Consider the following 144,179-nt stretch of genomic DNA (forward strand, 5'->3'; position numbering starts at 1 on the left):
GACATCGCACCCGTTCCAGCTGCAACCACTCAACCCCAACGCAACAACCAGTGTGAGTACTCTCAGTCTCCAGGAGCATGTGACCCTAACAGTCCATTGGACACTAAAAGACTACAACTGTCGGGAGAAATGACTTGGGGTGGGGTGAATGTAAAAATGACGGCGTTGGTGGACTCGGGGGCGGATGATTGTATTATCGACCCGAAAATTGTCAACATCCTAAAATGTCCGATGATTAGACTCGAGAAAACAAAGGAGATGTATGACCTTAATGGGCGCCTCTTGGGGGTGATTACCCATAGAACAGAGGGTCTACACCTGCGCTTATCAGGAAATCACGTGGAGACTAGACAGTTTTTTATTATGCCCTCCCGGTCAGCCCCAGTGGTCCTGGGTCTGACTTGGCTGGCCAGGCACAACCCAGACATAAACTGGGGCAGGCCTAGGTTAGAGAGGTGGAGCTTGTTTTGTCACTCCCATTGCCTGCGGTCAGCGGTGGACTACCACTGTGGCCCAGCGAAGGCAACTGGGGAATCAATTAACCTGGAAAATGTGCCAGCGGAATATCACGATTTACGGGAGGTATTTAGTAAAGACCGGGCCTTATCTCTCCCTCCACATCGGCCTTATGATTGCGCGATAGAATTGCTTACCGGCGCACCGCTGCCTAGTACACGCCTATACCAAATAGCTAAGCCGGAACTCCAAGCCCTTAAGGAGTATGTCACAACATCGCTGGCTGCCGGTCTTATTCGGCCTTCCAAGTCACCGCTAGGGGCAGGATTTTTCTTTGTGGAAAAAAAAGACAAGACCCTTCGCCCCTGCATCGATTTCCGTGGTTTGAACGATATTACAATTAAAAACAAATACCCATTGCCACTGATGGATTCAGCCTTCGCTCCCTTACACTCTGCTACGGTGTTTACTAAATTGGACCTTCGTAGTGCCTACTACCTGGTTAGGATAAGGGAGGGTGACGAATGGAAAACAGCTTTTAAAACACCCATTGGGCACTTTGAGTATTTAGTTATGCCTTTTGGCCTCTCAAACGCCCCCGCAGTATTTCAGTGTTTTATCAATGATGTCTTGCGTGACATGCTTAATCATTTTTGTTTTGTTTATCTGGACGACATTTTGATTTTCTCCAGAGACCTAGCAGAACATCAGCAACACGTTCGGCTGGTTCTGGAGCGGCTGCTGGAAAACCGGCTGTACGTGAAAGCAGAGAAGTGTGCATTTCACACCCGTTCGGTCCAGTTCCTCGGGTATATTGTGGAAAGAGGTCAATTGAGGGCTGACCCGGCCAAGATCCAGGCCGTGGTCGAGTGGCCAACACCCACGTCTAGAAAACACTTGCAGAGATTCCTGGGGTTCGCTAACTTCTATCGTCGGTTCATCCGCGATTATAGCTTGAAAGCGGAACCTCTGACAAGGCTTACATCTACAAAAACTCAGTTTATTTGGACTCAGCAGGCTGAGGCCGCCTTTGTTAAATTGAAGTCATTGTTTTCACGTTCACCGGTCTTGACACACCCTAACGAAACTCTTCCATTTGTCGTCGAGGTTGACGCTTCAGAGACAGGAGTGGGGGCGGTGTTGTCCCAACGATCCCCGGTTGACCAGAGGCTGCATCCCTGCGCTTTCTTCTCTCGTCGGCTCAACCAGGCAGAACGCAATTACGATGTGGGCAACCGTGAGCTGCTGGCCATAATTTTTGCCTTGCAGGAGTGGCGGCACTGGCTGGAGGGCGCGGCGGAACCCTTCCAAATTTTCACGGACCATAAAAACTTGTCATACTTACGGTCCGCTCGGAGACTGAATCCCCGCCAAGCACGCTGGGCCCTGTTCTTGACGCGTTTCAATTACTTCATTACCTACCGACCTGGATCCCGGAATACCAAGCCGGATGCCCTGTCCCGCTTGCACGGTCCGGCCGCCGAGGGGTCTCTACCCGGACCGATTGTGCCGGAGTCCAGAGTATTGGGAGCTCTCCAGTGGGAGGTTGAGCGGAGGGTGGTGGAGGCAGCTGACGGCAGGCAGACCCCGGTAGCGTGCCCTGGCGATAAGTTGTTCGTGCCCACTCACCTCCGGCCAGAGGTGCTGCAGTGGGGGCACGCATCGAGGGTGGCATGTCACCCAGGGGTGGGTCGCACGCTGTCCCTGGTGGCGCAGAGATTTTGGTGGCCCGGGCTGCGCAAGGACGTTGAGGACTATGTCGCGTCTTGCGCGGCGTGTGCCCGTAATAAGTCCTCTCGCCTGAAACCATCCGGCCAGCTCCGTCCCCTGCCCATTCCCCACCGTCCTTGGTCGCATGTGGCGTTGGATTTCGTCACCGGGCTACCTCCTTCCAACGGGCAGTCGGTAATCTTGACAGTGGTGGACCGGTTTTCAAAAATGGCCCACTTTATCGCCCTGCCTAAATTGCCCACCTCGCTGCAAACAGCTGATGTGCTGATAAAGGACGTTTTTAGGATCCACGGGATACCAGTGGACCTCGTCTCCGACAGGGGGCCTCAATTCGTGTCCCGGGTGTGGAAGGCCTTCTGCAAGTCCTTGGGGGCTACGGCTAGCCTGTCTTCAGGCCACCATCCCCAATCTAATGGGCAGACGGAGCGGGCCAACCAGGACTTGGAGTCGGCGCTCCGATGCGTATGCCATCAGCACCCTTCCTCGTGGGCGTCCCACCTCCCGTGGGTCGAATACGCCCACAACACTCTCGTATGTTCTGCCACAGGGTTGTCCCCGTTCCACGCGGCCTGTGGTTATCAGCCCCCCTTGTTTCCTTGCCAGGAGGGCGTGGTGGCCATCCCCTCGGTCCATACTCACCTCCGCCGGGCTCGCAGGGTTTGGCAGGACACCAGGAAGGCCCTGTGCCGCACCTCGGACCGCAACAAGCGGCTCGCGGACAGGCACCGGCTTCCGGCACCATCCTACCGACCGGGTCAGAGAGTTTGGCTCTCCACCCGGGACCTGCAGTTGGCAGGGAGCTCCAAGAAACTGGGGCCTCGGTTTGTCGGCCCGTTTGAGGTCGACTCCGTGATCAACCCGGTGGCAGTTCGGCTCAACCTGCCACCCACGCTCAAGGTACACCCAGTTTTTCACACGTCCTTGCTCAAGCCGGTCTCGGCCAGCCCATTGTGCCCGCCGGCCGCGCCCCCACCACCTCCCCGGGTCGTCAGCGGGCAGCCTATCTACACGGTTAGGGCCATACTGGACTCTCGTAAGCGCGGCAGGGGGATGCAGTATCTGGTCGACTGGGAGGGGTACGGCCCCGAGGACCGCCAGTGGATCCCCCGCTCCTGGATTCTGGACCAGTCACTGGTTCGCGACTTCCATTCGTCACATCCTTCTCTGCCAGGTGGTCCGCCTAGGGGCGTTCGTTGATGGGGGGTACTGTCATGATTAGTATCAGCTGTGCTGTTTCAGTTGCAGTTGCTGGGGAGACAGCTGGTGGGCGGAGCCCACCACACTCACCTGTAACCCGTTAGCTCATCAGGCCAAGTTAAAAGCCTGAGAGAAACAGCAAGGAGTGTCGGGATATTCCTCTGTGACACTACTCACTTGACCCGACTGGTAAACGCTTATCCGAGAACCAGCTGCTGATCTCCATGACTTACCTTTTTGCTGCCACTGTGCATGCTTTTGTGTTTGTTTGCTATCCGCCTGTGTGCGTGAGTTTGTGTTTCCTTTTGTCCGCCTGTGTGCGTGATTTTGTGTTTTCATTTATTACTATTATTAAATCTAAGTTATCCGCATCCCTGCCCTGGCTCGCCTTCCTCTCTGCATCTGGGTCCTCCTTTCTCAAGCCGTGACACGGAAAAGGTGATATGTGGTATCACATCTCCTCTACCCGACCGGCAAGGACACCGGCTAGCGCTATTGTCCCTGCACCAGGCAATCACCCAACAACAACCGAGAAGCAAACCGGCTCCCACTGACATCATTCTATTAAAGGTTGAGTTCACGGTATACGGCCAGAATAATCCCGGTGACTCATCCTGGGACCAGGCAGTCTACCCTAAGGTCCTGAAGAAGCTGACAGCGCCCTCCAGCAGCAACCCAAGAACATCATCTCGAGATGGCTTCAAAGTGGGAACGCATCTCGAGATGGCTTTGAAGTGGGAACGCATCTCCATCTGCTGCTACATCACGACACTCTTTTTCATATTGAATTTTATGCCAATCTGGTATCTCTGGAAGACCCTCAGTACAACCGTAACCACAACACATCGTACTAAGCGAAGTATTGATTCTCCACAAAATCCCTGGCACCCCATGGACAGGGGACATCCCTTAACTATCAACATGTGGAACACATATGCATACTCCACTGCAAAATCTTTTAATGAATCAAATTGTTCTTTAATGCCACATACTGCTAAACAACCTTGTCTCACTGCTAAAGGGATGTTTCATTGTTGTGTGCTTTTGCTTCTTATTCTACTGATAAGATGATAATGCCCAATCTTTCCACACAACCCTTGCTTAATGTTGCGCCAGCCGTCTGCGACGATGATGCAGCGAGTATCTTTTTTTCTTTAATTTTGTTCATTTCATGTGTAGGACTCTTTCGAGTCCGAAAGGGGGATTGAAATGCATCTTCTGCCCAGATTTAGTCATAACTGTTTTCATTTCCTCAGTAGAGCTTTGTTCTGCGGGTGTATCCTTGTGAGTGTTATCGCAATTTCTGCCAGGTGCAGTCATGACTGAATAACCTCCTCTATTCCTCAAATGGGCTTTGGGTTTGAATGATGTCCTTGAGTTTTATCTCATGTCCGGTCAACTCCGGTTGAACTGTTTACTGGAAACTGTGTCGTACCGCCCTTCAAGATAGTATAAGAATATTGTAAGTCCTCTGTAACCTTCGAACTTGTGAGAGGCTACAGCCATTGTCTGTAACTCACTTGTGCCCGGAATATTCTGTATAAAAGCTTTGAAGGAACTGTTCATCGATCTCCAGCCTGTATTCAGATATTCAACATTCTCACTACCCGAAAGAAAACAAACACGCGGAGGAAAAAGCTTATCTTCCAACAGCATCAATTAGACGCAGATTTTCGCTATTTGTGGGCCAGGCCTCCATTATGGGGCTCAACTGTAATTATATTCTTCCAAAAAATAACACAAATGCAAATGAATATAGCAACACTTTGTTGTAGCTACCTGTTTTGCATGTATATTGTTCCCAGAATGCATTGTGTGGCGCAGTTAATAAAGTTATAAGGACATTAATCAGTTATTGATTTTTTGTCATATTTAACACATTTATGTCGGCCTATGATTTTATTTAGTTATTTATTTATTTTTAAACAAACCGTAACTTAAGGTGGTGTGTAAAATAATGACATCCAGGGCAATTCCATGTACAAGTTGCATTGCGCATCCGAGGAATGCTTGCACAATAACAAATGTATATATTTGAATTGTGGCCAGCTGATTAATTGGTTCAGCTACTAATTTTTTTAACTTTACAAAATCATCTCGCAGGTGGGATTAAACCCTGAACCGGCCTGCGGGCTGTATGTTTGACACCCCTGGTCTATATGGTTGTCATGATGTTGGCTCAAAACAGCTGGGGGATGCATTTTTTTCAAAATGTTGGGCTTAGGGTGATTTGTGCCAAAGGACCTGAGTTAAGTTGTGCCAATGGCACAATTTCCCCTTAATTATGGTTATTTACTCTATATTACTTTATTATATTTTATTGTTATTGTAATCTGTATTCTTACATTTGATCACAAAAAGTATGTGCCATTCTTCATTTTTGACCAAAAATCCATCATGCCACCAGATACAAAAATAAGGCAGACAGGGTTTCAACTCCTCTTGAGGAGTTCGAAAGAGCAGTGAAAGAGGAGAAGACCAGGTCAGGTTGGAAAGGAGATTAAAAAAATCTGCAGGATGGCCATAAAAAAATATAGGGATAAGAAGAAAAAAACAGGTTTAGGCTTACCCTTCCGAGCACTCACCAAGTGACAAATCTGGTTGTTCTGCTCAAGTTATTTTTCCCTTGCCAAAATCCACAGAAAGAAAGAACACTGACTGCCTGGTGGAAGGCACTAGAATTGACAAAAGCCCAAGTGGAGCCCTGTGGGCTCTCTCCCCTATGGCATAACCCCGACTTTCAACTTAACAACCAACCGTTTTATTTAGGTGTGTGGGAGCAGAAAGGAATTACACATCTCCACCATCTCTTCTCAGATAATATGTTTATATCATATACATCCTTGCTCCAAAAATACAATATAAAAAACGGAATTTTTTTACATTATCTACAAGTGAAAAATATGATAAAGAAAAAAATTGCAACACTTCGGGGTACGCTCCAACCGCCTGTTTTAGCTAAAGATATTAACAAGCTTTCTCCGACAAAAAAAAAAAAAAAAAAACTTTCAAAAATATATAAGTTACTTTCATATACTGATAAAATGTCTTTACCCATCTCGAAATGGGAGACAGACTTGTCTATAGCACCGGAATCTGACTTTTGGATTCAAGTTTGTGAAAACGCATTTAAAATGACAAAACACACAAATTTACAACTTATCCAATATAAAATTATTCACAGAACATACATTACTCAATATATAATTAAGAAAATGGGACTCTCAGACTCCGACATTTGTCTCCAATGTTTACAAAACACTACAGACACTTATGTTCATGCGTTATGGTTATGTACTCCGGTTATGTATTTCTGGACTAAAGTCTTAGAAAAACTTTCCGCTATTTTGGACTGTAGGATACCTTTATCTCCAAACTTGTGTTTTCTAAGTGACCTAACAACAACTGACTTACCACATAAACAATTTCAATCTACACTTGTAGCCCTTACTATCGCTAAAAAAACAATTCTTGTTAACTGGAAAAGTAAACAAACTCTGAATATCGACCAATGGTCTAACCTCCTCATAAATCACATTTTAATGGAAAAAATATCTGCCTCAAATAAAAACCAAATATCAAAATTTATAGAAACATGGTCTACGTATATAGAATTTTTTAACCTAATTCTGGTTACTTAATTCTGTCTGTTAGCGAGAGCCACTACATCGTGATAACTTACATTGATGTTTCTGCATTTGGCAATTTATTATTATATTATATTATTAGTATGGGATTTTTTTTAATGGGCTTTAGGTGAACTGATGAATACACACACGCACGCACGCACGCACATGCACATGCTCACCCACATACAAATATATATATATATATATATATATATATATATATATATGTGTGTGTATGTGTATATATATGTATATATATTTAAAAAAAACAACTTTTTTTTTTTTAAAAAGGAGAGCAATGATGATGCCAAATCGAATGAACAATACTGAGCTCTCCTGGGAAAAAAAAAGAAAAGAAAGAAAGAACAAATTGTAAAAAAAAGAAAAAAAAAGAAAGTGAAAACAAGAATAGTGACTGACACACCCGAGAAGATGGAGTTGGAGAAGGCTCACAAAGAAAGAGAAGATAAAAAGGGCTGAACAGGAAAAGAAAAAGAATGAAAGAAGGAAAGGCCTCTGAAACTTACAAATCAAAGTTTTGTATTGAATTTGTCTTCCATTTATATAGTTTAACTGACATAAAGTTGTCATTCAATGATATTTTTGTTGAAATTTATATTTTTGTAATTTATACTGTATAAAAAAAACACTATATTTGGTTAAGGGTTGTTAGGAACCAATTTCACAAGTTGTGTATACACTAGACACGGGATTAAACTTTTTTTTTTTTTGCGCAGTTTGAGCATTGTACTTTACGTGGAAGAAGGAAGACAGAGACGTCGTCGGAGGTACATGGACGTTTTTATTTGTGGTGTTTTTGTTAGCTTTGTTTTCACATTGTTTATTGTATATAAACCAATTTGACGGTGGAATTGAGGAAGTCTGTAAAAACAACGATTAAAGCCATCAGGGACAAAGAGCTACGGTGTCGTGTGCTGTATCTAGGGAAGGAAGAAGTGAAAGTCGAACTTGACGCTCAGACGACAACGGCACACCTCCTCTTCAACACAAGCTTGTGCCCAGCGCGTGAAGGCACTCATGCCAAGACTCGACAAGATCGACAAGCAGATAAGACATTGTTATAAAGGACACACGTCCATCCGTTTTTCATCAAGTCTTCCACAAGTCCGACACGGAAATTTGTGTTCTGAATGGATATAAGTGTTGTAAAAAAAACTACAAGGGACTGTGTGAAGCTTTAATAACAGTGATAAGAGTTTCCTAATAAGTGTTAAGTTGTAGTTTTTGCACATTCAAATTGTGATATTTATTTGTGAAGAGTATTTTCATTGGTTTAACAATCACAAGTTAAGTATTTTCATCCCTATATCAGACATTGTGATTCAAGTTATAATAGTAAATATTTAAGATATTTTGCATTTCATCAAGAGGTTAACTCGTGACTAAGTTTAGCTAAGTTAGCTTTTCACTTAAGACATTTTCCAACCATTGTTATGTTTACTGCCCCCCCCCCCCCCCACACACACACCCCCACCCAAAGGGAATAATGTCAGACATCCAAAAGGCTTGTAGTGGGGCAGAAAGCATGTAGCAAGAAGCAGAGCTAGAGTACACAGAGAAATGACAGAGTAGTAGATAGTGGCATTTAACAGAAAAGATAATTCCATAGTGAGACTACTACTACAATTTAACAGCAAATATGACCCGCTGGGAAGCTTTAGCCAAGTTGACAAAAAAATCCGTAACAAGAAGCTGCCGCAGAGTATGCAACCAGACAAGCAGTGCTAGAACTAATGGCTGAGCAAGATAGCCACCAGCAGAAGCTTTACAGTCTCGAAGCTGAAGATGAGGTGAAAGTTGCTGACCAACAAGCAGCTGCATTAGCTTGTCGTCTTCAAGGAGAAAAGGAAGACACCAAACGCAAGCTCGAAAGAGAGAAAAAAGAGGCCTTTTTCTTAAAAAAGCAACAAGAGGAGAATGCCAAGCGAAGAAGGACGCTTGAAACCCTAAAAAGAGAGATTCAGCATTTGGAGGAGCTAAAAAAGTTCAACTGCTCAAGCAAGGCTCAAGGTCTATTTGAAAGTGACAATAATTCTGAACATCCAAGACATTCTCCTCCAAGGCAAGTACCTCATAACTCATAACCATTAAAAGTAGGTGCTTCTGAGGTTGTGCCGCAAAACAGCACAGCAGAGCTGGTCCATGTATTAACTGAAGCAATGTCTGCTAATAGGTTACCCATATAAGAGCCAAGCTTCGTTTGTGGAGACTCACTTAAGTTCAATCAATGGAAATAATCTTTTCAAATGCTAATTGAAAAGAAAAATATTCCCGCCACAGAGAAACTGTTCTTCCTTCAGAAATATGTTGGTGGTGTGGCTAAAGAGGCCTTAGAGGGCTATTTTCTGACCTGCTCCGAAGACTCATACCATGCAGCATGGAGACTGCTAGATGAAAGGTATGGTGATCCTTTTGTTATTGGCAAGGCATTTAGAGACAAAATACATTCATTGCCAAAGATAGCTTCAAGAGAAAGTGAAGAATTAAGAAAGTTTGTGGACTTTTTACACAGCTGCAAATCAGACATGGTTCACAATGGAAACTTGAACATCCTTAATGACAGTATTGAGAACCAAAAACTGCTAAGCTACCTGACTGGTTGAGCGCCAGATGGAATCGACAAGCTAGCTCCGCCTTGCCTTTTATACTACTGACGCCCACCCGATCTTGTCAAAAGAGAGTCATCGCTGCCCTCTAGGGGCCAAAAATAGTCATTAGGCTCACTAGACCTGCTTGAAACTTTCACCACAGCTGGGCAAGGCTTTATTCCACCCGTTTTAAAAAAAATTTTTTAAAAATGGGTGGACGTCTTTTAACGTCTTTGGCGCTCCTCCGTAGGTTTTTGCAGAACGTCATTTAACGTCTTTGGCAGTAAAAGAGTTAATTCTCACAGGAAAGCAGATTTTGCAACAGCTTTGCCGAGACAAGATTGGGTGGGATGAGAGACTCCCAGAGCCCTATCGCCCCGCCGGGCTGGTCCCATATGCCCGCCGGGGTCCCGTTGGGGTGGATGGGGGTTTGGGTTTGGTGGTCGGGTGAGCCTCCCGCCGCCGCCCGGTTGGGGGGGGGGGGGGCAGCTGGTCGCTCCTCTTAACTCACTGCACTAGTTTTGCACAATACACTTCAGACATAGAGGGCACATAACACACTTTGGGGGGGAGTGGGGTAGGGTGGAAACACCATCTTCGCCCCCCCCCCCCATTAATTTCTTTTAATGCACCACATACGCTCATTGACATGCCTGGGAGGCGGGTGGATCGGAGCAGAGGGGGATATCATTTCCCTCTGCTCCGGTTCACCTGCCCCCAATTTTAATGCACCACACACACACACACTTATGTATATACACTGGGTGGGGTCACATTCAAGGTTTAGGGGTAGAGTTCGCCAGTCGGCGAGCTGGCGAACTCAGTAACAGGGTTAGTCTGTCACTTAGAACGTTGGGGTGACGACCGGGGCCTCTCCCCGCTGGGCCTGGGGTTCGGGGGTGCCGCCCGTCCTCCGGTGCCCCCATCTGCCCTTCTGCCCCCGGTGTTCCGTCCCTCCGCGTGGTGGGGTGGCCGCGGATGCCCTCTCCGCTCCGCTGCCCGGCCCCTCTTCAGCGCCGGGGCCTGGGTGCGGGGTGTCCCCGGGGTCTGGGGGGCTGTCGGTTGGTGGGGGTGGGGGCGGGGCGGCTTGGTTGGGGGGGTGGTGGTGGTGGGGGTGCTGGGGGGTGTCTGGGGATTTGGGGACCTGGGGGCGGTTGGGGCTGGGTTGGGGTGATGGCGGGGGTGGGTGGGGTTCGTGGGGGGAGCGGGGGTTGTGGGCCGGTGGGGTGCCTGGCGTGTCTGCAGTGCCCCGTCCTGCTGCGTTGGGTTGGGGGCGCGGGCCGCGTTGGGGTGGGGGGCGCTCCTGCTCCTGGGTTTGCTCTCCGGCCGGTGGCCCCTGCGGGGCCCGGGGGTCGTCCTTTGGCGCTGCCGCGGCCTGGGGGGCCCTGAGGTGTTGCGCTCGCTCTGTCCTGGCGGGGGTCGACGGCTCCCCTCTTTGGTGGAGATTTTCATACATGCCAGATCCACCACACCAGCATCTATCGTAACTCAGACACAATCTGCTTCTCCCTCGGGTCATTGAATCGGTGGATGCTGGTGTCTGGGATCTCACTCTGCTTCATCTGTCCTTCCTACCTTTCCTCAGTCTTTCCTTTGGGCCCTTGAGGTCTCCCTGATTTGTTGGAGTTTGGATGTCTCTGGGGTTGGTGAAGGACTCTGTGTTGGTGGCCCGGTGGGTGATGTCTGGTCGGTGCTGGACTTCACTTTCCTTTCTTTTCTTTGGTCCTTCTTCGGGTCTCCTGACGGCCCCACGACTCTGGCTGGATTCTGAAGTGTTTGGTTTAGGGAACGGTATGGGATTTTTTTTTTTTTACACGCACGCACGCACGCACGCACGCGCGCACGCACGCACGCACGCACACACACACACACACACACACACACACGCACAAACACACACCCACATAGCAAAAAATAAAAAAAGGAGAACAATGATGATGACATGTCAAATGATCAATACTGAGCTCTCCAAGAAAAAAAAAGAAGAAAAAAAAGAGAGACTCCCAGAGCAGCTCAGAAAAAAAGGGAATTATGGCTACAAGATCTTCAAAACTTGTCCAGAATAAAGTTTAGAAGATGTTACAATCCAGAGAGCTTCAATGCTATCAAACAGTGTGAGCGGCATCATTTCTCAGATGCCAGTGACATCGGATATGGAGAATGCTCCTATCTCAGAACAATCAACACAAATGGAGATGTACACTGTGCACTGGTCATGGGAAAGACATGTGTTACTCTGACCAAGGTAACCACTATACCAACAATATATATATAACAGTAGCAATGGTAGCAGCTAGAACAAGCGTTATGTGAAGAAACAAACTTAAAATAAGTGATTTGCAAGAGCACTTTTGGACAGACTCTAAAGTTGTCATCAGTTATATAAACAATGATACAAGACGCTTCCATGTGTTTGTTGCCAACAGAATTCATAAAATCAAGCCTGCAACAAATTCTAACCAATGGCAGTTTGTACATTCATAGAAGAACCCTGCTGATCATGCTTCAGCTTGTGGCTTCCAATTGGTTGTACTGGCCCAGATTTCCTTTGGGAAAGAACACTACCTGTAAGAGGTGAAAGTGTAAGAGAGCTCAGTGCAGATGATGCAGAACTTGGAAGGGCCCATGTACTTTGCACTGAGACAAAAGAAAAGGGATCTTTGCTACATCATCTCACAAAATTTTCTGACTGAAAAAGAGCCGTCCAAGCCATAGCACGTCTGAAGTGCTTCGGTTAGCAAATTAAAGGACTCAGACCTAAACTCAATGAAGTCACAACAGTAAGACAGAAAAGCTGGAAGCAGAGCGTTTCATCATTACACTAGTCCAAACAGAAGCATTTAGTTGTGGCATTAAAAACTTGAAGCAAGGCAAAGAAGTAAAGCAAGACAAAACAAACAAACTGCATCAACTAAGTCCATTCTTAAATGAACAAGGGGTACTCAGAGTTGGAGGACGTTTGTCAAAGTCTAGTTTGCACCCAGATGTCAAACATCCTGCAATATTACCCAAGGCAAGTCATGTCTCCTCATTACTTACCAGCACTGCCATGAGAAGGTTTGCCATCAAGGAAGAGGATTGACTGTAAATGAACTGCATTTGGATCATTGGGTGCCAACGCTGTCGGCTCACACATTTATAAATAAATAAATTACAAGATGCAGAAAATACAAAAGACAGACACATGATCCAAAGATGGCTGATTTGCCAGGAGACAGACTAGAAATGACTCCACCCTTCACCTATTGTGGCATGGATTGCTTTGGACCATTCTATGTGAAGGAACCAAGGAAGGAATCGAAAAAATATGATCTACTGTTCACTTACCTGTGCTCTGGAGCCATACATTTGGAGATGCTCGATGACCTAAGCACAGATGCTTTCATCAATGCACTCTGTGCATTCATTGCAATACGTGGAAATGTGAGACAATTGAGATGCGATCAAGGCACCAACTATGTAGGAGAGAGAGAACTTATTGAGGCTATGAAAGGCATGGACCTGAAGCAACTGAAGGAATATGGATGTGAATTTGTGATGAACACTCCTTCCTCTAGCCACATGGGAGGTGCTTGGGAAAGGCAAATAAAGACCATCAGAAGTGTTTTAACAGCAATTATTGATCAATCAGCAAATATACTTAATAATACCTCTCTTCGTACATTCCTGTATGAGGTGATGGCCATTGTAAATAGCAGACCGCTCACAACTGAGCACTTAAATGATCCAACAAGTCTTGAACCTTCGACACCCAATCATATCCTCACAATTAAGTCCAGTATCATACTGCCACCCCCTGGTCAATTCATGAAACAAGATCTATACCTATACAAAAGTTGGCGCCAAGTATTTTGGCAAATTAATTCTGGAGAAGAGGGAAGAAGGAGTACCTTTTTAACCTTCAACACAAGTCAATGATGTCCTTTTTTCAGGAAGACAGTTCACCACGCAACCAGTGGAGATTAGCACGAGTCACACAAGTGTATCTTATGCAGATGGAAGAGTTAGAAAAGTAAAATTGCCGATGAGTGATTCAACTTTAGACAGCAGTGAGAAAAGTTCAACTAAGCCAGTTCATCTTGATAGGCCTGTACAGAAAATAGTGTTACTACTTGAAGCACAGTAGGATAATCGAGTTCAAGAGCATGGGAAAATTACAATTTATGATTTGGTGGGAGTTTAACTGCCATAAAGTTGTCATTCAATGATATTTATGTTAAAATGTATATTTTTGTAATTTGTACTGTATAAAAAACACTATATTTGGTTAAGGGTTGTTAGGAACCAATTTCACAGGTTGTGTATACACGAGACACGGGAGTTTTTTTTATTGGCACATCCGGTTTTTGCGCGGCTTGAGCATTGTACTTTACGTGGAAGAAGGAAGACAGAGATGTCGTCGGAGGTACATGGACGTTTTTATTTGTGGTGTTTTTGTACCTGATGTCTCCATTTTTGGACTCACTCTTTTCTTTTGGATATGTGCGGCCAGCGAGGTGATTATTTGTTTTCTTGTACATTTATGTTAATTATGTAAATAGCTTTGTTTTCACATTGTTTATTGTATATAAAATAGTCTGATGGTGGAATTGAGGAAGTCTGCAAAGACATTGACTAAAGCCATCAGTGACAAAGAGCTACGGTGTCGTGTGCTGTATCCGGGGGAAGGAAGGAGTGAAATATAGCATTATTGTTTTTTAAATTAAAAATATCTTTTTTTACTTCAGTTATCAATGGCACAATTCACCTCACTGAATTCTAATGATTTTAATGGCACAACCTACCCCGCACTGGGGGCAAGTTGTGCCACAAAACTACTTTTTTCCCCCCAAAAGCTATATTTCTCAAACAGTTTATTGACGATCCAAAATGATTGCGGCCAAGAATGCACAATATCCAAAACTATATGAACACATTTTAGTTGGAGGCATTCCTGTAATCCCCTTGTGTAAAAGACACTTTAAGTAAAAATTGGCACTACTTGCCCCGCTCTCCCCTACTCCGTTAAGCTATATGAAAATCCATGTGCACATCTCTACATACAGTACTGTATGCCCACGTCAACCTCTGAACATATAAAAATGATCGCAAAAATAATTTTTATTTTATGGACGTTAAATTAATGAATTAATGAATTCATGAATATATTCCTCTCTGCCCACTACAGTTTAATGGCACTAAATGAGAAAAACACTTTTGCACCTCCTCTGGCCAACCTCGCTTTCTGATAAGTTAATCTTTCTCGCAACTGTTTCTATACTGCCGTGTTCTTGGCGCAAATCCATTGCCATGCTCCCATCTGTCAAACTTTGTGGGTGTGTTTGCGCTGGTAGCCAATACCATCAGAGCAATATAATAATCAAAACACTTTTGTCCCTTTATTCCCAACACAATAATACATTTTTGTGTTGCAGAATCTGAATTCGTTTAAATGAATTCTGTTCCTCCAAGTGTTAAATTTTCACTGCTGATATTGCCGACCGGCAGAGAAGAGCAGTTCTGCCAGGCCAGCAACCCTATGAACCCAAAGATTGGCTGTCCTTGTGCAGTGTGTTTGAGATTGTCTGTGCAGATAGTCATGTGCCGTAACATTCTGCATTCCTGTAAGTCTGTAGAAGACAGCCTTCAGTTCAGAACTGTTGAAGGGTGATTATATTTAGCTGAAGTCTGAACCCCAAATTGCTTCACCAAATTTTGAGTTTCCTCCATGAAGATGCTTTGCCAGGCCTTCACCGAAACAATCTTTAGTTGCTGTTGTACTATATGTACCATATGTAGCAAAAGTCCTTATGGTTTGGACAATCCACATAGATTTTTTTTTCTAACTCTCTGAGCTACAGAAAAAGTACGAGTTAAATATATCTTATACCCGACAGTCAGGCTTAATAATGGTGATTAGAAAAAAATGCTTTAGGGGACAGAATGTAAGGATAATGAATTTGCTTCATGGGTGTCATCACAGGTCTCATCACAGGTTTCCTAAACATCGTCACATCTGTAAAAACCTTCAGAGGGGAAAGAAGACAATGGCAAAGTGATGGGATGAACTGATTTTTATACATCACCATATTTCATATTTCCACAGACAGATATAATTTAGATGTAATTCAATTCAATAAACAAATCATATGTCCATGTACATTCTTGAAGGATACATCAAGTTGTGCAGGATTTGTGCAATAATGTATACGTCTGATAATTTATTTTTATAGAACAGACCCCCCTGCTGGCACTATAGTGCTAACAAAAGTTGCACAAGCCTTTTTTATTTTATTTTATTTTTTTACGTATATATATATATATATATATATATTTATATTTTTTATTTATTTATTTTTATTTTTTTTAACTCTCATACGTTTCACTCATTCACTCACTATTTGTTTATAATTATAGCATGGAGAAGACTCAACCTCATCAATGTAAAAAAAAGAAAAGAAAAGGGAGGCAATTGGGGGTGATAAACTTTAAGATAAATGTTTCACTACAAATGATTTCAACCCGTGATTCAGTCCTGCAGTTGAATTTCCAATAGTGGAGTTTTTACTGGTGGAGTTTAAACCAGCCCTTTACAAGTGGAAGAGGGATTACAGTAATTCAAATTGGGTGGCTGAGCAAGAAGACACACACAAGAAGTGTCAGAAAAGTTCCAGGACCGTATTTCAAATCCAAACTGCGAACTATAAGTTTTCCCCTTCAAAGTTATAAATTTTTCCCACCCCAACCCAATTTTCTGGCACACCTTCATGAAGTCTGGAAGGATTCTTCCAGGATTCTCCACAGCTCCATCAGCATGGCCACATTGTTGTCGTCCACTCCCAAATAGGCCCCCTTGTTTATCCCACGTGAGTTTGGGAAAGAGGGGAAGTGAGGTTGTACCAACACACTGATATTCTTCTCGGCTGGGAAGCATGTCAGATACTCAGGGCATTGTGAGCAGGCACCTTGTCATGGTGAAGAAGCCAACCACAATGCTCACCTCTTCTCACACTGATTGAAGCAAACATAGCAGGATTTTTTTTGACACATGCTGGTTCATGATTTTGCTCCCACTGAAGGGAAAATTCATAGTTTATAGTTTGGGTTTGAAATATGTACTGTTATGTATATCTTTTGCGGCACCAGTCTCGGAGATAGGTGGCAAATCCAGGTCCAGAAAGTAATAACCCTGCCGCAGTTTGGCTCTAGCCCCAGGTGCTAGCTAGCTAGCTCCCTAGCAGGTAAACAAGCACCCGAGAGCTAGCTAGTAAACAAGCACCCGGGAAGCTAGCTAGGTCCTTAGCTAGCTCCTCGGTTTCTTGTTTACCTGCTTGTACACCAATCCCGAAGTTAGGTGGTAAATCCAGGTCCAGAAAGTAAAAACCCTGCCGCAGTTTGGCTTTAGCTCCAGGTGCTAGCTAGCTAGCTCTCTAGCAGGTTAACAAGCACCGGGAGGGCTAGCTAGCTCCATAGTTGCTCCCCAGGTGCTTGTTTACCTGCTAGGGAACTAGCTAGCTTTCCGGGTGCTTGTTTAACTACTAGCTAGCTCCCCGGGTACTTGTTTACTTGCTAAAGAGCTAGCTAGCTAGCTAGCACTAAAGCCAAACTGTGGCAGGGTTTGTACTTTCTGGACCCATCTCTAAAGCTGTAGAAATATACAATAAAAAATATTCTGATAAACTAACTGATTTTATGTTAAAAGAGTGACAGTAGGAGGTACCCAAGTCATCTTAGATTCTCTGAGGGGAAACACATGGTCTACAGTGAAGTTTTGAGAAGGTAACACTATGAATTTCACAACATCCTGAATGTTCAGATGTGTTATGCGTGTAGAACAGCAGGTTGTACAGTACAAAATGTGCCCACATTAATTCAGTTTCACGGTAGCATCACCAATTTCGGAGGTTTATTAATGTCTTAGCAGCAGGTTTGAATGTAAAGTAACAAAGACATACACACTTTAAGACCATCAATGAAGGAAACAGATTGCTTTTTTTCCCCATGAGTCACAGTTTGTGCTGTCTCTTTCGCTGTGTTGCTCAAAATTTGGAAGAGAAGGAAGGAAAAAAAACAAAGAAGTCCCCAGCGTGCTTCATAAAAGGGATGGGGAGCAAAAATGTCGGACTGGAGTGACAACATCCCACATGGAATTATTGTAGTTTCTACATGAATGATAAAACAGTGACAATGACAGGTTTACTTTCACTTCAATTCAATAATCAACATTCTCCTTTAGTTGTCTTTCATCAAACCGTATGAAATGGCACTTATGATAAACAAGTGACAGAAAAATAACATTCACATCGTGGAATACGGTAGCTCATCTATTTTCATTATAACAATTTGAAGGCTGCAGAAGAATACAGCACATTGTACTACATTCCTTACGTGGGTAATCAAATACTATTAAATTGTAAAGTATCTTTTGGTGTTAACAAAGAAAGGAAGACTGTTTGACTTTCAAAGGTGGCAAATCCAGGTCCAGAAAGTAAAAACCCTGCCACAGTTTGGCTTTAGCCCCTAGTGCTAGCTAGCTAGCTACCTCTCTAGCAGGCGAGCAACATGGGTGCTAGCTAGGGGCTAAAGCCAAGCTCCCAGCTCCCTGCTAAGTGACCACCAAGGGTGCTAGCTAACTAGCACCTGAGGCTAAAGCCAAACTGTGTCAGGATTTTTACTTTCTGGACCTGGATTTGCCACCTCTGGACTGTGTGTGTGTGTGTGTGTGTGTGTGTGTGTGTATGTGTGTGTGTATGTATGTATGTATGTATGTATGTATGTATGTATATATATATATATATATACACACACATATATATATATATATATATATATATATATATATATATATATATATATATATATATATATATATATATATATACACACACACATATATATATATATATATATATATATTAAGGTGCAGTGATGATAAAAAATGAAACACTTCCACATTTACAGACTGCCTCCAGCTGTAACTTTTTCAGGAATTTATGCATGTTCTGTCAAAATGGCCACATTGTTCACATTTATATTCTAATCCTCTCAAACTGTAAAAGAATGAACACATGGCCAACAAATGGTATGTCTGTTAATCTCACAGAACTCTGTGCTCGCCAACAATTATTTCTTGATTTACACGTGTTGATAATACACACTGTACATTTAACACACCTCTCACAAACACACTGACAACTCAATCAGCTAGATGGTCTTATTTGGGCTGTGGGCCAATATAGGAAACAGAGGAATATAAAAATACAAGCATATTTGAAGTACTGTCTTTGCTGTTGCTTTTCTCTGGTAAAAGTGGTTCAAACAACATGATATTGGCGTACTTATATATGCTATGTAATTCATTAGTGACTTCTAATTTGCATATTTTCCTTTAAATGCAATGTTTTTATTTGACTTAAGAAGATTACTATAAATGTTTTACTGTTACCCATTCCACTTCAGTGTACTGTTTTATTAGCGACAGGGTATACACACAAGGATAGGTATATACAATTTATGACTTCGAAGATATTTGCATTTGAACTCGCTTGAACTCGTTAATCAACAATCTGGACTTGAAAATAAAACACGCAACAGTACACAGAGCTTCTCTCTCACTTCAGGTTTTTACAATTCTTCAGACACCATGTTAAATACTGTGGGGAAAATAAATGATGAGGAACAAACAAAGGTGGGGCCGTGTAGTCGGGGGGCAATTTTCTCATCATTCATTTAGCAGATCATGGAGGAATCATTTATAACTGTGGATGGAAGACAACCCTACTTTGTGAGTAGTGAACCATAATTGCGAAAATGCTTCCTCACACTAAATTATTGCAAATTTCCCAAATGATTTCAAGAACATAAAAAAGTCAAACAAGTGCACTAAGAGACTAAGATTTCATGCAGTGTTCAGTTTTTTTGTACAAAGGCATTATGTCAAATAGTGTCACTGTGAGCATTTCAGAAATCCCCCTCCCCCCACACTTTTTTTTTTTAAAACATGGATAAAAAAAATAATTTGTATTTAACGACATCCAAAAAAGCTAGGTTGGTAACACCAGCATTCCATTACATGATCGATGATTACCATGTAGTGGGATTTACATGTCTTCAAGATTTAGTATGTTTTAATTATCTAAGGTGCAAGACTGTGGTAACCATGTGTAGATGAGAAATCATATCAAATCATCACATTTGCAACTACTTCATATTTCATTTTCTTTATCTCGCACTACAAGAGAGAAGAACTTAAAAAAGTATATTGCTTCAAAAGTTTTTAATTATTGTGAACATTTCATTCACCTCTTTTTCAGGTGTGTCTAGACTGACAGACAGACAGAGAGAGACAGACATGGTATAATCAGTCACTGAAACATATAGAAAGATGAATCCAAGAGATTAAACGATGACAACCCCCATCAGCAGGTTGCCCAATGCAAGCACTGATGCACTGCTTTAGGTTGGCTGAGAGATGAGTTATAATAGTCTTGTCCATGGGCGGTATCCTCATTGTGTTCCAACTTCCAGCTCTGTGATTGGGGCGCTGCAAACATGCATCCCATTCATACAACCACCAATTGTCGGTGAATAAAACAAAAACATAAGCGGGCTCTTCATTTGCTTTTTCCAGATGTGCTGGAGCCCCCCGCCCCACCCTCCATCTTGTCAGCAATTTCTGATGTGTCTAACTTGTCAGAGCCGTCCCCTTTCTCTGACCTCTCCTTTTCGGATCTCTCCTCGCCGACTAGCTCCGATCTCTCAGACCTGGCGTCTGCGTCGCCCTCGGACCTCTCCTTCCTCTCTGAACGGTCGTGGTCCATGCCTGATGTGCCGGGCTTGTCCCACTTAACCATTGCCTCATGCTCAGCTATACAGGTGGTGATGTTGGAAGTCCAAGCCTTCAGATCCTCCTGCAGAGAAAGCGATACGAGGGTCAAAATAACTTTACGTCATCAACCATCACCGACAGAATTTCCAAAGTCCCGAAAGGTTGGACAATTTGGCCCCTAGAGTTACAAACTTATAGGCAAGGATAGAATATCCTGCAAAGACTCGAGCATATCTCATGAGACTTTTGCTTTAAAGGAAAAATATTATGAGGACAACAGAATCTCTTGTTCTCCCTACAATAATGTAGTACTCAGAGGAACAAAAATTGTGAGCGGTGTAATCTCAACCAGACAGTCGCTATCCACTCCACCAAGTGGTCTCTTAACCCTTTTACCGCCAAAAATGTTTAAAAGCGTATACTAAAATTCCAATGACAAAACATTAATTGACGTTAACTAAGTTTTTTTTCTCAATGGGCAGTGCAATCGCTGGTTTGTGAAATCCTAACACATCCACTAACTATGGCCAACAGATGGCTTGTATCTTTTTTCAATGGGCTCCCAGGGTACCAAATTACATGAAAACATTACGAATCTCAGGAAATAGAACATTTTCAAAGATGACGTGAATGATCAAAGCGTCACATTAAATCAAATTCACAGAGTGTCACTAAACAAAAAATATTAGTGACAAAGCCATTGTTGCGCAGAAAATGTATCTTTTCACAAAAAGCTTGTTTTCTCTTTTTTTCTATTTTCTCTTGATGTCATTCAAATTACAAAGTTCCAAATGGTGATTACTAAAGAACGGAATAAGGTGGAAATATACTTTTTTTTCTAATGAAAGAATGGAATCCAATCTTTCATATGGTATACACCATGTTTATGTAGTCATAGCACACAATATTCTGTTCTGCCTTGAAAGATGAGTGAAAATGCTCAAAATCGGCTGGCACTGTTGAGGTTGTTTTTTGGATAATGTTTGGCAGTAAAATAAAAAGTCACATATTCACATGTTTAGTAGATCTATCTATGTCCAGGTTGATTAGTACAATATGGGTAAGTTAATTATAACTAAGTGAAGAGATACTCAGAAAATGCATTAGCCAAAAATGTTAACCTGAACATTCCTTAGTTCAGGGATGAACTGAAATGGAGATGCAGCCCGTGACCACACTCTAAGTGGTCCACATGGTTATTAAAAATAAATAAAAACATGAAGAATGGAAGGAAATGGAGAGAAAAATTTGAAAAAAGAAAAAATCCAGAATGTGAAAAAAGTGGAAAATAATTTTGGGGGGGATTATGCAAATCAGTGAGTGCAGAGCAGTTATGTGCTGTCCTTGAATGGCAATTTTTATGTAAGAGCCCTTTGCACCAGTTTACTTCAAACGCTTTGTTGGGTTAAGTTAGTGGATCTTTTATGCATTCAGAAATATATTATCAAAAATGAAATGTATTAAAGGGATACTTGACTCGTTGAGCCATTTTCAACAGTAAGAATATATTTTGTCTATAATTAATGTGATAACATCATTATTTTTCATGAACAATTAATACCTTTAAAAACAAATTTTGCCACTTGCAGTCGACTGAAGATGACATCACCTGCATTGCTGAGGGACTAGGTAACGACCATTCACTGCTCAGTTTGCTGACCAAACCCAGAAAACAGGTGAGCCGTGATTGAAAAGTATTAAGTTATCAAATTAATTCTGGACAAAATATTAACTTTTTACTGCTGAAAATGGCTCAGTGAGTCAAGTATCTCTTTAAGAACATGCATTTTGCACATATGCTGAGATTTTGTCCATGCCTAAAATAGTATTTTTGTCATACATCTAATTAGGAAGTTTAGGTTTTCGGCTTGCTTGGCTAAAATTTATGACAGACTGAGCAAGGTATTTTCAATCAGAGCAATTACTTTCAAGTTGGCTAAATGCTCTTACCTCATCTTTTGCATGGAATACTAATAAATTATTTCCGTCGTTGAGTCTGAGAGAGAAAAAAAACAGTGATCATCAGTTTCTAATGCTGAGCAAAAAATATTAGTTAGTATATACAGTATTTACAGAAGGGTCACTTGTTTTGCACATTTCTGATCAACTATCCACATAACATTAAAATACATAATTATACATTTTCAATTGATCTTACTGAAGAATGAAGACATTCTTCTTTTTCTTGTATCCCAAAGAAGGATCAAAAGAGCAGTTAGAAAGGTCAACAGATGGCTCGCCGTTGTATGTTGTGTTGTGGTTCCTTGCGTCCTTGTAGAAGGTCAGCTTTCCCTCTTTCAGTACGCAATAGACATTTACCCAAGATTTGCTGGAAAAGGGATCACAAAATACATCAGAGACAAATATATTTCTTATAAAAGTCCCCTTTTCTAGCAGAAAGAAACCTATTTACATAATATTCACATAACTCATGTTTGGTTAGCCTTTGAATGACTACTGACTATGCTTGAGTGTCTTGAACGTTACTAAAATACTGTACTTGGAGTGAGCGAGCAGGAGCTAGTGTTAAGGGCTTAGCAAGAGCAAGCTTACAAGAACTTGCTGGGGTGGCTAACAAGAGTGGCTAACGGGAGAAGTTGGCGAAAGCAAAGCGGAGGGAAACAAGCTGTGGGAGCCCGAACCAGTTGCAGGCCCCAGCTTTCGAATGTAAGCGGCGATCGATCCATTGGGTCAGACATGAGCTGCAACTACCACCAGATGCTAACTATGTTCACAAATGTATTTTCCTTCAGGTATCTGTAGCAGAAAGATAACATGTCAGCCTCCAGTAAGGCGAGGTGTGACCTATGTAATATAATTAGCGATTGGCTATTAACAAATATATGTTGACGTCATAGAACATTTTTTTTTTTGCAAATTAAAAAAATTAATAGTGTTTTTTTATGACTGAATTATTAGTTGGAACAAGTATAGAGGGATCACACTCCTCAGCCTCCCTGGTAAGGTCTATTCAGGGGTGCTGGAGAGGAGGGTCCGTCGGGAAGTCGAATCTCGGATTTAGGAGGAGCAGTGTGGCTTTCGTCCCGGCCGTGGAACAGTGGACCAGCTCCACACCCTCGGCAGGATCCTCAAGAATGCATGGGAGTTCGCCCAACCAGTCCACATGTGTTTTGTGGATTTGGAGAAGGCGTTCGACCGTGTCTATCGGGGAGTCCTGTGGGGAGTGCTTCGGGAGCACAGGGTACGAAGCCCCCTGATAAGGACTGCTCGGTTGCTGTACAATCGGTGTCAGAGTTGGGTCTGCATTGCTGGCAGTAAGTCGGATTCGTTTCCAGTGAGGGTTGGACACCGTCAACGTATATACATACATACTGTACATAACTTTAATGGACAGAATTTCTAGGCACAGTCAAGGTATTGAGGGAATCCGGTTTGGTGGCCTCAACATTGCATCTCTGCTTTTTGCGGATGATGTGGTGCTGTTGGTTTCTTCAAGCCGTGATCTTCAACTCTCACTGGAGCGGTTCGCAACCTAGTGTGAAGCGGTTGGGATGAGAATTAGCACCTCCAAATCCGAGACCATGGTCCTCAGTCGGAAAAGGGTAGCATACCCTCTCTGGGTCGGGGAGAGATCCTGCCCCAAGTGGAGGAGTTCAAGTATCTTGGGGTCTTGTTTATGAGCGAGGGCAGGATGGAGCGGGAGATCGACAAGCGGATCGCTGCAGCGTCTGCAGTGATGCAGACTCTGTTTTGGTCCGTTGTGGTGAAGAAGGAGCTGAAACGAAAGGCAAACCTCTTGATTTATCGGTCGATCTACGTTCCTACCCTCACCTATGGTCACCAGCTGTGGGTCGTGACCGAAAGAACAAGGTCCCGGATACAATCGGCCGAAATGAGTTTCCTCCGCAGGGTGTCCGGGCTCTCCCTTAGAGATAGGGTGAGTAGCTCGATCATCCGGGAGGGACTTAGTGTCGAGCCGCTATTCTTCCGCGTTGAGGGGAACCAGTTGAGGTGGCTCGAGTATCTGGTTCGGATGCCTCCAGGACGCCTCCCTGGACAGGTGTTCCTGGCATGTCCCACCGACGGGAAGCCCTGGGGACCACCCAGGCCACGCTGGCGACACTATGTCTCTTGGCTGGCCTGGGAACGCCTTGGGATTTCACTGGAGAAGCTGTCTGGGTTTCCCTGCTAAAGCTGCTGCCCCCGCAACCCGACCCCGGATAAGCGGTAGATGATGGATAGATGGAATTATTAGTTCACCACTCGATGGCGCTAAATAATACACACTGTCCCTTTAAATAATAATACATAGCTCATGAGGCTAGTCTTAAGTGCCTTTTTGCTTCTCGTAGTGGTGCTTAATTGTCTCTCTAACAACGATAAGGAGACAAAAGTTTATTTTGAACGAAATATATTTTCTACATATCTGTTTTAAACTCATTTGGGCATCTTTTTCTTGACACCATCGAGCATGGATATGGAATATCATGTCAAACAGGAAGAGATACATTTAAAATGTTTTAGATAGTAGAAGCATTAAATTAAACTGGAAATAACCTGATTGATATTTTGATTCACTCAAGGAAGTTGTCCACAATATCAATTTGGGACTACTCCACTGTGATTTGCTCGGGAAAAGCGGGACATTCTGGACAATACCACACCTTTGGCACTTTCGTCACAGCTGCATATCCCGCCCAAAAACTATGTTGATTTGTGATTGGTTGATGAAAATCAGCAGGCTTGGTACAAGATGCATCCTTGGGAGTTTGTGAACTCACAAATACCACAAGAATTCATCTTGCAGAGCAGGTTAGCGTTAAGCTGCTTGTCACCATATCCGTTTTCTTGATTTTTTGGGGCGTTGCTAAAACAAAGCCCAGTGATGAACATAGGCCTAGCATTTGTCAGTTTTAAGCATAAATGTTGGTCTATGGTGGTCGTTTATGCTCTTACGCTGAAAGGAGCTAGCTAGCTGCCATGTATGATGAGTAAAGTTTAAATTAAGAATAAATCCGTCTCCATCCTGCCTTTTCATTTTATAAACAGTGTTCCATTAACCACCAACAAATCCTTAGACTATAGCTACGCTACCTGTATTTCTCGTAAGTTTCAGATTTTTCTCTCGCAAATCTACCACTTTATAAAGTCGCAAATTTGCCAATTTATAAAGTCGCAAATTTACAACTTTATAAAGTCACAAATTTATAACTTTTTTCCCTCACAAATCTGCCACTTGTTATCCCATATTTACTCTTATAGTATTGCAAAGCATGACTCATGCGCTTGCAGCTGCAAAAACAAGAATTGTGCCCCATTTATTGTTTTTTTTTCATTTGTTTCATTTGTGCAATTATGATTAGCGCTTTAAGACATTACAACAAAGTCAAGCATTTGTATTATAACAAATATCACCCACCACCCCCCTTTTTTCGGCATCGGTATTGGCCCTGAAATCAACATATTAGTCTATCTCTAGTTTTATACCTGGTGGGGCTTCTCTGCTGAGCTTCAAGATCAGAACTGGTGGCTTTTTTGCGATACAGGAATCCTTCATTGTGTGCTGCGTGTGATGGTGGCTGGGGCGTGGTCGGGGCGCCGGTAGCTGGAGCCGATCGAGAGCGGCGAGTTTCCTCGGGTTCCTTCGGACGGGGCCTCCTCCTCGGTTTGGGTCGGTCTCGAGCACGAGGGCGACCATCAAAACGTGTCACTGGAGCTGAGAGGCTGCTTGGAGGCCGATACGGCTCTCCTCTGGCCTGTGGATGCAGATTGAAAAAAATGACACAAAGGTATGATGTAACTTGTAACTTGAGATAACTTACATGGGCTGCTTCTCTCTCCTGGACTTGTTCTACAATCTCTGCCATAGTAGATCTCTTTTCCCTGCAGTAATACAGAACAACATGAGTCACCGATGAACAATGAGCACAGTGAAAGCAATGACAATGCAATAAAATTTCAAATAATCAGAATCATGGATTTGTGTCAATTATAGTTGTCTCGAAACAAAATGAACAGTAGCTATAGTCAAAGTGAGTCCCAGACAATATTTAAAATGCCAAATACCCTAGCTCATGACCCACGAGTAAAATGGCTTTTTTTTGCCCCTCCTTCTTGATTAGCAACTTTTATATCATATATATACAGTGCTGCTCAAAAGTTTGTGAACCCTGCAGGCATGGTCAGATTTTTTGTATAAAATATTAAAATGACCTTAATAAATGTTCATTCATACCCCAATCTACAATGCTGACATAATATAATAATGGACTTGAACAAAAAGAATGATTATATTGTCATTTATTAGTGAGCAAAAGTTTTCAAGATTTAAGAAAAATTCAGATTTCATGGGTACAAAAGTATGTGAACCTCTCACTTAATCAGACATTGCACCTCCTTTTGCAATAATAACTTAATCCAAACACTTTCTTTAGTGACTTATCAGTCTTTCACATTTACTTTGGGGGATTTTTTCCACTCTTCCTTGCAAAATGCAGCCAATTGAGAGAGGTTGGATGGGCGACTAGCATAAACTGCCCGCTTCAGGTCCCGCCATAGTATTTTTAAAGAATTTAAGTCAGGATTTTAACTGGGCACCTCCAGAACATGAATCTTGTTGTTCTTCAGACATTCCTTGGTTGTATTGCTGGAATGCTTTGAATTATTGTCATGTTGCATGATCCATCTTCTAGCAGGCTATAACTTCACAAAGGGCAGCTTCAGGTTATGATCCAGGATTTCACAATATTCCTCTGAATTCATGATTCCCTGGATTATGTGGAGTTCATACACAATACAATCCATACACCGAACCTCATTTTGTGGAAGTTTACATTAAGTTTTGTTTAGATTATCTTTTAAAATAATGCTTTAAAATAATTGTTGATGTGCTTAAACTTTTTCTTTTGAATTTCATTTATAAAGCACACTCCAATAATAAAAATTGTAGATTTCAAATCTTCTCTTCTTGGTGTATTCAATTGATTAGTCATTTACTACAATTTTGTAATGTCCAAGAATTCAAATTCTTTATTTGAGGACCTTTAGCGGATATGAGAATCTTCTTATTCTTTTCCTTTCGGCTTTTCTCTTCAGGGGTCGCCAAAGCATCGTCTGATTAAAATAGATTAATTAGATTAATTAATAAAAAAATCCTGTAATTAATTAAATTACATTTGTAATTGCCTGGCACACACACACACACACACACACGTGTGTATGTATATGTATATGTATATATATATATATATATGTATATATATAATGTTAAAATGTAAAGTGATTTGGAGTGATGTGCTAACAGTAAGTTCACACTGCAAGTCTTAATGCTCAATTCTGATTTTTTTGGGCGAAATCCGATTTTTGTGTAAACGTTCACATTACCTATCAATTGCGACCTCAGTCTGTCTGCTGTGTGGATGTAATGCCTCCCCAAAGTGACCCGCATTGCGCAGAAGAAGATACGTCACTTACAACGCGTTACGTCACTCACAACGTGTGTTTGCGGAAGTAAATACGTATGGTCCAGCGTGTCAAGGCCAAGGACTTTTATAAGTCCGTCGTCAGGGCTCATATTTTTACTATCTCATATCAACAGAGGAGTGATGCGGGAGGAGGTAGAAATAATATTTTGTGAAAATGAGGCGAGCCTGTTCGAGCGCCTCACCTCACGGAGACCTATCCTTTTTTTTCTCTCTCCTTATTGATGACATCACGTCATTGGCGCGCGATAAATGAGCCGTCTGCTAGGCTAAATGACCACCACAAATGTCATCTTTATACTTCATGTTTCAAGTGAGATAAAATTTAAGTCAAATATAGTCACAACTGTTACTCGAAACAACTTTGCCAATTCACGTACGTCTCCCGAGCCGTGCGGACCTCTATTCTTAACTATTTTAATTTAACTATTTAAAACATTTTTTTTTTTAAATATTTGTTTTTTCCGATATATTTAATTAATTTATTTCATAAAATGTCTTTTATAGGATTTGAATGTTTTAGCATTGACTGGTTTGGCACTTTTTCATTTTTGTTGTACATATTACAATGACATTAAAGAATCTATCTATCTATCTATCTATCTATCTATCTATCTATCTATCTATCTATCTATCTATCTATCTATCTATCTATCTATCTATCTACCTACCTACCTACCTACCTACCTACCTACCTACCTACCTACCTACCTACCTACCCATCCTACCTACCTACCTACCTACCTACCTACCTACCTACTCAAGAATTCAGTTTGATTCGATTTCGATTTTTCCCGATTCGATTCACTTCAGTTCAATCTGATATCGATACATCAATTCTTCTTAAATATCAAGGACATGATAACAACAACTCCACAAATATTAAGTTCCAAAGTAAATTTTGAGGAGGCAGGCACTGGTCAAATGACTTAAGTTTATTAATGAAAGTAACATGGTTTCTACATCAACAAGGATGAGATAGTGTCATTATTCTAATTCAATAATAATTGTAAATATAAATTAAAAATATTCAGAATTTTCTTAAAAGTTCAGTAATTCAGGCCTTTCATAAATGTAAGAAAATACTATTTTCTTAAGAATTTATGTGTTTTATTTTCCAGCTCTTACGGTAAGAGGCTTGTACAGCGGCATTTTAGGGCCACGTATAAATATATATTTTTCAGAGGGTGGGGGCAACATTCCGGTAAAGAAACTTTATAAATAGCAAATTTGCCACTTAATAAAGTGGCAAATTTGAAACTTTGATGTGCTAAATTTGTGAGAAATAAAACTTGTAAATTTGCGGGTTTAAAAAGTGCCAAGTGGCAGATTTGTGAGGAAAAAAGTCAGAAACTTACGAGAAATAAACATAGCGTACTACTCAAATGTTTGTGCCAATACTTTTTGGTCGGGTTTTCAAATAAGGAGATAGTAATTGCTTTAGCAGAGTTTAACCATTTGATGTTAAGCATTCACACTTTGAAGCGTTGGGTACCGCTAGCGACAAAGATGCTTCTCTTTGCAAAGGTCTACACCCTGAAGATTAAGCATTTAGGTCAATTTGTTCAAATGTACATTTACTTGTACATTTATGTTTCCAAAATTATTATTTAGACATTCATACATTTTGGTATTTTTTGTACAAGTAGTTAAGTTGATGTGTTGAATCTGCTGCTCTCCGTCATTCACTTGCATTTATCTAAAGTATGCTAGCTTCTGATTGGTTAGTGTTTAGTCAGCTGATAGCGAGTCAGGAAGGGTTGTCGCTCTTGCTGTCGTTTATGACTATTAAAGTTTAAATTAAAAATAAATCTGTCTCCATCCTGCCTTTTCATTTTATAGACAGTGTCCCATTAACCACCAACAAATCTTCACATTACTGTAGACTATAGCTACGCTATGTGTATTTCTCGTAAACTTCTGAGTTTTTTTTCTCGCAAACTTGCCACTTTACAAATTCGCAAATTTGCCACTTCATTAAGTGGCAAATTTATGGGTTTTTTTCTCACAAATTTGCCACTTAGTAAAGTGGAAAATTTGCCTTTTTATAAAGTGGCAAATTTGCGAATATTGCCCCCATCCTCACCCCCCCCCCCCCCCCCCAAAAAAAAAAAATTATACGTGGCCCTAATACCCTGTCGTAGAAATGTTTCCCTCAAAATGGTACGCAAAACATGTTTCTTTTTCTTTTTTTTTTTGGTAAAACTTTTGCTAAATGAAAACATCTTGTGTACATGAGTATTCACTGCCTTTGCTAAATATTTTGCTGATGCACCTCACATTAGACTATAGAGTTTTTTTCTCGCAAATCTGCCACTTTATAAACTCACAAATCTGCCACTTTATAAACTCGCAAATTTTTAAAGTAAACTTTATAAAGTGGCAAATTTGCGAGAAAAAAACGTGTAAATTTGCGGGTTTATAAAAAGGCACATTTGTGAGTTTATAAAGTGCCAAATTTGCGACTATAAAGTGGCAGATTTGCGAGAGAAAAAAGTTACTTAGCTTACTTACGAGAAATAAACATAGCGTACTATTATTGTGCCAATACTTTTTGGTTGGGTTTTCAAATAAGGAGTTAATTGCTTTTTCTGGCAAATTTGCCAGTTTTTTTTCTCAGAATATTGCCCCCTCCTTCTAAAAAAATATACGTGGCCGTAATACGCCGTCGTAGGTTTGTGTATGAGACAAAGAAAGGGAGAATTGAAAGGAAACTTCAGACCACCAGTAATTATTTCAACCAACACTACACTTACCCTGAGCGTTTGTCAGAGCCATCTTTAACAGAGCCCTCCAGGTCACTCGAGTCTTGTCGTTGCAGCCTCTGCTTGCCACTCCCCTCCTGTTCACTGGATGACTGCCTCTCCAAACGTCTCCGATACCGCTCCTGACGCACAATCATCGGAAGCTCATTCAGCCTAGCTTGGATCTCCTGTTCGCTGGAAGTTTGTCGACCCAGTTTGTACTCCCTCTCTCGTCTCAGGTGGTCCATCTGAGGGTCTGAGCGGCTGCCCCGAGGATCCCTCTGGAGACGGCCATGGAGTAGGTCCAGTCCTGATTCTGGGCCCATCATGTCTGCCATCGGGATGTCGCCATACTGTTCCCGCTGTACTCTACTGGCCTCTAAAAGGGGGTTTACAGCCTTGTGGATGTGATTGATCCCGGGTTGCATGAAGTCAGCTTTCAAGTGTTGCCATGCATAAGCCATTTTTGGGTCCATGATACCACCACTAGGCGCCAGGTAACCCGAACTGCCAAGACTTCCACTGCTGTAATGATTTTGTGCGAGATAGCCAGAGCTACCCATTCCTCCACTGCCATGATAATTCTGAGCTAGATATCCTGAACTCCCCAAATTTGGCTGTGGGGCCAAATATCCGGAACTCCCTAAATTGGGCTGCTGTCCCAAATATCCTGAACTCCCCATATTTTGAGGTTGTGTCAAGTAACCGGAGCTTCCCATATTTGGTTGTGTCAAATATCCAGAACTTCCAATATTCTGATGCTGAAGAAACCCAGAGCTTCCCATTGCACCACTGGTTTGCTCCTGAGCCAGGTTACCCGAACTTCCTAACCTGCCACTGCTTGGATGGCTTTGCATGGCATAGCCAGTGCCGCTCACGCAACCCGCAGACAGTCCAAAGTACCCAGAGCTCTCCACACTATCAGTTGTTGGATTGGTCATCCCAGGGTAAGTAGAAGTGTCCTGTCCTCCACAGTGGGAAGATAGCACTGAAAAAGCAGAGTCACTCCCACCTCCAATGGCCTGGTGGTTTATCCCAAGATACGAGGGGCTTACAAACTTTCCACTACATTGTGGCTCCAGCCCGTGATAGGTTGATCCATTTATGACGGGGTTGTAGCTGGCAAGCGATGAGGACAATCTCTGGGTAGCCGGAGTGACAGATGGTTCCGCGCTTGTCTGTAAGGATGTGGGTTCTATTTGGACGTGTATCATCTGCCTTGTGAAAGAGGGAGTTGAACTGAATGTGGTACCACTCGGAGTCAGACAAGATAATGGGAACATCCTTCGACTGGACAGTGGCGTCTTTTTGTCTTCCTCTTTTTTCTTCTCAGCCTGAAAAATTATTTCAAATAACTAACAGCGCACATACGAGGGAGGAAAACACAAAACAAAAAACTAATATGTGCAATGCAGTTATTGAAAATGATGAGAAATATTTGCTCATTCATTTTTTGGCAGCCATACAATATGAAATAAAAAGATGATGTGCAATGAGTAAGACTCATGAGACAGCTTTTAAGGCCATAATGATGCAAAGATGGTATAAACCAGTGATTCTCAAACTTTTTACACTGAGTACCACCTAAAAACAAAAAAAATACTCTTCAAGTACCACCATGTCCAACATTACAATACAGTAGCACAGAAAGTGTTCATCAAAAACGAAACTGAGGTTTTATTTCTAAAAGGTATATTTGATATTATTGTAAACCACAGCAACATTATGGAATTTAAAGGGACACATGACTCAATGAGCCATTTTCAGCAGTAAAAGTTAATATTTTGTTCAGAATTAATTTGATAATGTCATTCTTTTTCATGTACAATTAATACCTTTAAAAACTCATTTTTCCACTTGCTGTCGACTGAAGATGACATCACTTACACAGGAAATAGATACTGACCAATCATGGCACACCAGTTTTCTGGGTTTGGTCAGCAAACTGAGCCATGATTGGGCGTTACCTGACAGGTGATGTTATCTTCAGTTGACAGCAAGTGGCAAAATTAGTAAATAAGTTTTTTAAATATTATATATAAAAAATTATTATTTTGTTATATGTCGGAGCATACAGATTCTAACATGAAGAGGTTCCTTAAAGCAATGGTAGTTTTTACAAAAAACAAAAACGGCCAGCAGGTGGCAGCAGAGTATAAGAGATCAGCCGGTGCCATGTTGCAACAAGCTATTTTTGCCAGTGTTTTCAATAGGTTTGTGAATAATAATGACGTTATATTCTAATGCTAATTGCTATAAAACAACAGATAAACAGATACAAATATACTTTTTTCCCTGATCAAAGAAGAGACCGTAATCTTTCTTTTGGTAGGTTTCATGTTTTAATAGCCATAAAACTGAATATTCTGTGGACCTTGCACAATCAGTTAAAATCCAGTAAAACAGCCGGGCGTGAAGGGGGTTGCTTCAGTGAGAATGGCTGGCAGTGAATGAGTTAATTATAGACAAAATATTATCTTCTTTCTGTGAGTGTGGCTCAATGAGTCAAGTATCCCTCTAAACATTAACATTATGTTTAAAAAATACGTACTTAGGCATTGGTTATACCAGATACCACATACCACTAGTGGTACCCATACACCACTTTGAGAATCACTGGCATAGACCCCTCCCTGCCTGATTTTTTTTCTCCTGTGGAATCAAACTGATTAAACAATTAGCTACAGTCAAGCTTACTGCAGAAAACTGGCGGAGAGAGCTGAAGCGTTCTTTCCAGGTTACAGCAGCCTTGCGGAAGGCTTCATGGCGAAGGATGAGCTGCTCAACCTCATCACTTTGGGCCTGGGTCTGTCCCCCATCTGGCTGTTTGGAGGTGATTGGTGGCTCCTTGGCCTTCAGCCAGGCTTCTGCCCTCACGGTCTCCTGGGCAAACTGGAATCTCTCATGCTCTGAAGAATACAGTCTCCCATCAACCATCAACTCACATTATGATCCATGTGGCACAGTTAATTTGAATTTGTGTGCCACATTGAGTGGGATAAAGTTAATTTATTAAACATTGTGTTATATCAAGAAGTAAGCTACTCACTGCGCTGCAACCGTTCCTGGTGTTTGTCCCATTTCTCAACAAGATTCTTCTGCTTGGCCAGAAGGGCATCCAATTTTTCTTTAATCTGCAGCCACGGACCAAAAACATATGATTAAGAGCAGTTGAGTTAAAAAAAAGAATGTATGTTGCGTGTGTGGTTATCCTCAGATGGAGACCTAGTTTTGAATTTGAAGTAATTCATCATTCATTCATCAGAACTCCTGACCTCCTCTGATGCAGGGTTGCCAGCAGCTATAAGAATTTTGCCGAGATCTGCACACTGCTGGATGGTTTTGCTGCGACCATCTATTTTGACTTTCAGCTCATGGTGTTGTTTCATCATGACCTCCAATGCAGTCAAATCCCTAAAACAAAAAAAGGTTACCGGTATGTACTATTTAGAAAGAAGCAACACATAGGCTACTATAACTTGAGCTGCACCAGCTCTGGCAAAAGGGTCCTCGTGTCAAAACAATCAAAATTGGGATATTCATATATTCAAATTCTACACTTTATTCCCTTTCAAATAATATATAATACACAGATATACCTAAAAAATTACCAGATTGATATTGCTCGTTTTGAGAAAAACGGGTTTAAAGTTTTGGTCTTTGCATCTTTCAAATGTCCATAGCAACCAGTACATTAGGAAAAAGATATTGACCCCAAATTTTCAGGAACTGTTATAAGATCACTGGAAAGTCAATTAGAATAGCAGGTAAGGACATCATCTAAAAGGTGAGCCTTTTAAAAGTTTAGGAAGTTGACCTCGCGACAGATGAAATCAGCCTCAACTTTGAGGATCCCATTGAGCTTACAATTTATCTTATGAGGCATCAGCCAAGGTTTGATTTTATTTTATTGTTGCTCCTTGTGGTATTTTCTTGTTTAAATGAGGTCATATTACTACAGTGGGAAATTTGATTTCATAATTTTGTGTGCAATAAAATATTATTTGTAATGTGGTGTGGGTTATGAGATGTAAGTTTATTGATAACAAATCGTCAGAGGTGGCAAATCCAGATGCAGCTCACCGGGTGCTTGTTTACCTGCTAGGGAGCTAGCTAGCTAGCACAAGGAGCCAAACTGTGGACCTGAATTTGCCATCTCTGCTTATCAGCGATATTGAGGCTCAAATGCTTTTAGTCACATAAAGAAAATGAAAATGGCATGATGGTTCAACACAACTGTAACTTTAACTTTTGTGTTGCTGGGAAATGAAAATTGAGACCTCAAGGAGGCTATTTGTGGAGAAATCTCAAAACCGACATTTTTGTCCAAATGATACATTTTCGTGTCTAGCTAAAAAACTAATGTTGCCAACATGCGGACCCTTTTGCTGGAGCGGGTCACATATTGGAACAGCAGATATTTATTTTTCAATATTTTGTAGTTCACCAACAACCCTAGTGAGGATAAGTGGTATGCAAGATGGATGGTTAGAAGAATACCCTGGGTACAGATAGTGTACAGCAAGGGATCCTGGAGGTTAAAGTATGTTATTTTAAACTACAAAATGCAATTTCTGTAGAAATTGCGTGTGAAGGCTGTGAGGCTGAATGAAAACTGTGGAATGATTTGCAATGATAATGAACGGCATGGAATGCTGCACAATGAACTGGAAAGAGCTGAACAAGTTGGAACGGTTTGAATTGGTGAATAAATGTAGAAATTACAGCAGAGTAGGGTGTGAAGAATTGAGTAGGGAATGGACCTAATAATCATCTTTAAAGTGAAATGAATGTGCCAAATATTTTGAATGTCACTTTGAAATGATGTAAATGTGTCATGGGAATGAAAAAAAAAATGGAAGCACCCATGGCGTATTCTGAATATTTTGAAATTGGAACGGACTTTGAAATGATGTAAATGTGTGATGTTGAATCAGCCATTGGGAATGAATGGGGAATATTAGGGTACAAAATTGTGAATTGTTGGTAAGGTGTGAATTTTGGTAACGAAAAAAGTGGATCCATACATGGCGTGAATATGAGGCTGTGTTGCCATGAGCATGTGGGTATACTCGATATGTTTTCAAAAAAGTGAAAAGAGAGGCTTGGTAAAGCACTTTGGGCCACATATGGGGTATGGCACGTTTTAAAAACAAAACAAAAATACAATTAGTAACCTATTTAAATGGATTCGGGATTGGGTGGTTAAATAGTAATTGTTGACATTTAACTTTTTCAATTCATATTTTTACTGTTTTTGAATTTAGTTATAGGTATATAGATGTGATATAACCATGTGTTATGTAGTTAAATGAATAACAATGTGATAATGATTTTGTGAACTTCATTTGAACCTCTTACTCCTCACCATCTCTTGAGATAAGAATGTTTATGTTTTAAAAGTTGTCAGAGTCTCTTGTCATTAGTCATTTGGTCGTAAAACCTGAAGGTCCAAGGTCAAAGCCTGTCCACATCATTTCTCCGAAGCTGGTGGGGAGCTGAGATGACCATGTCAGTATCTTGTGCCTGCTTATTTTCAACACTATTTCTGTCAAATGTAAGAGGCGCAGAGAACCTTTTCTACTAGTATAAAGACGCACTGGGAGCTTATCGTCACTTTTCGAATGTAAGCTTTTTTCCTGTGTCTTAAGAGCTCTTAATAAATCCTTGCAAGGAAAACTTCTTCATAGGATCTCAATTCTGATTTATTTGAACTCGCAAAAGATTACACTTAATAAAGTAATCAAATAAAGCCTTCATAATGAACACCGATCATGGATTTGGTGTCAGAAAAAACAAATTTAAAATTCATATTTACAACAATACACGTTGCAACCTCAGGATGGATGGCAAACTTGAGTCACTCTGAGAAGCTTTGATTACATGATAGTGAAAATGGAAGAGCTTCATCATGGAACATTAGGTCAAGGTGACAGCCTCACGCAACACTGTAATACAAATATGTTTTCAATAACAGTAGATGACATCTTACCTGGGCTCGTCCCATCCAATCTGGCCCATAATGCCTTCCATCCACATGAGATTTTCACGGACTACTGAGAAGAACTGCACCTTGTCTGTCACTGAGGTGACCTGGACACGACTGGCCTCACAAGAGCTCAACAGCACCTTCCAAGCTTCCATCACTTCATGCTCTTTTACCATAATGGCTTCAGCCTTCTCGCCGGCATAAATAGTACGCAGCTGTGCAGCATTCTCCTGTAGCTGTCGTACCTGAACCAAGATAAGATACAATGACTTCATTGTAGCTAAATCCCTGTTGATCAATACTGTGAAAGAATAAGGTGCATCTGGAAAATATTCACAGCACTTCACTTTTTCCGCATTTTTTTCTGTAACAGCCTTATCCCAAAAGGCAATAAATTATTTTTTCCTCAAAATTCTACACAACACCCCATAATGACAATATAAAATTAGTCTTCGTTTTTTTTTAAATAAAAAACTAAATGAAATTGTATGTACTTACGTATTAACGTTTAAAAAAAAAAAAAGGTTTTTATGCATTCATACAGAAGGCTTTGATACGGCTTCTGACATGATAAGGTCGCTTAAAGCAATGGTATTTATTACAAAAAACGGCCAGCACGTGGCATCAGAGTATTAGAGATCATCCAGGGCCATGTTGCAACAAGTTCTTTTTGCCAGTGTTTTCAACAAATTTGAAAGAAGAGACTCTAATCTTTCTTTAGTAGGTTCCATATTTTATACGAAGCTCAAAATGAAGCTTAGGTGCATCATGTTTCACTGCTCATCCTTGAGACGTTCCTACAGCTAAACTGTGGTAAATACAGTTGATTGGACATGATTTTAAAAGGCACACACCTCTATATAAGCTTCCACAGGTGAGAATACATATCAGAGCCACGAACTAAGCATGAACTTTAAGGAATTAACTGTTGACTTCACAGACAGGTACAAGAAGGGCGCCGAAAAAAATTCTGCTGCTTTGAATGTTCCAATGAGCACACATCAACCGTACAAGGAAGGAGTTCTGAACCACTAGGACTCAACCTAGAGCTGGCCGCTTGTCTAAACTGAGCAAACAGCGGAGAAGAGCCATAGTCAGGGAGATGGCCATGCACCCACCTTACCTAACCTAACCCTAACCCTCTGTGGGCAGAGGAGAACCTTCCAAAAGGACAACCATGTCTGTAGCACTCTACCAATCAGGCTTGTATGGTTGAATGGCCAAACAGAAGCCACTCCTTTGTAAAAGGCACAATGGCACATGGCGGTCTACCTGGATTTTGCCAAATGTCACCTTAACAACTCTCAGAGAAAGACAATTCTCTGGTCTGATGAGACAAAGATGAGAACTCTTTGGTGTGAATGCCAGGCCTCCTGTTTGGATGAATGTAGCAATGTACAGATGTACACATCCTTGTTGACCTGCTCCAGACTAGGAAGAAGGTTTACGTTTTAACAGGACAATGATACTAAGCTCATAGCCAAGACAATGAAGGAGTAGCTTCAGCCTCTGTGAATGTCCTTCAGTAGCCCAGCCAGAGCCCAGATTTGAATCCCATCAAACATCTATGGAGAGGTCTGAAAATGGCTGTGCACCGACACTGTCTATCCAACACGATGGAGCTTGAGAGGTGCTGTAAAGAGGAATGGGCAAAACTACTTAAAGATAGGTCTGCCAGGTTCACATTCAAAAAGACTTGAGGTGCATCAACAAAGTATTGAGCAAAGGCTGTGAATACTCATGTACACATGATGTCTTCATTTAGCAAACATTTTACAAAAAAAGGAAAAACAATTTTTTGCATAGAATTTTGAGGGAAACAAATGAATTTGGGGTTGAGTTTGTAAAATAAAATACAAATTAAGTTACAATATTGAATGTTTTATACAAGGTTATATCACTTGCCTGTGTAACTAACAGTTGAAGGGCATGCTCATAAGAGTGCATAAGTCTCTGCAGGGTAGCTGGATTGGTGATGTTGGCTTGGCAAGCCCTCACTTCTGGCAGCTGCTTTGTCTTTCCTGCGATCTGGGCCAAAACCTGCAACACCAGACCGAGTCATCATCACGAGTGCTTTAATAATATGAGGCAGACGAACTCCCAATGAAACGAAAAACACAGGCGGTTATGAACTCGAAACACACCTCTTTGCAGTCAGTGAAGAACTTGTGGAGCTGATTAGATGCTGCCAGCATCTGTCTGCGAGTCTCCATCAATTCCAGGAGGTCGGCCCAGGACTCGTTCAGTCCATCCTTCCACTCAGCAATGGTGGCTGCATCCGAATGACCACAGTCGATCATTTCATTCACCATTTTATTCACCTGCTCCATCCGCTGCTGGCCAATATTTTTTGTTTCTGAGGCAAATTTGGTGAACTCTTCTTGAAGCTCCTGAAAACCAAGAAATGTAATGTAGAATATTGTAAAATGATCCATGATGGAATCACAACATACAAGAACAATAAAAGCACTTCAATATTAACATGGCTTACACAAGATTAGTAGTATTTTCGTAGACAGGTGCTCGTGCGCTCGGCGTAAAAACTGGCACACCTTCATTTTCATAGCGGGGCAAGTCTAGTTTACTGTGTTTGGGCATTTGGCTCTGCGTCTCGCTGGGTATCCGGCAAGCCAAGGGCATTTTCTATTTTATGCCCAAGGTTCACTGGACAATTAGATGACACAAAGTAGACTAGACTTTTAGGCCAGGTGAAACCAGGTCTAAGTTGTGGCGCACGTGGTGTAACCTGATTCTGGTGGGTATGATCCAGGGGCAGGCAGATTTTGTGGTCATTCGTGGCTACTTGGTGCCCGCAGGCACCACGTTAGTAGGGATGTAACAATATCTAAACGCCGCAATGCAATATTATCACAATATAAACCTCACGATACGATAACTATCACAATATTGTAAAAAAAAACATAACATAACAACATACAATCTCTACTAACACTTAATATTGAGGCACTTACTTGCTAATACAAGCACACATTGAGTTCCTTCACTCTATACACAAGCATATTACATTCCCTTTCATCTGATTAGCATGGATTTTAAACATAGAAGGGCCAAAACATGCCGTATGAAAACTAAACTGCAGTAAAAAACTAACCACCATATTATGCTATAACTGCACAATTAGAAATCAACTTTTTTTTTTTTTACACATGTGCTGTTTTTAATAGTGACATGACGATGACAATATTGTGGCAGTTTTAATATCGCAATATCACAATATAGCCGTTATCGTTACATCCGTACACGTTAGTGATCCCTTGTTTAGAAGAATGCCTAAAACCAGATCGATCCGAGTTCTCACCGTCACATGCTCCAGGTCTTGGCCAAGATCAGTCGAACTTGCCACAGTTTCACGTTCAGTGATCCATTTCTCTAATTCCTCAACATCCTTATTGAGCTGATAAAGCCAGTACTGCTGCTCCAGCTTGATCTTTCTGTGCTCCACCATATCTTTCAAAGACACATACAGTCTGTCTATGTGGGACTGCTGCCTGGTTATTTGCTCACTGAGGAAAAACAAAAACAACAATAGAGATCACACTTATTGCACTTACTGTATTATCAAGTATTGGAACTATGCATGTTGTACTGTACCCCACCAGGTAACTTCCATTTTTTTAGGATAAGGTACTGCACTTCAATCAATTCATTTTCTATACTGCTTGATAAATTTAGGGATAGAGGCTGATGTAATTTTCTAAAGTACTAACTGCCTCATCCTGAAAGTTACTTTCTTCTCACATGCATTAACTGTTCACAACATTGTGACCAATTGAATGATGTAATTAAGAATAACACATTCAACCAGTCATCATGCATCCATCCATGAACTGGAGTCTATTTGAGCTGACTTTCACACACACATTCACACCTGTGGACAATTTAGTCTTCAATTAACCTAACATGCATGAGTAATATACAAAGTCAACACAGGAAGGCCTGGGCCAAGATTCAGACCCTGGATCTCTCAACTGTGAGGCAGACTAAATCCACCACAGTCTCTGTGTAATCCTGTCCACAGTCGTGCTCATCGACATCAAAATTGAAGAAAGATATGCCATATTTGGCACAGTATATGGTAATGTCTCAAGTACCGTTGTAAAATTGCTCTCCCACACTCTCCTTCTACCTGTGATGGCCCAGGTGCGCTCACCTTGAAAAGGCTGTAGCTGGACAAGGGTGTCATGACACCCCTCTCCCACAAATCTTTCCACCCCCCACATGTGCAAAGTCTTTAGAGTTCTTGTTCTGTTGTAATTTCTTTTATTACTGTATGTGGCTTCACATGTTTTTTTCCTATGCTGTGCCCCACTTAAAGGGGCAGACTTGTGTTTTCCCCTTCCTTCCTTTCTCTCAATCTAAAAAACTGACTGAAATGATTCCAGTGAAACTATGAACTGTGCAATTCGCACAAAAAATCTCAACTTGATAGGTGAACACAAAGTCAAACGATGAGTTATGTCACACCTCTCTGGGTGTCCAAGTTCTAGCAGCTGCTGGCATTGCTGGGACAGCATGCCCACAGTCTCTGCATATGTTTCCACTGTTTGCTCCAGAGCCAAGTGAGTCTTCAGTAGTTGCAGGGTGCTCGCCTCATCCTGAAAATGATCAGAAGTGAGTCTGTGTACTGAAGTGGTGCGTTTACAAATGAAGTGACTGACAGCATTGTCCGTACCGTGCCTTTTTCGTCATTAGCCTGCTGGAGCTTCTGACCTGACAACCAGGACTCCACTTTGGCCGCCTCGCTGTAGTATTGTTGAGCCTGCAGCGCTGCATCCAGCATCACAGATCTCCTTTCCAGCTCCAACTGCAATACCTCCCACAGCTGCCGTACATGGCCGGCCCCTTCACGCACAAACTCCACTTCAGGAGTGCGTAGTGATGCGATAATTCCCGCCCTGTCCAGAACTTCCTCAACACGAGCCTGCCGCCCTGCCAGGTCCCTCTGGAGAGTCTGAAAAAGACCAATCTCAGGTACGTCTCCTGAAGGGTTTGGGTCAAAGTTCAGCTTGGAATTTACCTTTGTGATACTCACCTGGTTCTTTTTTGCATGCTGCTGCACATTCTGGAGATTATTTCCATATTCTTTACATGATGCCTGGGGAAGCCTCTCTTGAATCCACAGCTATTAAATTAAAAAGAAAAATCTAAATGAGATAATTTAATGGTAACAAATATTACAAAATGAGAAGATGATGAGCTAACCATCTCATCTTCCAGGTCTTGAGCGACTTGGTGCATCTCTTTGGAAGCCAGCAGGATGCGACGCCTCTCCTTCAGGGGTTCAATGAGGCGAACAATGCGGGTCTCCACCATGCTTGCTTGCTCACCACTCTCACTTGTCATCAGACCTCGCTGGGGAAGGCAAACCCCCTGCAAGCTACCCAGTTCCTCTACATCCTTGTAAATGTCCCCGAACTGGGACTCCATAGCCTATGACAAAAGGGTGCAGTAGTTTTAGGTACAGTGGTGTCATTGTTCAACTAAATTCCATCATTGTTTTGTAATATAAAAAGCACAATATTGTATGGCCTTTCGTCAAACAGGAAACTTTGCTTAGACTAGAACACATCAGAGCTCAGAACTATATAAAAAAAAATAACTGAAGCATACAGCCTGTCCAAATAACAAAAACGGATACTTTTATTATGACTCAAGTTGCCGTATGGGGTCAAAGCAATTCTATTGGTTTAGTTTAAAGGTGTATTCAAGGATCTTCTCGAATAGTAGAAACCAAACGTCTGTTAGTCAGTTTTTTAAAAATGCGTGTGCGGAAGACTATCCTACCAGCTCTCCTGCTTGTCCGGGGGAAACGCTTACACTGTAAAAAGTGTGATATTTCTTTGAAAAAGCCTAGTAAAGGTTGATGCACTCAAAAATTTTAAGTACATTTTACAAGAAGTTAAACCAGAAACTTTACTTGATTTTCTCAAGTAAATCCCGTCGGGAACATACAAGCTCATCTTCATCAGTCTCTGCAGCCAGCCTCACTTCATGTCCTCTTGCGGCTCTCAGCCATTTTCAAAGTATGCGGTGAGATCAGTGGAGCTACAATACCCACTTCTAAACCCCCCCTTGATGAACACCGTTCCATGGCCTACCCTCCTCTGCTTCTAATTGGCTGGTAAACCTACCTGTCACGGGTTTGAGGCGGAGAGAGATGTGAGAGATGTGGACCCAAATGCAAGGATGCTCAGTGATCAAACAGAGGTGATAAGTAAACATAGAGTGATTTATTGACAAACAGGTGGGCAGAAAAACCTAGACGTGACGTGAGTAGAGTGGAACGAGCGTGACGTGACAGGACCTGACTTGCCTTAATGGGGAGTGACTTGCCTCGACTTGGCTGGCTGTGGCTATGACTTGTTGGCTTGAGCTGTGGCTATGACTTGGTTGGCTTGGGCTATGGCTATAACTTGGCTGACTGTGGCTGTGGCTATGACTTGGCTGGCTGTGGCTGTCGCTATGACTTGGCTGGGGCTGTGAATGTGGCTATGACTTGGCTGGGGATGTGGATGTGGCTATGACTTGGCTGGGGCCGTGAATGTGGCTATGACGAAGTCTTGGCTGTGGCTATGGCTTGGCAGTGACACAAGCGGCTGATGGCACTGGCAGGTTGACACACAGGGGAAGGGAAGACACACAGGCGGATGTGGTTACGCATAACGGAACGAGGGGAAAGACAAGGAACACAAAACAAAGCACTGAACACAGGCTAAAAAGAACATGAACACCCAAAATCAAACAAAAAAACATGACACTGCCTACATACACTGATTAGATTGGCAACTTTTGGCATGAGGACTGATGAGCCAAACGGAGGCAGAGTAGGATGGGTCATGTCGAGGAAAACTATCCTTCAAATGTTCCCCCGAGCCACAATGGCGACCCAAATATTTGGCTCAGGTGGACTGAACGTATCCATCATTGGAGATAGTACAGCCCAGATAGCAGAACTAGTAAGGCGTTGGACCACATCCTCATTTCTCGACGCTGGAAGTCATTTGTCACCAACTGCCGGGTGTACACAGGAGCACAGCTTGGCAACACAGACCATTGCCTGCTGGTGGCTCAGCTTAGGCCAGAGCTTCGAGCTAACCAGCACAAGACTCTGCTTCGCCCCGACTCCTCCCGACTCAGTGACCCTAACATCGCAACAGACTTCAGTCACTCCATCCACCGCACTCTTGATGTCCTGGCCCCCGACAAAGCGACAGATTGGGCGTCTTTCAAGGAAAGTGTCCTCCAGTCTCCACACAATGTCCTCGGACACTCACGAGAAGGCCTTGGATATCAGAGAGAACGCTAAACATCATCAACCAGCGATGGGAGGCCCGGCTCTGAGGCGACCTCACGGAGTACCGGCGACTGAACCGCTTGCGTAACGTGGCCATCACTGAGGATAGGGAGAGGTTCTGGGAGGCAGAAGCCCGACAGCTAGTCTGCAGCCAACAGCAATAACATGAGCCGCATATTCAGTCGACTGTGCCAAGCCTGTAGCGGCCCACGCATAAAAACAGCCCTGGTAAAAGACTCCGACTGTAATCTCATTACAACAGAAGCCAACTGTCTCGTGCACTGGAAGCTTTCTCCTGCAGCACAGCACCATTCCGTCTGATTCCATCCTCCTAGAGGCTGCAAACGCTGAACCCCCTAGCGACGCCTGCTGCACAGACCCTGTAACACCTGAGGAAGTGAGAGCTGCTCTAAAGAAGCTGAACACCATAAAAGAGATGCTCAAAGCCGGCGGTGATGGCATGGTGGAATGGCTAACCCGCCTAATCAAACAGACGTGGGAGACCGAGAAGCTGACCTCCGACTGGACCAGAGGGTCCATCTCTGGAAACGCAAGGGTGACAGTCTTGTCTGCGGAAACTACAGAGGCATAACCTTGCTCTCCATCCCTGGCAAGGTCTTCACAGGGATCTTGCTCAGTCCCAGAAGGCTGGCTTTATTGCCCAATCGCTCCACAATCGACCCCATCTCTGCCGTTCGTCTGCTGATAGAGAAGACCCGTGAATTCCGTAAAGATCGTCATCTGTATATCGGATTCATTGATCTGAAGGCCGCCTTTGGCATCGTATGTCACTTCTCACTGTGGAACATCCTCCAAGCCCCCAAGATCATCGCCCTGTTCAAACTGCTCTACAGTAATGCAGAGAGCTGTGTCCGTATCAATGGCATTGACTCCGACTGGTATACCATCTCTAGTGGCGTTCGCCAGGGCTGCGTGGCTGCTCCTAATCTTTTTAACTGCATCATCGAACATCTGATGTCCAGGGTCTGGAAGAGCTCCCCCGGAGTGTCCCTTGTGTCCTTTGTGTATCTGGGGTCCATGGTGACAGATAATGGTGACCTAAAACCAGAGTTTATTCGCAGACGAGCCGTGGCAGCATCTGCACTGCAATCTCTCTGCAAACCCCTCTGGCGGCACGAGACCATCTGACGCAAGACGTAGCTCTGGATTTACAACTCCGCCATACTGTGCATCCTGCTTTATGGCTCAGAAACGTGGCCCCTGAACAACACTCTCGCCGCAAGTATCGATGGCTTTGACAGCAGGGCCCTCAGAACCGTCGAAAACATCAGGTGGCCACAGCGAGTTTCCAATGAAGTGCTTAGAGCCCGCACGCGCCAGCCACGAGCATAAAACAGCTATGTTCTCCTGAGTACAGTGAATTGATTCTTAACAAACACTTTTACTAAAGAGGAAAGTTTACATATGGAGTTTAAAGTCTTTGGATTATACTGTGTATTTACTACAAAGGAATATTGGGACAACAAGGAAAATGAAATTTGAGACAACAAAGTCACAATGTTTCTGGAATAAATTATAAATTTACAAGAAGGTGAAAATGTATATTAGAAAAGCTACACAAATTAAACCCGAATATCATAAGGGCTATACTTCTTTAACCTTGCTCTGCAAGAAGAATTCTCGTGGTATTTGTGAGTTCACAAATTCCTGAGCCTGTTAAATTCCTATTTTTTATTTTTTTCAAGAGCTCAGTATTGTTCATTCGGTAATTTTATAGATTTGACATGTCATCATCATTGCTCTCTTTTTTTTTTTTTTTTTTTAATTTTGTATGTGGGTGAGTATGTGCATGTGTGTATGTGTGTGTGTGTGCGAATGTGCGTGCGTGTGAGTGTGTACTCATGAGTTCACCTAAAACCTATTAAAAATCCCATACCGTTCACCTAAACCGAATACTTCAGAATCCAGCTAGAATCGTGAGGTTGTCAGGAGACCCGAGGAAGGATCAAAGAAAAGAAAGGAAAGTGAAATCCAGTACAGACCAGACATTACCTACTACCCACCGGGTTACCAACCAGAGTATTTCACCAACCCCAGAAACATCTAAATTACAACAAATTAGGGAGACCTCAAGAGACCAAAGGCGAGACGGAGGAAAGGAAGGAAGGATAGATGAAGCAGAGTGAGATCCACAGACATCAGCCTTCACTGATTCAACGACCAGAGGAAGAAGCAGATGCTGGTGTGGTGGATCTGGTGTGCATGAAAACCTCCACCAAAGAGGGGAACCGTCGACCCCGGCCAGGACAGAGCAAGCGCAACACCTCAGGGCCACCCAGGCCACGGCAGCGCCAAAGGACAACCCCGGGGCTCCGCAGGGGCCACCTGCCGGAGAGCAAACCCAGGAGCCAGGAGCGCCCCCCACCCCCCACCCAACGCAGCAAGACGGGGCACGCCAGGCACCCCACCGGCCCACAGCCCCAGCTCCCCCCACTACCCCCGCCCTTTATCCACCCCCGCCATCCACCACAACCCAGCCGCCCCCAGAGCCCCAAACCCCCAGACACCCCCCTCCCCCAGCACCACCCCACCCAGCCACCCTTACCCCCCCCAACCAAGCCGCCGCGCCCCCCAACCCCATCCCCACCAACCGCCAGCCCCGCAGACCCCGACCCCCAAACCCCAGGGACCCCCCGTACCCAGGCATCGGTGCCGGAGAGGGGCCAGACAGCGGAGAGGGCACCCGCGTCCACCCCACCTCCAGCCGCGTGGAGGGATGGAACAACGGGGGCAGAAGGGGAGATGGGGGCACCGGGGGACGGGCGGCATCCCCAATAAAACCTTTAATTTCCACCGATCTGAATCACCACCAATCCCAGAGCGACATTGTGTTTGGGGTGGGATATGCAACTGTGATGAAACCAGGAAGCCAGTGCCGACACCGGGGGGAAACAAACAAACATGGACAAATGGATAATGCAATTAAGTTTGTTCTTGCAGAATTACTCACCGTTTCCTTTTTGAATGTTGAACAGCGAGAGGCGCTTCATGCATTTTTAGCTGGTAAAGATGTTCGTGCTTTCCCGCCCCCCCTTAGACAAGAATGAAGACGACATTTCATCCGTGGCCAGGATTGGTAAAAACAAACGTGTACAAGATGTCCAATCAGCTCGAAGTATTGTACAGAATGTTCCGCCTTTCCCGAGCAAATCACCGTGGAGCAGTCCCAGATTGATATTGTGAAGAACTCCCTTGAGTGAATCACAATATCAATCTGGCTATTGCCAGATTAATACTGCTTCAGTGAAACAAAGAATTCATGATTTCACAAGTAAAACACTTAACAGTCCTGCTGAGGATTATTTGATCTGTTGAATTTTTGATTTACTTGTGCTTCTCCTGTGGGTGTATAAATGTGCATTAATAATAATAATTTTTAAAAAGTGCATTACTTCCATTTGCTGGAATTGGTAGAATACCATCTTGCATTGTGGTTCACAGTTATCCTTGTACGGTGTAAGTCAGGGATAGGCAAGTTTGGTCCAAGAGAGCCGCAGTCCTGCATGTTTTTGGTGTCTCTTGCCTCTAACGCAATTGTTTCAAATCATCAGCTCATAATTACGTTCTGCAGGAGCCTCTCAGCTGTGTTCGAGAAGGGAGACATCAAAAACATGGAGGACTGCAGCTCTCTAGGACAGAACTTGCCTACCAATGGTGTAAGCAATGTGTCCTTCCATCTTGCAATTTGAATTGAAAAAAAACAAAAAACAAAATGGTAATATATCCACTCAACCTTAGACGTTGCCTCCAGTGTTACCTCATTACGAATGACCTATTTCCCATTTTCTTGCTGTTTTCCTATCTTCTTCTATCAGTCTGCCACCACTTTTAAAAGAAATGTTTAATGATGTAACCTGCTGAGTGTATGGCAGCTCTCTAGACACATACAGTAGCTGCTGAGCTTAAACTGTTATGTCAGGTTGGTATAGGAATTTTGATTTTGAGTCATTTCAAAGGGGTGTAAAGTTCTAATGGGAACGTTCACCGGTTATTTTATCTTTAATGCTCACTGTACTAATAATAACAACCAGAAGACTGAATATTATATATATATATATATATATATATTCTCAGTTGAACTATTTACTGGGTGCCAGAAAAAATGAGTACACAGCTGTGGAGCCTTTTCTGCTGGATGCAGAAGAAGGTGTAATCTGTCTAAAATGATTTCTACTATATACTGTCTTGGCCGCTTGCCCACACGGGCGGCTCGGCCTAGCTCACGTGACATGGGACCTTATGGTCTTAACCGGTTTCAACTACACATACACTACATGTACTCACAAAAAGTTAGGAATATTTGGCTTTCAGGTGAAATTTCAGGACGATCTTAAAATGCATTCAAACATTTACAGGTGAATTTAATGTGACCTCCTCGAAGCTTGTGAATGTGCATGTTCAACCGTTAAATGTTTGAGTACTTTTTGCACAAGTTGTTCTCTACTGAGGATCTTAACAAGGTGGCATCATCAAATTGAATGGCCTGCACTTTCTCCAAACCTGAATCCTATTGAAAACATATGGGATCAGTGCTGTCGCTGTGTAGAGGCTTGAAACGCTGCACCCCAGAATCTCATGTTATAATATCACTGTTGCGTGAACTTTTTACATTTTCCATAAATCTCACCTGAAAGCCAAATATCCCTGTCTTTTTGTGAGTAGTGTATGTGCCATAGTGCAGATAGAGATAGGAAGATGCTGGGAAGAACTTGGTAGCTAGACTAGACAATAGGGATGGAACGAGATATTTTTTAGGCATTTTTTATGCCTTGGGTATCTGCTTATTTATATCAATGCCTTGGTACGCTCTTATTTTGAAGTTGTTGCCGACAGCATGTCACGGCGTAATGACGACTTATTTGTCGCTGACGTCAGCACGCAACGTCCTGTGGAAATCAATTCAATCGATTATTACATAAACAAAAAAAATCTACTTAATTTCACTGACATTGTATTGCTGTTGCGAGCAGCTCCACCGCCTTTAATGTTAATGTGGCTAGCGGCACTAGTGTAGCGATGCTAATGTGGTTCGCGTGGCTAATGCTACTACAGCTAGCACAACTTAACCAGTGCAAGGGCTGTTTGATTACTTTTGAAAGGCATAAATGACTGTGCGTACTTTGATGATGAAAGCCTGATACAGTTGCAGTGCTGATCATTCTATAACAAACCAGGCTTACTCAACTGTGCTGATTTAGCTGGCAAAATCGCTACTGTGGTTCTGATGTCACCTTGTTTCATGGACCAAAATCTATGGGGAGAAAAGTGTGCTACTAAGCACAGTGTAAATGTACATCCATTTATCCATCCATTATCTACCACTATATCCGGGGTCGGGTCGCGAGGGCAGCAGCTTTAGTAGGGAAGCCCAGACTTCCCTCTCCCCAGCCACTTCAACCAGCTGGGTGGGATCCCAAGGCATTTCCTGGCCAGCCGAGAGGGATACAGTATAGAGTCTCTACAGGATGTCCTGGGTCGTCCCCCTGTTCTCCCACCGGTTACACATGCCCGGAACACCTCTCCAGGGAGGCATCTAGGAGGCATCCGAACCAGATGCTCGAGCCATCTTAACTGGTTCCTCTCAACGCGGAGGAGCGATGGCTCGAATCTGAGTCCCTTCCGGATGACCGAGCTTCTCACCCTATCTCTAAGGGAGAGTCCAGATACCTTGCAGAGGAAACTCATTTCGGCCGCTTGTATCTTGTCCTTTGAGTCACGACCCACAGCTCGTGACCAAAAGTGAGGGCAGGAAGGTACATCGACCGGTAAATCGAGAGCTTCGCCTTTCGACTGAGCTTCGCCTTTCGACTCAGCTCTTTCTTCACCACAACCGACCGATACAGAGTCTGCATCACTGCAGATGCTGCACCGATCCGCCTGTCGATCTCCTGCTCCATCCTGCCCTCGCTCTGCTGTCCTCACTCAGTGTAAATTTAAGTTTAAAAAAAGTTTTGGATTTAGATTTGAGATTTTTCTAAAAATTAAAAGCAGTTGGTCTCACATAAAATGTGTTTGTTTTTCTTCTGTATTTTGATAATTTAATTTTGTTTTTTAGGCAAAACATATATTTTTTATTTTATCCAAATACCCAAATATTGAATAGAATTTTCAGTAGGATATCCAAATACCAAAATATTTGATAGCTGCAGCACTAAAACTATTCAGTAGGAAGAAAGATCTCAGCTGCAGCTGTTATTGTATGGCAGCATTTGAAAAATTTGCCTGTAAAAAAAAGTGACTCTCTTGTTTATGTTTATATTTGCACTTCAGAGCTAGATCGTCAATTTTCTTGCAGGCTACTCAATCAAAGGAAAATATTTAGAAAACTGGAAAATTTATATTAGGCTTTTTTTATTTTTTATATTTAACAAATTTTGCAAAAATCTTGTCTAGTCTTGTTCTCCTGTGGAAGATAAGCGACGGTCGATCCATTCGCGTTCAACACAAGCTCAAGAACCACTAGACGCTAACTACATTTGCAAAATTCTTCTCCTTCAGGTATCCGTAGCAGAAAGATGGTGGTGAAACATGTCAGCCTCATGTAAGGCGCGGCGCAACCTATGTAATATAATTAATTACTGGACCTACAGCTCGGCTTCGCTTTGTACGTTGATGTGATAGAACATATTTTTGGGCATATTATTGAAATGGTGTTTTTTTTTTAAATTTAATGAATAATTAGTTCACCACTAGATGGCACTAAATCCAACACACTGTCCTTTTGAGCGCGAACAGGAGCATAGCCCCCTATTATGTCAGTGATTTGGCCAGTGAGTTATGTCAGCCTGACCATCCCACTACAAAATGTATTGCAATGCCCAAGTCTGAAACACAATGTCAAAGCCAAAATGTAAGCAGAGTTCTACTGTGTTTTGTGTGATGAACAGGTTAGCTAACCGAGTTTGCTTCTGATAAGTTCCACACATGTTCAAGAAGTAGGGGCTAATCGGCCAACTATGCTTACCTGGAATTTTTGGAGCTGCTCATTGAATGTAGGCAAATGATGTGCCTGCTCCAGTTGGAGGGGCTGCTGCTCCAAGTGAGAGAGCTGGTTGTCAAGGTCTGAGTAGCTTTTCACTGCTGGTTCTGGCTTGTTGTTTTCAAAGAGCTGGCGAGCCTTGGCCTTGGTTGTGGTCTCCAAGTCAGACCAGCACTCCCGGATTTCTTCTAGCTTCTGCTGCACAACTGTGCGAAGCTCTGGCTTCTCCTGGATCAGTCCCTGGCCCTCCTAAAATAAGACAACAGGAGTAATTATTAAAGTGACACTGTGACAGCACAGATTGATACAAATCATTGTATCCATGCTAACAGTGCTAGCCTTCCATCCATCCATCCATCCATCCGTTATCTACCGCTTATTCGGATTCGGATTGTCAGAATTGACAGCAGGGAAGCCAAGAGTTCCCTCTCCCCAGCCACTTGGTCTAGCTCCAGCGGGATCCAAAGGCATTCCCAAACCAGTCGAGAAAAATAGTCTCTCCAGCATGTCCCGGGGCTTCCTGCCAGTGGGACATGCCCGGTACACATCTCAAGTGAAGCGTCCAAGAGGCATACAACCAGATGCCCAAGCGACCTCAGCTGGCTCCTCCAAACGTGGAGGAGCAGTGACTCGATTCTGAGTTTCTCCCAGATGACTGCGCTTCTCACCCTATCTCTAAGGAAGAGCCTGGACACCCTGTGGAGGAAACTCAATTCGGCCGCGTGTATCCGGGATCTTGTTCTTTTAGTCACGACCCACAGCTCGTGACCATAGGTGAAGGTAGGAATGTAGATTGACCGGTAAATGGAGAGCTTCACTTTTCAGCTCAGCTCCTTCTTCACCACAATGGACCGATACAGAGTTTTCAGCACAGCAGACACTGCACCGATTCGCCTGTTGATCTTGCGCTCCATCCTGTCCTCACTCGTGAACAAGACCCCAAGATACTTGAACTCCTCCACTAGGGGCAGGTTCTCATCATGGACCCAGAGAGGGCATTCCACCCTTTTCTGACTGAGGACCATGGTCTCGGATTTGAAGGTGCTGATTCTCATCCCAACTACTTCACACTCAGTTGTGAACCGTTCTAGTGAAATTGGAGATTGCGGCTTGAAGAAGCCAGCAGCACCACATCTTCTGCAAAAAGCAGAGATGTAATGCTGAAGCCACCAAACCGGACCCCCTCAACGCTTCGGCTGCACCTATAAATTCTGTTTATATATATATATATATATATATATATGTATATATATATATATATATTTTTTTTTTTCTTTCTGGAGAGCTCAGTTCATTCTGTAATTTTACCGATTTGACATGTCATCATCATTACTCTTTTTTATTTATTTTTTTATTTTTTTATGTATTTATTTTTTTTTATAATTTTTTATTTTGTATGCGGGTGTCAATGTGCATGTGCGTGTGAGTGTGTATTCATTAGTTCACCTAAAACCTATTAAAAAATCCCATACTGTTCACCTAAACCGAACACTTCAGAATCCAGCCAGAGTCGTGAGGCTGTCAGGAGACCCGAGGAATGACCAAAGAAAAAAAAGGAAAGTGAAATCCAGCACCGACCGGACACCACCCACCGGGCCACCAACCAGAGTCCTTCACCAACCCCAAAAACATCTAAATTCCAACAAATCAGGGAGACCTCAAGAGACCAAAGGAGGGACTGAGGAAAGGAAGGAAGGACAGACGAAGCAGAGTGAGATCCACAGACACAAGCCTCCACCGACCAGAGGAAGTTTCGATAGATGCTGGTGTGGTGGATCTGGCATGCATGAAAATCTCCACCAAAATGGAGAGCCGTCGACCCCGACCAGGACAGAGCAAGGGGTGGCGGCGCGGCGGGGACACGGACAGGGGATTGCAGCACTGCTCTATATTGCGGTCTGCCCCAACCGATGGCACCCCCACCCATATACCACCCCAGCCCCACTCCAGTTGTGTGGTGCATTAAAATTGGAGGGGAGTTGTAGGGCGAAGACGGTGTCTCCACCCTACCACCCCCCCCAAGTGTGTTATGTGCCCTATATGTCTATAAACAAAGTGTATTGTGCAAAACTAGTGCAGTGAGTTAAGAGGAGTGACCAGTTGGGCCCCCCCCCCCCCCAACCGGACGGGGGAAGGAGGCGCACCCGCCCACCATACCCCCAAATTCTGTCTATAATCGATCGGCCCCGATTTCCTTAATTTTGGAAGTTCGGTGATCGGCCGATCCCTCAAAAATAAACTGATCAGCAAAGTCAGCCATGTGCAGTTAAAACAACCCATTTGTATTATTTCACCGATATTGTTCAATGTTTTTTCAATAAAATAAGATTGGAACACTGAAGGTTAATGTTGCTTGTAATCGGGATCGGCAGTTCAGACTTTTTAAAAGATCGGGGAAAATTGTGATCGGTGCGCCCCTAGTTAGGAATAGAATCGGAAACAATGGGCAGCCTTGGCGGAGTCCAACCAACGAATGCGACTTACTGCCGCCTCTGCCAGCAATGTGGACCAGACTCTGATACCGGTCGTAAAGGGAACGAACAGCCTGTATCAGGGGGCTCGGTACCCCGTACTCTTGAAGGACCCCACAATGGACACTGTCGAATGCCTTCTCCAAGTCCACAAAACACATGTAGACTTGTTGGGTGAACTCTATAGATGGAACACACCCTCCTACCCCCCTTCTTAATAAGGAAGACCACCACCTCGGTCTGCAAATACAGAGGCACTGTCCCCGATGTCCATGCAGGCTTGTGAAAGATGACAGCCCCAAAACATCCAGAGCCTTTAGGAACTCCGGATCTCATCACCCCCTGGGCTTTGCCACAGAGGAGTTTTTTAACCACCTGGGTGACTTCAACTCCAGAGATAGGACAGCCCATTCAGGGTCCCCAGACTTTGCTTCCTCAAAGGAAGGCGTGTTAGTGGAATTGAGGAGGTCTTCTAACAATTAACCCCCCCCAGCTCACGACGTTCCAACGAGGTCAGAAGCACCCCATCTCCCCTATCCACAGTGTTTACGGTGCACTACTTCCCTCTCCTGAGATGACGAATGGTGGACCAGAATTTCCTCGAAACCATCCGGAGGTCGTTTTCCTTCGTCTCGTCAAACTCCTACCATGCCCGAGTTTTTACCTCAGTGACCACTGAAGCCACGTTCCGTTTGGCCAGCCAGTACCCACCAGCTGTCTCCAGAGTCCCACAGGTCAAAAAGGCCCGATAGGACTCCTTCTTCAGCTTGACAGCGTCCCATACCACTGGTGTCCACCAGCGGGTTCAGGGATTGTCGCCACGACAGGTATTGACCACCTTACGGCCACAGGTCCGATTGGCCACCTCAACAATGGAGGCGCGGAACATAGTCCACTCGGACTCAATGTCCCCAGCCTCTTCTGACTGGGGTCAATCGCTCCAATCTGTGACAAACACGATGTCCAATAACAGAACACCACCCGGGTTCTGATTGGGGGGCTGTTCCTTCCAATCACGCCCCTCCAGGTCTCACTGGCAATGTTCACATGAGCACTGAAGTCCCCCAGCAGAACGAGGGAGTTCCCAGAGGGAGCGCTCTGCAGCACACCCTCCAAGGACTCCAAAATACTCTAAGCTGCTTTTTGGTGCATAGGCACAAACAACAGTCAGGAGTCAGGACCCGTACAACAATCTGAAGTCAAAGGGAATACCCTTTTGTCTACCGGGGTGAACCTTGTGCTCGCCCTATTTAGTTTAAAATATTGACTGTCATTTCCTGTCTCAGTGACTCTGCTTTTCCCTTGTACACTCCATTAATGTCAGCCATAGCTTCAAAGGATGGAACCTCAGACCCTTTACATGTACCTTATATATATGCCATTGTTTGGACTGGGAAAATAAAAGGCAATAGGCAGTAGATTAATTCACATCTATAGCCAAAAATAACATGGAATAACACAGCTCCATGCCAAGGCATTGACCCCCTGCTTGCAAAGAAGCAGGGAATAGAGCAAAGTTTGGCCTTGGGCTGACCTACAAATTGTGCATGGTAAGTCTAATACACCTCTATCCGTCCTGTAACTGTGCTTTTTCTTGCTTCTTTGTTTTTGAGGGATTCTGAATGAAAAGATGCAATACTATCAATGCATCTGGCATTTTCTTTTGTATCAGTCCCCTTACCAAAAAAAAGTATATTTAAGTATGCTTTAAGTTTTTCTCAAGTGCGAGTGAAGTCCCAAGTCATTGTTGGTAAAGTCCAAGTCGAGTTGCGATTCTTTTGACATTTTGACTCGAGTCCAAAAAAAAGTATATTTAAGTATGCTTGAAGTTTACTCAAAGTTAGGAGAGTATACTTCCAGTTTACTTTTCTTGTACTTATTGGAAGTATACTGAACCAAGTAAATGTTAAGTGTACTTGTAAGCAGAAGTGAAAGTAAGTTATTGTTTTGCAAGTCACAAGTCTCAAATCTTTGCCCTCAAGTCCTGAGTCAAGTCCCAAGTCAAGACTGACAAGTCTCAAGTCAAGTCCCAAGTCAAGACTAACAAGTCTCAAGCGATTCACAAGTCCTACGCTTTGAGCTTCAAGTCCTTTTGAGTCATTTTAACAACATCGTAGATTATATTATTTTGGGTGACCATCAAACTGGGAGTCAGGGACTTAGGGAGAGAGTGGTGCAACACAATGTGTTACCAGTAAGTTTACAGTTTCATTAACTACGCAGCTAGCAACAATAATTAGCCGATAAACAACTGACATTAATTTACTTACCATTATTTGTGCAACTTCAGATGTCAAACAAAGTTTGAAGTGTTGCCTCTCCGTCAGTAATCTAATCTTGGACATACTGCAGTAATTTTTTTGTTGACCACCTCATAGTTTGTGTACCCAAACAACTAGTGGTACAAGGGATCACAAAAGTCATGGAATCAGATAAATAGAACTTTTTATTTTCTAAAATGCTTTTGCCCATTAAATAAAAAAAAATATATATATATAAAAAATATATATAAACTCAAAATGTCTAATATGGCCGTTAGGATTTAGGAACACAACTTTAAGTGCAATAGAAGGCAAGATACATAATTCTTTTTTTATAGATGGTCCATGTATAAAATAACAAGGTATCCTGCCTTACGTTATATTGCACTTGTAATGTACTTGAAGTTGTGTTACTAAATCCAAATGGCCATATTGGACATTTTGAATGTTTTTTGTTTTGTTGTTGTTTTTTAAAGCTAGTGTTTTATAAAATAATTATAAATGAAGGCAAAGTTCTGTTTATTTATTTAAAAAAAATGAAAAATACATCTGCAAGTGCAATTTAAGGCACATTCTCTTCATTTAAACAGGAAGAGTGGATTACAAAGTGGCATAGGTCCACACTATTGAATAAGAAAAGCAAGCGAGGCAAGCAATAGCTGTCAAACTACTGTTGCAACTTGCCAGCCAGGCACCCAATGCTAATGCTAACAGTTAGCTACTAGCCGGAGACTTGTACAGTATTGTGCAATGACAGCGTAATTAACTTGCGGTTTCTTCGCGTCCTAAATTAACTATTTAATATAATTTCTGGGTGGCATTATGATAACGGTGGTAAAAAAATTGTAATTTCAATAAAAATGTCAATAATGCAAGCCAAAATGTCAAAGGGAGGTAGTCAAGCTAGCGTTCACACCACCATGCAGCCAAAGTAAAATCCCCCAAGGCTGTTGCATTGGTGTCAATGTATTACTTGGTCATCTTTATTTTGCCTTAGCGTAGGCTGCGTTGCGTGTGTTTGTGCCTTTGCCGCTTCCCTGACATGTCTGAGGTCCCGTCCACACGAAAGCCAGTTTCAATGTATCCTCATAAGTTTTTTACCGTTTAGGCCGTTTGTCCACATGATGGCGCGGTTTTGGAGCTTGAAACCGATTTTGAAACCGGACTCCAGAGTGGAATGATTTCAATACGCACCCCGTACGCGTCCGTCTGGATACTGAAGACATTTAATATTTTCAATTTGTGGTTTTACTGTTTTTGAATTTACTTATAGACATAACAATGTGATATAATCATGAGTGTTTAATAGAATACAGTGGAGTAATGATTTTGTGAACTTTATTTTATCCTCTCACCCTCAAAGCTATTGAAGATAGGAATGTGCATGATGTTATTTAGAGCCTTTTGGCATTGGAGTCTAAAAGTCTGGGGTTAGATCCTAATTGCATTTGTTCCCCCAGTCAAGAAGGGGAACTGTATGTAAATGTCTGTTTACTAATAAGATTACACCTTTGGCCAACCTGGAATCAACATGTCTGTATGTAAACTTCTGCTTACTAATAACATCACGTCTGCTTGCTAATAACATCACACATTTGGTCACTAGGAGTCGACATGTCTGTTCTTTAATCAACTTAGGAGGGGAGGAGGAACCTTTTATCTTTTTTGTATAAATGAGTCGATGTTCTGTAAATTGACACACTTGGGGGGATCCACGTTGCATTCTGATGTGGTTGTCCTGACTGTGTCTTTAGAGGCCTCTAAATAAATTCTTGCAAGAAAACTTCTTCATCAGATCCTGAATACAATTATTTTGGACACGCAAAGATTACACTTAATATAGTAATTTAATATTCCTTCAATACCATTTGCAGGATACTCCTCCAGTGATGATGTCATGGTCGCAGCTCGATGACAACACATTGCCGCACATTGATGACATATGCGCCAATTCTCGCGTGACTGCGCGCAAACCGTCAGTCTGTCAACAACAATGGCGGATAGCCGTGTCGTAGTCGTTTTGGGCAGCCTCCTCAGCTTGCTTATGCTTTTGCAGCAAAATTATTTTGCTTCTTTATTCCCACGTACCATCCAGCTCTGTCCACGTAGCAATGTGTGTTCGTGCATGTGTGGGCAGTTTCCCAGCAGAAAAGTCCTTTACGCAAATAGGCAGATCACTACACAGCCTTTTTACGTTGCTGGATTATTCCTATGCGAACGTACGTTCGCACGGTGCATACGTGAATTCAAAACACACTTAGTGCACAGCAAAGCAGTCAGATGACGCCACTCTGGAGAATATAAAACTATTTTCACGCCTTTCTTTTGAGGAAAAACGTCAGCTTTTGAAGGATGAGAGACTAATGCCTTAGCTACCGGATCTTCAGAGCAAAGTCAGGGACAAAGAATTATTCGTACTTTTCACAAAGAATGGTGCAAAAGGAAAGATTGGCTCTGTGGATGTGATTCGATTAACTGGCTGTTTCACTTTACAATACATGGTGTTTGGTATTGCTATTGCTAGCCTGATTTTGTGAGCAATTAGGCTGTTTTACAAGGAGATATTCACTTTATTACATTCTTTCCGGGCATCCAGGCGGATTTGAAATAGTACATTTTTCGTTGTGCGACAAATGGCTGTGACGGTGGCCCAGAACTTTAGCTGAGTGGATGTTGAGCTGCCGCACTGGAGGCAATTGTTACGAACCCCGCTCGAAGTAAAAAATAAATATAAATATTGCGGAGCAAAAAAAATGTAAGACTTCAAAAAGGATTCATGTTTTTTGTTTTATTCTCTAACCATATAGAGGAGGCATATGTTAAAATAGTTTGACTGTATGGCATCTTTTATCTGAGTATCAAATATCTCGAGGTCGGGCTGAGTGTCCTCTTTTTTGGGGGGAAATGAAAATATGGTCACCCTAGGATATGTTGTACTGCCGACACACAAATTTGTAATTGGTGTGTGCGTCTCAATTTGCGACTGGCTGCCTACCCAAACCTAGAGCTCACTGCACGTCACTGATATACTGTATGCATGGGGTGTGGTCTGAAGAGTCCTGCAGTAAACATTGTGCTGCAGGCATGAAACTTGCAATTCATTCAAATCATTTAAACCAAGATTATGTTTTTAACATTGAAGTCCCTTGTTAAAGATCAACCTGTAATTTTGCACCTTCCCTATTTAGTCCGATATATCCCTAAAATGTTGACTCTAATGGGAGGGTTACAACTTACAAAATAAAAAATTCCTGAAATGTGCTTTAAGAGTCAGGTTGCTCATGGACTAAAAATTCTATACATCAACATTAAAATGCATTCTATATATCAAATTAAGACCATCAAAAATTCTGATTCTCTCCTGTATTTTTGCTGTAGAGCTTGACAATCTATTCAATGGCTTCCATAATGCAGTGCTGCTTTCCTCCTCTTGGCACAGCCTCACTGTTCAACTTCTGCTTGTGCTCAGTCTCTTTCACGTCCCTCAGCCTCATTCTCTCTCCCGTAATGCAGAGCCAGCAGAAAGCAGTCTCCCTCCTCTCGTGGCTTTACTGACACACAGAGGCAAGAGGAGAAGAAATCAGAGAGAGGGTGGTGGCGAGGGAAGCGCAGATGAGGAAAGACAGAGTAAAAGAGGAGGAAGGGAGGTAGGCAAATCAAAGCTTTGTGGAATGGGAATCAGGCTGCGGGTGTGCTGTGCTGTGGCACAACCTTTGCACAGTTGGCTCAAATGAACATTTGCGAGGTGATGGTTTTGTTCAATGCATCCATGGATAACATGGTTCAATGTTGAAATTGCATCTACATGGCATTACAATACTGTTCTAAATTCTGCAGGCTGTCCTGTGATGCTGACGCAGCAGTAAAATTTTAGTTATGCAAGCACTTTCTGGTGACAAAATTCATTTACACCTACGGAAGGGAGAAAAGTAAAACCATGTCACATACTGTGTGTGTCTCTCTTTTATTCCACATTATCCAAATGCAAAATGCATTGTTAGTTGTCCAATTAAGTCTGAGCCAAAGCTATATTTTAGAGCTTAAAAATACAACAGGGACATTTGTATGTGCATTCGCTGTATACAACTGTAATTAAAACGTTTGCATCTGAATTAAACCACTACTTAACAAGGAGGTTAGGAATAAAACAACAACTAAAGAAAAAAACAAACAATTGGTAGCTGTTTAAAGACATCAATTTTGTGCATCACTTCTTCCGTTCTGGGTGACAGGGTACCTAGACCCCATCACAGCTGACTACACCTCGGACTGGCCACACAATGTTAATTTACAGCACATTTGGTGAGAATTTAACACATGCCAGCTGCTCAAAAGTGAACACTTCACAACCAATGGCTGTGCTTTTTTTTTTTTTTTTTTTTTTTTTTAAAGAAGGCAAAGTAGGCTTTAAAACTGTTTTATGTGGCCTATAGCATAGGTCAAAATGAGTCTCTGACCTACTTTGTAAGCAATAGATGAGAAAAGGCAAAAGGCGTACAAAATGAGCGCATCAGATTTCTTTGTCATAGTGAAGTGGATGTTCTACTCATTATTCAAGTACCTTTATTGTTGTTAAACACCCACTCGACTCATGAAAAATGACTGAGCGACAATATGGCTGCGTCTTGAGCAAAGCCAAAACTTTGCATCACCTGTCACCTCAGTTGTTGTTGTCTAATGGCTTCAGTTTTATTTTTGGAGAAATTCCCAAGCATTTTGGAACCAGAGGTGGCAAATCCAGGTCCAGAAGGTAAAAAACGCTGCGACAGTTTGATTTTAGCCCTAGGTCCTAGCTAGCTCCCCAGTTGCTTGTTTACCTGCTAGGGAGTTAGCTAGCTCGCACGAGGGGCTAAAGCCAATCTGTGGCAGGGTTTTTACTTTTTGGACCTGGATTTGCCATCTCTGTTTGGAACCAGACCTGTGCTGTGTTTGGGCACATTTCGTGGAGGAAGGGTTCTTAACATCTTAACATATGTACAAACATACGCTGGCAGTTGGCGTGGGAAAAACATAGTGATTGTGAGAGAGCAAAGGAAAACGTTGGATGACCTTCAATTTGGCTGTGCGACCGCATCTTGAGTACGAGTAGGAGTCAAATGAATCTCGTAGTACGAGTCCTTAACGGACACTGCAATCTCCACAAACACAAAAATACTACATGCCAGGCTATATCCACAACGTGCCCAAAATGTGGTCTAGAAGACCACCTAACCACCGTGTGGGAAGGCGTACTGCCTACCAGGACATTCGTAAACAATACTTGGGGAACAAATTTCTCACAATCAAGTCAATTACTGAGAAAATGAATATTAAAACTCTGTCCACATACCTGAAGCAAGCTGGAAGGCTTGCTGAGTATAATCAGAGATAACGCAGTGTTTTGTAGAAATGGGCCTACTATTGGCCTACCACTGCCTTCATAATAATAATGTATAAACACACAAAGAATTTGTTTTCACAGTCACAACCCATCCAAAAAACATGGAAAAAAAAGAAAGAAAAACAATGACCAACAAATGGAGACGGAACGGTTAGCCTGGTGGTTCACTAATTAGCTTTCTTAGACTTAGAGTTTCTTAGATGGGGAAAAAGGAAAACATGACGAAGGGAGGAGGGAGACGGGGCAGGACGAAAACATGCACGTTACCTCACCCCAACAGCGTTAAATACTTATATTCTATTCTAAAAGTAATATTTAACTGCATCACATCACCAGCACATTTGGACAAGACCAGCATAAGCAGTCAATATAGCAATTGCAGTTAGAAGTAGCTATCTGTATCCGGAAAAATGTAGGCAGTGTTTTAAGTTGGGGGAAAAAAGTGCCGATACTCCCCCAATTCCACTACATATCAATAAATAAATAAATACATAAATAAATAAATAAAATCCTATAATTGTATATAAAACTCTTCACTCGCTCAGTAATTAGATTGTTACTGACAAATTTTGTCCCCGCCCCCTGAAAATACTTATCAGTGAATGTTTCACGCCAGGATCCCTCTTTGAAGTAATGAGAGCCGAGCAAAGAACAAACTTCTTTGTTTGCATCAACCATTCGGCGTATATTATCTCAGTATTGTGAATGGTGACTTGCAGAAGACAGTTGGGTTTACATAGTGATTTTCTTGATGGCCTTTGCTTTCATTTCATTGTTGATGGTTCTCACAACATGATGATGCAGACCAATCTTTGAGTTGCACTCAGAAAAATACCTTATGAGAGAACATTTATATTCACATTCTTACTGATGAAATCCGTATTTAGAGCTTCTCCTACACTTATCTTATATTTATTGGTACAACCGTACACGACATACTGTGGTATTTTCACCATAGAGGAAAAATTTGAAAATTACTCAGCGGAAAAGTCAATGTATTCAACTTACTGAAGGTGTGGCAATGCAAGACGGCCGCCACCGGCTTCACTTCTCGCTTTATAAGCAGTCCAGGTTGTTTTTTTTTATGTCCATGCTGTGTCAGCCTGCGAATCCACCTCAGAGTCTGACCGTTTGGGGCGGCTAGCATCGGGCTAGCATCACGTTTACTCTACAGCTGGTGACATGAATGACGCTTCTCTCGTAAAGCACATATGGGTACTTTATGGGTATTTTGGTCAGTATGCAATATACAGTGCATGTGTTTGATTACATTTGTTGCGTTCAGTCTGGCCTGGGCCATGAGGAGTTAAATGTGGCTGTGGAAATGCTGTCGGCTGTAGCTGTGCTCAATGATGTTCTGGACACCAAAGATCCACAGGCTGAGATCGAGCAACTAACAGACTCACCTCTGGGTTTCACAAACATGGACCAAGAGAACCTAAACAGGTATGTCAACTGTTGGAAGTTGCAATATCACAGCATAGCAGCAGGTCACCTTAAGTTTAACGTTTGTCAAGCTCAAGCTGTGGTCTAACAGATCTCAAGTTCTTGGATAACTCCTTTAATTAGATGAAAATAAAAATTTACAATGTTCTCCTTCATCAGATATGCTGACGCCCTAACTGAGCAGCGGGCGGAGTCTCTTGCAAACGGCCAAGAGTTCCTCTCTTGGAATGATGTTCAAAAGTGCATTGACACAGTCAACGTTCAGGTCCTTGAAGAGCATGAACGTAAGACATCCACGTTTCTGATTGGTGAACTAATTAGTATGTTGCAGTTAGCTGTATACCTTGACCATTTCTATGCATTAAATAATCAAGTCTTATACACTTCCATGCTTTTAGGAATCATAGCAATAGCAGAGTAAGCGTGCGCTTAGTGATGTGATGAGTGCACGGACTTCCATACTATATGTACTGTAAGTCCGTGGATGAGCAGTGCTCGGTGGAACAGCTTTTTGGGATCAAAACATGCATTGTCAAGCATATAGAAACACAGACAGTACATTCTTTGCACATTAAGAAAAGTACCTGAACGCTGAAGGGAGATATTTAGAACTGCCGAACCTCCATAACGCTGCGTTCCGGCCCACTTGAATCACTGGATTTAGGGTATACCTCTCTTGTGTTCATGATTACTTTTAGGACAACACATAGGTTGAGTAAGACTGATCCTGTCTCATGATGTACTTACCAAATATTAATGAGCAGTCCTATGATAATGTTTTTTTGACCAACTAGAATAGCTAGCTAGGGCATCCTGGGTATTTTCAATCAGAATTATCTTGCAATCGTGAGAAAAAGGATATCAAAGATTATACATACTGTTTATAAAAAAGCAAAAGTTCCCAGTTTTTGTTGTATGAAGACCAAATAAGGAAACAAGATGTGGATCAATAGCAAAAGATATTGAGATAACATATGTCGGACCTAGTGTATAATTAACTAAATAACTGTGGCTCAACACCTGGAATCATCCCGTTCCATTGATGGTTGTGATTGCTATACTGACTGTCGCCTGAATTTTAATATGATTATTGACATAGACTATTAAATACATTTTTACCAAAACCGTAACTCTTTAAAACATCTGTTGAACATGTAACTGGACAGAACAGAACTGTCATGTCATTGTCACCTTTGAGCATTATGGCTTACAATTTAACAAAATTCCAGCATCATAGGAGACTGTTCTCGTATGATATTGTTTAATTACATCAGCAAGACAACACAAGCACACAGTATACATGAATAGCCTATAGGATAATAGGAAAACATGCAATGTAACTAATAAGTGCTGATACTGACGTAATTTGTTTGATAGTTAATTGTTAATAAGAATCCTAATTCAAAAATATAAAATGTTTATATCATATATAGTGGACCCTCTAAGGTTGAATACCTCTGAGTTTGCACAATTGAGGGTTGAAGAATAAAAAAAAATTCCGGAAGTGTACATGTGAGTGAGGAAGGGTAAACTTCTCTGTGTTTAGCTCTCTATTGGGCTTTTGTAGCTTTTTGTTTTTTTACACTTATTGTGAGAAAACATTCAGCTTGAACAAAAGGTGTGAAGAGAAGATTGTGAGAAGAGAACAGATGGTAACTTTGTTTTAAGGAGTGTTTGTTACTATCACAAATGTTAAAAAGTGAGACATATAACTCACATTTGCAGTTTTCTTTTTCATATTATTAGTGGTTCCCATGTGTGACAACTATGTTATAAAAAATTGTTAAGGCACTGGTATACAGTTGATAAATGTTTGACCCTGAAACAAATTTTAGGAAAATTTGTTTTGAAATTTGAGGAATGCCTGAAGATTCCACTGCACAGTAAACTGCCTAACATTAACTTTATATCAGTATTGTAAAATACAATCTAGGGAAATGCGCTTGAGGACCCACTAACTAGGAGACTGCATGTTCTCAGTTGAACTATTTACTGGCTCCCAGAAAGATCAAGCACACAGCTGTGGAGCCTTTTCTGGATGCGGAAAAAGGTCTAATCTATTCAAAATGGACTCAACTCTTATGCTGTCTTGGCCGCCCACCCACACGGTTGTTGTCTCAGGCTAGCCCATGTGAAAATGTGTGACCTGATGTTTTGGTTTCAACTAGATAATTGTGCCAGAGAGTGCACATAGGTAGAAAAACGCCAAGCCTGGACAGATCACAGCGACACAACGGCTTAGATCAAGTCATCTATCCAATTATGAGATAGGCAGCCGTGACTCAGGGGCAGAGCCAGTTGTCCAGTAACGACACAGCAAATCGGTCAGTGTTAAATTTCCAGTGTTCGATCAAATATGTAGCAGTGTGATTTTAACACTGTTAGGTGTTTAACACCGTTTAACACTGTTAACACTGACACTAGTGAAATACACTCATAAGTGTTTAAACACCAGAGGTAAGTGTAGTTTGTCAGAATTAAATGTTTAACAGTAAGTGTAGTTTGGCAAAATCAAATGTTTAACACTGACACTAGTGTAGAGTACTTTCAACACTACTCAGCTGCGTGTGTTCACCAAATTGGTAGACCGGTCTCGGCTAAGCTGGGCTAACCGGCAAAGCAGAAGGAGCGTAGATGCACCTGGTGGAGTGACATCATGTGACTATTTCTCTGAACACACACCCCTGTAGCAGGAAAGTAGCGGCGCAGCGTTAATGGACTAGAATGGCAAGTAGGGCTAAAACTAGCGTTTATCTGTCAACTTTGCGCCCAAGAGCATTGACAGTCACTTTGATGAAAAGGACATGATATACATGCGCTAGGTGGACATAGTTGGATTGCAGATGAAGTGCTAGAAAGGCTTTTTTTTTTTTCAACTCGGCGACGCTGCTCCGTGGAATTACCTCCTCTCTTGACACTGAGTGCTTTTAAATCTGATCATACAAAGGCTTTATAAATTTGTACAATCCGGATTTATTTCCCCTTTATGTTTGGTCAAAATGCCGTCAATGTTAGCAGTTTCACGCAAGTCTTGCAGTGTGTTTCTTAGGTACTTTAGCAATTTAGCAGCTGCTAATCCGGCCGCGGCCGCCGTCATTTATGCCATAAAAAGTCTTCTTAATGTTGTTGGTCAGTTATTTAATTCAACTGTGTAATATCTATTAAACCGCAGCAGCACAAATGAACGAAACTGATTATTTCCCCCACATTTTGCATGTGGTAACAGTTAGCATCTGCTGATTCAGCCACCATGTACAAAGTGCAACATTGGCTACGCATTGGTTCCTCTTGGTAGTCTGGAGCATGCGCAATCCTTTTTTTGCCTCTTGTGGCAGCTGGGCCACAACAGCTGTCAATCATTGTTAAAGTGCGGCGTTTGCCGTTTACTCAAAGTGGCAGAAGCCTTTTCTATGCAGCCAAAAGGGCTTTGCTAACGCTCCCATTTTGGGACGCGTGACATCAACGTCCAGATCGTTTGGTGGAAATTCGATCTAAACCTTTCAGGTGCTCAGACCACGACTAATACCTGCAAAACATTAGACAGTTGGAGCTCTATTTTCGTAGATAGGTGCATGTGCGCTCAGCGTACACACTGGCGCATCTTCATTTTCATGCTGGGCAAGTGTAGTTTACTGAATTTGGCACACCGCACTACGCCATGCTGGGCGTTCCAGCGGACCTCGGGTGTTTTCTATTACAGTGCACGTACAGAAAGTAGACTAGACCTTAGACCAGCTAAAAGCACGTTTAACACACACAAGTGAATGGTGCAATGTGATGTGCGGTGGATCCCATCAAATATGACAACAGCGTGCCATTGAAACCTCTGACTCATTGAAGAAATAAATTCATTGCATGCATTATTATTATCACTTCATTTTTAAAAGTACCTCCCTGACGGCGGCGCAACTACTGAATGTACTGTACTGTGTGTGTGGGGTGAGGGGGTCGGGTTGTTGTCACACAGACGCAGGATCGGTGGTGGAAGGTGGTGTCCAGGTGACCACTTTGAGATGGCCAACTTTATATCATCCGCAAGTGGAGATCTTGCAGTTTCTTATAAACAAACTTTGCGATCGCTGATTTCCTGCATAGACTTAATTGAGTCAATTTCTGCTTCTGCAATGTACAGTAGACCACAAGCCTCACTTGCACCAAATTTAAACGGAATGAGAGGAGCTACTTTGATTGGCCAGGAATCAGATCAGCTATGTTCACTCCCACAATGGCACAAATGCCCATTTGTAGCTGTACCCGTCTATAAAAATACAAAAATAAATAAAACTCCACCCATGCACACAGCCAGACTACATTTTGAGCTAGACTTGCGCTGAGCACAAAAAGCACCTGGTCCAATGCAACAAATGCATTTCACAAATATCTCACCGCTTAAGGTCGCTTAAAGCAATTGTAGTTATTACAAAAAACAGCCAACAGGTGGCAGCAGTGTATAAGAGATCTGCCAGGGCCATGTTGCAACAAGCTCTTTTTCCCAGTGTTTTCAACAAGTTTATGAATAATGATGAAACTTAGCTATTTGCTAATCTATTCCAATATATTCTAATCTATCTGAAGCTATCTAAACAGATAGAAATATACTTTTTTCCTGATGAAAGAAGAGACTCTAATCTTTCTTTTGGTAGGTTCCATGTTTTTATAGCAATAGAACAGAATATTCTGTGGACCTTGCGAAATCAGTCAAAATCCAGTTAAACAGCCGGAAGCAGAGGGGGTTGCTCCAGTGAAAATGGCTGGGAGGGAATGAGTTAAATGAATATCGAGCATTAATTGTTGTATTATATTTCTTAAATCATCCCACTGGGCAGCACAGCTCTGAGGGGGGCACACCAAGAGTAGATGGTCTCCAAGTGCCCACTTCATGGCGCAGATGTGTTGAGACTCCAGTGCACGACTAGTACCATTAATTTGGGATGGAAGGAGCAGCTTCGACTGTCCATAATTGAAGTTTGGCATAATCACTCCTACAGCGGCACAGCGCTCCCTCTCACAGATCCGCTGGCCTGCACTTGTCTGTAAAATTACCAACAGTGGGTTTAACCCACCTCGGGGGAAGTCACGGCATGTGCTATGCAGGATTTACATCAGTCACGAAATAGAGCTCATGTTGTCTGGTAACTATTTTTTGAGTGTTTAGATCAGAGTTGTTAAAGTCATTTTATCATACCGTAATTCGCATCAGTTATAGAAGCCCTCAGAAGGCCTGGTGCATGTAATGTCTTTATTATTGGAACCAAATTTTAATTCCATTTTACCATATAGACTAATATTTACCGAAACACAAGATTTTAGGCCCTATTCTTGTGCCCAGAGTAAGTATAGCAGCTTGGGTGGAATTTTCTTTCTCAAGGTATTTTCCTCAACTCGCGCAGCTAGAAGTGGGTGTTTGTGCTATTGTGTGCCGTTGTAGGAGGAAAGGCAGCCGACTCCCAAGCCAATGCTTTCCTCATTCTCTTTAATTCAGCGCAGAGAAAGAGCCACATGGTCTACATTCCATGTAGATCCAGGAGATTGGTGATCACAAAGTACATTTAAAAGGAAATGCAAAAAGAGTGCGAGCCTTTGTGTCATAAAGCATTCGCCAAACATGCAGAGGCACGCATCGAAATGAAGGCATCGTCATCAATGGGAATTGACGATTAATGGAAGTGCCCAGCTCTGGAAATACGATGACATCCACCACACAAGTACGTAAAATCATGGTTACACCATCGCACCTGCACCACAAGTTAGACCTCCTTAGCTAGCCTAAAATCTAAAGTCTACTTTTGGTCAAATTGCCAGATCTGTGCAATATAATATGACAGAATGCCTATCGAGGCCTAAGAACAGTTTAGTAAATTCACAAATACGCTCGATTGTTTACAAAAATAGGCCCCTTTGTTTTGGAAGTAGCTCTGAGAGTATGCTCTCATTAAGCCAAAAAAACAATATTTACTAATGAGTCTACTAAATGCTTTTATTTTAAGACAATCCTGCACATTTTATGTTCGGGTGGTCTACATAAAAATATGTGGCGGTACCAATTTAGCCCACAGGCTATGTCTTAAACATCTTCTTATTTTCCTTTCGGCTTTTCCCTTTAGGGACACTCTAAAAAACAGTTGGGTCAAAAGTAACCCGATTACCGATTAAAAATGGACGGATCCACTTTATGGGTCAATTTGAGCCAACTTTCTGGGTTGTTTTATACAAAATGATCCTTTTTTTTGACCCAAGTAAAGGATCTAACAAATATTTATGAGTTGTTTTACGCTGAAAGACCCATTTCTTGACTCAAAGTTGGGTCAAATTGACCCAAGTAGAGGATCGATCCATTTTAGACCCAGTTGAGTTGGGTTATTTTTGTCCCAACTGTTTTTAGAGTGGATGTGGTCAGGGCTACAGCATAATCTCAAGATGTATTTCACATAAACAGAAGACATAATTTAATGCATTAGGTACATTACCACCAGTAGTAGGACTTGTCTTCTAGGACCATGGATATAATTAGTTACAATGCTATCTATCTCATGAATATTTAACCATGGAGACAACATTAAATTAACGTCTCAAGATCATTACAGTCAATTGTATCAACTGATTTAAGTACAGTAAAAGACATTTGTATGAAAAAGTGTTCACATTTGAATTCTACCACACAGAAATGACTGAAAAGGTTCATTTTGAAGAGTTTACATTGCAAACCACACTAACAAATAACCTAAAACAATCAGGATCTACTCTCAAACTAGAACATCTTCATCTGGGAATCCTATTCCTGAATGAAAGTAACAAAATATATGCGGTGTGGTCTATGTGGAGTGCTAACTTGGCTAATTTACATGTCAATAGCTGACCTTAGCTTCATTGAGGCAGAGTCAATGTACATTGAAAATAACGTACATTATCTTTCTGTACAAATCATGGCTTCTGCAAACGTTTTTGTGCCCTCAAAATCAACTGTAACCTAAACGATGGGCTGACGCAACTATGCTCTTTACATTGCTGCTAGAGAGGCTGAAGCCATCATGCCACCTGTGAATGTGAAAAGCACAATAAACATTCATAACCTTGAGAATGTTATTCAGGATGCCTCCTTTGCTAAGTAATTACGCAAGGATCAATGAGTTATGACACATCCCCCAAATCCACCTAGCATTCAACACAACTCAGACATGTCATCTTACTAACATGGCACCCAGACTCTGACTCACCTGCTCCATCCCGCATCATGTCATGATCACATCTACTCACCTGTTCTATCTTGGCCAGCCATTCCTTGTTGCGGGCCAGTTCTGCCATGAAGGCCTGATGCTTCAGCCACTTCCTGTGTAGCTTTTGAGCCTCATCTCGCGCCGTGTCTCGGGCCATAAGCATCTTCTCTTCCACCCGCTGTCCCAGTCACTCAGCTAGGGGGGACAAAAATAGCCACCATCAGGAGGCTAATGCTTGAGCCGGCCCTTTCCCACAGGACGTCCTGCTTGCTTCTTCTACGCACGAGCCACCCTGCTCTGCTCAGCTCTGCAGGGGCCTGGATACCTGTGCTCTCACCACCCACCCTCACCAGACACTCCAAAATTAAAAAAAAAATAAAAATTAATAATCAAGCTAAGCACCTCAGCAGTGGTAGCAATGGAGCCCTTCGTTTGGATCGTCCTGGGTCCTCATGCCCTACTACTTCGTCGGTCTTGCGGTCCTGATGCTGCAGTGCCTGCTAGCCAGGAAAGGCAAAAAACAACCAGCAAAAACAAGGAAATGAGCTGGTTATGAGAGATATACACATCCAAGATCTTTTGCAGCTCATCTAGCCTCATATGTCATATTAAAATCCAGCAATCAGCGCAGATGGAGTTGTAGCATCGCCACAGAGGAATCTTGGACATGATTATCCAGCGCTCGCTAGCCGCGTTTAATCTATAGTCCTGTCTAGTGAAGCAGTAGACGGGAGGAGGATGAGGAGGAGGAAGAGTTGGAGTGGGAGGAGCAGGGAGAACAGGATGCAGAGGCAGTGCAGAGGAGGCAGGATAACATAAGCTTTCTGCTCTTGAAATGCATCACCGCCACCGCTGCAATGATGCATGCTGACGTGAGACAGCACATAACATTCTCGCCTCACTTCGCCTTTCTCATGTTCCCCAGCAGCTCGACCGCGCTTGGCGCATGCTGCTGCAGTCCTTGCCTCTCACTTTGTGTGGGTGCATGTGTGTGTGTGTGTGCAATCACAATCAGCACTGCAGTGCCTGAGCAGTGAGCGAGCGAGGGATAGAGGGAGAGAGAGAGAGAGAGAGAGAGAGAGGCAGAGAGATAGGGATAAGGGGCAATATGAGTGCAGGAGAGGCTGGCAGCAAGAGGGCATATCAAAACGAGGAAATAGGTAATACATGGTTTTGGGAGGTGGTGGTGGGCTGCTGAGACGCAGAATGGAGGAAAGAACCTGCATCATCCTTCAGTGTCACCAGGGACGTTTCTCTGCACTAGAAATGACTGCACTCGGGAGCAGGAGTAGGATTTAGGATGGAGGAGGGGTCATTGTAAAGCACTGAATGAGAGGGAAGGAGGTTGCATGCACACATGAGCAACAGTGCAGCTGACTGATTTGGATCAGTGCTCACTCTGCTGCTTTAAGACAACGGGAGCCCCCTGCTACAAATCCGAAATCAAAAAATCAGAGTGTACAGTAATTTCAAGTCAGAGGATGCACACATTAGACTTTCTGCTCTGTGCCAATTTAATTTTCATTATTTTGCTGAGAATCAAGGATGAATATACACTATAAAATAAAAAAGGATAGAATGAACCACTATTACATGTTATTAACCATGCTTGTATTAATAACAATGCTATAAAATCCCACATTGTATTTTCATCCATCCAGACTCTTTGACCGTGACTAGCTAACTGACAATACACGTTACCAACTGTACCAGTGAATGGGGAACATTTGAACTTTAAATGTTAAATTGTACAAAAACTATATATATATATATATATATATGTCATGAGGATGACAGTCGTCGTGACTGGAGGAGGCCGGTCGCCTTGACCGGAGGGGGCGGGACCGGAGGAGGCCGGTCGCCTTGACCGGAAGGGGCGGGACCGGACCGGTCGCCTTGATTGGAGGGGGGAGGGACCAGTTGCCTTGACTGGAGGGGGCGGGACCGGTCGCCTTGACCAGAGGGGGTGGGACCGGAGGGAGGCTGGTTGCCTTGGGGGACCGGTCGCCTTGACCGGAAGGGGCGGGACCGAACCGGACGGGGCGGGACCAGAGGAGGCCGGTCGCCTTGACCAGAGGAGTCGGGACGGGAGGAGGCCAATCGCCGTGACCGGAGGAGGCCGGTCGCCTTGACCGGAGGGGGTCGGACGGGAGGAGGCCGGTCGCCTTGGACGGGAGGGAGCGGGTTGCGTTGGACAGGAGGGGGCCGGTCGCCTTGACCGGAGGGGGCGAGACGGGAGGAGGCCAGTCGCTTTGACCGGAGGGGGCCTGTCGCCTTGACCGGAGGAGGCCGGACGGGAGGAGGCCAGTCGCCGTGACCGGAGGAGGCCGGTCGCCTTGACCGGAGGAGGTCGGACGGGAGGAGGCCGGTCGCCTTGGACGGGAGGGAACCGGTTGCGTTGGACGGGAGGGGGCCGGTCGCCTTGACTGGAGAGGGCGGGACGGGAGGAGGCCAGTCGCTTTGACCGGAGGGGGCGGGACCGGAGGAGGCGGGACCGGAGGAGGCCGGCCGCCTTGATCGGAAGGGGCGGGACGGGAAGGGGCCAGTCGCCTTGACCAGAGGGGGCGGGAACGGAGGGGGCCAGACCGGTCACCTTGATCGTAGGGGGCGGGACCGGTCGCCTTGACCGGAGGGGGCGGGACCAGTCGCCTTGACGGGGGCTTTGCTCCCACTCCACGTCCACTTATCCTGGTCCAGGCTGGGCCGCGCCTGGCGTGGGGTAAGTTGCCGCATTTACGCCCAAGGCACCATGAATGGAGCAAATGACATGATACATTAATATATATTTTTTAGCGTGATGTGAAGGCTGCCACGTTCTGTTTCAACTTGCTCCCGATTTAAAATGTGGCCTGTAGGGCAGTACTCCATTTGCTAATGTGTTTCATGTCTGCAGATTAATCACAAGCCTTTTATTTATTAATTTTTTTAATTTTTATTAATTTTTATTTTTTTTGAATAAAATTCCTTAAAAATCCCTATTTAATTTGCCTTATTACGGTCAACTGCTCCAAATTCATAAATCACTACTCTGGTGTATAATGTAAGTGTACAATTTGGAAAAAATAAACTGTTGATTAAAAAAAGGTAACCAACTGTTTTTTTGTTGTGTACTTAAAAGACTATCCACGCAAAAATATATTTTAGCCGAGTATTGAGTACTCAATACAATTTTCAGTCGAGTATTCAAATACTATTACTCAATAGTTTTAGCCCTACGGTATTCCTTAAAAGAAAGTTGTACCACCACATATTTTGATAGGGACTTTTTTTTCCTGGCTACTGAATTATTTGTTTCATTTTATTTGTCAATTTTTTGAAATTCATTTTATTGTGTGCTCTATGCAAAATGACTTTTATGAAAATATCATCAAATTGAAAAAATATAATTGGCATTAATTTCAAGCAATTTTAAGGACATTTGCTATAATTTGGATATACAGTGGTACCTTGGAGTTTGAACATAATTTGTTCCTGTGAAGTGTTCAAAGTCCGAATTGTTCAACCTTCGAAACATTTTTTCCCATAAGAAATAATGTAAATGCAATTAATCCGTTCCCAAGCTAAAAAAACAGAAAATTCCTATTTTAATTTATATTTTGTTTTTTTTGCATTTACAGTACAGCACACTATTTAAACAATAAAAATACCTTACCTGTTGTGGTGTGATGGCATCAGTAGATGATAAATGCTAAGTTAACGCTAGCTTAAGTTCATTGCTGAGTTTGTGTATTTTACATTGGGCATATTGTTAGACTACTAAGCGGTCCTTGCGTGCATTGTTTAATGTCTGGCACGTTGTTGAATAGCTATGGGGGTCCTCGTGCCAGTACTGTATAGTAGTAGTCACGGTAGTTACAACGGCGCTAATTCCACTGTGGTTCGTAGCACTGTAGATTTTGCTTTGCTGCCACTGGCACTGTTGTCTTTCTTTGGGCAAGAAAATTGTCGTGGAAAAATCAAAATGCACTTGCGAGTATGGATCACTTCCGGGAGTATCCACGATTTGACTGGAAATGATTAGTGCATCATCTCAACTACCGCAACGTGAGCATTTCGGCATTTTTTACACAGATTTTTTGGGTTGAAGTTGAGTTCTGAGACGTTCAAACTCTGAGGTGCCACTGTATAGGTCTTAAAAAATTTTTTTAAGATCTGTCATTGTTTTTGGGGAGGTGGGTGGTGTCTGGTCGGTGCTGGATTTCACTTTCCTTCCTTTTCTTTGGTCCCTCCTCGGGTCTCCTGACGGCCTCACGACTCTGGCTGGAAGTGTTCGGTTTTGGTGAACGGTATGGGATTTTTTAATAGGTTTTAGGTGAATTAATGAATACACACTCACATGCACGCACACACACACATACGCACATGCACATACACATTCTCACCCACATACAAAATAAAAATTATTATTATTATTTTTTTAATAAAATTACAAAATTATTATTATTTTTTTTTAATAAAAAAGAGAGAGCAATGATGATGACATGTCAAATCGGTAAAATTACCGAATGAACAATACTGAGCTCTCCAGAAAATAAAAAAATTAATTGAAAAAATTAAATTAAATGAAGTGCACACACAATTCTTAAGTTTTACTTTTCACTTAAGTTTATTAAATGTTTTCTCCAACATGACCCTTGTTTCTGCTCCTTTGTCAGTCCTAAAGTTAAGTAAAGTAATATTTTTCTCTTGTATATTTATTTTCACAACCCATGCATCATTCATTTTGTATTATGTTGTTTGTCTTTTTTATATGGACCTTGTGTCTTCCAAATAAATATGCTTCTGATGATGATGATGCTTCTGATGATGATAATTTCAAGGAAATGTGTGCTTAGCTGTCATACATTCCTTCATTGGGTGTATTATTAACCTCCACCACACGGGACCGACACACCACAGCAAAATGCTCTAGCTTATTACAGTTGAAACATTCCAATTTGTATGTGATTGTAATGGTTGTAATGCAAACGTTTTGTCTTTATGCAGCCCTTTTAGTTCTTTTAACCAAATACCCCAAATACCTAACAGTTAAAAACAACATAACATTCATAAATTTCATATATTTTAAGTAGAAATTCAGGTCTTTTCAGAAGACAAATATGAAACACTTTTTATAGTCAACTAACGACATCTAGAGGGCAAAATGTGCATTTTACATGGTCAAACAGCATTTTCCATCCAACCATTATCTCAGTGGCGTCAAAGTCCGGTACTCGAAGACCTGAGTCCTGCATTTTTTCAACACAGCTGATTCATGTTTAAGCTCATCAGAAAAGTCAGCTGAAGCCTGATAATTATCCTGATCATTGAATCAGGTGCGTTGGAGTAGAGAAACCTCGAAAACATGCAGGAGTCAGGCCCTCAAGGATCGGATCTTGACATATGTGCATTATCTGAATCGCTTATCCTCACGAGGGTCTAGCATAATATTCTTTTCTAAACCAGAATCAGTAGTAGTATCAGTTTGTAATTGATGATGCTTTGTATTTGTTAATATTTTATCAAATAATGGCAGTCATTTATTTATGTATTTATTAATTAAAGTTAGTTTCACTGTTATGACATAAACTTGGAAATTCACATTCATCTTTATTCTGAAAATGAAAAACACCCACAAAGTATTGGGTTCCCACGAGCATGTTTGACAGTGAAGATCTTGTTCTTCGGGTTGCAGGCTTCCCCCTTTTTATCACCAAATAAAGGATACATTATTGTGGCCTAATTTTTTTAATCTGATCATAAAATATAAGACCATAAATATTCAACTTTGTCCATATGACCATTCGCAAAGGCCTCTCTCACTATGCTCCTGGCCAACACAGGTGTCACTTTTGTCTTACGGGTATGTCCTTTGAAATTTTCCACCGTGCAGAATGTCTTGCAGTTTTTCAAATAATACTTTGCACAGTAGCTACTGGAAGTTCTGGAACTTGAAAACATTTTGACATGGCCCTATCGCTCTTTCCACACTTGTGAGCAGCCACAGTGCGCAATATGCAGACCCTCAGTGTGCTCCTGTGGCCTGACCCATGACTGTCCAGAGTCAAACGTGCTGCAGAGAGCTGCTGTTTTTCACCTGTTGAGTTTTAGTTGACTTAAACAGCTTGTCCTAATAAATCAGGATAATTAGGAGGCTTTAGAACAGCTTGGACTATTCAAATTATTTTAAAGCTTTGGATCTTTCCCATAGACTTTGACAGTTTGCAAAGGGTATGAATAATTTTTTTTTTGTTCAAATGTACAAAAGAACTGAGAATATTTTTTTCCACAGTGATGCCTTTTGTACAACATCCTATTATTATAAATGTACAGTAAAATGTAAGTTTCATACTCTTGTTAACATAAAAGTGGAAAAACTAATACAAATACGGTTGCATCGTCTAGCCATTGATACAGTAATTTCATAATCATTCATAAAATTGAGTTAAAATTAAAAAGATGTACTGTACTGTACTGATTTGCGTTGAGGTCATTTTTCTGCCACTAGATGGAATAATTACTGCATAACTCAATGTGTTTTACACAAGGAAAGACAACACCTATAAGCATAAACAAACACAGCAGCTAACAGCATTCAGAAGCAAAGAAGAGGAAACAAAAGTAAGTTACAAAATTTACTAAAAGAACATACATTGACAATGTTTAAACATTAGACAGCAAATTTTAAAAACATTTAGCGTAAGGAAGTTTAAAAAAAATGTTTTTTAAAAAAACATGATTTAAAAAGGTTTAAAATGTTTAATCAAGGGTATGTGAAAAAAAGCAAAGTTTTCAACCTGCATTTAAAAGCATTTACACTCAGGGCTGACTTAAATTCGGTTGGCAGCTTATTCCATTTGTGTGCAGCATAACAGCCAGTGCAAAGTCTTAAACTAGCACTAAGAAACTTTTCAACCTTAATAAAATATTTTCATAACTCTTCTGATGAAACATTGACTTAAAACCAGTTGAATGGTACCTTTGCCGTGGCCTGAGGGGATCTGTATCATTTTTACTGTCACTAAGCAACTTTGTGGAGAATGGTAGGAACACTGCCACACAAAATAACTACAAATGTCCTTACTGCTTTATGGTATACGTCAAAAGCTACCGCGAATAAAAGGACAGTCAATGTTCAATATTGGCCCGGGATTTCACTGGCGTGAGCTAAAAAACGACACATTGCGCTTGTCATCATAGGAAATGTGGCTTCCATCAGACATAACAATACCGCTTTTGCCCATATGGCACAGCCATAATCACAGTAAACTGAAAGTTCCTTAGTGTTGCTTTAAGGACTGGAGTGATATGTTCTGATCTCTTTGTTTTGGTCAAAACTTGAGCTGCAGAGTTCTGCTGCAATTGTCTGACGTTCTTTTGTGAGAGTCCAGTCAGAAGACCGTTACAGTAATTGAGTCTGCTGGAGATAAAAGCATGGATAAGCTTCTCTTGGTCTACTTGGAGCATGCAGTCCTTCAATCTGGAGATGTTTTTTCAGCTGGTAAAAGGCTGTTTTAGTGATTGATTTGATATGATTGCTGAAAGTCAGATCTGAGTCTATTAGCACCCCAAGATTTCAAACTTGGTCTTTGGTTTCTAAGGACAGTGACTCAAGGTGTTTTCTAACAGCAATCCTCTTTATTGCCGAAAATAATGACCTCCGTTTTGTTTTCGTTAAGCTGAAAGAAATATTTGTTTAGCTGAAAGAAATACAACTTGATCCCAGTCTCCACAAACATATGCATTATTATAAAATTTATTACTGCTCATTTTTTCAGTGGACATGTCTGCTGCGTTAAGACTGGAATTCCCCCTAGTACAGGCTTTTCAAGTAAGGGGCTTGTTAGTTGCGTATATATATATATATATATATATATATATATATATATACACAGGGGTTTGAGTTAATTTTAAGTTCCTTTCACACCACTAACTTTTTTTACGTGCGACTAATGAGCCCCTTACTTATATATACTACTATATATATATATATATATATATATATATATATATATATATATATATATATATATATATATATATATATATATATATAGCTATTGTTCATTTACATAGAGTATAGTTGGGGTACTTTGTTACACCTTCTGCAGTCAGGGGACACCACTTTAGATATTGTGGGCTGTGTGGGAATTAGTCTACAGACAGTTAACTTTGACCACATGTTGCAACACTGCGACTGGACCCCTTAATGATATCCCAGTGTAATAACTGACTTGTCTGTGGAAAGAATGCCCAATGAACATACACCTCTGCCTTTAAGAACTTTTTTTTCAGCTCAGTTCAAAGGGTTCAAACTGCAAAAAAACAAAAAACGATTCTTTGTCCATTTCCATGTGCAACAAATGTACATCTTTAGACAATTGATGTTGTCCCATTTGCATTTACGGATCCTCCAGTAAATACAGATGTCTGAAACGGAATGATTCATAACGTAATTAAGGGCAGAAAAGGAAGCGTGCCAACATTCCTTTGCAGAGGAAACTGTTAGACTTGTCATGACATCAGTGCTGGAAGATCTGCATGACATAAATCAACAAAAGAGGTTTACATTAATGTCCGGATTTACGGCTAAATTAGAGAGTACAGGACTGTCACTGACCCAAATATTAGTGAGTGCAGTTTTTTTTTTTTAATACATGGCAACCCACTTACATCTAAGACTAAACTGAAACAAAATGTCTCATTAATCCCTTATCAGTCTATCAATAATTATTTAAACAGAGACATAAAAATCAATATCTTAGTCCATCCATCCATTTTCTTAACCGCGTTTCCTCACAAGGGTCGCTGAAGCCTATCCCAGCTGGCTTCGGGCAGTAGGCGGGGTACACCCTGAACTGGTTGCCAGCCAATCACAGGGCACACAGAAACGAACACCCACTGGGTGTCAGTATTATATGATTCTCCCAAAGCTACAGTTACTACTAATGGGATTATATCTAAGAGCTTTATTTTACAGAGAGGCACAAGACAGGGATGCCCACTGTCCCCTTTATTATTTGCAATATTTATTGAGCCACTTGCAATAGCCATACGCCAGGAAAGAAGGATTCAAGGAATTCACTCTGGGGTAACAGAACATAAAATTTATCTATATGCCGATGATATTTTACTTTATTTAGAAAACCCGGCGATTTCGTTAGGGGAAGTATTTAACTTAATAACTAAATTGTCACAGTTATCAGATTATTCTATTAACTGGACAAAATCAACACTTCTACCTATTACAGAAAATTCATGGAACCCTGCAAGCCAAGACCCACACTACTCATTTTCTATAGGTAATTTAAAATACTTAGGCATAAAAATCTCACCTAAATTAACTGATTTAATTCATTTAAACTTTTCTCCACTTCTGGATAACATTCATAGTGACTTGGAACGCTGGAATAATCTTCCTATTTCTTTAATAGGACGAATAGCCACCGTTAAAATGAAGGTTTTACCTAAAATAAACTATTTTTTCTCAATGATTCCATTTAAACCTACGGCTAACTGGTTCCAGTTGTTGAACTCAGCCGTTACAAAATTTTACTGGAATAAAAAAAAAGCAAAGATTAGTCTATCTACTCTTCAGAAAAGTAAATCCAAAGGTGGTCTAGAGGCACCAAATTTTATGCACTACTATATAGCTAACCAGCTACAATATATCGTTCTATGGGCGCAACCCAACAGAGATACTAACTGTTGGCTGGAACTAGAACAAAAGGATTGTAATAACCTCAGACTTCTAGATTTACTCTTTATTACAACATCAATTAAGCGACATAATTGTTTTAAAAACCCAATGATTTCCGCCACCCTGACTGCTTGGTGGAAGGCATTAGAAATTACAAAAGCCCAAGTGGAGCCCTGTGGGCTTTCTCCCCTATGGCATAACCCTGACTTTCGAATTAACAACCAATCGTTTTATTTAGGTGTGTGGGAGCAGAAAGGAATTACACAGCTCCACCATCTCTTCTCAGATAATATGTTTATATCATATACATCCTTGCTCCAAAAATACAAAATAACAAACGGAAATTTTTTACATTATCTGCAAGTTAAAAATATGATAAAGAAACAAATTCCAACACTTCAGGGTACACTCCAACCGCCTGGTTTAGCTGAAGATATTACCAAGCTTTCTCCGACAACAACAAAAAAACTTTCAAAAATATATAAGTTACTTTCATATACGGATACAATGTCTTTACCCATCTCGAAATGGGAGACAGACTTGTCTATAGCTCCGGAATCTGACTTTTGGATTCAAGTTTGTGAAAATGCATTTAAAATGACAAAACACACAAATTTACAACTTATCCAATATAAAATTATCCATAGAACATACATTACTCAATATATGATGAAGAAAATGGGACTCTCCAACTCCGACATTTGTCTCCAGTGTCTACAAAACACTACAGACACTTATTTTCATGCTTTATGGTTATGCACTCCGGTTATGTATTTCTGGAATAAAGTCTTAGAAAAACTTTCCGCTATCTTGGACTATAGGATACCTTTATCTCCAAACTTGTGTTTGCTAGGTGACCTAACAACAACTGACTTACCACACAAACAATTTCCATCTACACTTGTAGCCCTTACTATCGCAAAAAAAAACAATTCTTGTTAACTGGAAAAATAAACAAACTCTGAATATCGACCAATGGTCTAACCTCGGTTATGGTTGTATTTTTATAGTCAGGAACCCAGTTGCTGCCAACAGGATCGAGCAGATTTACCTCCAATGGGCACTAAGGGCTAATGTTCGGATTCACTGCATGCCAGGGGACTAACTCTACAGGTGATGTCCCCCCCTGGCTGGGCGTGGGCGGGTCTGCCCCTCTGTTGGCTGCTGGGTGGCGGCTGCGTCTTGGTCGTTCCCTGGGTCTCGTGGGGGTGCTGTGTTGCAGGGCTCTCCCTGGTGTTCGGGGCGGCGCCGCCCCGGCGCGGTCCGTCGCTCTGGGCCCGGCGACGCGGGTCGGGGCCTGTGGGCCGCCGGGGTGCCCCGTGGTTCCCTCTCCCCTCCCCCTTCCTCCCCCTTGCTTCCTCTCCCTCTTCGCCTCTCCCCGCCCGTCCTCTGCCTCCCTGTCCCTTCTCCCTCGTCGCCCTTCCTCCTCCTCTCCCCCTCTCTCTGCGGCCCTGCCGCTGCCTCCTGCCCTTCCTGTCGTCTCCTTCCCCCGTCCCCTCCCCCTCCCCTGTCCGCCCTCCTCCCCCTCCCCTAGGCCGGGGGTTCCATCCGTGGCCCGGGTCTCGGCGCTCCGGGGGCCGGGAGAGTGGGCGGGATCGGTGTTGTGCCCGCCCCGCTCCGGTGGACCTCTGGGCACTTCGGGCGGGCGCCGGGGTCCCGGTGGGGTGGGTGGGGGATTGGCGGGCGGATGCACCCAGCTGGTCGCTCCTCTCAACTCACGGCACTAGTTTTGCACAATACATTTTAGGGCACATAACACACTTTGGGGGGGAGTGGGGTAGGGTGGAGACACTGTCTCCGCCCTGCAGCTCCCCTCCAATTTTAATGCACCACACAACTGGGGGGGGGCATCGGTTGGGGCGGGCCGCAGCACTGGGTCACCTGTCCCCCCCGAGGCCCCCCCCCCCCCCATTAATTTCTTTTAATGCACCACATACGCTCCTTGACATGCCTGGGAGGCGGGTGGATCGGAGCAGAGGGGGATATCATTTCCCTCTGCTCCGGTTCACCTGCCCCCAATTTTAATGCACCACACACACACACTTATGTATATACACTGGGTGGGGTCACACTCACGGTTTAGGGGTAGAGTTCGCCAGTCGGCGAGCTGGCGAACTCAGTAACAGGGTTAGTTTTTCACTTAGATCGTTGGGGTGACGACCGGGGCCTCTCCCCGCTGGGCCTGGGGTTCGGGGATGCCGCCCGTCCTCCGGTGCCCCCATCTCCCCTTCTGCCCCTGGTGTTCCGTCCCTCCGCGTGGTGGGGTGGGCGCGGGTGCCCTCTCCGCTCCGCTGCCCGGCCCCTCTTCGGCGCAGATGCCTGGGTGCGGTGTGTCCCGGGGTCTGGGGGTCGGTGGCTGGGGGGCTGTCGGTGGGTGGTGGTGGGGGCGGGGGCGGCTTGGTTGGGGGGTGGTGGTGGTGGGGGTGCCGGGGTGGGGGTGCTGGGGTGGGGGGGTGTCTGGGGATTTGGGGACCTGGGGGCGGTTGGGGTTGGGTTGCGGTGGATGGCGGGGGTGGGAGGGGGCGGGGGGTCGTGGGGGGAGTGGGGGTTGTGGGCCGGTGGGGTGCCTGGTGGGCCTGCAGTGCCCCGTCCTGCTGCGTTGGGTTGGGGGCGCGGGCTGCGTTGGGGTGGGGGGCGCTCCTTCTCCTGGTTTTGCTCTCCGGCCGGTGGCCCCTGCGGGGCCCGGGAGTCGTCCTTTGGCGCTGCCGCAGCCTGGGGGGCCCTGAGGTGTTGCGCTTGCTCTGTCCTGGCGGGGGTCGACGGCTCCCCTCTTTGGTGGAGATTTTCATGCATGATCCAACAGATCCACCACACCAGCAGCTATCGAAACTCAGACACAATTTGTTTCTCCCTCAGGTCATTGATTCGGTGGAGGCGGGTGTCTGTGGATCTCACTCTGCTTCGTCTGTCCTTTCTACCTTTCCTCAGTTTCTCCTTCGGGCCCTTGAGGCCTCCCTGATTTGTTGGAATTTAGATGTCTCTGGGGTTGGTGAAGGACTCTGGTTAGTGGCCCGGTGGGTGGTGTCTGGTCGGTGCTGGGCTTCGCTTTTCTTTCTTTTCTTTGGTCCCTCTTCGGGTCTCCTGGCGGCCCCACGACTCTGGCTGGATTTTGAAGTGTTCGGTTTAGGTGAACGGTATGGGAATTCTTATTTTTTTTTACACGCACGCACGCACGCACGCACGCACACACACACACACACACACACACACACACACACACACACATACCAAAAAAAAGAATAAAATAAATAAATAATAATTAAAAAAAAAAAGGGAGAACAATGATGATGACATGTCAAATGATCAATACTGAGCTCTCCCAAAAAAAAAAAAAAAAGAAACGAACACCCGTCCACACTCACGCCTATGGACAATTTGGAGTGTTTGATTAACCTGCCATGCATATCTTTGGAATGTGGGAGGAAACCGGAGTACCTGGAGGAAACCCACACAAGCACGGGGAGAACACGCAAACTCCACCCCAAAAGGCCGAAGCCCGGACTCGATTTCACGTCCTCTGCACTGGGAGGCGAACGTGCTAACCAGTCAGCGACCGTGCCGCCCAATAGCTTAGTATCAATAATATATTATATTATACTTTGATAATATTGCTCTTGTAGTTTGCTGTGCATTAAATCATACATAATGTATTTCCACTACAGTTTAAATAGCCAATATCTAATATCTGTGTTTAGATTTATTAAACACATGAACGAACTTGCACCTCAAAGCAAACAAATTGATAAATTGATTATTATGATTAAACCTCTCATTTAATCGGACATTGCACCTCCTTTTGCAATGAGAACTTCATCCAAACACTTTCTTTAGTGATTTATCAACCTTTCACATCTAATTTGGGGGATTTTTTTGCCATTCCTTGCAAAATACAGCCAGTTGAGAGAGGTTGGATGGGCGTCTAGCATAAACTGCCCGCTTCAGGTCCCGCCACAGTATTTTAAAAGGATTTAAGTCAGGATTTTGACTGGGCAAATCCAGAACATGAATCTTGTTGTTATTCAGACATTCCTTGGTTGTATTGATGGAATGCTTTGAATTATTGTCATGTTGCATGATCCATCTTCTACCAGGCTGTAACTTCACAAAGGACAGCTTCAGGTCATGTTCCAGGATTTCACAATATTTCTCTGAATTCATGATTCCCTGGACTATGTGGAGTTGTCCAGATCCTGAGGATGAAAAGTCAGCCCAGAACTTAACATTTTCACCACCCTGCTTTACTGTAGGGAGAAGGTTCTTTTGCTGGTATGCAGTGCTGACTTTTCACCAAACATGACTGTTTTAGTTGTGACCAAACTGTCATGTTTAGGTTCTGTTTTTCCTTGTGTGTCTCCCTTGGTCTTGTTAAATGTAATCCTGCCCTTCCTTGTGTCAACCAATCAGTGCCCTCAGCCCCTTGTGTCTTGCACCAAGTGTGTCTTGTTTTAACATTAGTGTGTGTGTGTATTTAGTCTGCTCTCTCCCGACTGTCTGCGTTGATTCATTGTGTTTTCCTCCCGTTATGCTGCCAGTTTTTTGCTCTGTTGTCCTCAGGGTTCACTTAATTTTGCACCTACATGAATTTACGAAAAACTCTTTTTAATTTAGTTTTGATTACACAATTGATAAAAAAAGAAAGAAAGAACAATGCATTGAAATGCTAAAGCTACACCTGTTATATTTTATATAAAACGTAATGATTCACAACAAAATCAGGTTGAAACAATTGGAAAATTTTAATTGTTTAAGAGGTTTACAAACTTTTGAGCAGCACTGCATATTCAGACAAAAAAAATCATCATTTTATCTACAACTAATTATTTCAGCCACCCGTAGAGTTAAGCCTCTGACAAGATCTCAATAGGCTACTACTACAAAAAAAATTTAAGCACACTGTCATGATTAATAACCAAGAGTGTGACAGATACTCTTAAAAACAAGATTTTATAGCCGGCATGCATGCTGCAAGGGATTACAACAGCCAAATAGATGAAGTTGCCAGTAAAAGACAGAATGATTCACAATTACTTTGTCAGTAGGCTTACCGATTTCACACTTTGTATTAACATGTTGGATGCACTCTGTGACATTCAAACATTCACATGATGTCATGAATAAAATTAGATTTGTAAATTCTGACATATGACAGCAATGTGTAATGCTTCCAATTGTACGTGTGTCTTAGTTTCTCACCTAGTTTTTTAAAAGGAAGAAAATAAACAATGTTATGATGCACAAAATGTACTGTCACATGAGTATGCTTAGTCCGATACCAATACCTGTATGTATGTATGTCTGTATATATATATGTATGTGTATATATATGTATGTATGTATATGTATATATATGTATGTATGTGTATATATGTATATGTATGATGTGATCTGGCAGCCCAATCACATCTTTTACTATGCCCAACTGCACCTAATGATGAGGAAAGACGCATACCAGTGAATCAAGTATGAGGTAACCAAAATGCTTTGTTGAATTGTTTTGGAGGCAGCTGAAAAATATAAAAAGAGATCTTTTGTATAGTAAATTGATTTGTCCTGTTTTATATGCAAACTGGATCCAGTTTGTCATTCACATTTTTTTGTAAATGGTGTAGCAGGATTGTCTGTAACACACTTCTCTTTAGTACTCTAAATTTTGGGTAATGGTTTGATGTGAGAGTTTTCCATGTTATGGAAAATATGCATGATTCTCTAAGATAACTGAAATACTGGTTGCCAAGCTGGGGCCAGCTCTGTTTCCCCAATTGCTGTGAGCATCTTCCACACTGACTGGGCAGGGAATCCTCTACAGCAAACCTCAACTGTGAAGAGCCATGCTTGCTCTTTTCCTTGCAGTCATGCAATAGACCCTAATATTTCGCGCAATTTTCTCTCCAACACTTGCTCACAACCCTCTGCGCATGGTTCACTAATGAGGATGAGCTTATTTGCCTCTTCAGACCACAGTAGGCCTAGCGTATCTAGCCTCAGGGTTGTCTGGATAACAGGGGGAAATGACAGTCCCCATTGCCAAAGTCTACTTTAATTTCCCATGAAGGTAGGTGTCCCTGATCATAAAATGGCCACATAAGGGAGGCTGATACTGTTATCGGCCACTGTCGCGAGCACCGATACCTGAGAAAAAAAGCTGGTATCGGCACTCGCCCATCACTATCTGTTAAAGGATCTTTGTGCAGTTTGTCACTTTTCTACTCATGACTGCCACCTCTGGCCCAAAGCGTATCTGCAGCATCTGTGTCAGGCTCATTCATGGTGCGAGTACGTGCACAATCTTAAAGCGACAGCCACAGTTGACAAACGAAGACATGACTTCGAATGAGGTAAGAAAAACTCCACAACTCCCCTCCCCAAGGAAACTGTGGAGTGTGAGGGTTCGCACACTCTACTATAAAGGGAATATAAAAGCTGATAGGTGCAGTCACGGTAAAACAGTCAAGGCTCTTTGTACTCATTTGGGCTTTGGTGGAGCATGCATGATATAAAAAAAGCTTTAATATTACCTTTTTAAACTGCACAATGCATCTTTAAGGTTTACTGGGAGAAGTCATTCCTTTCACAGACACTATTGTATCCTATACTTTGAGTTTTTACTTTTTGGATAAAGTTCACTGAAAAAAAAAAAAAGCTAAATAAAATGAGAAGTACAAGGGTAAAAATACAAACAGTCCTTTGTCGGCTTACTGACAAGGTCTTGTGAGCTTTATGGAAATCAAAGTGATTTACAAAAAGTATTACTGCAGCATTACATGTAGTACATCAAAAATCATTTGAACTTTGGGGCTGCACCCCCATTCATTTGCAAGCAGATCGAGATGATCTTGTCAGGAACTCTTACCCAACTTCTTTTGTGTGCACTAAGGTTTGATCATTGTGAAAACAAATTGTGTGGGGTGCGGGGAGGGTCGTGGGGGGAAGCGGGTGCTGTGGGCCGGTGGGGTGCCTGGCGGGCCTGCTGTGCCCCGTTCTGCTGCGTTGGGTTGGGGGCGCGGGCCGTGTTGGGGTGGGGGTCGCTCCTGGCTCCTGGGTTTGCTCTCCGGCCGGTGGCCCCCTGGGGCCCGGGGGTTGTGGCTTGGCGCTGCCTTGGCCTGGGGGGCCCTGGGAGGTTGTGCTTGCTCTGTCCTGGCCGGGGTCGACGGCTCCCCTCTTTGGTGGAGGTTTTCATGCATGCCAGATCCACCACACCAGCATCTATCGAAATTCAAACACAACCTGTTTCTTCCTCTGGTCGTTGAATCGGTGGAAGCTGATGTCTGTGGATCTCACTCTGCTTCATCTATCCTTCCTTTCTTTCCTCAGTCTCTCCTTTGGTATCTTGAGGTCTGCCTAATTTGTTGGAATTTAGATGTTTCTGGGGTTGGTGAAAGACTCTGGTTGGTAACCCGGTGGGTAGTAGGTAATGTCTGGTCGGTGCTGGATTTCACTTTCCTTTCTTTTTTTTGATCCTTCCTCGGGTCTCCTGACAACCTCACGACTCTAGCTGGATTCTGAAGTATTCGGTTAAGGTGAACGGTATGGGATTTTTAATAGTTTTTTTATGGGAGAGGCATAGACGTTTTTCACAAAACCCGAAAGTTAAGTGATCGTTGTGCGCATCAACTCTAATGGTACAATGCCGCAGGCAAAAAATAAAAGCCACTGTATCGTCCTGGAATGTTTTTCCCGCGTTTTAAACTTTATTAAAACAGCCTTACCTTTCATTTCATTAGTTTCCCTACGACACGGAAATAAAGTCGATTTGAGCGAAAAAAATTTGGCTGGTGGAAATTGGGTTTCACGAGCCATGTTGGCTGGTCATCAAAATAATTAATTCAGAGCCCTGGTTTTATCTAAACATGATTGTGAACATATCCACCCAGTCATGCATTTCCAATATTGTTTTTGGGGCCACTGGTGACTATGAATGTGTTCGACCTGTTTGGGCAGGTTACACCCTGTTGCCAACCACTCACAAACAGACACAAATTCGGGTTTATGGGCAGTTTAGAGTCTTGAATGAACCTAACCTGTTTTATGAATGTGGGAGGGGATGGCATGCAAACACAACACAAGAATCCAGCTGCTTTGATTCAAACTCAAACGTCTGAACTGTGAGGCAGACATGCTAACCACTCGACAACTGTGCTGGCCTGTGAACATATAGCACCCCAGGCCCTTAAAACAAAGTCCTTTTGGAGATTTCAAGTGCTTCAAGAATTCAAGAGTCTGAAAGTCAGTGAATAAATCTCATACAGTAAAGCTGCCTGTCGAGTTGCAATATTTTTTCTTAATTACTTTAGCAAAATTAGGTTCTAAACAGTATGACATAATATTGACAATTAACCCTATAACACCAAACGTATCTTATAAAATACAAGACATTTTGAGCCCTCCATTTCCTGAGTATAATATTTTTTCCCCATTAAACCCCTGACGTATATGATCTGATGTGTATATGATGTATATCATATGATGTTCTAAACAGTATGACATAATATCGACAATTAACCCTATAACACCAAACGTATCTTATAAAATACAAGACATTTTGAGCCCTCCATTTCCTGAGTATAATATTTTTCCCCCATTAAAACCCTGACGTATATGATCTGATACATGCATTGCACGGATAATCCATTAGAGGGCAGTATCACCCTGTCATGTTTTGGGTTTAGGGTTGTTTTTTGGTTTGGTTTTTCGTGTTGTTTGCTTTTGGTTCCATTGTGGTCTGTTTTGTTGTGTTTTCCTTGTCTCCCTTTGTCTCGTTAAGTCGGATTTTTGTCCAACTGTGCTTGTCTACTTACTCTCCCTCTTGTCAGCAGCCAATCAGTGCCCCCAGCCACGGATGTCTTGTCCAGGTGTCCCTTGTCGTGTAATTAGTTAGTGTGTATTTAGGCCCAGTCCAGACGGAAGCAAAGCCGGCTTTGTTCCTCAAACAAATCACACACAGAAGCATTTCAAGACTTGCGTGTGTCCAAAACGCTGAGGACGTTTAACGGCTGTAATGTATATGAGAAGTCTGGAGTGGCGCTGTAGCGCAGCCACAGAGAGTTAACGGAAAGCGTAGAAGAAGAATCAGCGAAGAAGACGAACACTATTTTTTCTAACTTTATTGCAATCTACATAACAAACATGGCTTTGCGTGTATCAAAACAACATGAAAAAGACGAACACAGGAAAAGTGAAAATGGCGGGTGATTCAAGTACAACATCGCTTGTTGAACGTGGGAATAAAGAAGCAAAATAATTTGCTGCAAAAGCATAAGCAGGTTAAGGAGGCTGTGCAAAACGACACGGCTATCCACCATTGTTGTTGACAGACTGACGGTTTGCGTGTAGTCACGTGAGAATTATAATAATGCGACCATTACGTCATCACTGGAGGAGTATCCTGCATATGGTGTCCAGACGGACGCGTACGGTGTGCGTTTTGAAATCTTTTCACTCTGGAGCCCGGTTTCAAAAGTGATCAGTTTCAAGCTCCGAAACCGCGACATTGTGTGGACGAACTGCCGAAACGGTAAGAAACTTGTGAGGATACATTGAAACAGGCTTTCGTGTGGACGGGGCCTTAGTCCCCTGTTTTTGGTTCAGCTCTTGTTGGTCCGTTGTTTGTTTGTCGCTGATGTTGTCTGTCTCCTTGTCTTGCCTTGTTGTTTTGCCCCACACCTTGCCACGTTTTTGATTAGAACTTTGTTGTTGTTGTTTTTTTTTTTTTTTTACCTGTGCCTTCCTTCCCTGCACTTGGGTCCTCAAGCACACCACTCTATGACACACCCAGCTGAGGGCTTTCCAGGCGACCTTGCAAGATCGCCCCCCAATTGCGAAAGGAGAGACACATATTTATAGTAGGAAATGTTCTTTCTGATTTTTGGAAATACTAATATGTTTGATATGTCTGTTTATAATAATATTTTTTTACAGTTATAAATGTACAAATTTAAAGCATTGTGAACGGATGTATCAAATATGATAAATCAAAAGTCACATGTGGAAGTTGATTTAAAAATAATAATAATGAAAAATGTGTTTGTTCAAAAGGGCCAATAGAATCAGAATTTTCTCTCATAAATTTCATGGTTCAGGCTTTATAGTGTTAAACACATTTAACACCACTTTTGTTGACTTTTTTGTTTAATATTTTGCCCAATATGTTTTTAATTTATCTAAACATATTGGTGAAGTCATAAGTTAAAAAGACCACCTAAACGGACATCAACATTTAACACTACAAATTCATAGGATTACGGTGTGACAATTGATTAAGCGGCTGAGGCAACCACAAACACCTTTTTATTGAAGTGAGAAAATTTCTTGCAATGGCCAAAACATGCATTAACATACCATTGCAAAGCCAAGGTTAGCGAACCCAGAGCTCACTTGCTTATTAGCCCTAACTACCCCTTTGGTAATATATATCTGCGTTTGGCACGCAGACCTCTAATAACAAACGGCTAACAACCAGTCATTATTGGGGCTTGAGCAGGAGATTGACAAATCTTAGTTTCAGTGGCATTGGACAGGCTTGAAAATGGTTATTCCATCACTGGTGAGGTGAGCTGCGTGATAAAATCTCCTGATTTATTTCTGCCGGATGGTAATTACTGGTGTGTTGTCACCTGTCAAAAATGAACGGGCAGGGAGAGTATGAGTCTGTAGTCTGCATGGTCTTTACAACGCTGCAGTAAATCTGAAATGTTTGTAGAGCCATAAATCCATTGCATGTGATAATGGCTGAGCTTTCCTTGTTGGCATGGGCTGAACAGTTTGAGAATAAAAGGTATGCAGAAAGATCAGCAGGGTTATTTGAAAGGTGTGGTAAGTCAAGAGGTGTATGTGACAACTTTACAACTCAGTGGAATGCATCACGGGTTGAACACTAAACAACAACTACAATTATAAACAAATTATAAATTACGGTACCCAGTGAGACTTTGATGGCTATAACAGGATCATACTGATTTTGCTTTGTAATGGATTTGGATACAAATTCTTACTGTTTAGATAAGTCCGATCCAACATTCCATTTCAAAAGTTGGACTCCTTAGACCAACAGTTAATTTAAGGTCTAAGGTTGTAATTGCTTCAAGATTAGTGTCTCAAACTCGCAACACATACAATAAAAAGGAGAGAACAGGAAGTAAGCAATGCTTCTCAATGACTGTCAGATCAGTGTCTGAAGACTGAACACCTTGAGTTACCAGTCAGCTGCTTAATAGTCAGCACCATCACCTTTTGCTGTCCAAAACAATAAGAGGCACTTATACTGTGTACAATTCATGTGGGTGACATTTCAAAAATGTCAATGATGTTGAGAAAAGTTTGTAATTGGCAACTTATTTACATGTTATCGTACAGAGTCATTAAAAGACGATGCTTGTGCTGTAATGATTTGCAAATTAATTTAATAAATGTTATTACATTATATTTTTGAGTAACAGGTTCAAGAAGACCGATCACCTCAGCCAGAAGCAATTGCAGGTTCTAATTGTAAAGTGGCCTTGATTTTTCCCTGACTTTGAAGCTGAGGCTTTGCTCTGCTCTTGTCCTGAGGTGCCCCAAGCCTGATTTATGAGGATGGTTACCAGGGAAGCTCCTCTAATTTACAAGCCCCCTTAAACCTGAGCAGAGAGAGAGAGAGAGATAGAAAGAGAGAGGGAGAGAGAGAGAGAGAGAGATGTACATACATGCATACATAAGAACATTCATGTATAATTGCATGAAAAATCACTTGGATATCATGTTTGCTGAATGAATGATGCCTTTATTGCTTGCAAAAAGGAAGACATTTGAACTAATGAAGTTTAACTCATCAGAAAGTACAAAGGCAGTCAGCCCTTTACACTAGTGGGGTTTCCAACCATCCATTTTTATTAGAATTTTAAAAAAAATGGAAAAATAAAACTGAATGGAAACGATAGAAATTCGAAAAAGAGCCCAAAATTCGAAAAAAAAAGTTTTTATACTTGGAGGGGGTGGATTATGAAGCGTATCAAAAAAAGGAAAATGCAAATTTTGACTAAGGAAACAGGTTTTGCAAATAAATGCTGACAAGACCAGATACACGTTGCACGTTTTGACCAGATACTACGTCACACGTCCGTTTATAGTCCCAAAGCAATGTCGGACGATAAAGTAAGGTATGTTTGGGGGGATAACGAGACATAAATCATTTTGAAATTACAGTACTTAAAGAAGCAAATATTAATGCAGTTTTACATGGAAAACAGCAAAGAAACGCTACGATTTGTTAAGAATTACAGAAGCATACTCATACGACGTCATCGCACGGCGCAGTCGCTTCCTCTTCTTCTTCTTTTAAATTACTAGTGTATCACATCTCTATGGTATATACTGCCAACTACAGCGGTGGAGTCCACTCTCAATATTTGCAAAAGCAGATCAGATGGAAAAGGGCATAAGTCGCATGTTCGTTTTGCGCATTTTCAGTAAATTCGCTTAAATATTTCGAAACAATTGGATGGAAACCTGACTAATGTATCACATACTTTATTTGAGTTTTTTTTTTATAATATTCACTGCATAAAAAATTCCAAGCAATTGGATAGAAATCCCACTAATAATGCAAACTGAAATCTGGAGTGATTTCCAAATTCATGTTTATGTTTTGTTTTGTATGCTGAGACACAAGTGTTGAAACTTGTAAGGGATGTGAGGGAGAGTCAGAGAAGGAGGAGGTGACAGTGCAATTTGGCTGGAGGGTACTCATAAACCCAGAGAGAGAGAGAGAGAGTGCACCATTCCTTACAGGTGACTGTACCATGTGACTTCTAGATCTTTAAAAGCAAGCCAACCAGTCCCGTTGAAGTACAACTAATCACAAGGCACTAGAGAAGTCAGGGGAAGAGTGTACAAGGGCTGTCGGCACATCAGCATACACCGACAGCCCCGCGATCTGCGGCTGTAGCCCGGCTTCCAGATTTTTCATATTTTTTATCCTATCAACTTGTGTCCACTTCAATGACACAATGAGCTGCAGCAGCATTGCAGAGTCTGAGTTTTCAGAAGAAGAGTTGGACCTTAGTGCACTTGATCAATCCAAAGACGAAGGAAGTCCTAAGACCTCATTTCAAGACAGCCAGAGCTCAACGAGCAGCCTAAGCAACCTAGAGGAGGGCCAAACCAAAAAGCGGAATAGACCAGTCCGCTCCAAAGCTCGACGGGTGGCAGCAAACGTCCGTGAGAGAAAACGCATCATGGACTACAACCAGGCCTTCAATGCTCTACGAGTTGCTTTGAATCATGACCTCAGTGGCAAACGACTCTCAAAGATCGCCACGCTGCAAAGGGCCATCAATCGCATCTCTGCTCTGTCTGTCTTCCTGAGCACGAACGTTCCCAGCAAGCCTTGCACCCATCGGGAGTGCAACAGGTCACTGTTGAGGTCGGCGGCGATGGCAGCATCTCGACTTGAGCCGACCAGGGCTACGATCCCTCGTCTGGAACATCAGAGTTACGCTCCTTGGCATTCGTCCATCTCCCACCAGATGCAGTCGCAAGAGGGCCCTCACATGCACAGGCTGGCTGTTGAGCCACACGTCTACATGGATAACGGAGTGTTGTCATGTCCCCCTTCACCGCACTACCCTTGTCACCCTACGGAGGCAAAGATTTACGCCGGACATGGCCACTGTAGTAGCCCTCATGAGCATGCGCCGAGCCCACTGCTATACTCTCAAGTGGGTGAGGGGTTGGGGCATCAGCCCGGAATGTGGGGATCCTGCACTCAAGGGTACATAGACGCTTTTGTGGAGCCGTCTCCAGCATTAGAACATCCCTGGCAGATGAACTATTTACAAGAGCATGAGCACGACCTTTCTACAGGCTCAGACGTAATGTAACAGGAAACCTGGAGCTCTGACTGCTGTGAACACCACTGGACAGTTGAATGATCTCAGAGAAAGAGTTTAGTCATTCGTTTGCTTCTGCTGATTAAATCAACTCAGTATTACAATTCACTCTAGGCAAATATAATTATGCACAATGATCATCTGCAGAATACATATTTCAAAACACAGGTGTCAAACTCAAGGCCCGGGGGCCAGACCTGACACGCGAAAGCAAATTATGTGTGTCAACTTCCATGATCCTTGCTAAAATCTGTACTAAAATTTCAAATTCTCATGTGTAATAATACATAATAACATGGAGATTTTGCACAAAAAAGTTATCAATTTTACAATACAATAATTGAACAAACTATTCCTTGAATTCTGATTTCAAACTATCCCATCATATATAATCTATGCATCCATCCATTTTGAGAACTGCTTATTCCTCACAAGGGTCGCAGGGGTGGCGGCGCCTATCCCAGCTGTCTTCAGGCAGTAGGCGGGGTAGACCCTGAATTGGTTGCCAGCCAACAGCAGCCAGGTCACACAAAGACGAACAACCAGTCACACTTACAAACACAGACTCATCAATTAACCTACCATGCATGTTTTTTTGGAATGTGGGAGGAAACCGGAGTGCCCGGAGAAAACTCAAACATGCACGGTGAGAACATGCAAAATCCACCCAAGAAGGCTGGAGCCTGGAATCAAACTCACAACCTTTGTACTGCGAGGATGTGCTAACCAGTCATTCGCAGTGCTGCCTAACTTCAAACTAGTGATCCATCAATTTAATAATACAATGTGTAAACATTTATTTGGTTTCATCGTCTGAATGGTCCTGTGAGGGAAAGCGTTACTACAAATTGGCTTGTGACAAAAAAGAATGCTTCACTCAATCACACAAAATGGTGTCATTGTTTATCACATCACAATACAAAAATCTGAATTTTGCAAATATCTATTGCATAATTCATTATGTATTAAAGAACTGCACAACTACTTATTTTATATGACAAGAGAATCTCTACACATTACTCAACCTTTAATATATATATATATATATATATATACACACACATACACTCTTTTGGCATAAACGCTGTGATTGTCTATATATCGTTTGTACATTTGTCATTTTATAAACTTACAAATTAAATGTTCAAATGATATGATTTTTGTCACAATTTCTATGATTTGGTTCTCATGCACTTCTACGTGTGCAAGCAATGGGTGTGAGTTTGTGTGCTTGTTGTTAAATTATATTCTAAGGCATGGGTGGCCAAGTTCGGTCCTCGAGAGCCCCTATCCTGCCTGTTTTCCATTTCTCCCTCCTTCAGCGCAGCTGAATTTAATGATCAGCTCATCAGCACGCTTTGCAGAAGCCTGATAACCATCCTGATCATGAATCAGGTGTGTTAGTGGAGAGAAACATGTAAAACAGGCTGAATAATGGCTCTCGAGGACCGAAGTTGGCCATCCCTCTCCTAAGGTCACCAGCCTCTACTCTCTGCCTGCAATGACAGAGGCCCTTCACTCATTTGAAAAATGTCCTTGTAAGTCCATTCTTGTCATTTCTCTTGACAAAAGTCAAAGAACTATCAACACATGGTACGATTATTGCATGGGTCAGCATACAATACAACACGATTTCTGTGTGTCTGAATGTGTACCAATTTAAGTTAAATCAACTCTTGCTGTGATCATCTGTTATTGCAAATTAAAAGAAACAAATTACAACAGCATTTTCTCCTCCCAGCTCTACTTGGTTATGTTAGTCAACAATAACTTTCCCTCCCCTGCCAAGTAGCATGCCATTAAAAACAGCTTTAATATCATACTCTTGGAGGAAGTTCACAGACAGATTTATGTGGGTTCAGGAAGGAACACTGCCCCGTCATCAGTGCTGTGAAATCCCCTGTCGGCGCTGCACTGGCCCGCAGGTACAAGGAATGTAATTTTTTTTTTTTTAAAACAACATAAAGCACTCCCAAAAAGGGCCTTAGAGACAAGGGTGAAACGAGGTGGCCTCGGGCTCCAGCAAGCTTGGTGGTTCCTACAGGCTGAAAAGGAAAGGGAATTTTGGATGATATAAACAGAGAGAAGGACTGAATAAGAAAGGGGAGGTGAGTGACTTCAGTTTTTGCCTATTGTGCAGCAAACGTAAATCAATGGAAAGCCTTGAGTCACCAGTGCGAGACGATGGGAAGTGACAGCCCTCAATGACAGCATGTCTTGTTCCAGTCCTTTTTTGGCACATAGAACCCCGCTCACTGCAGGCTGCACTGCCTGTTATATAAGTAATAAAACAAATTCCATTAAATATAGGTTGAAAAGTATGCTATCCATCATTAAAACTTTAATTGATATTCCCAACATTCATTTAGAACCGACATAGCAGGATTATTAACACTTCTTTTATGCCTCACCCAGTATGTTAAAGACAATTTATCAAATCTTAATTTAAGTGGTGCTTCCTCAGCTTCCACCAACATAGTGCTCAGGTATATCACTACTGCCACAGTTCTCAAAAATTCTAGAAAATTCTAGAAAAATATTTTGATATAGACTGGACAATTTTATTAAAAAACATAAGCTTTTAAGTGAAAATCAATATGGGTTTAGAAAAAAACGGACCACCTCAATGGCAGTCATGGAACTCGTAGAAGCAATATTTACTAACATAGATAATGTCAGGGGGGCTATGTTTGGTGGAGGACCCAGTCGCAGGGAAGCAGGGAAAGGAGGCGAAGATGAAGCACAAAAAGGGACTTTAATTTCTACAAAACAAAAAGCGAACTCCAAATTGCAAGGTAAAACGAAACATGGTGAGGTTGGACAACAAGGCAAAAACTGGCAGCATGACATGAGGAAAAGACAATGAACCAACACAGACAGAGGGGAGACAGGAGACAAAATACACAGACGCTAATGACACAACAAGACAGGGCAGGATTACACTTAACAAGGCCAAGGGAGACACACAAGGAAAAACAGAACCCAAACATGACAGATAATGAAAAATTTACTGTTGGAAAAAAAGCATTTGATACTACAGATCATTCTATACTAATGAATAAATTAGAAAGATATGGCATAAGAGGTTTGGCATATAAATGAATGAAAAGTTATTTGGATAATAGATATCAGTACTTACAGTTTAACAATATACAATCAAAACACTTAAAGATTACTCATGGAGTCCCCTAAGGGTCTGTGCTAGGCCCCAAATTATTTATATTGTATAGAAATGATATCTGTTTTGTCTCAAAATATTTGAAAGTGTCTTATTCGCCGATGACACAATTCTACTGTTCAGGAGAGAACCTGAAGCGGCTTCTGAATTGAACACATTCAAAAATTGGTTTGATTTAAACAAATGATCACTACACTTAAACAAAACCAAGTTTATAGTTTTTGGTACTAGACAAACCACACAACAGGTCAAAAATTATGGTAAATTCAATTGAAATAGAAAGAGTGTATGAAAATAAATTTCTTGGAGTAGTCATTGATGAAAAATTATGTTGGAAGTCACACATAGATAATGTCAAAAGGAAAATGTCAAAAATTATGGGGATACTCTCTAAAACTAAGGATGTCCTGAATAAGAAATCATTATACATATTATATTGTTCATTATTATTAACATATCGGACCTATTGTGTGGAAATCTTGGGAAACACATATAAAACAAATACAGATCCTGTTTTTAAACTACAAAAAGGAGCCATAAGAATTATAAATCGCTCAAAATATACAGAGCCAACTCATCCTCTATTTATTAAATCAAATACAATGAAATTTTATGACTTAGTTGAAATTAAAATAGCACAAATAATGTATAAAGTACACAATAATCTACTCTGCCACAGTACTCAGAAGCTGTTTGAAATTAGAGAGAGTCCTTATAACACAAGTGTCTACAAAAAAATTAAAACAAGAACAAATATTAAGCAAAGGTGTGTTTCTGTAAAAGGTGTGAATTTGTGGAATGATTTTGGAACAGACCAGAAAAGATGTCAGTCACTTGCTGAATTTAAAAAATGGTTTAAAAGCAAAGTTTAAAAAAATTACTTACATCAGTCATGAGCTGTTAAAAATGTAACATGCTGTAATTTCTTTGGATGTATCGGTATGAGTGTAATGAAAATTGTATATGTGAGTATGAGGATATGATTTATAAATGTATTATTGTATATGTCTAATGAATTGGCAAATGTGCGTATGTCAAAGTGCACTTGTTTATATGATTAGGTTCATACATTTCCTTTTGTTGAAATATATTAACTTATTATTTTATTAACATAAAACGAATAAGGGGTAGTACTAGATACGTTTTTAACTTCCTCCTACCCCTTTTGAACATATCAACTCTTTTCTTTCTTCCTATTCTTGTTTTTTTTTTTACTACAATTTTTATTTTAGACTTGTAATGTATTTTCTTTGTGTTTATATGTTCAATAAAGAACCCCCCCCCCCCCCCCAAAAAAAGTTGAAGTACGGAAACATCTAAAACCTGCAGGACTCCGTCCCTCGAGGACAAGGATTGGGGAAGCCTGCCCTAAAGCAATCCTCGAGGTACGTTAAGCTAAGGCACAAAAGATGGCTCACAGGAAGTGGGTCGGCAAGCACTAAAGATGGAGATGCATGGTGGAAGAATTTAAACTTATTTTGAGCAGCCTTATGCTTAAACCCACCAGTGGACGTTCCATATAATCCAAATCCTTTTATTCATTTTTTCCTTTCTGACACATTATTATAGGTTACATCGATCACATAATATCATTTGCAACACTGACATCCGAAAGAAGGGCTGACGGGTAAGAGCCATGGCTTATTTGGAGCATGACTTTTCCCATTTACACATCGGGAGGTCATATTATTCTCAAGTAGAACTCTTAATTGAGAATTTTTTTGGTGGCTACTCTACCCACCGGTGAGTTTGCTGAAAATATTCTTGCAGGTTCATCTAATCATGCAAGGAGGCTTGTGAGTCACCTGAGAAGTTACCTCATCTCTCCAGAAAATTAATGGAGTGTGTCACTGACCCATCTTGTTCTCAGACAGATCCACCTCTTCAACACCTTTGACTGCCAAAATGATGGAAAAGAAAAGAAGCTAACATGAGAGAAATGATACAGACAAGCCCGTGCTTGCGTGATAGTGGGAATGAGTCAGGCTCCAGAGTGACGATGCATGTTGCTATTGTACACACTCCATGCTCATATATCTCATATACACACATGCACTATGACATCACCAGTTACTGTAAATGCCCCAGAGTATCTACCTATTATACAGGTAAAGGAGACCTTTCTAATAGTGTTTTTCCTTTTTTTTTGTCCTTGCTAGTAGTTAGTACTGATACTAAACACTAGATGGAGATATTGGACAACAAGAATTCAGTTGGCTTAACTATTTTTTTTTTTAAAAAAGAGAGAAGAGAACGATTTCTTTAAAATGCAGATACCTTCAAGGTCAAGTCAGTTTTATATATATAGCCCCAATTCACAACATAAATTATCTCAAGACACTTTCCATAAGAATACGCTCCTCACACTTGTAAGAAAACCAACTGACCCACATAAGCAAGCACGTAGACAATGCTATGCGATGGAGAGAGAGAGGGAGACAAAGAGGGAGAGAGACACACAGAGACAGGGTGTGGGGGCCAGGTCCACTCCTCGGGATGTTTTTTGTTACCTCTTTTGACTATGATTTTTGTTATCTCATATGTTGGGCCATCACAAGTTGATAGGGACCACCCCCAACTCAGGGCCGTTTGGTCACAGGGGCCAAAAAACACCCCTTTGGGGAAAAACTTCTGACGACATTGTGTAATTGCAAATGTCAAGGTACAACAACTGCATAAATGGTCAGAAAACTCTAAAATTTTGCATGGTGTATCCTAATACATGGGAGAACTAGCAGGAACATAATCATGGGCTTCCTGTATTTCAATTCTCAAATATCATCCTCAACATACCCTAAAAGATCAAACAATGTATCTTTGCCTGACAAATTACCATAAAAAGCGATCCATTTCAAACATTTTTTATACATCTCACTGGCTCAAATGTTTATTAAAAACATCCCACATTTGTAACCTTCAATTTAAGTCCAAGATGAGCTTTCTATCTGAAGTATTAGAGGAGTTATGACCAAAATACTCCACTGTACCCTAAATCGGGGGGAAAACCCCCTGAAAATTCCAGAATTACCATTCCAAATGTGATTAAGGTATTTTTCTGAATCTAAATAAAATCTTAAACAATATTTGAAATATGGCTTATGTAGTACTATACTATCTAAAGTGAATGACATAAAAGGGAATAATGTTATGCCCTCAGGTGGACCAGGGTATCAAGGCGCAACATTAAACATGATCACTCAAAATCCAGGAACCAAATAGGAGATTTAGAAAAGAACAAGATTCTGACAAGGAATAAAAATGACTTGTAAAGTTCCGGTTCTTTTATCTTGAATGCTTGTTATACTAATAATACCAACCAGGAGACTACATATTCTCAGTTGAACTATTTACTGGATGCCAGAAAGATCAAGTGCACAGCTGTGGAGCCTTACCTGCTGAATGCGGAAGAAGGTCAGCTCTATTCAAAATGGTCTCTACTCTTATACTGTCTTGGCTGCCCACCGACACGGGGGAGGGCGCAGCCGAGCCCATGTGAAAATGTGTGACCTGATGGTTGTAACTGGTTTCAACTGGATAAGTGCGCCAGAGTGCAGATAGATAAAAAGTTACGAAGCCAGGACAAGACACAGAGACACAACGGCTCAAATCACCTATCTACTCATTAAGAGGCCTAATCTAACAGACTTGTGAACATTTCTTACCAATAGATTAATATTCTGTGTAGCCAAATTGAGACCTTAGAGTGCATCTTAATCATAAAATTGAGCTATGATACAATATAACTGGATTTTAATCATCCTCCTCTTGCTGATCATTATCTATATTTGTATGGATTTCATCAGATGTCAGTGCTAAATCATCCTCATCTGTTTCCTCAAGACATCAACAAGGGCTTTGGGGATGACCTCAAACCAAAGTGGTTTTAACTTGCCAGTCTCTGTGTTCATGTGAAATCCATGGTCGAGAGGGAATGTATCTCTGGATCTCTGGGTAGTGCTCATGAGCCCTCTTCCAGACACATATGGTGCCTTGCAAAAGTATTCACCCCCTTGAGTTTTTCAACATTTTGGCATGGTACAACCACAAACAAATATATTTCACTGGAATTTTATGTAGCGATTATTTGGGTTGCCATAATGGCGAATGAGAAATTTAGACGGTACTGAGGGGAGTTGTAATTTCCTCAGCAACCTCTGGGGGCACCACGTTGACTTTGCCTGTTTGTAGGAGCAAATTAAACGATAAAAATCCTATTATGAAGTATTTATAATCTGAATTTGCTACTATAGTTAATTATGGAGTTCTTTGCTTTAATAAAATAATTACTAATCCCCTCAGAAAACACAAATGATTTGGCAGAAATTTAATCTCTAGACAACGAATTTATTTAGTAAACACACACATATATATCAGACACAGCCTAACCTATTAATGAAACGGAATTAAAATGCAATCAAAGATAAAACGTGGGGGGCTGGGGTGTGATTAGTCAAGCAGTCCCGCCTCTTCCATGCGTTTGAAGCAGACTTGGTCAAATGAGGCCAAGCTTTTGGGATAGCATTTGATACTTTTTTTTAATCAGAATTGACAAGCCAGATGCTTCATTTATCATTCTGAACACATTTCAAACATTACCACGATCATAAAGTTATTGAGTCCGCTTAGCTTACTAATAAGCTAAACTTAGATGGCTGCAGAAGTTACACACATCATTAATTTAAGATAGACATACAGGTTGTGTACAAAGATAAAAAACAGAAGTCAGTCAAAATTGAGGGTGACGGACAATATTTGTTATATTGTTTATGTGAAAGTTAAACACAAAGTAGCACACATCCTTGAAGTGAAACAAAGTGTATATCTTATTTCAAATTTGTTTTACAACCCCCCCCCTGAAAAGTAGGGTGTGCAAAAGTGTTCGTCCCTCCTGAATTAATAATTTATCGAACCACCTTTTGCTGCAATTACAGCTTCAAGTCTTTTTGCGTACGTCTCGATCAGTTTTGCACATCTGTAGGCTTAAATGTTTGCCCATTCCTCCTTGCAAAACATCTCCAGCTCAGCTAGGTTAGATGGTGAGTGTTTGTGAACCGCAATTTTGAGATCTCTCCACAGATTTTCAGTTGGATTTTGAGCAGGACTTTGACTGGGCCACTCTAGCACATTGATGCCTTTTTCTTTTTTTTTACCATCCCATGCTTCGGGTCATTGTCTTGCTGCAAGGTGAGCTTTTGTCCTAGTCTCAGGTCTATTGCAGACCCGAACAGGTTCTCTTCCAAATTCGCCCAGTATTTGGCACTAACCATCTTCCCTTCTACTTACACTATCGTCCCTGCAGAAGAAAAGCACCACCAGAGCATGATGCTCCCACCACCAAGTGAAACATGATGAGCAGTGTTGTTCTTACACCAAACAGTGTTTGAAATGTAGGCCAAAAAGTTCAATTTGGTCTCATCTGACCAGAGTACCTTCTTCCACTTGTCAGTGGTGTCGTCTGCATGGCTCCTGCCAAACTGCAGACGTGACTTCTTGTGGCTGGCTTTTAGAAATGGATTTCTTCTTGCCACCCTTTTATACAGGCCAGATTTGTGCAGTTTTCGACTGATGGTTGTTCTATGGACAGATTCTCCTACCTCTGTTGTTGATCTTTGCAGTTCATTTAGGGCAGAGGTGGGCAAACTCGGTCCTCGAGGGCCGGAGTCCTGCAAGTTTTGGAGGTCTCCCTCTTCCAACACAAGCTCATTCCAATCAACAGGATAGTTATCAGGCTTATGCAGAGCTTGCTGATGAGGTGATCATATATCAGCTGTGTTGGAGAAGAGAAACATCCAAAACCTGCAGGATCCCGGCCCTCGAGGACTGAGTTTGCCCACCCCTGATTTAGAGTGATCAAAGGCCTCTTAGATATTTCTCTGAGTGCCCTCCTTCTTCGGTCGGAAACTTTGGAGGGATGGCCTTGTCTTGGTAGATTTGTGGTTGTTTGGTACTCCATTCACCTATGGATGATTGATTGAACAGTACTCTGTGATGTTCAAAGCTTTTGAAATCATTTTGTATCCTTCTCTTGCTTTAAATCTATCCAAAACATTGATCCGGACCAGCCGGGTGTGTTCTTTAGTCTTCGTAATGCTGACTAAAGATTAAGGTTGTGGCTCACAAATGCTCCCCATCTAACCTAGTTGAGCTGTAGCTGTTTTGCAAGGAGGAATAGGCAAACATTTCAGCCTCCCGATGTGCAAAACTGGATAGAGAGTAGAGACATACCCCAAGACCTGAAGCTGTAATTGCAGCAAAAGTATTAAGTCAGTGGGGGCTGAATACTTTTACACCCCTTACTTTTGAGTTTTTAGTTATAAAACAAGTTTGAAATGTGATAGACACTTTGTTTCACTTCAAGATGCTTTGCTACTTCGTGTTTAACTTTCACATAAAATTTCCCCAAAATATATTTGTGTTTGTTGTCGTACCGTGCCAAAATGTTGAAAAACTCAAGGGGGTTGAATACTTGTTGTACCTTAAAGTTGACTCTTCTTATATACTGGAAGAGGACCCTCTTGCAAGGTGGGAAGGTGGAGAGTTCAACAGAGAGACCCTTCCAGCACCTTCCAGCACATAAAACGAGTCATCTTCCTGGTATGTGTCTGTAAGAAGGCTCATGAGCACTACCCAGAGAGCCCATCCCCTCTCAACCATGGATTTCACATGAACACAAGGCAAGTTAGAACCACTATGGTTTGAAGGTGACCTCATCCCCAAAGCCACAGTTGTCTGATCCTCAAGGGCGTGAGTCCTGAATGTTTTCGAGGTTTCTCTACTCACCTGATTCAATGATCAGGATCATTATCAATCTCCTGCAGAGCTTGCTGATGATCTTAAATATGAATCAGCTGTGTTGAAATTGGGAAACCTCTAAAACAGAGGTGGGCAATCTTGGTCCTCGAGGGCCGGAGTCCTGCAGGTTTTGGAGGTTTCTCACTTCCAACACAAGCTGATTCCAATCAGCAGGATCGTTATCAGGCTTATGCAGAGCTTGCTGATGAGCTGATCATATATCAGATGTGTTGGAGAAGGGCAACATGCAAAACCTGCAGGACTCCGGCCCTCGATGCCCACCTCTGCTCTAAAACATGAAGGACTCTGATAGCCTAGATAGACTGGACTTTGACATCTCTGCCCAAAGCCTTTGTTGATGTCTTGGCAGAAGAGGAAACAGATGAGGATGATTTAGCATCTGATGAAATCCATACAAATATGGCTGATGATCAGGAAGAGGGAGAAGACAATGATTAAAATCCAGTTATATTTTATCATGGTTCAATTTTATGGTTAAGCTGCACTCTATTATTTCTCCATTTGGCTACACAGAATGTTAATCTATTTTTATTCCTTGATCTTGTTCTTTTCTAAATCTATTTGGTTCCCGGATTTTGTGTGATGATGTGCAATGTTGCGCCTTGATACCCCCACCTGGGGACATAACATTGTTCACTTTTTGTGTAATTCACTTCAGATAGTATAATACTACATAACCCATATTTCAAATATTGTTTAAGATTTTATTTAGATGCAGAAAAATAACTTAATCCCATTTGGAATGGTAATTCAGGATTACACATCCCCCCAGAGTGAGTGTCTGCCTTCATGAGATTAATACATTTCATAAGAAACCACAATCTTTTTAACATATAATGGTGCCTGACCGTTTATTGCTTTATGGGTGAACATAATAAAGGGTAGGCAAAAATAAGCATGAGCTTCTCTGCCTATGCGTTTTCAGTCTGTATGTGTTTTCCTTTCAATGACGGACCTGTGTGTGGTATTTTCTTTTTCTTTTATGACTGATCGAAATAAAATGTACCTGTTCATTCATTCACTAATGTTAAATCAAAATATACATTTTATAGGAAGCCATTTCAGCAAACTAGCTAGGCAAAAGATGATCTCTTCTACCGGTTCAAGTCAGACCACAGCATATTGGACCAGTTGGAGGGACTTTACTGTATATGTCCATAATATCCAGGAGAGCAAGTTTGACACTTCAACAGATAAATTATAAAGCATGGTAAGGCAGATTCATTTAATTCAATTTTTCAGTCCAAAAAACTTTCCGCTATTTTGAACTGTAGGATACCTTTATCTCCAAACTTGTGTTTGCTAGGTGACCTAACAACAACTGACTTACCACATAAACAATTTCAATCTACACTTGTAGCCCTTACTATCGCTAAAAAAACAATTCTTGTTAACTGGAAAAATAAACAAACTCTGAATATCGACCAATGGTCTAACGTCCTTATAAATCACATTTTAATGGAAAAAATATCTGCCTCAAATAAAAACCAAATATCAAAATTTATAGAAACATGGTCTACGTATATAGAATTTTTTAACCTAATTCTGGTTACTTAATTCTGTCTGTTAGCGAGAGCCACTACATCGTGATAACTTACATTGATGTTTCTGCATTTGGCAATTTATTATTATATTATATTATTAGTATGGGATTTTTTTTTTAATGGGCTTTAGGTGAACTGATGAATACACACACGCACACACGCACGCACATGCTCACCCACATACAAAAAAAAAAATATATATATATATATATATATATATATATGTGTGTGTATATGTATATATATGTATATATATTTAAAGAAGAAAAAAAAAGAGAAATTTTTTTAAAAAAAGGAGAGCAATGATGATGTCAAATCGAATGAACAATACTGAGCTCTCCTGAAAAAAATAAAATAAATAATAATAATAATTCAATTTTTCAATTCAATTGATCAATCAAAAAATGTATTTCATTCTTTAAAATAAAAATAAATTAAAGGGGGCAGAAAGAAGAAAAACACACCCAAAGAATAAAAGAAAAAGGGGTAAACACAAAGTAAATAACAGCAAACAGTCAAGGCGCTTTCTGAATAACAGTTAAACAAAAATAATTAAATAGAATGACCTTGTACTAATTATTAATTAGATTTCATGATGGGCTTTATACATTATTTTACATAGAACAAAATATACATAAGGCACTCAATGCATTTTACCCACATTAAGACACAACATCTTAAAGTATTACAACAGCTAATGACAAAGCAGCAACAAAAGTAGAGAAAATAAACGTGTTCGAATAAATGTACATAAGTTATAACGCCAAAGAAAGACACGTCTGCACAATGACTCATATCCGTGATGGTTTCTGCTGTGTTTCCCCCCAACCTTTAGAGCAGCAACAACTGTGTAACCAGGGACCGCCCTAAAAGTAATAAAAAGAGAGAGCTCGACAGAGTGTGTTTCAGAGTGGTAGGGGATTGTAGCTTTGCACATCTCTGTCCATTCTCCTCGCAAAAGTCTCTTAATAGACAAGGAAGGAAGACAAATGTTCTAGGTTGACTGAACTTGACTAAAAGTATCTTACCAAGATTACAAAAAGAACGTAAATTGACAACAAAATACTTCAAAACATTGAAAAGGTAAAGAAATACAAATAAGTTTCTTAGTAAAGAAATCGTACCGTGCTGACACCCACCTTTTACGACCATGCTGGGACTGGCCAAGCATACTATTCCTGCATGCTATAGTGCTCAAACTGGCCAAACCCTCCAGGGGTCCATTTCACAAAGCATGTTCAACAAACAAAGAGACTAACCCTGAACAGCGAGTTGACCATGCCCCGAGGTAGGAAACTCTGCGTTTTCTGTTCCAGGACAGCTAATTTGAGGTAGTTATATCAACGCAGCGTTGTTTCACTTGGCGTTGCCACTACACTAAAAAGTCCACATCAATGGAGCCCGATTTGTCGAGTGAACAGCTTATATAAAAGTGTAAATTTATTGTCCCCTCAAAATACAGCAATTAACTCATTCACCCCCAGCCACTTTCACCTACGCTCCTGTGTTTTACTGGATTTTGCAAGGCCCACAGAATATTCTGTTCTATTGCTATAAAAACATGGAACCCACCAAAAGAAACATTAGAGTATCTTCTTTCATCGGGATTTTTTAAAAATTGTTTCTGTTTCCATTTTGCAGCAATTAGCATTAGAATATAGCAAAGTTTAATCATTATTCACAAACCTGTTGAAAACAATGGCAAAAAGAGCTTGTTGCAACATGGTCCTGGCTGATCTCTTATACTTATACTTTTTTGTAATAACTACCATTGCTTTAAGTGACCTCTTCGTGTCATAAGCTGTATCAAAGCCTTCTGTATGCTCTAGCATTAAAAAAAAAACATTTAAAAATGTATAAATACGTTTTTGGGAGTGAAGGATAAAGTATTTTAAAAAACGTATTTACTGTATACGTTTTGGGGTTTGAATGAGTTAATAGGTAAACCCTGGCAACAAAAGTAAGCACACCTCTAAGAGAAAATGCCCAAAGTGAGAATATTTTGTGTGGCCACCATTATTCTACAGTACTGCTTTGGGGATGGAGTTGAGTTGCCATTGGAATCCTCTTTCACTCCTCCATGATGACATCACGAAGCTGGCAAATATTCAAGCCCTTATGCCTCACCTTCCCTTTGAGGATGCCACAGAGATTTTTTAATAGGATTTAGGTCTGGAGAAATCCTTGACCAGTCCTTTACCTTTACCCTCAGCCTCTTTGGCAAAGCAATGGACATCTTGAAGGTGTGTTTGGGGTCCCTATCATGTTGGAAAAGTGCCCTGTGGCCCAGTTTCCAGAGGAAGGAGATCATGCTCTGCTTCAGTATGTCACAGTACATGTTGGCATTCATGGTTTCCCAATTCCGGCAGCACTCATGCAGCCCCAGATCATCACATTCCCATCACTATGCTAGACTGTAAGCAAGACACACTTGTTTTTGTATTCTCAGTCCTCACCTGGTTGGCCACACACACTTGACACCATCTGAACCAAATCTTGGTCTCATCAAACCACAGGACATGGTTCCAGTAATCCATAGCTTCAGCAAACTTTTTGTGGGCTTTCCTTTGAATCATCTTACGAAGGGAATTCTTCCTGAAGCTCTGGTGAGGAAAAGGGATTAACTGCTCAATTTGGGCATTTTCACTTAGTAGTGTACTTAATTTAGTTGCCAGGGATTTAGCTATTAATGAATGCCTGTATTTTTTTTGTTATTTTGAGGGAGCGATACATTTACACAGTTATATAATCTGTAAGCAGACTACTTTTTATTGTGTAATTTCTTCAGTGCTGTCCCATGAAAACATATAATTAAATATCTGCAGAAATTTGAGGGGTGTTCTCACTTTTGTGAGATACCGTATGTTTGGAATCGTAGAAGATTTAATTGTATTGTATGGGCATTTGTCCAATTACAGTACAAGTATATGAACCATTTCACTGAAAGTGATTTTTTCTTACTTCCAATTAGGCCACTTTAAGTTAAATTCACTGTCAAGCTGGGTAGCACCTCAACTGTAACACCTTAAGTAATCACAGAGCAACAGCTGCGCGATGGAGGATCCTTCCGTCGAGAAAACCTTCGAAAAAGAGGAAAAATTATTCACTAATGCCACTACGGACGTTTCGGTCAGTATGCTGGAGTCCATAAATAAAAAATTAGATGTCCTCTCCCTAATCAGCGAGGACGTCAAAGAATTAAGGGTAAGCTTGGAATTCATCAGCCAACAGGTAAGTGACCTCCAACGGGATAATGCCGAGTTACGCTCTTCACTCGCGGCTGTTTCAGCCGAGTTGGAAACCGTTAAAAAGGAGAATAAAACACTAAAAGAAACTGTTCTGGATGTTCAATCCTGTAGTATGCGGGATAATTTAATATTCTCAGGTATATCCGAGAATACCTCTGACAATCCAGAGGTTGAGATAAAAAAAATTATGACGACGTCGTTAAAAATTCCTCAGGAGACGGTAAATAACATCTCTTTTCACCGGGTACATCGGCTTGGAGCCCGTAGGGGCAACAGACCCCGTCCTATTATCGCCAAGTTTGAGCATTTTAAACAGAAATAATTCGTTAAAAGTAAAGGACGGGAGCTTAAAGGGACCTCATTTGGAATGAATGACCAATTCCCGAGAGAGATTAATGAGCGGCGAAAGGTACTGTTTCCTAAAATGAAACAAAATAGGCAGGAGGGTAAACGGACTACGATGGTCGTCGATAAGCTATACATCGATGGCCAACTATTCCGGAACCCCAACTCCACTCCCTGGCTGTTCTAAATGGCATTGGTGGAACTAAACTTTGTTTGATTATTAGATGTATACATATACTGTATATGTGGTTATAAAACCTAAAATATGAATACTCATTATGTTTAGGCTATATTATAAATATATTATTAATACATAACTATATCTAAAGTATATTTAAACAAAAAATCTCGCTTAGGTTACCAGTTACTGGTGTATTTTTATGTTTAATCCCCCGCTAACTTCCTTCACTTTCACCTCCCTACCCGTTTTTTTCACTGTTATATTTACTTACACGTCACCTCATATTTTACACAAATTACATAAATCACCTAACCACTTTGATTCTATCCTATAACATGCCAATATTGACAAATGGCCTATACAGATATATACACAGGACTGAGTCTATATTGTTTGTATGCATAAATTAGTTCTGGTTTCCTGGAATGTTTGTGGCGCTCGTTCACAGGCAAAAAGAATAAAAACTTTAGACCATCTCTTAAAATTAAAAGCAGATATTTGCCTCCTACAAGAAACCCACCTACAAAAATCTGAAGAAAAATTACTTATTGATAAGAATTTTAGCCAAGCGTACTCTGCCCCTTATAACAGTAGACAAAGAGGAGTCTGTATACTCATACATAAGAATTTACTCTTTACTCTAAATAATACAATAACAGACCCAGAGGGCCTATACATTATTATTCAGGTGACTATATTTAATAAAATATATACACTTGGTAATTTATATGCCCCTAATAATGATGATCCGGCCTTTTTCCATGATTTTTTCTCTCAGCTGTTTGATTTAGCAGCGAACTCTACTATTATTATTGGAGGAGACTTTAACCCAGTCTTAAATCCATTAATAGACCGTTCTAATAATACAACATGTATAAGGCGATTACAATCTACTAAAGTAATAGGGGAATATATGGATGATTTTGGCCTCGTCGACAGCTGGAGACTTAAAAACCCAAATAAGAAGGAATTTACCTTCTTTTCCGCTGTGCACAGGTCTTTTTCTAGAATTGATTCTTTTCTTACAAATAACTCTATTGCTGATAAAACTGTTACAAAAATACATCCTATTATTATTAGCGACCATGCACCAGTCTCCCTTTCCCTACAAGTTGATTATAAACCACCACCGACATGGCGTTTTAACATCTCACTGCTAAACGACGCAGAGTTTGATAAAATTATAAGAAAAGAGTGGGCAGACTTTTTGGAAAGAAATGATTCTCCAGACCTATCCCCATCTCTTCTCTGGGAAGCTGGGAAAGCAGTAATTAGAGGTTAAATCATATCATATTCATCTTATAAAAAGAAACAGGAGCAAAAATTAGAAAAAGACTTGGAAGATAAAATTAAACAACTGATGGATGAGTACGCAATAAACCCAAATAACCAAATATGGACTGACTTACAAAATACAAAAATACAGTTAGACGATATGCTAACTAAAAAGACAGAGTTTATAATACAACAATTGAGATACAACAACTTTGACTATAATAACAAATCAGGTAAATTTCTTGCAAACCAACTTCAACGCAATCGGGAAAAATCTCTTATAACGGCTATTAAAGGGACAAATTGGTGAATGCACACAATCAACAGAAGAAATTAATCAAATTTTTTATAACTATTATCGCAACCTATACTCAGAAACTAACAAGCCTAACCCTGAGCATATTGAGGCATTCCTCAGTAGCTTAAATATACCTCAGTTAACTACTGAATATAAAGACATGTTAGATGCGCCACTTACTATAAACGGGTTGTACAGTGCTCTAGATAGTATGCCTAATGGCAAAGCACCGGGCCCGGATGGTTATCCGGCTATATTTTTTAAGCACTTCTGGTTAATGCTTGCTCCACTATTCTTAAGAGTAGTAACAGAAATCAAAACTAATGGTTACATACACCCACACATGAATACAGCAGCAATTAAACTTTTATTAAAGCCAGAAAAAGACCCCACCCTTCCATCAAGTTACCGTCCGATTTCACTAATTAACACTGATATTAAAATTATCACTAAGGCTTTCACATCTAGACTAGAAACAGTAATCTTGACAATCATTCATAGCGACCAAACAGGCTTTATTAAAGATTGTCACTCTACTAATAATATTAGGAGACTCTTTAACCTTATTAGCATGTCACAGCGGCATGATAAAAAGGCAGTTATTATATCATTGGATGCAGAAAAAGCTTTCGACAAAGTTAACTGGTCCTTCCTCTTTGCTGTTTTAAATAAATTTGGCTTTGGGAAATCATTTATCCACTGGGTATTGTTGGAATTTATTTCTATATTAATATAAATTTAAGTTAATAATCTGACTCCAATTTGTGACCTTACCAAACTATCACCCATCCAACAATAGCATGCTCGTTCTGCAATAGAAAGGTATCAGGAAGCCGGCATTTTCACACACGAGTGGATTTATTCCTAACACTCAAATCTAATACATCACAGCTGGGGTCCCGGGTCCCTACCCATACAATTCTATACGTCTCTGTCTCAAGCAGCCAACGTATTCTCATCCGAGTTGCCCCAGTGAATAGTTATACTACACAATATTTAAATGACACAGAAACAAAGGCATCCTGGCATTATTCTATTGGCTATGTGTTTTCTGCAGTTTAACTTTAGCTTGCTTTTCATTGGCTGATCTTCATCCGCAGCGTCACTGGGTGGCTTCTCCTGTTTTGTACTTTTCCGCCCCGATGTCAAACAAATGTGGTTTACAACATACTTTGATCTTATCACGGTTCTGCATCTCCCCCTGCAATTAGCATCCTTTGTTGGCAACATTCCATTCCTAACACGCCCACGTCCATCACACACATCCTGTATTTCACCCCCACGCACACAAACTCTTATATTCCTTTAGTATCAGTATTATATGATTCTCCTAAAGCTACAGTTACTACTAATGGGATTATATCTCAGAGCTTTACTTTACAGAGAGGCACAAGACAGGGATGCCCACTGTCCCCTTTATTATTTGCAATATTTATTGAGCCACTTGCATTCGCCATACGCCAGGAAAGAAGGATTCAAGGAATTCACTCTGGGGTAACAGAACATAAAATGAATCTATATGCCGATGATATCTTACTTTATTTAGAAAAGCCGGCTACTTCGTTAGGGGAAGTATTTAACTTAATAACTAAATTCTCACAGTTATCAGATTATTCTATTAACTGGACAAAATCAACACTTCTACCTATTACAGAAAATTCATGGAACCCTGCAAGCCAGGACCCACACTACTCATTTCCTATAGCTAATTTAAAATACTTAGGCATAAAAATCTCACCTAAATTAACTGATTCAATTCATTTAAACTTTTCTCCACTTCTGGATAACATTTATAGTGACTTGGAGCGCTGGAATAATCTTCCTATTTCTCTAATAGGACGAATAGCCACCATTAAAATTAAAGTTTTACCTAAAATAAACTATTTTTTCTCAGGGATTCCATTTAAACCTACGACTAACTGGTTCCAGTTGTTGGACTCAGCCGTTACAAAATTTTACTGGAATAAAAAAAAAGCAAAGATTAGTCTATCTACTCTTCAGAAAAGTAAATCCAAAGGTGGTCTAGAGGCACCAAATTTTATGTACTACTATATAGCCAACCAGCTACAATATATCGTTCTATGGGCACAACCCAACAGAGATACTAACTGTTGGCTGGAACTAGAACAGAAGGATTGTAATAACCTCAGACATCTAGATTTACTCTTTATTACAACATCAATTAAGCGACATAATTGTTTTAAAAACCCAATGATTTCCGCCACCCTGACTCCTTGGTGGAAGGCATTAGAAACTACAAAAGCCCAAGTGGAGCCCTGTGGGCTTTCTCCCCTATGGCATAACCCCGATTTTCGAATTAACAACCAATCGTTTTATTTAGGTGTGTGGGAGCAGAAAGGAATTACACATCTCCACCATCTCTTCTCAGATAATATGTTTATATCATATACATCCTTGCTCCAAAAATACAAAATAACAAACGGAAATTTTTTACATTATCTGCAAGTTAAAAATATAATAAAGAAACAAATTCCAACACTTCAGGGTACGCTCCAACCGCCGGTTTTAGCTAAAGATATTACCAAGCTTTCTCCGACAACAACAAAAAAACTTTCAAAAATATATAAGTTACTTTCATATACGGATAAAATGTCTTTACCCATCTCGAAATGGGAGACAGACTTGTCTATAGCACCGGAATCTGACTTTTGGATTCAAGTTTGTGAAAACGCATTTAAAATGACAAAACACACAAATTTACAACTTATCCAATATAAAATTATTCACAGAACATACATTACTCAATATATGATGAAGAAAATGGGACTCTCCAACTCCGACATTTGTCTCCAGTGTCTACAAAACACTACAGACACTTATTTTCATGCTTTATGGTTATGCACTCCGGTTATGTATTTCTGGAATAAAGTCTTAGAAAAACTTTCCGCTATCTTGGACTATAGGATACCTTTATCTCCAAACTTGTGTTTGCTAGGTGACCTAACAACAACTGACTTACCACACAAACAATTTCCATCTACACTTGTAGCCCTTACTATCGCAAAAAAAAAACAATTCTTGTTAACTGGAAAAATAAACAAACTCTGAATATCGACCAATGGTCTAACCTCCTCATAAATCACATTTTAATGGAAAAAATATCTGCCTCAAATAAAAACCAAATATCAAAATTTATAGAAACATGGTCTACGTATATAGAATTTTTTAACCTAATTCTGGTTACTTAATTCTGCCTGTTAGCGAGAGCCACCACATCGTGATAACTTACATTGATGTTTCTGCATTTGGCAATTTATTATTATATTATATTATTAGTATGGGATTTTTTTTAATAGGTTTTAGGTGAACTAATGAATACACACACACTCGCACGCACGCACACACACACACATACACAAACTCACCCACATACAAATTTTATATATATATATATATATATATATATATATATATATATATATATATATATATATAAAAAAGGAGAGCAATGATGACATGTCAAATTGAATGAACAATACTGAGCTCTCCAGAATTTAAAAAAAAAAAAAAAGTAATCACAGAGGCTTGATCACTTTACGCTGTAATTTAGTGGGCCTAAATAATTGTAAGAAATAAATTGGTCTATTCAGAGCCTATCTTCTCCCTTATACAAGGCCGATTCTCAGGAATATAAAATGACACCTTGTTGAGTAATTGGACAGCTCCTCGCACAACTCTGCCCTGAATTATGTTGTTATTTTATTATTATTTTTTTCAATTCTAATTAGCCACTAACAAATAGATTTTTCATATTAGATTGCTTTTGAATGTCTCTGCATAGAAGGGTGACAAGTGATAGTGGAATCAAATTGATTCGACTTGATTGAATAGACGGGTGTTCTTTGTACTTTCTGTCCAAGCTATCAGTAAGCACTGTAAGGTAGTATTTGTTTGTCTTTTTATTGTAAAAACATAATTTTGCCTCTGTTCTGTGAAGAACATTTATATCTTTTTTTTTCTTCCATTTTTGGGATGTCTGCATACAGTTTCATCTCACAAACATAAACATTTGTAAAAAGACAAAAATGTCTCTCCTGGAAAGAAAAAAAAAAAAGAAAAAAAATGTAAAAAGACAAAAATGGACATAAGTGTTTTTTCACAGAACAGCAACGATTTACAAATTTTTCCACATCCTCGGGGTATTGGACCGATGCTGCTGTTTTCCATGACAAGCTCAATTTCTATACACTTTTGTACCATCTTATTCATGTGCTCATCCTCTGGGTTTAATAGCTAAGATGCAAGGAGAATTCCATCAACTTTGTCATAGATAAAGATACATTATGTGTCAGGCCGACTTGGCCGTAAGGGTTTAACTGTAAGGTAGTTTCCTTTCACTGAGATTTTCCTTTTTCTCTTGCAATGCCACTGAGATTCAAGATTGAATCAATTCTTCTTTCTAAGCTTGAGAACTAGACAGATAGGGCAATTACAAAAATAGAAAATGTGATAAATATGAGGAATTTAACCCCAGCTGTCAAAAGAAGATGGATTAATTATGTTTTGTGTAGTACAATGACCGTGGTTTTATTTGTGTGCCTCTGTCTTTGCTACATGGTGGGGCTCATACACGTGTGTTTTTCCAGGTTTAACTACCATTGTGGAGACCGACTTGAAATTGTGGTGTTCCCCACAAGTTCAGATCTCTTTTTGGGGGCAAGTCTTGGTTTTAGAGTTTAGATTAGAATTTGGTTTTGGTTGGGGTTAGGGTAAGATTTAGGCAATCAGTTGTGATGGTTAAGGTACAATACAAAGACAAACGTGTGTGTGTGTGTTTGTGTGTGTGGTCTTGTTTTTGTGACATAGTGGGGCCAACATTCTGGGATTTTACAGAGTTGTGGGGCCCACACGTCCATGTGGGGCCCACACGTCCATGTGGGGCCATTTTACTGGGCCCCACAAGTTTAGACCTCTTTTTGAGGGTCAAGACTTGGTTTTAGAGTTTAGGTTTGAATTGGGTTATGGTTGAGGTTGGGGTAAGGAATAGGGGTAGGCAATAATTTTTGATGGTTGGGGTTTGGGGCTAGGAAATGCATTATGTCAATAAGATGGCCCCACAAAGATAGTAAAACAAACCTGTGTGTGTTATATACATATACACACAGTGCTGCTCAGATTTTTTTTAAATAAAATATTAAAATAACCTCATTAAATGTTTAGTATTAACCAAATCTACAATGCTGAAATAAAAAATAATGGACTTGAACAAAAAGTGATAATATTGTCATTCATTCTTGAACAAGAGTTGTTAATTTAAGAAAAACTCAGATTTCATGGGTGCAAAAGTATGTGAACCTCTCACTTAATCAGACATTGCACCTCCTTTTGCAATGAGAACTTCATCACACTTTCTTTAGTGTCTTATCAGTCTGTCACATCTACTTTGGGGGATTTTTGCCACGCTTCCTTGCAAAATACAGCCAGTTGAGAGAGGTTGGATGGGCGTTTAGCATAAACTGCCCGCTTCAGGTCCCGCCACAGTATTTTGAAAGAATTTAAGTCAGGATTTTAACTGGGCATGAATCTTGTTGTTCTTCACACATTCCTTGGTTGTGTTGCTGGAATGCTTTGGATTATTGTCATGTTGCATGATCCATCTTCTACCAGGCTGTAACTTCACAAAGAACGGCTTCAGGTTATGATCCAGGATTTCACAATATTCCTCTGTATTCACGATTCCCTGGACTATATGGAGTTGTCCAGGTCCTGAGGATGAAAAGCCAGCCCAGAATTTAACACTCTCACCCCCATGCTTCACTCTAGGGTGAAGGTTCTTTTGCTGGTATGCATTGTTGACTTTTCATATGTATATATATATTAGGGATGCACGATAATATGCTGATGTTGACCGGTGTTTGTTGAAGAATAAAAAGGAGGGGACAGTTTGTTGAAGACAAAAATTTATTCGTTGTCTCTAAGTGTGTGTGACAGATAGGAATATTGAAAAATAGTAGATGTGTAGCATGTGTGAATTGTGTGTTAATGGGGGGATTTGATTTTTTTCTTGTTTGTGTGCTGGGAGAAGGTGGATTGCGTAATGTCCTGGGGGAGTGTTGAAGTAGAAGGGCAGTTTTTGTGTTTTTTCTCCTCAATGCCTTTATGAAAATGGAGAAGTACAGGAGTAAAGTGAAAGGAGGACTGAGTTTGTTGGAGACAGGTATTTTGTGTCTCCAAAAAATAAGGGAGATAGGATAGGATGTCTATGAATGGCGTTTTCAGAAGGTGAAAAAGAGCAGGTTTCACTGAAAAAAAAAATTCTCTCTCTAATTCCTTTGTCCTCAAAAGTGGGGGAGAATTCCTACTTTGTCTGTGACAATTTTTAAAGCCCTTCCCCCCACGCTTGTTAAGAGACAGGTTTGTGGGGATGCGGGAGTCTGCTATTGTTTTAGGAGGTAGAGGTGTAATTTTTTTTGGGACAAGCAACATCTGGTTGCAATCCTTTGTGTGTGTGTGTGAATAGCAGGGGTCTTCTGATGCTAATCTGTTAGATCAAATTGTTCCTGTTAAGCGGAAGGATATAGAGGTTTAGATGATAACTACAGGCCACTATCCATATTAATTTTTTTTTAATCAGGTCTGCTTTTTATAGTTGAATGTGGAGTAAAAAAAAAAAATAATTGAAATTTTCTTTTTCTTTTTTCCCCCTGCATCTCTGATGACTTATTCGTAGGTGTGAAAATGACTTAACCTTTGTTCTGTCTCTGAGTCCCATTTCAGAATTTGAAGTCGGCCATTTTGCATGCAAGTCCTGAGGCTTGACAGAACTTCCCATGAGGGCGCCGACTGGGAGTTGTCACATTTTAAGCATGATTTGAGGTAACATGTAATGAAGAAGATGTCTATGGTAGACATATGCGTAAATATAGTAATATTACTTGCTATAGTGTAGTGAACAAATTTAAATAAAACTATAGAATAAATAAAGATAAATAAATTCAAAAACAAATGAATTACAACAAGCAGATAGTGCTCTCTTGCTACGATCTCATCTCCCTCTGTCTGTTGCGAGTGTATAAGTGTTTCAGGCAGGTTCAATCTTTGTCTAGAGGTGTTTCTCTTGGCTGACTCAATAAACGTGCTGGATTAACCTGGCTGTTGGGCCACGAATATGGACAGCGTTCTCCTGCTCTGCTTGGTGTACAGAGTGAACGGCAAGCTGCACAGAAGGCCACTTTCGGGGGGGAAGTGGCCACACAGACTGCAACAAGGATGGTACACTGTATATCCGCTCGCCCTATGACTGTTCAGTGACTCTTATGCATTGTCTGAGCATAATGGCCATCAACTTTTTGAGCAGACATCTCGAACTCTCATCACAGCCGTCTTGATGAAACTGTCAGAGGGTCTCCAGTGAAAGCCAAGGCCCGCTTTGAACTTTGCCCTGCACAGCTGCTGCAATTTGCTGGACAGGAAGGGATATGGACTCCAGTTGTTGACTCAAAGCTCTCGAATCATCTGAGATTAGCTCCTTGGGTCATATTTTGGTCTGTTTGTGTACATTTGCACTCTGTACTATGTCGGAACAGGAGATGTGATCTATAGCAACGCAGTTTCGGAGATTGAAAATGGCTTATGTGAATAAGGGTAGGATAAAATTTATTTCAATCTTAATCACTATATTTTCCGTTATTTGATGCTTGTTGAATTTGGTCTTCTAATTTTTTGCCCATTTCTCTTTTATAACTTTGGCTTCTGAATTTGGACTCAGATGTGGAACACTTACGGCAAATTTGCTGGTTAAATTTTTAATTAAGCTCACAGCACTGTGATCTTTGGATCCCACGGGGGATGCTCTCTGCAAAGTTCCCTGCTGTGTTTTACAAGCCCCACTACTCTGTAGAAGAGGTGGGGTTAATTAGCATTTTAAGATTACTTTTTGGTTTGTTTACAGTAGGAATTTTGTCTTGTCTTCCCTCTGATCTTTTATCTTACAACAACAGTTAGTTTGTTTTTCCTCACTTTGTGTTGCCTGAACAGGATTCAAATTTGCATCACAAACGCTTGCCTCAAAGGCTTTTGTTTTTATGACTTGTTGTTGCAAGCTAAGCCGGTTCTGCCCCTGTAGTTTTGGTGTTGGCCAAATTGCCCCAATTTGTTTTTTCTTATCAACAGGACACAACGTGTCTGTTTTTCCCCCTCTTTGAAGCAGCAATCTGTTCGCTGCTGCAGTTTTCACATTCAGGTCTGAAATGATCAAAGTTGATCTTTATCAGATGGGGGAGTCAGTTACTGGTCTGTCTGTGTGTATCGTCACGAAGGAAAGTTTGCACACAAACAGTTCATGTTGAATTAAATAAATGTAGAACTATAAGTTAGTCTGAATGTGATAATTCTACAGTATGTGAGAATGAATGAATTCACAGGAGGAGAATTGAGGTGATCGGACTTTGACCATGGAGGAAAGTAAGTTTTGGCAAAGACGACTCATGGCGACAATAAGGTAAGTATATTCAATTTCAGAAACAATTAAAAAGTCTTAATTTCTAGAGCCCATGGAATATGCCATTTAGGTGTGGAAGGAACATTGAGACACACCTGGGTGACATTATTTCATGAGACAAGTTGTTAAAATGAACTGCAGGACTGCAGTGTTTATTAAAGGTATAGGCATATATATGTATGGATCTCTTCCCGGAGTGTTCATGGCCCCGGCCGGACGTGAACACTTCTGAGGAGAGACTGTTTTTTAAATGATTTACACTGCTATAATAAAAAACAGTGTCAAAAATACAGAAATTTGCTGGTTACGACTAAAAGCACATTTATACTAAATCTACAAAAGTAAATATCATGGTAAAATATTTGATTAATCATTATCTATCATCATAAGGGTTTCCTAGGAATATTGGATCAGACGAACCCATTTCAAAAAGTAAAATTTATAATATAGAAAAGGCATTGAGATTAAAACATATTTGATTTAGTATATTATCTCTGATCTCAAGGACATTAACTCTTTCACTGCCAGACGTTTTCAGAAACGGGTTGTCCCCACTGCCAGCCGATTTAAGCATTTTGAGTGATCTTTCAAGGTCCACAGAAAATGTTGTGTTTGGACTATGGAAACACACATACTACCAAATGAAAGATTGGACTCTCAGCTTTCATCAGAAAAAAAAAGTTTGTTTCTACCTTATTCCGTTCTTCAGTAATCAACAATAGAAAATGGTTACTTTCACCGAAATTCTCTCTTTTGAAACAAAAAACGGAGAAAAAGAGCTTTTTGTGAAACGATGTTATTTCATGCACTCTAGTGAATTGTACACTTCTTTTTGTCCATGAATGATGCCACAAACACCTAAATAGTGCTTTACTTCTGTAAAACGCTTTCACCAACAATGAAAAAGTGTTTTTTGATTGCAAAATACGTTTATTTCCATTCAACAGTGTAACAATTTGACAAAACAATTTCGCAAACTATTTACAAATGTGTGCAACTGTGGTACTACTTACAATTATGTGGATGTTTCAAATACAGTTTTTCCTTTTGTAACGCTCTCCTGCGTGCAAGGAGACGCCAGGACTCGCACAACAGTTTACTTTCACTTTCACATTGGTCCGTTTTGCGTGCAAACGTTACACTTTCTTGTCGGCCTTTTTTTCCGGGGAATAAAAAGCAAGTAGCAGACTGTACACACTTCCTCCGATGAATATGCATTGGACTCGGGGCACTCTCCGTCGTCCGATTGAACGTCCGCCTGTGCGTGCTCGGTTGTGTTCCGCGTTACGACACCGTCATAGCCGCCGCGTCAGCGGTTCCAATTTCGCCGTCAAGCTCGGATTCACCGACAAGATCGGGTGGGCGTCAGTAGAGGCGGAGCTAGAGCGTCAAGCAGGAGATGAGAATGGAAGACAAAGGAAAAATGGCGGCCGGTCGCGAGGAGCTCACGCCCGAGCCGTTTTTTTCAAAGACCAAAAGCATCGCTGAAAGAGCACATTGTTGACGACGATGATCATCATCGATGATGAAGATGAGGGTGGTGACTCCGTGGTTGGGAAGCATTGACGCGGCAGTAGAAGACGTTAGATGGAGCTAGATGGAGGAGGGAACGGGCAATGGCGAGCGTTTGCAAGCAGCTCTACACTTACAAGACGAAAGGCATCGACCAACGCTAAAATAGTACATTGATGACGACGATAATCATCAACGATGATGATGAAGGTGAATCTGAGCTTGACGGCGAAATTGGAACCGCTGATGCGGCAGCTATGACGGTGTCGTAACGCGGAGCACAGCCGAGCAGGCACAGGCGGACGTTCGATCGGACGACGGAGAGTGCCCCGAGTCCAATGCATATTCATCAGAGGAAGTGTGTACAGTCTGCTACTTGCTTTTTATTCCCCGGAAAAAAAGGCCGTCAAGAAAGTGTAACGTTTGCACGCAAAACGGACCAATGCGAAAGTGAAAGTAAACTGTTGTGCGAGTCCTGGCGTCTCCTTGCACGCAGGAGAGCGTTACAAAAGGAAAAACTGTATTTGAAACATCCACATAATTGTAAGTAGTACCACAGTTGCACACATTTGTAAATAGTTTGCGAAATTGTTTTGTCAAATTGTTACACTGTTGAATGGAAATAAACGTATTTTGCAATCAAAAAACACTTTTTCATTGTTGGTGAAAGCGTTTTACAGAAGTAAAGCACTATTTAGGTGTTTGTGGCATCATTCATGGACAAAAAGAAGTGTACAATTCACTAGAGTGCATGAAATAATAATCGTTTCACAAAAAGCTCTTTTTCTCCGTTTTTTTGTTTCAAAACAGAGAATTTCGGTGAAAGTAACCATTTTCTATTGTTGATTACTGAAGAACGGAATAAGGTAGAAACAAACTCTGATGAAAGCTGAGAGTCCAATCTTTCATTTGGTAGTATGTGTGTTTCCATAGTCCAAACACAACATTTTCTGTGGACCTTGAAAGATCAATCAAAATGCTTAAATCGGCTGGCAGTGGGGACAACCCATTTCTGAAAACGTCTGGCAGTGAAAGAGTTAACATTTACTAACTCCCAACTAACAAAAACTACCAGGTGCTCTTTCCAAAGTAAAGAATGGAGAATATGTATGTTATAAGTGACTAAATGAAAATGGTTTTGCATACAGATTGGTGAAGGAGAGGTCGATCTGGTTAGTGCTCATAAATGGGGGAGCATGTCCTCCACATGTGGTCCACATGTGGTCCCAGGCTCATCAATCACATCACCTGAACCCCGACCGGGGGTTAACCAAGTTGCTGACCCAGATGCCCCGGCTGTCTATTCCAGGAGGATGATGTCAAGTGCCATCCGAGGCACTGTTCCATAAAAGACCTTCATCAGGAGATGACTTCGCTGCACAAACACATCTGCTATTGCATCGTGACACATTTTGTTGAATATAACCACGTCACATCGGGTTATTTCTCATATATGATATGCCCCTTCCACTGAAAATTTCTTAATCAATCAAATTGTCCTTTAATGCCATATGACTGCTAAACTTCTCTCTCTCTCTCTCTCTCTCTCCCTCTCTATCTCTCTCCTGCTGTTCTTATTTCTAAACTCCACACACAAACATTGCTTAATTTTGCGACGATCAAGATCCGCGCTGGACTTTCTTTCTGAAGTGTTTTTTAATGTTTATCTTGTGTGTGTTGGACTCTTTTTTGATAAGAGCCCAAATTAGGGAATTTAAACAGAATATTTCTTTCTATTTAATTAGAACTGTTTTGATTTAGTTATGACTATTTAGAATTGGACAAAATTGCTTTGATTTACTCAGTATAGTTTTGATGTGACAATTCAAATGTTTAGAGGGTGAGTCTCTTACAGGACAGATGATATGGGGGGAGGTGAATGTGTGTTAATTAGACCCTTTGTTCTGAAAGGCTGAAAACTGTGTTTTTCCATCGTGGGTCAGAGAGGGGGGAGCATGGTTGACCAAATGTATTGAGACAGTGTGACAAATAGGGGTGTAGTCATGTAACTTTGGGAGGTGACGTTTTGAAGGACAAAAGATATTAGCTACGGACGGGGCAGGAAAACTTTACAGTGAGAGGGACAAGATGACGCAAGGAGGATCATCTCATCTCCTGTCCGGCAATGTCGTGAATAAATGTGAAGAAAATGCCTGAATTCACTGATCTCAAGTATGTTTATTAATCAACGGCATGAACACGCAAATGGTAAGAATCCTGCATTTACAACAGGTGCCATCTAGTGGAGGGTGTGCCAAATTGCAGGGCAAAATAAAAGTTAAAAAATATTTTTCCCCCTCAGGTTTTCTAAAATAAAATATGTAAATGACCCTGCTATTATTTTTGTTTTTGCATTTTTGTATTGCAGAATTGCATTGTTTTATTGTGCTATTATAATATAGTTGATACTTTTATTTTGAAGGATACAGGAAAAGGTCTCATAAACCGGTAGAAACTATCGTAAGTAACCGACGTACTTAGTAGCACCATCTTCCAAGTGCAGAGAAGACGTGTGCATGCCACAGGAAATCAGAGAAAACAGAAGTTTACAACTAACTCAGTGAATGATTCATTAGCATTGTGTCTCCACACTGAACAAAAACACACTCCACTTATTTTAGACAGTTGATAACCTGTTGGAAATACAAATGGATTTTCCCTGTGACCATCTCATTTTTGTATTCTGGATTTTTTCACTTCAGAGGACAAAAAACATCAAACGCTAAAGAAAGACAGGGACAATAATTACTTAGTAGGAAGAAATCAGCAACACAAACTTCTATTTTTATGAGTGGGGGTGAATTTTATGACTGTCGCTATAAATCAGCCGTGTTCTACAGCACCTTTTTTTTCTAATAGAGATTTCAGTTAATCAGGCTGCCACTAGTAAAGAGTGGTGAAAGGAGAAACAATGAGGATGCTTACTCCTTTGTATTCTCTAAGCATGGTGCAAAAACTGGGGGCTACACAACGCTGTTGCAATGATTACATCAAAGCTTAACCGTAACTCTTAGGAGCCATTACACAAGTTGAGGAATTCAAATTTCAAAGGAGATTAAATTTGCTGCAGGCACTATTACCAGAAAATCCCTCCATAGAGAAGCCCCTCTGATCTATTCACCAAATGTTTTTTTCATCCTTGAGCCCATGCAAAGCAGAACATTACTATCATTCAAGGTTATAATGATGCACATTTTCTTGCTCCTCCTGCCTCTTTCAAAGGTCATCTTCACACTCACTTGTCAGAATAAAAAAGGAAATCTTATCTCATGTCCTTTCCCATGGGACTGCTAAAGAGATACTTCACTGTATTACAACATTTTACTTCATTTGCATTTGACTATTTGCGAAGGGCAATTAATCACACATTGAGAGTGAGAGCCTCACTCAATGCAATATTTACCAAATTGCATTTCATACTAAATAGGCCATTTGTATTTTATCGTCACTGGTGTTGTAAAACAAGGCAAAGACTAAATTACTGAACAAAATTGCACATCCCAGGATGAAAATGTGATGGTTGGTCCTTACCTTTTTTCTAACACGAATATTTGGTCATATAAACATGGTCGGTGTACCTCCGTTGAATAGAACATTGATTTGTGTTCTGCACATGATCTATTTGTAAGGAATCTTGGTATTTTGAATGTAGGAACTACTTGTATGTGATCACGTGGCCACTCGCTAAGCGAGCCTAAATTCAATACATTGATTTATCTGCGGCGTTTTCACGTTGTTTTCTGTCTCTACGGCGAAAATGCCACAGTGGGCCTACAAAAAAGTATAAAAAATGTATGTGTGTATATGAGCCCATGTGTCTGGCGTGCAAGCCACTGGAAAGCTACAATGAGAACAGGCAAAAAAAGGATAGAGCATTCTCCAGGCTACCAAAAGAGGAAATAATAATAATGCATCAGATTTATATAGCGCTTTTCTAGACACTCAAAAAAACTTTACAATAGAATGGATACATTATTCATGCACACACACATTCACACTATGGTGGCAGCAGTGACGTGCGGTCAGGATAGGCAAGATAGGCACTGCCTACTCCAGGCTGAAATGAAAATTTAAACCGTTTGGCTTTTTCTATTTGCTTTAATTATTTCTTTCATTTAAGAAATTTTACACTACCTATACTTTTAAAAGTGACAACATTTGGGGATTTTCATACCTCAATTAAAAATGACTCATTACTTCGTCTGGCCTGCAGGCAAAAATGCTGCAAAAAATTTCCGCCTGAAGGCACACTGCTACTGTGCTTTTCCCAGCCCTTTCCATGTAGCGTGCATGTGTAGTCAGTTTCCCAGTAGAAAAGTCCTTGAAGCAAATAGGCAGGTCGCTACGCAGCCTTTTTACGTCGCTGTATTATTCCTATGCGAATGTACGTTCGCACAATGTATTTGTGAATTCAAAACACACTTAGTGCACACTGCACAGCAAAGCGGTAAGATGACGCCACTCTGGAGAACAAAGAACTATTTTCACGCCTTTCTTTTAAAGGAAAACGTCATCTTTTGAAGGATGCGAGACCAACGCCTTAGCTACCGGATCTTCAGCAAAGTAAGGGACAAAGAATTATTCGTACTTTTCACAAAGAATGGTGCAAAAGGAAAGATTAGCTCTATGAGTGTGTTTCGATTAACTGGCTGTTTCACTTTACATGTTTTTTGGCATTGCTATTGCTAGCTTGATTTTGTGAGGAATTAGGCTGTTTTACAGGGAGACATTCACTTTATTACATTCTTTCTGGGCGTCCGGGCGGGTTTGAAATTGTCAATTTTTCGTTGTGCGGCAAATGGGAGGCAGAGTGCACTGCAACGTTTACTGTGGCTGGCAGACTGCGCACTGGCTGACGGTAGCCCAGAACTTTGCTGAGTGGCAAGTGTTGAGCTGACGCACCAAAGGCGATTTTGCAATATTGCGGAGCAAAAAATGTAAGACTTCAGAAGAGAGCAATGTTTTTTTTTCTTTTTTCTACCCCTTACAGTGGAGGCATTTATTTAAATAGTTTGGCATCTTGTATCTGAGTATCAAGTATCTCGAGGTCAGGCTGAGTGTCCCCTTTTTTTGGAAATTAAAATATGGTCACCCTAGGATACGTTGTACACTCACCTGCCAAAAGACAAATTTGAAATTGGTGTGTGCATCTCAATTTGCGACCGCTTGCCTACCCAAACCTAGAGCTCACTGCACGTCACAGGGTGGCAGTAAACTACTTTAGTAGCCACAGCTGCCATCGGGCAGGCTGGCGGAAGTGTGGCTGCCAGCTTGCACCTACGGCTCTACTTCGACCACCACCAAAAATTCGCTCCATTCATACACCAGTGTGAGTAGCACTGGAGGCAATATGGGTGAAGTGTCTTGCCCAAGGACTCAACGACACATGACTTGCGGAGAGCAGGGCTCAAACAGCCAACCTTCTGGTTACTGACCGGCCATCTGTCCACCCTGAACCACAGCCATCACAATGCGTAGCCAATGAATCACAGCCACCACAATGCCAATGAATCACAGCAGCCATAAAAAGGATGAACAACAAGACAGAGGATTTGGGATCCTCCTCATTGCTCTGGTAGCATTCACTTCATATCAGATGAGTCAATTACTGAATCAGTTAGTCGTGTAGATGTTGTTTGATTGAACAGCTATTAAAATAAAGGCGAAAGATGTGATCGGGCTCTTTGTACATGGAGGACTCCTTTAATCGATATTACACAGTTGAATTTAATAAATGACCAACACCATAAAGATGTTCTACGGCATAAATGACGGCAGCGTCGGCTGAATTAGCAGATGCTAAGTTGCTATTGTACCTAAATAAAACTGCCAAAACTTCCATGAAACAGCTACCTTCGATGGCATTTTAACCACACATAAAGGGAAAGTAAATCCGGGTTGTACAAACTTGTAAAGCCTTTGTATGATCAGACTTTAAGCACTCGCCAGTGTAAGAGAGGGGGTAATTCCACGTAGCAGCAACACCGAGTTGGAAAAAAAGCACTCCTGACAATTCATCGGCAATGGTAATATCATCCAACCTAGCCAACTCGCACATGTATATCATGTCTTTTCATCAAAGTGAGTGTCAATGCTCTTGGGCGGAAAGTTGACGGATAAACGCTAGTTTTATCCCTCCTCGTCATTGTAGTCCATTAATGCGGTGCCGCAACTTTCCGGCCAGAGGGGGCGTGTTCAGAGAAATAGTCACATGACGTCCGGATCTCTATGCAGATGCACATACTGCATTCTCCTCCAATCTTTTCCATGTGAATTTCATGTCATAATGAGAGTAATCCTAATCCAAATTTTGCACAACAAAATTTCATCCTTGCATGCCGATTTAGCCGATGTAGATTGGTTGGGCGAACTCCCATGCACCCTCGAGGACCCTGCCACTTTGAATTTGAAATGTGTACGCTGTATTGGTCTACGTTTGTGAAATGTGAAGCTTTGTGGTGTAAAAGCAGCAGGTTAAACACAGCATGTAAATGCAAAATGCAATTTCTCTGACAGTCTGACCCGTTGGTGTTCTCCGTTCTTCTCTGTAGAAAGTGTTGTGCACTTTCAAAAGGAGCATAAGCCTGATAACGATCCTGCTGATTGGAATCAGCTTGTGTTGGAAGAGGGAAACCTCCAAAACCTGCAGGACTAAGGCACCTCCAGGACCGGAGTTTGACACCTATGGTCTATATAATCAAATTACTGTATATGTTATTGTATAATTAATCATCTCTGCCTGGTGAGCCTAAATTGTGCTGTTTCGCATGTAAAATAAGTAATTTAAGACTATTTATTGTGGCCTTATTTGTGTTATTTTATTAAAAATATACTTTTATTTATCGGTTGCGCATTACTTTAGTCTTTTTTCTCGCACTGAATTTTACACTTCTCCAACTAATTTTTTGGGAAGACCACCGATCCTTTTGACTTTTTCTTGAGCAATATTATTTACTTACTTGAGTTAAACGTTTTGCACTACTTTTTATTTTTTTTTACTTTCACTAAAAGTAGGAGTATCGCGAGATGAATAAATAAATGACTTTAACTTCTATTTGAGGAAATATTTTCAGTAACAAGAAGATTTTTCTTCAATATAGATAACATGCAATAGCTGCCTTGGACTATGTTAGGTGGAGGTAATATAGAGCATTAGGATCTCAAATGGTCACTGACTAATAAGTGACATTGGCTCAGCATAGAAAGACAGTTCTATGCCTCTATTGCAGGGGTGGCCGAGTTCGGTCCTCGAGAGCCACTATCCAGCCTGTTTTCCATGTTTCTCTCCACTAACACACCTGATTCATGATCAGGATCGTTGTCAGGCTTCTGCAAAGCTTGCTGATGAGCTGATCATTAGAATCAGCTGCGCTGAAGGAGGAAGACCATGGAAAACGGGCTGGTGGCTCTCGAGGACCGAACTTGGCCACCCCTGCTCTATTGTCTCTTTTACAATTTTAGTTTTTATTATTTATTTTTATTACTATTATTTCTCTGGTTAATTATGTCCTTTAATGTGACTCACTGCTGCTATTGAAATGCAACCAAACTTATCTTATCTTAGCTAGTTCACTTGACATTTATGTACTTTTTTGGAGTATAGCTCATATTCTAGCTTATCTGCCTTATATAGCAAGGTAGGAGATCTTGGTTCAAAATGTCTCTGTGTGGTGTTTACATGTACTCCCTGTGAGTGTGGCTTTTTTTTCTTGGTACACCAATTTCCTTCAAAATCGGAAGGTTGGGGTTGAGAGATAGCAACTCTCCCCCTCTTTTTCACTCTCGCCAGATTTTTGTCAAGTCACCAAAACAGTGACTAATATCCAAGTTGCATTGATTTGAGTCACCATATCTAGGAGTTCAAACCTATCCCATCTAAAATTTGGCAACACTGAGCTGGTTGCGAGCCAATCACAGTTTCAGGGCAGGTATCTTGGCATCAGGCTCCGAATGACCAAGTTAATGTCAGGTTCAGGCAACCTAGAACATCAACAACAAATCAGAAAGGAAGACAAGAGTTTTAAATTATTTTTGCTCGCAAGGTGAACGGAAAGAGATGTGCCCAGTTACAGTCTCTTATCGCGCTCTAGACACACTTTGCCGTTCCCTCTCTTTTTATTGGATATTCACTCGTGATTGCTGTTCTAAAGGGACGGGTTAAACGCAAAAACAACCTGAAAGGACGGATACAAATCATTATGCAGATAATAATGTAGACATGTTTTCTTCAGCACTGAAAGTTTCAAAGTGAAAGCTTCAATAGTTCAATTGCAAAATGTTCCAGTCGTCATCTTGCAATAAGGCTATAGTTCTTGTTTTTAAAGATGAAGGAGCATGAGTCATACGCCCTTTTGCTTTCTTCACAGAATAAATGCTTCACAATACTTAAAAGAAATGCTGCTTACCTTGTGTCGTCTTGCCCACATGTAGAGGTTAGTAGGGGTGGGGTTAAGGTCCCATGCTAGGTTGATACTGAGTCTATGGTGTCTACGGTAACAGAGAGCTTTTTTTCTTGAGCATTTTGAGCCTTGGGGTCAAGAAAAATTTAAATCTTATAAATTAAATAAATTGGCTACAGCTTCAAGCAGCCAATGGTCTTGCTAGCCTCTTTATTGGCTACCTTGAGTTGGATGTGGAGCTGTGCAGTAAGTTTATGTCACGTTGTGGGGTGTTAGTGGTTAAAGACGCTCCTACTGGGGTGATCCCTCCAGCGCCTTGTGTTCTAGGAATGAATATCATCCGCAAGTGCTAGCGTGAGCTTTTTGGGCAGCATGGTTTGGCATTGTTTGACCTGCCCTCTATTGTTGGGGCGCCCTTGCCTGTGTTGCAGGCACTGCAAGAGTGCCACCAGGCTAGTGTTGCTCAAGTCAACACTGTTTCTGGCAAGGTCAGAGTATGTGGTTGAAAGGCGTGTCTCATTCCTGGTGGTACTATGAAAGTCATTGCTGCCACTTCCTCAAAGCAATACGCCAGTACTGTAGTATTGTTCGAGCCTTTACACTCCGGCCTTCCTGCCGGACTGCTGGCTTCACCAGCTTTGGTTCGGGTGGAAAGGGGCACTGCTTACATTCCTATTGTGAATGTAGGCGCTACTGACATCTTGCTCTTTCCCGCACCATTGTACTCTGGATGGGGTCAGTGTTGTCGGCGGTGCTAGCAGCTGTGGCCACTGTGTCGTCCCAGTTTGCGTACACTTCTGTGCCAGAAAGAATTAAAGATATTGATCTGTCCTCCTTGCCAGGTGATGAACAAAAAAAAGTTCATGCTCTCCTTTGCAAAGTACTCTACTGTGTTTTCAATTTATGATGGTGACTTGGGGTGCACTGACCTGCTTGCCCATGACATCCTCCTTTTGAAAGATGCTCCAGTGAGGCAACATTACAGGCGCATTCCTCCCTCGGAGTACGAGGTTGTGAAGGAGCATATTAACCAACAACTTGAAGCTCAGGTCATCCGTGAGACCTGCAGTCCCTATGCTTCGCCCATACTGTAGTGCTGGTCAAAAAGAAGGATGGTACAATTCACATGTGTGTCGACTATCGGCAACTTAATCAGAAGACAAGGAAGGATGCTTTTCCTCTTCCTCGAATAGCGGAATCTTTGGATGCCCTGACAAATGCCTGTTGGTTTTCATCCATTGACCTTGCCATTGGGTACAACCAAGTGCCCGTGGTGGAAGCAGATCGACACAAAACTGCATTTTGCACTCCATTTGGCCTTTTCGAGTGGAATCACATGCCCTTTGGCCTTTGCAATGCACCCAGCACCTTTCAGAGGCTCATGCAGTGGATTTTTGGTGACCAACAATGTCAGTCCCTACTTCTCTATCTGGATGATATTGTGGTCTTTTCCACCACTGTTGAGCAACATCTGGGGCGACTGGAATTGGTGATGGGGCGGTTGCAGCAAGAAGGCCTGAAGGCAAAAAGTGTTCCTTTTTCCAGCAACAAGTGAACTACTTGTGGCATGTTATTTCGAGTGAGGATGTTGCCACCGATCCAGCTAAAGTGGAGGTGGTGGCTAATTGGCAGCCCCCTAAAACAACATCTGAGCTGCGGTCATTTCTTGGATTTGCCAGCTATTACCGCCGCTTTGTAGAGGGGTTTGCCAAGTTGGCTGCCCCTCTCCACCGGCTGGTGGCAGAGTTGGGTGGCTCAAAGTTAGGTAAAAAGGTCACAGCCAATTGCTGGACAATGGACCCCACAGTGCCAGCAGAGCTTTGAAATGCTTAAGACAAAGCTCACTACTTCACCTGTGCTGGCCTATGCACACTTTTCCCTCCCTTTTATTTTAGAGGTGGACGCAAGCTACAGTGGCCTGGGGGCTATGCTCTCGCAGGACCAACATGGCAAAGTAAGGCTCATAGCTTATGCGAGTCGGGGATTGAGGCTCACTGAGCAGAACATGAACAATTATAGCTCTATGAAGGTAGAGTTCTTGGCACTCAAGTGGGCCATGACAGAGAAATTTAGAGAGTATCTCCTGGGGAAATAGTGTGTCAACAACCCACTAAGCCATTTGTCATCTGCTAAACTTGGGACCACTGAGCAGTGTTGGGCAGCGAAGTTGGGACCGTTCAACTTTGAAATCAAGTACCGTTCAGGGAAAAGTAATGCCAATGCAGATGCGCTCTCTCGCCAACATTTACCTGGGGTGAATGACCTGGAAGCGATGCTTCCAGGCACGACACTCCCAAGACCCTTACAACAAGCTTTTAAAGGGACAAGACCACAGGCTACTCGAGCTGTCATTTCAACTTTGCCGCATCATCTCCAGGTGGACATTTCAGCCCTTCAAAGGGATGACCCCATCCTGGCTGAGCTGTGACCATTTTGGGAGCAGAAGCAGCGGCCAATCTGAGAGGAGCGCCAGCAGTTGTCAAAACCTGCTCTTGCTCTCCTGCGTCAGTGGGACAGGTTGGTTGAGAGAAGTGGAGCCCTTTACGGCCATATCTACAGGCCTGATGGTGCTGAGGCAATTTTCCAGCTGCTGTTGCCATCTGCCCTAAAAAAAGAAGTGTTGACTGAAGTCCACCAAAAACATGGCCACCAGGTTGTGGGGAGGACCCTGGAGTTACTCAGGCAGAGGTGCTACTGGCCTGGCATGACATCAGATGTTGACCAGCGGTTACAGGCATGTGATAGATGTCAATTTGCAAAGGACACTTTCCACCCTGCTCGGGCCACCATAGGACACCTCCGGGCTTCCCGACCGAATGAGATCTTGGCATTGGACTTCACGATTTTGGAACCAGCCCGTAATGGGATTGAAAATGTGCTTGTTATCACAGATGTTTTTAGCAAGTACACATTGCCGTTTCCCACTCGTGACCAGAAAGCCTGTACTGTGGCTCAGGTGCTGGTGGTTGAATGGTTCTTGAAGTTTGGTGTCCCGGCTTGGATTCATTCGGACAACGGCCGTAACTTTGAGAGTTTTTTGATCCAGCAATTGTGTAATTTGTATGGTATTGTTAAATCCCGTACTACCCCTTACCACCCCGCAGTCAATGACCAATGTGAGAGATTTAACAGGACCCTGCACAATCTGCTGCGTACCTTGCCAGCGTTGCAGAAGAGAGATTCACTCAGTCCACTGGTGAGTCCCCATATTTTCTGATGTTTGGTCATGAACCAAGGCTTCCAGCACCAAGTCTAGGTGGTTCTGTTTATGCCATTGCCCCAATAGCAGAACAAACAAAAGTGAAGCATGTTCACCGGACCCTGCTTAAGGCAGTGGTTGGAGCTTATTGCCCAGTTGAGGCCATGGCCTTAGTGTCACCTATGGATGCACCACAGTTGGAAGATGACTCGTGGCCTGAGGATGCCAGGTTTGTTTTAACAGCTGGAACCCTTCAGGTAGTGCCTTTTCAACCGGGGGCAGTTGGGCCTGCCTCCAACCTGGTACCTTCCTCTCATCTAGCTTTGGAGCAACATGGCACTCAAATGTCACCAGGTAAATCACAGGAACCATTGACCACTGATTTCGGTAGTCAGAGGTTCCTGCGTCGTACTGCTCGCTTAACAGCTGGACATCATGCAAAAATGCATCATTTCCCTAAGTCGGCGCGACCACAGGGAGCAGCAACCTCTTCTGGAGTGGCAGCCAATGGGTCGTCTGCTCTGTTCAGACCCTGGAATAAGATGATATGAGATTTTGTTTCATTGTTGGGGCGACGACGCAAAAAGTGGGGGCAGAATGTGGCAAGGTGATTGATTCCACCTGCACTGAGTCATGTGATCCCTTATTGGTTAGTCAAGCTGAGTTTTTACTATAAAAGCTGGTAGGTTAGCATCTTGCCTACTGTGACTCTTTGGCTTGGAGACGTCTCCACTTCTGGGTCTCGCCATCCTCGACGTTTGTCATCGTGCGTGCCTCAAGTAGGCTAGCGAGAGCGGTTTTATTTTGCCTTGTTGTTTGTGCTATACATTTGTTGTTTGTTTGTAGATTATGCATGTCTGGTTTCCCAGAGCTCTCCTCCTTGCCCTGCCTCATGGTGTGCAGTGAGATCGCCTGCTCGATACGTTGCCTTCTTCTGCGGGTGCTGCCGGTAGGTGGCTTTCATTATAGTTGTGAAAGCATGATGCTAACATTTAATCTTATAACAGGGATAGGTGTGGACATCGCCGGTTGCTTTGCTTGACTTCTGCTGTGCTGTGTAGCGTGCGGAACTTATGCCGAACCCGCCTCGTGGAGCGCGGCTGACCCTCTGGTGCCGTCGTTTATTCTAAATGTTTTTTCGTTCATACTATATTTTTTATTTATTATATATGTTTTAAGGCTAACACCTCACCATACACATGTGTGTATACATGCACTTTTCTTGATAGGCGTTAACATTTCCTCACATACTTTATCTCTTATCTAAATACAGTAGGCTTATACACTCTCAGTGTTCAAACCTTTGTAGATTTTAAAATAATAATAACAATAAAATAGAATTCAACTAATATTCAAAACAATTATGTGAGAAACAAAAATATAACAGCAATCGATCCATTTGTTTGCTTTCCTAAAATATAATAATAAAAAAAGCAATTAAAAAACACACACACACAACAACAACAAAAACATCTGTTAGAAAAATGAAACCCCTTATTTTTAATGATGATTATATGAGGCTGAGAAATTCATTTTGACCAGGAGGCTCGGGAGCGCATTGCTGCCTGGTCGCCGGCGCCTGGCAGCGTGGGTCTATTCGTCTGGCGGTCTCAACACGACAAGCTGGTCGACATACAGATACTGGTATAATATGAACAAGATGGAAATGGAAACAAATCGGCAGAGCGGATCCGCAATGCACACGCATGCGGTGTAATCTAGGGGTGAGCCATGAGCGGTGAACGCACGCTGGAGTGTTCTGGCATGAAATTGGGGAAACTGTTAGGCCTCTATCTTCAGGTCGCAAACACGACGGGCAAGGTCGGATCACGCCATCATTAGAAAGGTCTCGCCGAGACGAACCCGCGGATGCCCGTATATCCCCGGTAGGAGATACGGCCGGCCAAAAACCTCCAGGACACCGAGGATTTTCAAAAAGTTATTCCGTCGGTGATGGTTCCCATCCCGGTGAGTGCTGTGGCTGGCGCAGGCCTGCGTGAACCGTGGGGTGGGTGGCAGGTGGCGCGCTGAGCCTGATGGCGGCGGTGGACGGCGTGTGCATACACTGTAAAAAAAGCACGCTGTAAAAAAAAAAAAAAGCACGCTGTGAAAAATTTGTGAAACAGCGAGGCTACGAAAGATGAACCCGCGAGAAACGAGGGAACACTGTATTTGCAATGTACAGTCGGAGGTGGGATTCAATCCTGCAACCTCCTGGTTACTGGACAATGCACTTTACCAACTGTGCCAAAGAGCAGTATATAACACCTGGCAATGATGATCAATTGTATGTACGGAAGTGGGCGTCAGAGTATTTGCACAATTTAATGTTAAATATCAACTTTTTTCCATTCAATATCAATGGGACTAAGTCATGTGGAATCAGACGATATATACCCCGGGAGGTTTGTATTTTTGAAGCAAGTTGAAATTTGAACAGTGTAAATTGGAAGTATTATGAGGGAGTTGTTTCACGGCAAAAAAGGGTGGAGAATACATATCACAATAACATATGTGCTCTATGCTGAATCATTCCCTCAATAAAGACTGGTCGGTAGGTCAGTGTCTTTTGGGGCCAATGTGGTGCTATTTAATGATAATTTTCCCTCAATTTTACCCAACACACCGGCCCACAATTTAGACTGAAGAATCCAATAATCAATGATATATTATATATATTAATATAGATAGCAAACTAAAAAAATCAACATCAGTGGCCAAGCTACGTGGTAGCCAGGTTTGGTCAGGAGTCGGAGCGGGCCGGCAGGCCTAAATCAAAATGATAGGGACAGTTTTTTCTTGTGTCATTCCGTCCCTGGACTCGTCTTATTGACCTCTGTCATGTCAGACAGACTTGATTAGACTGCTCATGTACATTCTGGCCTAACTTTATCGGTCTTTTACAAAGTAAAAGACTTATTTATCATCAGCAGGTGTCATTATTTCAGTAACATGTGCAACCTTCTTCAAAATTGAAACGGAGTATTGCATCTTCTAGATTAATGCCAGAATTAGATTTAGAATGAGATTAATCTAGATTAAAAAAAAAAATCTATGCCCAGTACTAATACGTATACTTGACTTTTTTGGCAACCTTATTAAAAACACTCTTCTCTGTGGTGTGTAAAATTTATGAAATAAAGTTTTATTCTCACTTTACAAGGACTTAAAAAAAATGTAACGACTGATACTTTTAATGCAGGAGGTCACTAACTTGGTGCCCGCTGGCACCGGAGTGCTCCAAATGATCACATGAGAAGCTTGCAGGCCTGTTATAAAAATAGCTCACCATTTATGGCGCGTGATTTCCTAGGAATGTTGTAGAGGTGATCATTTAAAAATGTAAAAACACTTGCAGGGATTTGTTAGAAACAAAGTGATGCATATTGATCTTGGTCTATGGAGTGGTATCTTGAGAAAATATAAATATATACAGTTTACCATTTGATGCTTGGTGAATTTAAGTCTTGGGAGGAACGTTAAGCTCCTAGTAATGGTGGATCGGACATATACAAGTTTAGAGCCTTATTCTTCCAGAAAATGTTGATAGAGTTCTTAATTGGTGGCGTTTGGTGTTCCGTTGTATGTTACAATTGATTTTTTTTCTTCTATAAAGCACTTAGCACGCACATGCACATACTAACCCACATTCAAAAAAAAAGAGAGCGAGAGAGAGCAATGATGATGACATGTCAAATCGGTAAAATTACGAATAACCAATACTGAGCTCTCTCTCGGGAAAAAAAAAAGAAAAGAAAAAAAGGAATCGCCTTTGTTGGAATAGGGAGACATGGAAAACAAGCTGGATAGTGTTCCCCGAGGACCAGGGTTGAAAAACACTGCTATAGCGATTATAAATTAATGACGATATGCAGTATATGCCTAAAGCAAGACCTGTCTATTCATTTGTTAATTATATAAACACTACAGCATTGTGGCATTATTCAGAACACAGTGGGCCATAGATATTTTTATCTGCCATTTCGCCGTGTATAAAAGCATACCTACGTGCCTCTACCAGCCATTTGTTGGTGGATAGCACACCTCATCTGTGAGTAAGTAAGTGTGCATCCTGGTCATAGGCCATTCTGCTAATTGAGGGTTGGTGAAGGCATTAGTTGTGTATGACTTTTCCAGGCTATGAAACCCTTGCAGTTTGTGATCTACAGTCCTGCTCACTGGTATTGGCACCCCTTTATTTTTTGCATGACACAATATCTTCAGAAATAAATGGAAATGTACAAACCCAATTCCCAAAAAGTTGGGACACTATACAAATTGTGAATAAAAACTGAATGCAATTATGTGGAAGTGCCAAATTTCCATATTTTGTTCAGAATAGAACATATATGATAATTTTATGGGAAAGGTAGCAATAAGAGGCTGGAAAATCAATTGCACTTGCAAGTTTTCAAATGAGGAGATAGTAAAGGCTTTAACCATATCATGTTAAGCATTCGCACTTTAAAGTGTTGAGTACTGCCAGCGGCAAAGATGCCCCACTTTGCGAAGGTCCACACACTGAGGAACAAGCATTGAAGTTAATTTGTTAAAATAAATATTTACTTGTACATTTATGTTTCCAGAATTATTATTTACACATTCAGCCCCCATTCAGCCTGTTTTCCATGTTTCTCTCCACTAACACACCTGATTCGTGATCACGATCATTAGCAGGCTTTTGCAAAGCTTGCTGATGAGTTGAGTTAGATTCAGCTGCTTTGAAGAATGGAGACATGAAATGCAGACTATAGCTACGCTACGTGGATTTCTCATAAGTTTCTGCGTTTTTTTTCTTGCAAATCTGCCACTATATAAAGTCACAAATTTGCCACTTTATAAACTCGCAAATTTACGAAGTGGCAAATTTGCGAGTAATTTTTCTGTGGCCCCAATACACCGTCCTAACAATGATACAATATATCATGCCTTTGTTTGTTGAGTTTAGTGTTGTCACGAGTGGGTAGTGTTTGTTGGGCCCCAAAAGAAAAGAGCAGACCCAGCCAGGGCGAAAGTCACTCAATTTTAATCAACCAACAAAAGGCGCACAGCACGTGGACAAAAAGGTTGCTCAACAAAAGGAGACAATGACAAAAAGTTGTACGTCGTGGGCAAAAACAAGAAAACACAAAATCACGCCGCAGGGCGGATAAAACAGAGAGGAGTGTAGTATACAAAGTAGATTAAAGAAAAATGCTATTAGTCTAATTACTAGTGGTGTCCACAACACCAAGAAAGATTGCCGCTAGAAAGGTAGCAGTATCAAAACGTCAGGTATGGTGAGTAGCGTCACGGAGCAATAACCCGACACTCCTCTATGCTGCTGCCAGGCTTTTATTTTGGCCTGATGACCTACGTAATGGGCAGCAGGTGTGTTGGCAGGATCCGCCCTCCAGCTGTTTCCCCAGCAACTGCAAGGGAGAAATCAGAAACAGCTGAAAACCAAAACATAACACTACCCCCCAACTAACGGACGCCCCCAGGCGGGCCACCTGGCTGAGAAGGGTGCGACGAATGGAAGTCTCGGATCAGCGACTGGTCCAGAACCCAGGAGCGGGGGATCCACTGGCGGCCCGTACCCCTCCCAGTCGACCAGATACTGCGAGAATCCAGGATGGCCTGTGGCAGAGCACACGAGGGTGTTGTGGATGTTTTCAATCCATGGAAGGTGGGACGACCACGAGGAAGGAGGCTGATGGCCTGGTTAACTCTCTCTGTTTGCCCGTTGGATTGGGAATGATAGCCCCAAGACAGGCTAGCAGTAGAGCCCAATGATTTGCAGAATGCCTTCCACACCCGAGACACGAACTGAGGCCCCCTGTCGGAGACAAGGTCGGATGGGATCCCGTGGATCCTAAATATGTCCCTTACCAGGATATCCGCTGTCTGCAAAGAGGTGGGCAATCTGGGCAGAGCAATGAAGTGCGCCATTTTGGAGAACCGGTCCACCACAGTAAGGATCACAGACTTACCGTTGGAAGGAGGTAGCCCGGTAACAAAGTCCAGTGCCAAATGCAACCAAGGGCGGGAGGGAATGGCCAGGGGACGGAGCTGACCGGCTGGCATACGGTGAGAGGGCTTATTTCGAACGCACACTGTACAGGAGGAGATCAACTGACCCCAGGATGACATGCCACCTTTGATGTATGCCTCCACTGCAGCACCTCTTGAGGAAGGTGTGCGGGTACAAATAACTTATTTCCAGGGCAAGCTACAGGGGTCTGGATGTTGCCAGTTGCCTCCACCACCTTCCTCTCTACCTCTCACTGGAGAGCCCCCAACACTCTGTTCTCTGGAACGATAGTTTCGGGTGGAGACCCCTCGGCGGCCGAACAAGGCATCCGGCTTGGCATTGCGGGATCCAAGTCTGTAAGTGATGACGTAATCAAAAAGCATCAAGAACAGGGCCCTGCGTGCTTGACAAGGATTTAGTCTCTGAGCGGACCGGAGGTACGCCAAGTTTTTGTGGTCCGTGAAGATCTGGAAGGGTTCCTCCGCGCCCTCCAGCCAGTCTCTCCACTCCTGTAACGCCAGAATGATGGCCAGTAGCTCACGGTTGCCCACATTGTAGTTGCGCTCCGCTTGGTCGAGCCGACGAGAGAAGTAGGCGCAGGGATGCAGCTTCTGGTCGACTGGGGACCGTTGGGACAACACCGCCCCCACTCCTGTCTCTGAAGCATCAACCTCGACAACAAATGGGAGACCAAAAAACCGGCGAACATGAAAATAATAATTTCAATTTAACAAAGGCAACCTTGGCCTGCTGAGTCCAAATAAACGGAAACTTGGTAGATGTAAGCCTGGTCAGAGGTTCCGCTTTCATACTGTAGTTGCGGATAAACCGACGGTAGAAATTAGCGAACCCCAGGAACCTCTGTAAGTGATTCCTTGATGTAGGAGTTGGCCACTCGACCACGGCCTGGATTTTGGCCGGGTCAGCTCTTAATTGGCCCTCCTTCACAATATATCCGAGAAACTGCACCGAACGGGTGTGAAATGCACACTTTTCTGCCTTTATATATAGCCGGTTTTCCAGCAGTCGCTCCAAAACCAGCCGAACGTGTTGCTGATGTTCTGCGAGGTTTCTGGAGAAAATCTAAATGTCATCAAGGTAAACGAAACAAAAGTGTTTAAGCATGTCACGCAAGACGTCATTAATAAAACACTGAAATACTGCGGGGGCGTTTGAAAGGCCAAAAAGCATAACCAAATACTCAAAATGGCCAATGGGTGTCTTAAACGCCGTTTTCCATTCGTCGCCCTCCCTTATCCTAACCATATGGTAGGCACTGCTTAGATCCAATTTGGTAAAGACCGTAGCGGAATGTAATGGTGCAAATGCGGACTCCATTAGTGGCAATTAGTATTTGTTTTTAATTGTTATGTCATTTAGACCACGGAAATTGATGCAAGGACGTAGAGACTTGTCTTTTTTCTCGGTGACGAAAAATCCTGCCCCTAGCGGCGATTTGGAAGTCCGAATAAGCCCGGCAGCTAGCGAAGTTGTAACATATTCCTTAAGGGCTTGAAGTTTCGGCTTGGATATTTGGTACAGGCGTGTACTGGGCAGCGGTGCGCCAGGAACCAATTCTATAGCGCAATCATAAGGCCGATGCGGAGGGAGAGACAAGGCCTGGTCTTTGCTAAATATTTCCCGTAAATCGTGGTATTCCGCTGGCACATTTTCAAGGTTAATGGATTTCATTGTTGCTTAAACTGGGCCATAGCGGGAGTTTACTGCTGACTGCAGGCAATGTGAGTGACAAAACAAACTCCATCTCTCTAACCTAGGTATACCCTAGTTTATGTCAGGGTTGTGCCAGGACCACTGGGGCTGACTGGGAGGGCATAATGAAAAATGTTCTAGTTTCAACGTGATTTCCCAACAAACGCATGTGTAGATTCTCCGTTCTATGCGTTATCACCCCCAAGAGGCGCCCGTTGAGGTCATACATTTCCTTGGTTTTATCAAGTCTAACCACAGGACATTTCAAGGTGTTAATTTTCGGGTCGACATTACAATCATCCGCCCCAGAGTCCACCAAAGCCGTCTTCTTTATGCTCACCCCACCCTATGTCATCTCTCCTGACAATTGTAGTCTTTTAATGTCTAAGTTGCTATTTGTGTCACATGATCCCGCGGGCTGGGAGTACTCACATTGGTTGTTGCGTTGGGATTGAACAGTTGTGGCTGGAGCGGGTGCGACGTCCAGACGTCTATCAGGCAGCATTCGACATGTGGCCAATTTGTGTCCGGGCTGTCCGCAATATAGGCACGGCTGATTCCTCATCCGTTTCCTGCGCTCCACCGCAGAGAGCCGTCCTCCTCCCAGCTGCATAGGTTTGATGTCATCTCCCGCAGGAGGGCATTGCCACGAAGCGTCGGGAGGCCAGGCGCCGAAGGAGCGCCCCGTGGACGTGGTTGAAGACGGCTGGGCAGCCATGTCTGCTGCCGGAGGTCGTCGCTCCTCCTTCCGCTCCCGCAATCTGTTGTCCAATCGAATGGCCAGGTTGATGAGTTCCTCCAGACCGGATGTCTCGTCCCGTGCAGCCAGTTCGTCCTCGCCGGAAAATCCCACACAGCGCCACTTCGTCGTAACGGCACTCGGCGGCCAAAACCCGGAACGAGATAGAGTATTCAGCTACAGACAAGTCGGTTTGCTTGAGGTCTAGCAAGCGGCTGCCTGCTTCCTTTCCTTTTACCGGGTGGTTGAAGACGTTTCTGCAGGCAATGAAGCTCAGAGCTCCGGATTGGCTTTACTGACTGCCATCGCCCAAAATGCCACCTGGCCGGAAAGTAGGCTCATTACGAAGGCGACCTTGGCGCGCAATCGTTAGGGAAAGTTTGCGGCTGTTGATCAAAAACCAGACTACACTGGTGAATCAATTGGTCTCACCCACCAATGTCGCCAGAGTAGCAGGGAGGATGGGAAATATTGGGTTCCCGAAGTACGGAGTTACCAGCTGATTGGGCCGCGGAGGAGACAGCCCCAGGTGGTCGTGATCCGTCAGCAGCCGTGGAGTCCGATCTCTGCTCTACCTTCAAGGTAAGAGACCCCATCTGGGCGGTTAGCATCGACATGGCTTCCTTCAGTTCACGGAAGTATTGCTCGTTCTGTCCAAGTAAGCGCCCATGGCTGGCCATTGCCTGGCAAAGGCTGTTGGGGTCTGCGGGGTCCATTCTGATCAGGTTATTCTGTCACGAGTGGGTAGTGTTTGTTGGACCCCAAAAGAAAAGAGCAGACCCAGCCAGGGCGAAAGTCACTCAATTTTAATCAACCAACAAAAAGCGCACAACACGTGGACAAAAAGGTTGCTCAACAAAAGGTGACGACGACAAAAAGGTGTACGTCGTGGGCAAAAACAAGACAACACAAAATCACGCCGGAGGGCGGAAAAAACAGAGAGGAGTGTAGTATACAAAGTAGATTAAAGAAAAACGCTACTAGTCTAATTACTAGTGGTGTCCACTAGTGATGGCAGTGCGACACTGAAGCTTCGATACAAGCTTCAAACCCTGAACTACAATTCCATAGAACCACTGCTTCAAAGCTTCTTTTGGTGCGGAAAAAATCACGTGACATATGACGTCCGAAGCAGCGACTGATTCGTTGCCCGAATGAATCACATGCCTGGTTCGCGGTCCAATCACGTGATTCTCGATTCTGACAGGTGACAGGTTGAAACAGTTTTGAATTTGAGCATCAACCCTTTATGACCGCTCTAAACAATGTACTATTAGTGGGTTGTCGGTGTGTTGTTGGTGCTGTTGAATTGTCATTGCCTTGCGTTGTTACATTTGGTCATTCATGGAGCCAGCCAGGAAGAGAGGTCGTTCTGAAATGTGGGAACACTTCAATCTGATCACTCCTGATAAGGTAAGTGTGCTGGCTGTTTAAAGTTATGTATATAGATCAGAATCAGAAAAAAACTTTAATTATCTCCGGGGGACAATTATTTATTGATTTATTTTTTCGAAGGGCTTTTTTTTTTTTGAAGCGCAAATTAAATAAAAAACGTTTTGACTTGGACGGGAATGGAACCCGAGTTACCCGAGTGGCAGGTGCCAGACGCTATAGTGGAGGTTATTTGACTGAGCCACCCCTGGACCGATCAGCGGATCCACTGGTTTACTGGCGGAACCACCAAAATGTGTACCCTCATCTGTTTCAACTTGCAATACAATTTTTATGCACGCCAGCATCGTCGGTCCCGTGCGAGCGAGTTTTCTCTAAATGTGGAGAAGTTGTGAGCAAAAAAAGAAACCGGCTCAATCCAAAAACAGTGGAAAAAATAATGTACCTCAATAAAAATCTTTGAGTGTCCCCCATGACCCCCTGTCAGTTACACAAGCACACCCAACCTATGCCATATTTTACCAGCACTTTCTCCTCAATAACAAAATACACACATTCATCAGTCTTTATTTGTCAATAGAACATGCTATTCGGTCTTAGTGTGAGTCCATCAAAGAATTTTCAAAGCAAAGATGCTTTAAATCCATTGCAGCCTTGCAGTTTACCAGTAGAGGTCACTGTAACTGAAGCTAGTGATGGCAGTGTGACACTGAAGCTTCGATGCAAGCTTCAAACTCTGAACTACAATTCCATAGAACCACTGCTTCAAAGCTTGTTTTGGTGCGGAAAAAATCACGTGACATATGACGTCCGAAGCAGCGACTGATTCGTTGCCCGAATGAATCACATGCCTGGTTCGCGGTCCAATCACGTGATTCCCGATTCTGACAGGTGACAGGTTGAAGCAGTTTTGAATTTGAGCGTCAACCCTTTAAAACCGCTCTAAACAATGTACTATTCGTGGGTTGTCGGTGTGTTGTTGGTGCTGTTGTATTGTCATTGCCTTGCGTTGCGTTGTTACATTTGGTCATTCATGGAGCCAGCCAGGAAGAGAGGTCGTTCTGAAATGTGGGAACACTTCAATCTGATCACTCCTGATAAGGTAGGTGTGCTGGCTGTTTAAAGTTATGTATATAGATCAGAATCAGAAAAAAACTTTAATTATCCCCGGGGGACAATTATTTATTGACTTTTTTTTTTTCGAAGGGAATTTTTTTTTTTCGAGGCGCAAATTAAATAAAAAACGTTTTGACGGGAATGGAACCAGAGTTACCCGAGTGGCAGGTGATAATTTTACCACTGAACAACCAATGTTTGGTTGTAAAGCTTGTGTAAATAGGCTTTACCTTTTTTACTTTCTTCAATTGATTTGACCTCAGTCAGGTGCATGTGTAGAAACAGTATATGTAATATGATTAGTGTACCCATTTGGCTATAGCATTATACAATCAAATTGCATTTTTATTTAAAAATGCTTTCTCTACAGGTCCAGTGCTTAGTGTGTGCTACTGAACTGAAGTATCATGGGAATACGTCCTCCATGATAAGGCACTTCACTGCCAAGCATGGAGCTGCTGTTAACCAGGGGGGACACAAATCAAGGTATGCTATATGTATTATGCTATTATTAAGTAGACACACAATATGATATGACTGTATTCCATGACTCATAGGCCTGCTTCGTTTAAGTGCAATTTTACATAATTTCTTATTTTCTTTAATTAATATTTTTTTTATTTCTTTGTGTCTTTATTTTTTTGTCTTAGTGGACCGGAAGCCAAAGCTGGATGAGGCTCTTGTGAATATGATAGTGAAAGACTCGCAGCCTTTTTCCATCGTGGATGACTGTGGCTTCAAGGAGTTTGTGGCCTTGCTTGATCCCACATACACTCTTCCATCCAGGCGGGCTCTGAAGAACATGGTGCTCCAGAAATATGAGGAGGAGAAGACCAAGGCCAAGGCGGTCATGCAGAGGGTAGAGGCTGTAAGCCTAACTGCTGATATGTGGACCTCCAATAATATGGATGCCTATCTAGCAGTGACCTGCCATTATGTAGATGACTCTGTGAAGCTGGCCACAGTGCTTTTGGGAATGGTGCCTTTCCCTGAAGCTCATACAGCTGTTAACATTACTGCTGCAATGAGGTCTCTCATGGAGGAATGGGGCATTGAAAGCAAAGTGAGCTCTATTGTGACGGATGCAGGGGCTAATATGGTAGCCTCTGTCAGAAGTTCCAATTTAAGACATGCACTTTGCTTTGCCCATTCACTAAATTTAGTGGTGAAGAAGTCCCTGGATTTAACTCCTGGCCTACAAGACCTTCGCACAAGGGCACGAAAAGTTGTTACTTTCTTTAGAACCAGCACAACAGCAAAAGAGAAGCTCACAGAAGTGCAGGAGCAGATGCAGCGTCCAGTGATGAAGCTTATCCAGGAGGTGGACACACGCTGGAACAGCACCTTCCTCATGTTACAGCGCCTTTTTGAGGAGAGACAGTCAGTAGGGGCAGCTCTTGCAACGCTGAAAACAGAAGTAAGACCTCTGTCCTCTGAGGACTATGAAACAGTTGCTGCATGCCTCCAATTGCTTGCCCCCTTTTACCAGGCAACAGTAGAATTGTCCGAGGAGAAAAGAGT

General features: G+C 41.9%; 2 protein-coding genes across 5 annotated transcripts; one reads left to right on the forward strand and one right to left on the reverse strand.

Moving 5' to 3' along the window:
* Positions 1–18,464: 18,464 nt before the first annotated feature.
* Positions 18,465–70,653, reverse strand: sptbn4a (spectrin, beta, non-erythrocytic 4a). Of its 4 annotated transcripts, XM_077547205.1 has the most exons (20): positions 70,094–70,653; positions 69,732–69,886; positions 50,905–51,168; positions 41,828–42,055; positions 41,658–41,747; positions 41,298–41,576; positions 41,090–41,220; positions 39,924–40,128; positions 38,749–38,994; positions 38,510–38,644; positions 36,608–36,849; positions 33,891–34,029; positions 33,665–33,749; positions 33,313–33,524; positions 30,628–31,949; positions 26,213–26,273; positions 25,878–26,146; positions 22,588–22,758; positions 22,380–22,425; positions 18,465–20,511 (listed from the first exon to the last, which is right to left on the reverse strand). In XM_077547205.1, the coding sequence occupies exons 2-20, from the start codon at positions 69,852–69,854 to the stop codon at positions 20,215–20,217; spliced, it is 4,545 nt and encodes a 1,514-aa protein (XP_077403331.1). In that variant the 5' UTR covers positions 69,855–69,886; positions 70,094–70,653; the 3' UTR covers positions 18,465–20,214. The 4 variants fall into 4 exon arrangements, with proteins under 4 accessions (XP_077403331.1, XP_077403330.1, XP_077403332.1 ...); XM_077547204.1 differs by having other exon boundaries at positions 69,732–70,653; XM_077547206.1 differs by lacking the exons at positions 18,465–20,511; positions 22,380–22,425; positions 22,588–22,758 and adding exons at positions 22,797–23,922; positions 24,002–24,165 and having other exon boundaries at positions 69,732–70,653.
* A 21,697-nt stretch (positions 70,654–92,350) lies between these two features.
* bhlha9 (basic helix-loop-helix family, member a9) lies at positions 92,351–93,223 on the forward strand. The gene has a single exon (XM_077547247.1). It carries the CDS (start codon positions 92,351–92,353, stop codon positions 93,221–93,223), a length of 873 nt encoding a protein of 290 aa, XP_077403373.1.
* The last annotated feature ends 50,956 nt before the right edge of the window (positions 93,224–144,179 follow it).

The sequence above is a fragment of the Vanacampus margaritifer genome, chromosome 16 (genome assembly GCF_051991255.1).
Source record: "Vanacampus margaritifer isolate UIUO_Vmar chromosome 16, RoL_Vmar_1.0, whole genome shotgun sequence".
Taxonomy (NCBI): domain Eukaryota; kingdom Metazoa; phylum Chordata; class Actinopteri; order Syngnathiformes; family Syngnathidae; genus Vanacampus; species Vanacampus margaritifer.

Coding starts and splice junctions, on each gene's coding strand:
- bhlha9 (XM_077547247.1), top strand. CDS start 92,351: ATGAGCTGCAGCAGCATTGCAGAGTCTGAGTTTTCAGAAGAAGAGTTG.
- sptbn4a (XM_077547205.1), bottom strand. CDS start 69,854: ATGCTTATGGCCCGAGACACGGCGCGAGATGAGGCTCAAAAGCTACAC. Junction 40,129..41,089: donor GAACTTGGACACCCAGAGAG/GTGTGACATAAC, acceptor GTTTTTCCTCAG/TGAGCAAATAACCAGGCAGC. Junction 31,950..33,312: donor CTCTCCGCCAGTTTTCTGCA/GTAAGCTTGACT, acceptor ATAATTTTTCAG/GCTGAGAAGAAAAAAGAGGA.